Source organism: Neodiprion pinetum, chromosome 2 (assembly GCF_021155775.2).
Source record: "Neodiprion pinetum isolate iyNeoPine1 chromosome 2, iyNeoPine1.2, whole genome shotgun sequence".
In the NCBI taxonomy this organism is placed as follows: Eukaryota; Metazoa; Arthropoda; class Insecta; order Hymenoptera; family Diprionidae; genus Neodiprion; species Neodiprion pinetum.
The window spans coordinates 28,409,867-28,554,045 of record NC_060233.1 but is presented as its reverse complement, the minus strand read 5'-3'; the positions used below and the strand labels follow the sequence as shown (position 1 = coordinate 28,554,045).

Sequence of the window (144,179 nt, the reverse complement as noted above, 5' to 3'; positions counted from 1 at the left end):
TATCATAGCTAATCTAGCAATATAGGTAGATAGGATGGTTGGAGGTGTTCGGAAATGGTAGGACATTTCAAAAGTTAAAGTCGACGACGATCCGGTGCATCAATTTTATCGTTACAGATTTTCTTTTCCCATGAGGCATAGAGTATTCAACAACGATAATGCAGTCCTTAAAATTCATCATTCATCTCTGTCTGGAAAGCTAATTCGCAAGGTGTGGTATTCTAGATATGTCAAAACTAAGCTAGCGGCACGTGTTTGCATTATTAGAAAAATACCCGTACTCTACATACACTGTTTCTAATCTTTTGCTACATTTGGTTTAATCCCCATGCTTCCACAGCACGAATAGTCGGAAATGTTTTTGATTATCCATAATAAAACAAGAGAAGTAACAAAGCTTAAATTTATTGTTAAAGCTCCAATGAATACATCAAACTGCGGTCGAATTCATTTATTATTTGCACATGACCTCTGTACATTTGATAAATTATTCCTAAATACATTGAAACATATGTATTTATAATGAAATATCATGCAATGGGCTGTGTAAACTACAAACTATAATTTCTATCAAATAGCTGCTTTTATGTCAACTGGGCTTTGAGACTCAGTTAAGTTGGATCTCGATTTTTGCCATTGTATGTAGGACATTGGGTTACAAGAACAAATGCGAATTACGAAGAACTCCGTATTAGAGATAAGGATATTTTAGTTCAAGTATACCTATACACAGAAATCCGTATGTGAATATACTAAGACCTCTGTGTTTATTGTAAAAGTCTAGTTTTAAATATGTGTATATATTTATATACACATGCATAAGTATACGTATACATATATACACACATACATGTACATAAATAATTGCCAAGAAATTATAAACACTCACAACTTGTCGCAAATGGAGTAAAACGTAAGGTTAATAATATACAAATTACACAAGCGCACCATAAAACATGGCAAGGGTAATCCTAGTGCAGTGATTGTACAAACTGAAGAAATATACATTTACATATACATGATATAAATTAATAGACTAGAAAAGAGTATTTAGAGAGCTTATCTAATTCCGATCTTGTCACAATAGATCATTAACATAATCAATATACGGTTAAAGCTGTATTAGCTACATTCACTATTAGAGATAATATTTTTTATCCATTTTTATAGTTACATATTTAATTTCTTGTACAACAATTTTTCAAATTTCACCGCAAAATGCCCAACGAGTTCTCGTAGTGCAAATACGAGTCCAATTACCTTACAGATGGCATTACATTGATTTTTGCCTTCTCGCGTCGAGTTATAAATACAGATAAATCTCAATGAGAGCTCATTTCTATAAGATTTATTGTAGTGCTGTATTCGTAGCTGTACCTGTTATTCTATATTATATACTGTCCTAAATTTTAAACACACAGCACAACAATGGCTGAAAGCACAATGGCAAGAAGAGAGGAGCAATTTGCATCCTAATAAATCTTTTCTTCTTCGTACGTAGCGGAGCGATGTCACGTCGGAGGATATGTACTAGTGGATCACTAGGTGGGGCACAGAACTGAAACATAATTGTGTTGAAAATCTTCAACATCTCTTACAGAAAGTAGGTACGTTGCCAGACCTTATATACCAACAATGAATATTCGTAGAGGCTATATTCATAAATACTTACAAAAGTAAGCTAATATTTTACCCGCAATTGCTTATTACTGATAACTTGATATGATAATATCCCCTCCCCGCCCCTCCCCGCATACATCTACTTCTACTCCTACTCTACTCCAACTCCTACTACTACGACTACTCCTATTCCTACTCCGACTTCTACCACTTCTACTTCAACTCCCACTACTCCTACTCCTGATCCTACTCCTACTCTAATGAATATAATAAAAATGTTATACTCACAGTGTACAAGTCCTCGTCATCCTCGTCCTCCTCCTCGCCCACCTCGATCACCCGCAACCACCGCGAACTACCTCGGGTTATACCTTGAATAGTAATGAATATTTTTAGTATAAGAACACATCAAAAACACTGTTCAAGGATTAATATAATTAATTAATTAATTAATAATATGATCAATTTTATTAGCGCATTTGAAGCTACTGAACATGGGCTTGCGCGAGAAATGAATTGAAATAATTTGTTGTAAACGTGACAAGTTTGAAAAATTTTAAGTAAAATATAATGACAATTGTCATTAAATATCATAAAAATTTTAAACTCACCGAGCACAAATCCTCGTCCTCCTCGTCCACGAACGACCACCTCCAGCCACTGCCAACCACCTCCAGTGACCACCGCTAAACACCTCGGGTTATACCTGGAATAGTAATAAATATTATCAATATAAGAACACATCAAAAATATTGTGTAAGGATCAATATGAATCATTAATTAATTGATAATAAAATAAATTTTATTAGCGCAATTATAGCTACTGAATTTGTGCTTGCGCAAAAAATGAATTGAAATAATTTATTGTAAACATGACCAGTTCAAACACTTTCAGATGAAATAGAATCACAATCGCCATTAAATATTATAAAAATATTATACTCACTGTGCAGAAATCCTATTCCTCCACGTATGCCTTGTGTTCCTTGTTTTCCTCCTCCTTGTCCTCCTTCTCCATGTCCTCTCCTTGAAGTCGAGTTTTGCCGGCTGGTCGACCTGGAGCGCAGAAACCACGGAGCGCTTGTCCTGGAAGTCGAGCTTCACCGCGTAGCGGACCCGAAGCGCGGGATCCGGGAGGTAGAGAACCCGGTAATCGAAATCTGCGGAGCGCGATTTCCATACATCCTCTCTACTGCGCGGTTGTTTCCGGACTGAAGAATTCGACTAGCTGATTTTCGTCTATATGGATCGATGACGTCAAAGGAAAAAAAAATTTGGGTGACGTCACTCTCTGAATATCCGAACATCGAAACTTTGGTTCCGAACTTCGATACTATGTATGATGTATGATGTATGATGACGTATGATGATATGAAATGATGCGTAATGATTTTAGATTTTACATTTCAGACAAGAAACACGCGCTTTATCTTTTCTGCCGATTCCAGACTCAAGTGGCTAGGCCCTTTGATGGTCAGCCGTTGTATAAAGATATATGCTTCAGTTAACGGGTCAGCTAATAACGCTGCCGTTCTGCGACAGTTGGATGATAAAAATTTTTGCTCGTATCTTTCAGATGTGTTTTAAAATCCGCTCGAAGTTTGAAGAAGTTTCGTTCTTTCTCTTGCTATCAAAAAAAAAAAAAATCGCTGACAGTCACCTTTTCAGGTCTTTAAATCAGGACACTGCGTTAAATACTGTCTCATATACAGAGCATCCATTTCATCTCGATCAAAATTAGCGCATCCGTGATGTATTACAGTCACTATGAATTTTTTTCTATACGAACACTTTTCGAAAAACAATTCTGCTTCTGTACCCAACGTAGATACTTCACTTGCGACTAGCTAAAACAACGTTTCGATTCTATGCCCACGAAAATTCAAGATCAAGAGAGCAAATCAAAAGTTGTTGGAATCATGAATATTAATGTTGTGGAATTCGTCGAGCGCGTATCGAACAGAATCCCATTTCAAAATAAATAATTCTCATATTTTCATATTATAGCCGTATTATTGTAGATAATCTAGTTTGGCTTTTGGAAAATTATGAAATTTATACTATGCATCACGTATTAATCGTAAATGGATCATATATATCAATATCGTACATGAACCGCATAGGTATATATATATATACTTTTTGGTCTCTGCATCGTTATTACATCTGATCTATGGATACATTCTTTTCCCGGGTACCTATACTTTAATTAAATCACTGTTTTGTTACGAATTTTGGAAAAATTTATCCTCGTTAATAATTTCTTGTATCACCGACAAGTTGGTAAGTACCATAGACTCATAAAGATAGACTGAGCGCTCCCATAAGATAAGTAATGTACTGAATAAGTATATGTACTGAAGCTTACCTATAAAGGACAGAGATATGTCGGGAGACTGCTCTCTCTTTTCAATCGGTTTCATACCGGGAGACAAGGGCGCAGTGGAAGTTTATAGAAATAGATATAGGCCCATAATTTCTCCTCATTCTCCTCTGCCGCCTCGATCGCAGCCACAAATATCGTCAGAGAGAGAAAGGAGTACTCCCGGCATATTTCTGTCCTCTAAATGTTTTGCTTCAAGCGGCTCATAAGAGCGCTCAGTCTATCTTTTATAAGTCTATGGTAAGTACACACAGGCTAGTCGTAAGTACTGGCTTGGGCAGCCCCCTGACACGAGCTGCTAAAAGTGGTTCGCATAATGTCCCTCGATTCTGCCGCCAATCTCCACCACTAGTGGCGCTAATAGTTGTCTGACGAGAAGGAGTTGTCTGAAGACTGTGCTACTCGAAAGGTGAATGCAGCCAGCATCATGTCCAAATCGGTAACTCTCTGGTGTTCTGCAATAAGTTCTGAACTCTACTGTAGGAACACCTCAGGGGGCGCAAGCGCACGACGATTTTCGGTTGTAACACCAAAGCCATTAGGGCAACTGTCTTTATATTCATCAATCAACGGGATAGCCCACGTGCCTGCAAGACCACTTTGCGCTCCGTCCGTAAGTCCGAGGGCGAAAACCAACCATGGGTGCGTTCCGAAATTAGCTGGCAGCGCTCGAAACTCCCTAGGACAGAGGCAGAGGTACCCGTGAACTCGGTAATGCAAAAGAGATAAAAGATCGTTGACAACACTGGAGCTAATATCGAAATGCACCCCAAGTGGAGATCTCAGCGCCCAGGGCTGAGCTCAGAAACCTTACCCGAGTGAACACGGATATCATACTGTCTCTGTCTAACACATGAGATTAAACAAAGACACAACGATACTCGAGTCACTCGAGTAAGGTTTCTGAACTCAGCCCAGTACATACCTGAACGCTTGTTAGCCAGCATTTTCAGTTTTCGTTCTGAAAATCGAATTTAGATCAACATTTGGAGATAAAAGGAGTTAATACGAAACCCTTTTCAGCAAAAGAAAACAAAAATAACGACTTTCACTACCAGCAGTGAAAAACGGAACAACGTCGCAATGATGAAAAGTGGATTTGATATTTCTAGGGAATTTGTAGGAACTTCTAGGAAATCTGTAGGGATTTGTATAGATCGTATGGATCTTGTGAAAGCGTCACTGGCCACTCCCGGCAGCCTGCCAACTAGTACAGTGAACCATTAACGTGAACACGTTCTAGTTAACTGTTTCTCTGTTCACTTTGCCACATTGAAATCTGTTCGTTGGCTCTTTGAGCAGAAGTATTAATAACACGGCGTTGACCGTCGGGGGTGATCAGATAGGCTGGATATAATTTAATGAAAAAATAATTTAAAAAAACAGGAAAAGTCCGTGTAAACCAATAAGAATAGTAAAATAACGTTAACTCGGTAAAACAATAACACGCCAGCACGGGGTCGAAGGAGAGATCGTTTCCCTGCCGTCGCGAGGAGAAAAGAAAAGAGTTTAAAAAAACGCGATATCAGCTAAATAAAATAAGAACACATATCAACTCACGTCAAAAGTCTGTTTAATAAACAAATACATATATTTTCCCCCCTCCCCTCTACTGCGCTCTCTTCAGGTAAGCCAACAAGAATCTACACACATCTCTTCGAAATCGTTATTATCCGGGGGAAAGAGGCTATCCGCCTACATATGTAACCTAAGACAGACAACGTGTGCAAAGACAGAGGCTCGTTTAGAGATGTTCCTGGAACGTGACTCTAACCTTCTTATCTAGACGGTGGTCGGGGAGACGAAGGACATCCTTCGCTAGTCTTCCTGTATACCTACATACCTCAGTTTTCGGACCGTGGGTAATACAATTTCTCATTGATGCACATTGGTAACGATACCTGATACTTAGGGTACGCCAGATGTTAGAACTGTGCTCGTTCCTTGTACGCATTCAGTCTGTATTACAGATGACGCTAGCTTCACCACACCCGATTCTTCGTCTTCGCTCAATATGTTTTGTCGATTGACTTATTTTTCTTTATTACATTGCAGAATGGCTCGTGGACAGCAGAAATTACAATCTCAAGCCAAGGCTGCCGACAAGGCCGCTAAAGCGAAGAAACAGCAGGGTCACAGCGCCAACGATCAAAAAAAGGCTGCACAGAAGGCTCTTGTTCATGTTTGTGCCGTGTGCAAGGTGAGATATCAAGCGAAGATAAATTTGCTCCCTCTTTGCTGATGGTAAAATGTATTTTGTTTCAATCATTCGTCCCATTATAAGCATTGATTCTTGTACTGCAACATAGTATTCTCCAATCCTGAAAGACTTGCAATTTAAAAATATGGATACTATTGAGGTTCGTGACATTAATGCAAGAATGTGATTCTAGAAAAAATTGTTATTTTACAATTTTGGTACTGTCCTAGATTCAGTCAGGCGTATTGAGCCAAATATACTTTAATTTTAACAACTTAATTCACTTTCAAAGTTATATTAAAGGTGCAAAGTAATAATTTTTTGTTAATGTTTCGTTAAGTTAACGATACCTACTTCATTCTCGTGAATTTAGAGAACAGATATGGTCACAAATAAAATAACTTATGAAAATAAGCAGTTAATTACCAATCACCTTGTGAATTGTCAGGTATATTAATAAATCAACCTGTAATGGCAAAAACATCATTAAAAATTAGCATAGAATTGTAAAAATGTCTCATCAATGATCAAAGTCATAAAGGATGGAGAACTGAAATCTCGATAAATGGAAACGATTGCTCTGTATTCCGTTTAGCAAGTTACATAGCTCAGATATTATGTTGCATGAGGCAATTTACTCGACAAATTCAAAGTATTTATATTGGAAACTCTAGCACTCGGATACACTATCTGGTGGCGATATTCAACATCTGAGCCAGTAGGTCAAATCGCATCAGCTCACTTGGACTATGTACTTGTTAATGTGCAAATTTACAAATTTGTTGTAATGAAAGTTTCATATTATATTTTAAAATTACAAAAACAAAATGTATTTTTATAAAAATACACTTTTCTACATTTGTTTATGTACAGCGTGACCTACTCACTTTAGTACATATTTTCACTGCTAGGTGCAATTTCTCAAGCCACGCCTCTGCCAGAGATCCCAATAAAAAAAAATCACCAACGACTGAACTTGATTTAATAACGATTTTCCTTATTGCCCTTTTTTGTTGGATACTGTTTCAGGCACAAATGCCGGATCCAAAAACGTACAAGCAACACTTTGAGAACAAGCATCCGAAAAATGATATGCCCGAAGACTTGAAAGATATATGAGAGTAAAGCTTCACTAATATTGAACACGAGTGAGAAGAGAAAGTGGAGCAGAAGACAGGGGTGGTGGTGGTGGAAAAAAACACAGTCGAGAACAAGCCAGTTCATATGACTCTAGCTCACAACGTGATAAATACATTATATACTAATTTGTTTGAGACTCGTCAGACAAAAAAAAAAAAAAACGACATAGGTAGACTACCTAGTATTTGGACAAGGAAATAAATAATAAAATTGAAAATAAAACTGCGTATCAATCACAATCGACAATTATCATATTTATATAGCTAAATACTTCACACTATCGTTCGTTACGATTTAGACTATCTCTATCACTTTCTCTGTCCCTTTCTAAACTTGTAAATCATCATTATAGTCACCTTGTGCACAAAAATATCCCGTATGTAACATTGTCATTGCATCACATTTTAATTACGAGTTACAATTTCGAGCATTATTGTATGTTATATAAATAGAAATTCATATAAACATGGAGGGTGAATAATTGTTTTGACAAGAGAATGATAACCACAAGAGATGTTGAAAATTAGGAAAAAATAACTGGCGGTAATTTATAGGTAGATAGACAGATAGATAGATAAATAGATAGTAAATGTATAATTAATAACACGTGTGGCGTGCAGCTAGCATTTTTTAAATTGAAGATTTTAAAATTCAATTCAGATCCACAGAATTTTCAAAGATACTTTATACAGCAGGCATCGCTTTCCAAAAATGCATCTAGGGAAATATCACAATCTGTTTTTATCACTCCAACAGAAAATGTAGATCATCCAAGTGATCTCCCAATAAGCGAAACTAAAAGCATAATTAAAATTGCTATAACTGGATTAGCAAATTCCAACTACATGAAAATTTACAGTATTAACGATGATGTAATTTTCACGGACAATATACTTTTGTTCCACATATTTCTTTTTGCTAGAAATCAGTATCGCTCGAAGCCCTCGAAGCTCTTGTTTGACGAAAGTAAAATTATAATGCATAATCACATCCCTGGATAATTATTAGATGAAAATAAATATATTACCTAAGTATAGGTAGACGTATGAATGACTATTTATTTATTTATTTGTTCATTTTTGATTATAATGTTTACATTCTTTGTTTTTCTACAGTTTTTTCTGCTTCCTATAAATGCGTTCGATTCGTTTTATATTAATCAGTTCCAGTCCCTCCAATAGATTAATTATTATCGGTGTTTGAACGAAGATGCGCGTAACGAGTAGGGAGTAATCGATTTTCATAGTTAGACGAATAAACGTGAGAAAAAACCATATTGAAAAAAAATATTGAATGATTATCATCGACATCAAACCGAAATTAATAACATAATAATGTTAGCGGAGAAACCGTTACAATAATATTTTGTAAAAAAAAATTTCGTAGACATTGAAGTTTAACGAAATTATAATCTTAGCACTCACGTTATTCTACTAACTATCCAACGTAAAACTTTAGGTGAGGATAAAGCACTTATTACATCATAAGTGGAAACGGTTACTATATGCATAGCTGCTTAATTAAACTATAATTATCATCGATTGGTGAATTTTACTCCTGATTACACGAGGACACACTTCCCGAAATTAGTTATTATTACTGAGCGAATTAAATGAATGTAAACGAAGCGAGTACTAGTTTCTTATGTGCCAAATCACGGATTGAAACAGTATTAAAGATGCCGATTATGTACAATTGTAATTAGTACTCAAGTACGATGAAAGTTTAAACATGCGGACTACGTAGTCAGGAGCAAAGTTCGCTCCACTTTGATAAGCTACGGTAGCTATAATAATAGGTATATATGTACATTAGACATTGGCTTTCGTTATAATAATAACAATTGTTACGGCTATCATGTTTTGTAATTATTAAAACGATTAAAACTCTTTTTCAAGAAATACGTATATCTTTATTGTCTTAATATACATTAATTATGAATCACGGTACAGGGTTAAGATCGTAACACGACACAATTTTCGTTTGCTTTTTCATTCTTTTTTTTTTTTAATAAATTTATGTTTCATTCTGTTTTTGAAGATAATTTTCTTCGGTAATTTTTTGATTCCTCAACCATTTTTGTTCTTGCGCATTTTACCTATGCTGTTTTTGTTTTCTTGGTACTTTCATGAAAATAAGATCTTAAGGTAAATAGTTTCAACGATGCAGAAGAGGTTGAAATACAAAATGAATATCTAAGTTATTTTTCTGATGAATTTAAAAATTGACTCAATCAAATTCTGATTCAATTCACAGTGATACCAACACACACACTCGATACTCCTAATGGAAACAAATATGGACAAAACAATCCACTTCAAGACATATTCACAATATTTACAATAGACGCATGTTCACACATGCCGAAAGGTTTCCTTGAGTCATGAATCATTTATTGTTTGTACAATAAAGATAAATATCGTAGCAGCCTTTCTCCTCCGCCCCAATGCCATTGTATACTTGTTTACATTCTGCATGGATAAAACGTAATTTACAGAAGAATTACTGCGGCTACGGAAATGACGCACTTGGTAAACAAGAATTAAGTAAAAGTAAATAAGGAGGCGTGCGAGCAGGGCTTCTTTAAATCCAGTAAACAATTCATAAATGTGGAATGAGAAACTTAATTTCGTGGATTATTCACAGTTTCGATTTTTACCAACTATGGTAAACTTTCGTGTGTAAAAATTCTTGCTTGACACGTTTGAAAAAAATGGAGCATCTTAAAATAATCAGATCGTATTTTTTCTCTTCCGTGACGACGGATGATTACAAAAGTTATATGCAATCAAATTTCACTGGTTTCCTTTTTTTTATATTCTATGTCAAAAAGGAGATGGACGTATTTTGACACCTGCTGCCCACTTCGTGGGAAATTTATGTAATAAAAGTCACAACATAATTTTTTTCGACCTGTTGAATATACTTTAACTTCGTCTTAGTTAGAAAAGAAAAAAATTGATCAAAATATTCTTTTCCAAATTACTGAAATAAGAAATGAAAACAATCTACGAAAATTCTCAGTTTGGTTGATTGCTTTGCCGATTTTTCGCCAACTGCTCTGACAGGAAAAGAATCTATTTTTCGCAATTTGTGGTTCAAACATTCTTAAAGTCATTTTAGCTCATCGATAATAGGCAATTAATCATCGTCATAAACAAATAACCAAATATTGTTGAAAATATTTCTAATTTAAGTTATAAAAAATTACACTTTATTCAGAATTTTATAGGAAGAGAAAAAAAGAAACTCCATTCAAATTTCACGTGGTTCACGCGATATCGGAGACTTTCTAATTTAAGCGATACAAAAATCCCAACGAAACTGTGTTAGTGCTTTTCACTGTTTTTTGAAATTTCACTGTTAAAAAATTTTCTGCATATCGTTTGAAAAGTAAAGGGAAATTCGCGTACACAAATTAAAAAAATCAACATCTGTTTGCATAGAACTTGGATGCGTGCACCGCGTATGTTAAGTTGCAGCACGTAAGGCGTTTGGCCAACGGCCGACCAATGACGGATACTTACTACTGATAGTTGAATTTTCTCCACTTTCGGATCGCAGAACCCAGAGCTTCGACGAAATTTTTTCTATCCACTCACGTCACGAAGGTCAAGATTTTATTTCATTTTGTTTAAAGTTCTGGCAACAACCACAAGTACAGAAAAGTCCGAAACATTCAAAATAAAGTAAAGACACGAATCGAAAAATAGAAAAGTATCACGTCACGGATATATACGTGAAATGGCGCCAAGGCTGTGAAAGCCACATGCTATAATGTCCTGAAAGCGTTCGCGGAGAGTAATAATTCAATACACACACAGAAACGCATCGCCGGAAGGTATGTAGGTTTTTGAAGGTTAGTAGGAAGCGTGCATTGTGTTCGACACGGCGACAAGGAAGTCTTACGATTAGAAGGTGTTCGTTTCTCGTCGAATCTAACGTAGGCAGCGCAATACGCGCCCATAGATCAAATCGAGGGAAGGACTTTGACTCGGGTTATTATAATCAACCACCAAGCCAATGCAGATTTTTACCTCGTGCCGGTTAATCTTTTGACGGATTATACAGATTTACCCTTGGACATTCGCGCTGCCTTATAACGTTTGCTGTTCCATAACCTTGGCAGGTAACGTATGCAGGCACATGTTTGACCGAGGTATAAATTTCGCTGAAATATCAGATAGATGAAATAAATACATATACACATCGACGAAAAAGCAAACTGTTCATGTTACAACTTTGAATATTCAAAAGTTGCGTGAATGTTTCGACTGCGATATTCTATTTTGAATTACGTTATCCTTTTAAAATGTGTACCAACCATCAGTCATCAGTGATAAATATAAGAGAAAGAATTTTTTTTCCGTTCTAGTGACAATTATTAGTAAATCTCTCTAAAGATTAACATGACAAAAGAGAGAATAAATCAGGGTAAAATTTTTTGTGAAACTTGCCGCTCAAAATATTTTTGTAACTTCGGTTGCCTATTTGCTGGCGTTGAACAGCGAGTTTCATATAAAACTTTACCCTTATTTAGATTATTAATTTTCACAAGATTACCAACGGAACCACTAAATATTGAAAAAAACTCTCTTGTTCGTGACGTACGAACTTTAGAATCTAACTATAGGTATATATCATTTCGTTGAGATACCCACATCGGAAAAAAACGATGAAATTAATATTCTTCATATATGTATTATACATATTAAATACCAAATTTGTCTCGCCTTGAATGTCCTTGGCAAACATATATAACCAGGACTATATAAAATATGAAAAATAGTTAAACAAGCGTAAGAAGCTCGTTTGAATTCTTGGAACCGGTTTTTTGTTTCTAGATTAAAATGCAGGAAACTAGTTTAATAGCTGCGGTCGATTCACCAATCAATTGATTGTGAAAGAGATTTTCGGTGTGATAACACGATTGCCCGGGACATTTGATAACTTGTTGCCGTAAATCGTTTACCATAAAATGAAAATAAAATGTAAAATAAGATTTAATATGCAATTTTATTAATGACGATTCAGCATGATCAGGGTTACAAAGCATATCTAAGTTTTACGCAAGTGCAGGATGAAACATTCATTACACGGGATAAGTCGTTTCTAAAAATAATGATTGAGAAATTGATGATATGTAATCGAATAGGTAATTATCAATTGCAAATTTAACAATATTACTCAATTATCGTTAAAACAACTTAAGACGGAGATTAGAAATATTCACTTTATAGTGAATTGCCATTCAATTTTAGATTTGTCTCGGTTTTTGGTTAAAGCTGAAATGACTCACTGCTGGTGTAACAGGCAGTTAGATCAGGCCAAAAATAGGACATGCCCATTTTTTTGTAGAATCCGAGTGCAGGTACCTTAAAAATTTTGAATCTCAACCGTTAGCTTTTCGGAGGTAATTAAGTCCCTCTCGTGAAAAATGTTTTACTGCAGTTTCTAGAAGCCATGAAACATAGAGATACATGTACGTCAAAATCAGCAATAGTATTTTTTTCTTTTTTGTCCAAAATCAATGCTATCTATTTTACGATCTCTACTTTCAGGCCAAAGTGATGAAAAGTAAAATTGAATGAAAACAAGTTTAATAATAACGACAGGAGCAAAAAATACGGCTAACTAAGCAGCTTAACGGTAATTATAAATGAAATCGAAATTTATTTCTAAATTTAGCCAAGACCAGTTGAAGACTCGAGAAATTCAATAATTAATCGATACTGATGTAGTGCTAAAATTTTTGTCGACAGACAATCGTTCACAAATAAAATTTCAAGTTTTCTGAATTAATGTAGAAACCTGTTCACAAAGGGTATAAAAATAACGGACGATCGTCCGTGTATAAAAATATATAAATAGAAACAAATTTAATCGCGCTCTGAAGTCATATATTTGCATTTCATTTCCTGGTTTTCTTTCTCACGACTTTAGGCAACTTTCGGTGACGTGTTTAGGAGGAAGAAACTAATTTTTAAACAATTTGAGTGCAGATTTATAAAATAAAACCTGAAATTCACACGCAAAAAAAAGAATTAAAAAAAAAAAAAACGAGTATTGATTAAAGTAGTCAGACATCATTGAATCAGCGAATATCCTCTACGCGTTCCTTTTATGCAATATGCGGTGTACGTGGCTCGTGACACGAAGTGCCGTGATATTCCTTGCAATCGTGTTCTTAAATCTCTATAACCGCTTAGATAATTACTGTTGATTTAGCAGCGACGTTTCGTATAACACACCACGTCATTATTACGAAGACACATGATGGCAGTGCGCCGATTGTTTAGTTATAAAGAAACGTACAAGCCGATGATTCGCGAAATCCTGAACCAAGAAAAATATTTTCCAGACCTGGAATCCGTGGTTCAATGAAACGGATCGTCTGATTTGTTTGCCTTAAACAAACTTTACTTAACTTGAAGAAATTTTCCAATTTTTTCATATTGAGACTGTTTGCTTAATATTATTTTCGTCTACATAATATAAGTGCCAAAAAATGGGCTTCAGATATGATTTTATAAATTGAATAAAGCTTTTCTCAATTCGATGAAATTATTTACGGACGAACAACTTGATTCTTTGAATAAAAAATTTTGCATCCTAAGAAACATGTTTCCGTATAAATTCCTCAATGAAAATAGCTCGGAAGACTCTTATCGAGATATCAATAAGGTCATCACGTGATTTGGGAAACTTTATAGTGTGTAATGTTTGCACTTGCGAGAGATGCAGAAATTGATTTGCTTTACGTCCCGTGATTGTAATATAACGATAATTCATCGACGCGGTAAAGTGAAAAAACTAAAGTAAAAAATGACGGACATACGCATGCTGCCCATAGATTTCCCTCGCACGTATAGAGATTTCAACGATATTGGCTGGCAAGTTTAATTCGGTATTTGTTGCAGTAATAACCGAATTGAGGCAGAGACAATTGATAGGTCGCCGGGATTGGACAGCGTTAAAACGGTGCCTGCCGAGCCTCCGCAATATACAACTCGTAGAATAATGGCCTTTGACGTCTGAATCTGTCAGCGAATAAAATTGCCCGCTTCAATATCGCTGTGCCAATCAGTTTTTATTGGCAGTGTACACGTGCTTTGTACATAATACACACGTAGAACGCAAGACCGTCGATTGTTCAAGGACTAACTTATAATCACTTTTTATTACTACACATATATATGTGCGCGAAATATGTACAATTTTTGTTTTTCACACCAGCAGAATAACGTTTTTCTACTTTCTTTGGTATTTAGTTGGATTTATTTTCTTTGGCCGTTCATATTTTCATTAGTTTAATTTTTTTTTTTTTTTTTCATCATCCCATTGACGCCGAATCAAATTGTTTATTCAATTCTGAAGTGAAGAGATATAAGCGTTGTTTATTTTGACGTACGTTCCGTCGCCTTTTTATCCATCGATTTATTCTTTTGGTTTTTGCTATTTCGGTTCTACTTCCTTGTTCGTTAGATAAGTATTACGCAATCATTCATCACGCGATAAACGTTATACGAATAAATCAATCTTAATCAGGTTCTGCGATGCGTTTATATAGCACGTCACTTCTTGTTTGAGTCTTACGTAAATTCAGTGAGAAAAAATTTATGTTTGAAGACGCCGGCATACGCTGTTTGTTTATTTATCAATTGTTCATCGTTTTTTTTTTCGATCTTATTTCCGAAAGTATTTATTCATTCTTACTCATTTAGGATCGAAACACTAAAGACTTATAAATTACGAAGTTTTAAATTTCATAAGAAGCTGACAAAAACAACGTTTGATTATTTCGTTTAATATTTACAGAGAATTCTTTAGAAATGTTCATTTGCCATTTCATTTTGTATGTACCTGTGATATCTTATTCTTCTGGTGTGATTAGTGGTAACCAATATTTTCATGCAAGAAATTTGCACGTTGATAAACAATAAGATGGAAAGTTTCAAGTATTGACCAAAGATAACTGAAATTCAACCTTCAAAATGGGACTCTATCGAAAGTTCATTCTTTCCTTAAACCGTTTTAGTTTATTCATCGTCAGCGATAATTATATTCCAAACTAAAAACATGCTTGTATTTGTCAAAAAAATTACACAGCTGCCGACAGATTCAAATCGACCTAATCCGATTGGTCCAATACGAATTAAATATCACGGTCGCAGAAAATAAATTAAAAAAGAGATTTTTTTCAGATGATTATTCCAAGACCCGTGAAAACGATCGACATTCAGAAGTTCTTCGTCTAAAGTTGAAATATCATAAAAAAAAATAAACTCAGTAGGTGTGAAAATGTTTGTTTTTCGGAACAACGAAAGCTTGCCAAGTATTGAAATCAACCAAATTCGTCACTTCGGACGTTTGGAACTAATTGGTAACGTTGCTAAAAAAAAAAAAAGAACAATTTAAATACCCAAAAATCAGGTCTAATCTGTATTTTTCCAATTCGTCAAGAGTAAGTCGAGTATAGACGGTCACGTCACTGATTAAGCGTATATAATTCATACACATACGCCTGCGCACGCAAAAGTGTGCACCCTGTATACGTATATATATATACATATATACATACATGTATAAAATTTATACAGCATAAAATCGTTCGGAACGAAAGGACTTTTAAATCGTTCGACACCGGGGGCAACGCGCAATAAGCTAAAACGACGGAGGCGCGCGCGCAAGTTTCGCAATAATTTGTCAAATTTGCGCCATCGACTCGGCGCCGCGTCACGCCTATATGTATATATATTAGTGTGGTCGTTAAAAATTAGAATCTTTGCGGCGCCCGAAAAAATCCTTCCTTCTGATGAGAAACTACGGGGAAAATTTTGCTTTTGCGATTTAAACAAAAATAACACGTGCCGACGGCCAATTGAAGTTAATTTTTCGATAAAATTATGGTTTTTTTTTTTAATTTGTCTCAGTAGTTAAGTTTGGGTAAAAATCATCAAAAACGGCTTGTAGAAAATTAAATTCTCTACAAAATTTTTTTTTTATCACCATATTTAGAGCTAAAAATTCTGTTTTAGCTGTTTAGCTCTAATTTTTTTTTTATCACCATATTTAGAGCTAAAAATTCTGTTTTAGCTGTTTAGCTCTAAATATTATGGTAATAAAAAAAAAATTTTGTAGAGAATTTAATTTTCTACAAGCCGTTTTTGATGATTTTTACCCAAACTTAACTACTGAGACAAATTAAAAAAAAAAACCATAATTTTATCGAAAAATTAACTTCAATTGGCCGTCGGCACGTGTTATTTTTGTTTAAATCGCAAAAGCAAAATTTTCCCCGTAGTTTCTCATCAGAAGGAAGGATTTTTTCGGGCGCCGCAAAGATTTTAATTTTTAACGACCACACTAATATATATATATATATATATATATATATACATATTAGCAAACACATACGTAGCACGTCACGTTGTAAGAATACGGGAAGTTTGCCGAGGCGGTATTTCATCATACGAATAACTGAAAGTTGCGGGAGGCGGCGGCGGAGGAGGGAAGAAAAAAAAAACGCTTGCGAAGAAATTCTTATCCCCCGTCAATCAGGCCCGGTTTACCGGCTGTTACTAGGCGAGGTGGTTGCTCCAAAGGTGTGCGCTCGCCGTTCGGCTCAGCCATTGGCCACCGAAGCGGCGAGCCTCCGGTGACCGGAATGACCTTGGCATTCCAACTCTTCGATCTTCGAAGGCGCCACCGCGCGGCGCAGCGCTCGTTTTTTGCAGCATTCAGCATCGCTTCGCGGCCAGCCGGCCGCCCTCAAGGCGTTCTCCCGCCTTTTATTCTCGCCTCTGATTGCGAGCAACCGGCATCACGCAAATGCTTGGGAGACGAAACACGCTTCAGGATCTAGTCGAAGACCGAAACCTTCCCCGCCGCTCAGGGATTCGGATCCACTCGCCGATCTTTCCAAAAACCGCGTTTCGACTCCTCGGAAGTCGATGGAGTCCCTTTTAGTCGAGGGATCCGTACCTTCGCTGAAGATCATTCGAAATCCTGTCGTTGATTGGTTTTGAGATATTTTAACCTCTTCCAAATATGGAACGATGACCGGGAAGAGGTTAAGCACTATTTTTAAGTATTTATTTAACTGCGAGACGAGATGTTTGAGGTTATGTTTTGCAGATCTTGCGATTATTAATTCATACGATAATTTATCGGTTACATAGGTGACCAGAAAGCATCTCCAAATATCTGAACGATTCTAACACGAACGTTTTCAAATCCAATCAATGTTTCGGAAAATATGGGATCGAATCTTGTGAATACTCTGAAACTGGTCACGTGACCAGTGCTCAAATCACATAAATTTCATATATTTAGAGAGTTCGTTTGCGAGTAAGTTGTATTCAAAACTCAATGCGCTACAAATCGGAGAAATTCTTCCAGCTGTTAGAATATAACAGTATTTTGAAAGTGTTATAGGTGCCAAGCAAGTCTTTTGAAATTTGACTACGACTTTACCATACTTATTAATACTTGCTATTTGCTGTGATTTTTTCGAGAAGTTTATCACCATTTTCGAATAACTAATTTTTTTCAATTAGCCTATTAGTTGATTTAATTAATTCGACGGAAAAATGTTGACTTGATTGTTGAAGAGGTCTTCTGGCATGCTCTACAGATTGAATTTTTCTTTTGAACCAAACGGATTACGTCGAGAGTATAATTTTACGGGTAGTTCTCGTAAACATAGAGATAAACTTGATTGTCCTTACATCGTATCGTTCATAAGAAGAGAATTACGTAACTGTGGAATATTTGGTCAACTCAAGAATATAGCGCTCAATTTGACCATATTATGTAAGCCATTTCATTTTTTTCAGTCCTAAAGTGCGGGTACTAGCTAGCAGCAGAGTATCACGCTTATTTCCAAAGATCACGGTAATCAAACCTAACGAAGCTGCACGATACATAATTCTGTTTGTTGTAAATGAATTGGTGCGAGGAGAAAAATTAATCTTGTACCTCAGTTTATCAAAAATCAGAAAAACTGCAACGAAGGTAATTTCAATCGGTGCAGAAATTCGAGAATAATATAACCCAGATCCAAAGTTGCTCTGACTCTGTATTTAGTAGAGACTTTTGGCTCATGTTAGGTTTAAGGGTATATTGAAAAAATTTGGTGTCAGTTATCGAAATATTGCTGAAAAATTCTCTCAAACTTTGATAAAAATCGTTTTTTTATCGTTCATTAAGTAATTTACATTTCTTTCCAAGTTTCAGAGGTTGGAAGATCATTACGATTATAATATCTCGTAATGGTTTTTTTTTTTTACTACCTGGAACTTCATTGGAAATCATAAAATTCGTCCAATTATTCTGACTCATATATATATACGCAAAGTTTAATATTGGTCAAGGATTATTTAAACATACGATTCAATTGAATTTGAACATATAATGGTTTGTTATTTTACTTGTAGGTACAAATATTATGTGTACAAATAAACGCTGCGGGAATACAAAGAAGTTAAAGTGTTCACATGCACGTCCCGTTATCTAACTTACAACTCACGTATAATTCTTCATTATATGTTTCCGTAATGCGCATTGCACGGTTCATTCTTCTTCTTGTTTCATCTTTTTTCCAATACTCAGTGTTTATTAATATTATTTCACCAGTTTTAGCCGATATCATCTAAAATTCTCTCGACTATAGCAGTGAGGATAAAAACGGTTGGGCAAAATTACCAAAAAATAACTTTGTAGCGTGTAACCCTCTATCGATTGGTTTTAGTCATTGTGAAATTCACAATTTGTGCTGTCAATTTATAATTTTGGAAAATAAAAGGGTTAATAATAAACGTGTCAATAACTGGTTCACTTATCTTATGAGAATTTCTTTTCACCTCGAAGACGAAATATATCATAGGTTGAGAGTCAGGGATACAAATGAATTTCTCGAGTCGGATTCTCAGCCCCCGAAGTCCTTTCGAAGATGAACTCACAGCTGTAAATTATTCTTGCCGTTGTTGTGTTGGGCGTGAAATAGCGCTCGGCAGCTGGTAAGCACTGGAAATGATCTTAGAGCTAGAATAAAATCGCAAGTGTATTAACGGCGGCCATATTGACGTTGCATCAACGTTTAAGTTAGCTACTTAAACCCTAATTCAGAGACATGTGTTTTTATGGCTGCGGTAGCTGCACGGGTCAAGACTTATTTCAGCTCCAGGGCGGGCTAATGAATTGGCATGTAGCAAATTACATTTTGTGCACCACTGCATTTGCGCAGGATGCGAAAAACACGCTATTCTCATTCTGGCGAATTTATCTGTAGTCAGCAATTCACTCGTATAACGTGGTTATTCCGATCATACGATTATGTTCGGCTCTTAAGAAAATAAAATACGCTAAAATATCCGTATAAGAGCTCAAGTCGTGGTAAATTCTACGCCAATGGTACGTAGGCTGTGTGGTGAACTTGGTGGCCGGATATAATTGGGGTTTTTTCTTTTTATCCTCGACTCCACGTGCCAAAAAGAAACTCTCTCAGCTCACGTACGCAAGTAAATGTATTCGACGTACAGGCATCGATGTACGTTGTAAGTATGTCATGTTCATGTATACATAAAACACGTATGTAACAGCGATAAAAGACCCACAACTGGGTTGGCTTATCTGGAAGTCAGGCTTTTCCACTTAAATTATACGTTATTAGAAACTTATCTAACCGCAGGTGGTTTACGCAACGTCGAATGGCCTTTCCTGATTCGTTGATTCCGAGGTCGAGCCTCCAAGAATGACTTGCACGATACTTCATTGTAACCTGTGTTGTATATAAATATGCAATGCCTACGTACGGCGTATCGGCCACGGTGATTGGAATTCGCTTCGAGCAATGTTAGATCACAAGACCCGACAAAAAGAAATGATCGATTCGTTTTACAGTGAATCGATTCCTCCACCCGGTGCAAACGACCGCCTATTCCAATTTCACGGCATCGAATATCTTTTGCGCAATAACTTCACGGAATCATATTGATTTCACGTCAAAATAAAGCTAAAACATGCTGGAACATTTCATAATATTGTAATCAATTTGCAACCATTTCTTTGTTCTTGAAATCAGTATGAGGAAAAAACGAGAATCGTACTGAGAAAATTTTCAATTGTACAAAATCAGTAGACAGTATTTAAAAAGTATATGAAATCATTTGAAACCGCGTACCGTATGCTCCAAATATGCGTATGCGAATGAAGTCTTGCAGGAAGTTTGGAATCGAACGGTTTAATTTAGTCTATTGCTCAGTTTCTCCTGGTTTTTCCAGAACGAGCTTCAAGAACAAGTTGCGTTCGAAAATGCACCAAGCACATCGTACCTGCACTCCGGCAAGGGTATGTCATGAGCAACGGGTAGGATTTCGCTTGATCGTACGCAGAAGCATGAAGAGTCAAGTTTCATCCGTTCAGATAGCTGGTTAAACGAACCGCGGCTCATTGCCCCGGTAAAAGAGAAGCTCTAGAATCTTCTGAGCGACGATTATTACACCCTGCACTGTATATAGGCGGTACATATATTATGGTGATTATTGACAATATAGAAATGCACTCTGGTTGCCCTCGTATTGTTTAGTGATTACAACCGTCTGTTTCTTCGCCTTGTAATTGACGGCAGAATTGTATTACCTAGGGAGAGAGTATCAATGCGAAACGGGGTTAGACTGCTGTCGGATTAACAAGACGATAGAACGTTCCAGAGATTCTCCAGCTGGACACGGTAAACAGTTAAAGACTATAGTGAGCGCGAGCGCTTGAAAAGTGGAACGTGCGAGAAGGATGAAAGCTTCTGGAAGGTTCGCTGCGTATATTCTTTGCGCGAAGATAAACGAATGGAAATGACAAAGCGAGTGCTGATATTTGCCGATGGGTGTATCGCATTGTATGTCCATATAGAAAGATGTCTTAGTTCTTTCGAATTACAAAAAAAGAAACCATTTTACATACGACTGTCTGGACAAATATTTGGTAATCAGTCCAAGACTCTTTTTCAGAGACACAATTTTATATCTCTTATGGTGCCAGATTTCTTCAAAACCACAAAAATGCAGCGTCACACTTTTTCCTGTAATAAATAAACGAGTAACTAATGAAGATTCTAATGTTCATATAGGGAATGTTTCGGTACTCACTCGCAGCGGGTCTTGGAAAATCACCCGACCCAAAACGCGACGCCTTGGATATGCATATGTATGTGCATGAATGTACATATCGTGTACCATAAAATATTCCATTCGTTGCAGGCTCTTCACTGTCGGTAAAGCGACAAAAAGAGGCTAGTGAGAGCGATGCCTCACCGGTGAATTGCTACTGCGCGCAATTTTGTTTTAGGTACCACAAGATTTTTACCCAAGTAAAATGAAAGTACGTTTCGCTGGCGTATCTGAAATTACTCGGAAGGGAAAGGTATGTATTCGGTCGAATCTGCGGCACAGATATAATTCTGTCGGTGAAAAAACTTTGCACGTGCCAATGAAAATGCTAGTTAAATATCAAGATGGCCGCCATTGACACGCTTGTGATTTGCTTTCGGCTCTGGGGTGATTTACAGTGCCCAGAATTGACCGGTCGCTATTTTGCCCGAAACAAAACGACGGCAAGAATAGTCGAGTAGCAATTCCGACATCGAGAGGAGCCAGATAACTGTGAATATAGCTTGAAAAGTTATCTCGCCGTATGGCGCGTCAGCAAGAAGTGCAGTACGTCTGCAGGTTCACTCCCGAGATACAATTTTATATTTAGATACATACCCGGTGTCCGGTTATTCCGGAATGCATCATCTCGTCGCGATGAAAAAAAAAGTGATCAAATGCGAACGATGTTGCTAAGTTCAGGTATAATTTCATGAGCAATCGGACAGGCGATTATCATCGCAATCACGAAGTCGCGCCGAAGTTGCAGCGTAGTAAGTTCTGGAGGAAAACACCCGTTCGATTCGCTGGTGCCTCGAATTCCGAGTAACCGTAGTCAGACAGAAATACCGCCATGCGGGAACGGCGACAATGACGCGAAGAAGACGAGCCAAAAAAAAAAAAAGAAGAAAAGGAGGGAAAAAAGGAGGGAAAAATAAATAAGCAAGAAAAAGGAAGGCACGAGAATAACCATCCCGAGGTTAATTCCAGACGGCACAGCTGTCCGGGGGAGCGGTCGCCTTTCTAACCTCTGATTGGTCCGCTTCGGACGAGCCTCCGTGACGCGAGACTCCCCACCATGACCACGTTTAAGTATAACCTTCGTGACTGCAATCATGTAGCCCGTTACCTAGAATGCCGAGGAAGCGGGTTTGCGTGTGTTGTACTTTGACAACGCGAATGTTGGCGCAACGAAACGCAACGCAACGTAACGTAACGCAGCTGCGTTGCAGGAGGCGTCGCAACGCCTCGACGAGTCTGTGACGACGCCGGGGTTCGATGTTACATCAGGCTCGACTCATCGGCCGCAATTGGGGCCGATTAACCTTTATATGAGAATAAAAAGAGCGTATAAACACGCGTACACACGTGTTGTATTTTTCATTCAATAGGTATATCACTTCACGGATGTCGCGTCGTTATTTTCTACGTCAGAATATTGTTGATGCAGATAAATTGCCAGGGATGTAACGCGATGATCGTCATATTTTGACTGATGAGTTCGCGACACTGCAATCGTCTTCTGTACCTACGCAGTTATCGCAAATAATTATGCCTTCGGTACATCCGACAATTATTCACGTACGATTCAACTTCGAAATATCTTAAAGAATTAATCAGGCATTACAGGTTCATACGTTTGCAGCGATTCTTTATGGTTTAGCACCATGAGATAGTGTGGGATACGTTTGAAAATTATATAATTATATTAATTCTTTTCTGTATAATATTTAATTACGTAGTGTATAAGTGCTGCCTTTCGGAAGAGTTTTCCTCTTTGTGAATATTTATGCGATAACTATCTGTTTTTTTCAGTTCATTCAACGGAGAACCTTTTTTTGGCTACATCGATACCGTGATCAAGTATTTATGGTAATTTTCAGAGTTATTAAGTAACAAACTAAATCGAATAAAACAGCAGACGTCGTACGAGAATAGTTTGATTTACTCCATGAAAAGTACTTCACAATAGTTACGGTTGCTAATGAGTCTGGCAATGTGAAGATTTAATATTATGCTTGAATGTACGATAAGAACAAATGATATGTTGCACACATAGAAAAAAGTAGAGGTTGTTTCAGTCTGCAAATTTAATTCATCGATATAAACGAAAACAAGAAGTGCCGTCGAAATGTTTAAACCCTAAATTAAAAAAAAAGAGAAAAAATATTGAACATATTAGCACATTTTGTGCAATTCTTTTGCCACAGCAAGACATGCGCTGTTCTTGGGTTATATTTGCAATTTTCATGCAACGGTAAATTGAACATTATTCTTTGTTTCTGATTGGGTTATAACAGTTTGAATTACTTCCAGCGATATTAGGAAATATATCAAGTATTTTACCGTTTGGAATAACCTAGATCAAAATACGTTGGAAATGAAGTAAAATGACTAATGGGATATTTCATTCTTTAGAAATTGATTCTACGCTTTTTTCTCTTTAAATTTTTCACGTATAAGCCTTAACTTCAGGTAGAAATGATTATTAATAAAAAAACGTTGAACGTAATTAAAAAAACTGTACATCTAACTAATTGTAAGTTTTGTCAACATCGAGAGTTCACACTTGCAATTACAGTATTCTTATTTGTACAATCGTTTAACGAAGGAGATTTTTTTCTGAAAAACAAATACGGAAGATTAAAAATGAATGATAACAAACAGAGAAAGAGAACCTATAGATAATGATAATCCTAAATGGAAAGAAAAATATTGTAGATTTTTTGCACTCTTTTGGAAGTCAATCTACAGCAATTGTGGCGAGATTTACAATTCCGATAATAAGAGTTACAAAACCAATAATAAGAGTTACAATATTCTTAAGTAGATCTACCATAATTGAGGTAGATTTGACTCCAAAAAAGTGTTGTCGATATATATTCAGAAGAATAAATGTAAAATCTACATTACATTTTTCCCATGTAGTGTATTTACCATAATAGTACATTGTGTAACAAGGGAATAAAGTCAGCGATTCAAATTTGCGGAAAGTATGAGGTCAACAAATCTGGGAGTAAAGTGCTGCTGTTTTCCCGCAGCTACGGGGAATAAAAAAAATAAAAGTAAAACAAGTGAACATTCCGGTTGAGTCGGGAATAAAATCTCTTATTCGTAGGCTGTATAACTCATTTTATTATAATCAATGATTTGTTACGAATTAAAACGATTTTTATTCCCATATATACCTCCGTCCTAGATGAAAATCATCTCGTATAACAATCAAGAAATTATCTTAACGCATTATAACATAAACTTGGTAATTTATACATCCGTCGTAGAGCCATCCCAGAGTTCGAGTCGAAGAAGTTGAAGCAAAATGAAAAAAAAAAAAAGAAACTAATTAGGAATGTAAAAAAGAAGGACAAAAATACAACGAAAATGGTTGTACGAAAAATAAAAACCGAAACGAATACACGGAAGAACGAAGCTTGACGTTATTGCGCGCGCATAATTGTTTAGGCAAATAAACGACACTTGTTGGTTCGGCTATTTTCCCATACGCTGAATTGACCACTCCTGTTGACACAGGGGACAACGGTTATTCTGCTTGACCCAGAGTGACATGCAGCAGTAATGAAAAGAGTGATTGCACTCCCCCCAGACGACGACGCAGTCCTGTTTTCCATAGAAATCTTTCTTGCTCTCAGCCTGGCATCGCAGACAAGCATCTGAAACAAATCGAGAGTAAAATCCGATTAACAAACGAGACACTTGCATTAAAGAAAAAGGTATCACAAAGACTTTCGCGCAATGGCTGCTAATGACATATAACCACAGCGTGCCATCACAAAATACGATTACAAAAAAGAAAAAAAAACCGCTACTGAGATTTGACGAGCTAATTTTCTTACATTAAAAACTATCACAGACTCTTTTCACGTTCGTTGAGTATCCGGCCAATTATTTTTCCTAACCGAGTGCGGAAAATTCGATTTTCCGTACCCAAATGAGCGCGCAAAATACCTCATCCCCGCACTAGGGCGGAACTATATAATATATAATGTATTATTTTGCGCACTCAGTTGGGACAAATAATATGTATTTTATTTTATCGCGTATTTTGCCAACTAGTTGCGTAATCTACTATTTCGCGAGTCTCTTTCGCAGGGAACCAATAGATGCGTGTAAGAAATTTCGAAGTGTTCGATGAAGATGCGAGATCTAATCGTAGGGTTAAAATAATAATTAGGAGGGATCGTGAGGTGACAAACGCGTTGATCTTACCCGACGCAAATTGCCTCGCTGGACTGCGCCGGAAAGTTCCAGTCGAGAATTCCAAGACGCGTTTCTTCTTCTCCCTTATCCCGACAATAATTTAACCGTCGATCGAGCTCGGCTGACGATCCGAGTTAGCGCGTGCCAAGTGGGAGTATAAATTCATTTGCGGTTATGATTGATAAAACTTCCACTGTATCGGCTGATTGTCAGACGTAGAAGAGCTGGTTCCATGGGTTTTCCCCCACTCTCTCTCTCTCTCTGTCTCTTCTCTCTCGTACGCAATTTTTTCCAATTTATTTAACAACCGCGACGTCGACGACGCCGACCTCGACAGCCTGACCCGTCCCAGGGGGCCGCAGCTTCCCCAATGGGCGGGGGTCAATCCTGAAGTCACTTTTCGAACCGCACCGGTCGGTCCGCTTCTTCGCATGGTATCAATTAAAACGATCGCCGCAAATTAAGCGCCCATATAATTGTCGCTCCACGTGTACAATAAATCCTAACGTGGGTTTAATCGCACTCGCGATATTTCAACGGGGTAATATTCCTATATCGTGTGGGTACTTACATATAAATCATACTTGTCGTATCTGTACGCAGATCTATCTATTTATCTATTTATCTATGTAAAAGCGCTTTTCACTGGACATTTCTTCGGGGAAAATAAGAAAGTGGTAAAAAAAAAAAACGTCCGGAAATCTTAATTGGAAGAATCACGTATCCTTTAAGTTGGGTAAAGAGTGCGAGCGGAAAGAAATGCCAACTTGAAAGAAAATATGAAAATTCATTGATTATAAATTCAGCGTTTTTAGCAGAAGAATTAATTTGCTCAATCAAAAATCAAAAATCAAAAATCAACACTTCTGTGCTTATTTCATTACGAAAAAATAGCACATTGCGGATTAATAAAATACAGGGTATACTCGCAGGCTACAAAAATTTTCCTAACAATGCAGAAAAATGAAACAAAGCACTGATGCTGTTATAAACCGGAACCTAAATATCGACTCTTTATTTTAAATCGCTTCAAATTGGTTAAAAATCTCATAGATTCGGTCGATTTCATTCCACTGCGGTTTATTTTGTCGAGAAGACGATTCTATGCGATCCAAGCGCGACCTTTTTTTTTTTTATCACATTAGTACCGGTAGATATTAAGTTTTTCAATATTGCACTGATATTGATTTAAAAAAATAGCAATATTACATTCGTTACTTGCCGGGAAAATAACTGTTTCAGTGCACTTGTGAGAAATAGTTTTCCGACAAAATAAGCCATCGTGGAGTGAAGTCAAATGAATTATCTAAAAGATTTTCAACTATTTTCAAACGATTTCGAATGAAAAATCAACATATTCAAGTTTTCTTTCAAAACTCGAGTATTTGTTTGACTTTAAGTTATCGGAAAATCATTGCAGCTTGCGATTATATAAATTTAACGACTTCCTTAACCGAACATCCTGACTTGTCCAATAATTCGAAAATCCGTTGAATATTATTCATGTAGTTTCCGAAATTCACAGTTCAAGTTCTGAGACTAATTTTGTGTAATTAGGATACAATCCAAAGGTACAGAGTCAAGATATGTTATAAATTATACAAACTATTATGCCTATCACCATCTAGGGAAATTCGAATATGATTCGATAAAGAAAAAGCTATGTAAGGTACTTACGATAAACAAACTCTGGAAAATTCGAAATTTCAAGTTTCATTTGTGCGTTTACATATACGAAATAATAATTATTCTATGACGCATAACCATCGATTACTGCAGTGGCGAAGCGTAAAGTCAAAGAGAAATCTAGCGCCTACTCACACAATGAAATTTACTGCAGGGAAACCATTTTTTGGCGATGTGCTGCACGACCTCGATAATTTTTGTCGTTTTGCTACGTGCCGATGTACGGAAAAAAATTGTTGTTGAATAGGTATACCTAACAGTAAAAGATTTTACGTTCTTGCGCAGTTGCGTTATGCTTATACCGTTATAATAATTTAACCTCGTTAGGCCCTTATCTGTAACTGAAACCTAAAACTTTCAGTTTATCATAAAAACAACTAGGTAGAATGTTTATGATACTTTTTTGTTTTCAATATTCAAGAACTCGGAAGTCGATACTTTTAATTTTCGATTCCATTTTTCAATTTAATAATATAAAAGTTCGATACCGTAAATTGCGTTTTTCAGTTCTTATTCTACAACCGATAATTAGCATGAAAAAAAAAAACCGGTATAACAATTATTTCGCGATACTTTTCATCACCACGAAAAGGAAAGAGTGGCTGCCAAGTTCTATCAGTTTCCGGATCTTTCACTCGGCTGTTCTCAAGATCATCGCGGGAATTTCTCGGACAGACCAACAGACATTTTGTAAAAACATGTTTTCCTATTCTACAGGTTCAAAAACGTAAAGATTCGTTGAAATTCAAAAAAGCGATTTTCGACCGAATTAAACCAATCTTTTTTTTTTTTTCTTATATCACCAAAGGTGTTGAAAAGTAAAGAGAAAAATGTATGACATGGGATATAGAGACGATGGTAATTAAAAAATACGAAAATGGCGTTTTTTTCGATTCTCTTCACGAGTCCAGAATTAATTTCGATATTAATTAGGTATGTCATATTTGAGCGAATTTACCGGGGCCAAAAACAATTGTTTAACCAAGCAAGCACTGAGAAAAATTGTCTGCTCGCGTGTAATGTAAAAGACCTTTGCAATCTTTCTTTCATACTTATCAACAATTTCTTTCAGCTTGTAAAATCCCACCGCAAATATGTACAGTAAGATTCTCGTTAACCGAATACTCATATTTATTCTACGATTAACCGAAATCTCAAAAGTATATTCATACCGTGAGTTTAAACAGACTCACATAAATTCTATGAATAATTAATTACACGAATTCACGAGTTGCGATTACAACGATTTTTACTTGCTCACCAATCACCGGAAATCGGTAATTCGGTGCACATAATCTGTAAAAAAAAATAAAAAATAAGCCACATTTTCCAGGGCATCGGTACGTGATATGTCGATAATTGCCTATCTACTTGAATTATTAGAGGTGCTAATTAAATCGATGTTAAAGATTCTATGATGTTACTTATAACGATGGCAAGCGAATTAATCGTTAGACGTAAATCGCACGACCGAAATTCTTATCTCTGCGTAGACAAGACACATGCGTAATGTATGTAAAACAGTGTATACATACATCGAGAGCAGTATGTTTAGAGTTGTGTTAAAAACAGTGAGGCAGATCAGTAACCGACTTTTGATCCGCGATAACGTCTTAATTCGCCAATTTTTTTTTTTTCTTTTCTTTATCACCCATCGTCAACGCACGTTGACAAGTCTGCGTTGTTAATCTTTGATTGCTTATTTAACACCCGAATAATAATCGCGGACCACCAAATTTCGCGCCTTTTCTACATAATTCGAGGTCAAGCATCATTGTCGAAAAAACTAAGAATCGACGTAATTCATACTTCTTATACATGAAACTTCTACCACGGTCATTAGGCGAGGGTCAGGCGACCCCTTCTGTCGTAAGAATTATGATTTTTTACCGCATTTATGTGAAAAAAAGCGAGATGTTAACTCAGTTGATTCTATTTGTAGCTCATTATTTGTTCTCCGGTTATTTTTTTATTATCAATGTCTCTGCTTCGGCAAATAGTTTCAACAACAAACCAATTCATTTTATTGATCACGACACGTTTATAAAGTAGGTATTCTTCAATGATTGATTATAATTCTCACCTGGTAAGCACTCGAGATTAACGATTCAAAATAATATATCATTGTGTTAATTCAATCAAGGCAAGATTGAAATTTGCCATCCCACCGGATATATTATATAATAAATCGTATTTCTAATACAGAAAATATGTCGTAAAGAATAAATGTGTATTCATTTTTATGATGTTTCAACTTTAGTAACTTTGACAAAGATTTGTAACCAATTCATTTGATTTTTCACATAATGTATATCAATATTTTCCACTCAAAACAGTCGAATCTAATTTCAATGTTAGTCTATTCGTTCAAATTTAACTTCCAAAAGCGACAATATTATTAGTAAAAAAACAGTCATTAATTTTGAAATGCTCTGTATTATTGGAGATTAAATAATAATCTCTGACCATCGAAAGTATCACCAACGATAAAACAAATCGATCCGATTATTCTTTTATATTCAATTGTTGTTTTACATTTCACGATTAGTATATTATACATTACTGAATGTTTTTCTTTCCAGAATGGAAGAAACAGAAAGCAAAATTTTACTTACGTACAGAAAAAATTGTTCAACCGTCAAGAGATGAGCGATTAAAATAATAATAATAATAATAATAATAATAATAATAATAATAATTTCACGCACTTTAAAATCATTTCACCTTTTGATAACATATCAGTCGGACACCAGAGAACATTTCTATTGATGTTACTATTACTAATTCAAAATTCCAGTCAAGAGAGAAGTTTGAAATAAGGCTGCGGAAATTGTTATAAGATAGAAAAGAAACAAGTTATAATCACGACCAAAAAAAATAAAAAAAAAAAGAATGATAAGCTAATAAACAAAAGTAGGAAATGCAATAAGATTCGGATCGGAGAGCATGCCCAAATTTAATCATTTCCGTTATGTCACATATGTTTATTTACATATAAGATGGCTTAATTTCTTCCACGGGTCATCATCAGCGTGTAGTTGATCGCGTTATCAACGACCTGCGGTGGTCTAAAAAAGAAAGACGAAGAAATGGAAAGAAAAAACGCCGCAGTATAAAATTCATCGTGATAAGAATTCATCGGACAGTTTGGGGTGTGAAAAGTACAAGTAAAAGTACAAAGTAAAAGAGAAAACGAAGGATTTGGCGTCGATTATTCTTCCCTTTGATTTATAACTTTTCTGCATTTTCTGTCAACAAGATGCACTCGCGTTTCACGTGTCGATCACACGTCACAAGAGCCCGCGTCTATTTTCATCAGCCTCTATCCTCTCTTTCTCACCGTAAGAGAAACGAATGAGAAATAAGAAACGAGCGTTAGATAGCGTATCGACACGTGAACTCTGCGTGTCTATGAAATACGTATGTACGTAAATAATATCTACGTAAATACACGTGGTTTAGTATCTTCTGAGGGGCGAGCTGATACGACGAGATCCGACTGCATGCCGGAGACTTTGAGGGGCGATCTATCGCTCAGCTTCGTCATTGACTCGAATTTAATCTCGAAAGAGGCGTTGAAATATGAGGGAAGAAACGCCTGGAAACGAGAGAAAGCGAGCAGAAAATGGACCAGTGCAACAGTCGAGGGGTTAAATTAATATCTCTTGCTTTTTCATTCTGCTGCAAAAAACGTAAAACGTACATATAACCACTATATAAAATCACGTCATTCTATTAATTCTCAACTTGAGATTTATTTTTTGCTAAAAAACGCTGCTTTTAAATTGGAATTACATATATTACATATTATAACTTCTAACAATTGCAAAATAAATTTGCCAAGGTTGAAAATTATTTCAATGACATGATTTTATAGTGGTTGAAATGCTTTACAAAAGAAACCCAGAGTATTTTGTGATAAGTCTTAAGTCTAGTATTTTCGCTATTAATCTCGAAAAAATTGATTTTTTACGTGATTTCAACTTCGAACTTGAATAACTTTTCAAAGAGTTGAGTTATCAAAAAATTATAAAAAGACCATTTTTGTAGAACGTTGAAATCCCTACAAAAATATGCGTCTAACATTTTTTCACATTGCCTCGTTACTGAAAAACAAAATTCAGAATGAAAGTCAAACTATTTTCGCATGTTAATTAAATGGAAAATGAAAATTTCCTCTCTGGTATTCGTAAAAATTGTAACGTCGTATTCTAAATGTAAATTTAATACTGTACGATGTGAAGCTGTAATTCCAAAGTCTTTGCCGATTCCTATTTTTCATTGGAAAATTGTACCAAGTCAGTACCTTTATGCTAACCCCAAAAAATTTTTTGTAATAGTTGTAATAAACAAGTGTCCTGAGGATGATTAACATCCAGGCTCGAAAAGTCGACTAAATATTCGATGTTTCAAAATTGAGAAGACGTTCAGATCCAAGTTTCGTTCTACATAAGAGATATAATATCATGTGCAATGATAATCGTAACGCGAAAAGATTGTTGTATAGATTAATTTAACGGTCATAATGCAGAACTGACAAGAGAGCACTGATCTATAACAATAACGATTTATGTTACCCTGAAGAATATGAAATAAAAGATTTATCACGCAGTGGTGATAAAACGATAAATTGCGTTAATTAATCCGTAATAAAGAAAACTTCATTACTCGTTTATTGTTCATGGCAATAAACGAATACTTTTACTGTAGCTTCAGCAAGTCTGGACTCTCATAGGTAAGTGGGTTCGAAATCGTTTACAATTAGATTTAGTTTATCGTATCGCGCACGAGTTGATTCAGTCAATGCGTACAATAATTCCGTAAGCAAAACGGTAGAGGAAAAAAAAAAAAAAAAACACGTAAAGATAAAAATTTATCATTCGCACGAGTTCTTCAACTTCTGCAAGACTGCATCGTAACGTCAAGAAAGTTGAGCCAGAGTTTGAAAAATCCAAGAGTCAATGACCTGTTTCAAATCTGTAATTCACAAGTTCTCTTTTCCTTGCAAAAGAGGGAGGAACCAAAAAAAATGAAAAAAAAACTCGCGAACTTTGTCCCCGTGATTTTGTTTTCCAATAATTATATTTCTCATCAGCGACGCTTTAGTCGAACAGCGCATGTAAGTATGAGTTACAAAACTCAAGACAAAATGCATAACTATATAATGACAAGGGTGCATCGAAATTCGAGACATGCGTCAGCCTCGTTCCGGTTAAATTTATTATATGCGCATAAAGTGTACGCTGGCAAATTTACTTTTATCCTCGACCACACGCAACTCCTAAATACCACGTAATACGCGGTGAAAAATTTTCCGTTCATTGACGAGGACGCCAGATATTCGTGCGTTTTATTATTTTCGTCGTTATTCATGTTGCTTGTTGTTTTTTTTTTTTTTTTTGTTTTTTTTTAGTTCCATTTCTCTCTCTCTCTTTCTCTCTCTCTCTCTCTCTCTCTCTCTCTCTCTCTCTCTCTCTCTCTCTCTCTCTCTCTCTCTCTCTCTCTCTCTCTCTCTCTCGCCAAGCGCATGCAATACGTTTGACGCTTCGTCTCATCGTTTTTCAATTTTAAATTCCGCATCTTTACGTCGTAGGTTGTTTTTCTGAAGTTTTCTTTTTTTTTTTTTTTGTTTTTTGTTGAAACTGCGCGTCTAGAGCTTCTCCTCCACGCGAATCACACAACGATGATACGTATAAGACATTGCGAATGCATTTTATTGGGTTATTATTGAGGAACCGCGGCGCAATCGCGTGTAAGCGTAATTGTACGATAAGTAAATGATCAAGACGGTAATTTGTAATAAGTTTGATGATATGGTGAATAAGAGAAGAAGCAACAAATTTTTTAAACTACAACGAACTTAATTTTTGCATCAGTATGAAATCAAGCTTCGATTTTTTTTTCCATGGAAATAGAGGCGGCGTTTGAAGTTGCGAATTTGACATGTTCCGAAAGCGCCTATTTCCGAATTATTTGGCGGCGAAACTTGATGTAAAGAAGTCAAACTTTTACCAAACAACAAAGTTTCGAATGGTCGGAAAGCCGATGTTGAAATTTTTCTTATTGTACTAAATTTTTTTCAATCAATAACCCAAGTTTGGACCAAGTCGAGGATTGCCGATAATCGCCTAAGGATCGGTTAATAAATTTCACGGTTGATATTTCAATCCCTTTGTCGAAATATGATCGTAACGGCGTAATTTAGAAATTGCAGAATTTTTCAGGAAACGAGTATTAATTTATTAGTCACGCAAAATATGACCAGGTTTCGTACGCATTTTGGAATATGTAATTCCCTGACTTTTCCAGGTGTTCCAGCCTTAAAATAGGATTTTTCAAGTCACCTTTCAAATATATTTGAAACGTATATGAAACATTTTTTTTTTACACATCAATACTAATACCTTCAACATTACCTAGCAAATAATTTACCGTTTAATTATTAATTTACAAACAACAGAAAGAAAGGTTTGTTATTAAGTAATATACATAGAATCTACGAAGTGGTGCGATGAAAAAAAATACGAGTATTAAGTACAATTTTTTTTTCTCAAGATGGATATTACGAGTTTGTTTCTTTGGTAGACTGAAAATTCCCTGATTTTTCCCTGCTGTAAGAACTTCCTTGAGTTTTCCCAGTTTTCCAGGTTTTCCCTGGGCGTAGCTGAACCTGACGAATAAACAAGACACCTGGAGTTTCGTCGGTGATTTGCGAATTTGAGGATACATCCAAAATTGATATCGCGCATTGAACCACGGAAGTAGTGAAAGGAAGAGTATACTTCCACAGACACAGAGAACAATTTTTATCATGCAACAATCATCAATTCGATCGTCACAATTGTAATTAACCTCTTGCCTCACAGATGAGGAAAAAATGAGTAAAACGTCGGGAAGTGAATAAACCGCAGTACAGAGAGATGAAAGCATGAGCGATCGAGACTTGAGTTGTTTCCGCGTGCCGGTTCTTAAGACCCTTGAATGTTGCGAAAGGAAGGCCGACACGGATTATTAGGTGGCAGTCGTGATAGCATGCACGGGATTCACGCGGCGTCGTATTTCGCGATGGAAACGTGACTGCAACCACGTTCAATCACCTCTCCCGTTGGGTAAGAGGAAAAAAAAAAGAGAGAGAGAGAGAGAGAGAAACGGAGAAAGAGAGAGAAAGAGAGAGTGAGTGGTTTTGCGTGAAGGCACGGTCACAAGAATTCGCAACGACGGCAAACGAATGTCTTTTTTTTTTGGTACGCATGCATCACGCGCTTCTCTCTTGCACAATATTAATTCTCGAAAGTGTGATGCCGGTAACCGAAATACGACGACGTAGATATCTCAAGGCGTTTCCGAAGTTCCGAACGTCGACCGATTCCCCAAATCGATCGAAACGATCGCCCTGTTTTACCGACGCATCGGTATCGGCCGGTAATAAGATTCCCGAAATTATCGACCGGCCTTGATCGATCCTTAAACGATCGATCGTTCATCCGTACCGTAATTGCTCACGATTCGACGGCGTGTCAACAGATATCGTTTTCCGGCGAACGTTTTCCGTCATCCTGTAACAGGTTTTTACCGCAAGATTTTCGGCCGTCGAAAATGCGGATGCAGGAGACGCGGCCTTGCCGTCGCGTGGAGTGTGATCAGGAAAGGCGCTGCCGCTTGATCGCAAAGTTGATTATTCATCCAGCATGCGGGGAATTCTTATAAAAAAAAAAAAAAAAAAAAAACAGATGTCAACCTCGCGAGACGCGAATTTGCGGACGCTAATGTTCGCTAGAGATACACTTTGTCTTGAATGAAAACGACAGATTGTCAACAGCTTTATCGGTGAAATTTTCTTCGATGACACAATAAACTTTCATTTAAATTCTAACGTTTCTTATTCGAGTTTTTAATTATTATAAACAGTGTTGAATTTCGAAACCTAAATACTAATTAAAGAATAACACGAAGTTATGCGTGAAAAACTTTTATTGTTAAAAAAAAAATAATTCAACAAAGGATGAAAATTCTTAAAAAAAAAAAAGAAATGAATCGTCGAGAAAAAAATCATCATCAAGTTTCCTCGTCGCCTTCACAACAATGAACATCGCGTTTTTATCACCACGTCATATCATTTCACAAGTATATGTACAACAATGTACACATGGTGTGGTGTATACATAATCTAAACGTTTGAACATTCGGAGTCGGTTATCCGTTTATTATTGACCTTCGTCGAGGATGGATGGATGATGATCGTGAAATCGCACTGATAACCACGTGTTAATTAATCTTATGTTTATTAAGAGTTTTAGTTAGCCGCGTGATACGGAATGGGTACATCAGTAGGTACATATTGTACAAAAGTAACACCGGTGGTTAATCGATTATACATACGCGTACGAAACTATAGCTGAATGAAAGTAAGAAGCGGAAAAGAAACGAGTAATCTCGGATTTCTCAATTTCTGTGATAATCGTTTTCTTTTCGTCTAAATTCGACAGTTTTATATCATACAGCCATTTTTATTTTATCGGAGATTTTATTTTCCTCCCCGGACTCAAAAGATTCACTTATTTGTAGAAAAAAAAAAAACCAGCACCGAGTGTAACGAGATGTTCAATATCGTTTGAGAAACGAAGAAGAGGCAAACAATGAGAAGGAAGAAAAATTTATAATCAGCACCATTTTGATTTCTTTCTTCTGGGGAGTAAAAAAAAATCATAAATTCTCAACGTAAATCTATCGCGAACATTGAATCTATGGAATAGCCCAGATCCACCGTCTGAATAAATTATATACGTATATATGTATAATTACGACAGAAGAAGTAGGAAAAAAAAAAAAATGTCAACAACGCTGTCTGCTTGTAACATTTCACGTCAGAGTAAAACATAAATAAATGATACAGATAAGTAAAAGTGTAGAGGCAGGTAATTGTACAGAGAAACGATAATAACAACGTCGAATAACTAATCAATACTCGACAGCACATGTTCTAGCAGTATTTTATACCGTGCCGTAGAAACGGGAATCGTCATATAACGCAGATACCTAATCGTGTGAAAATAGTTGAAGCGTGGGTGGCAAAAGAAATGAAAAAAAAAAAAAAAAATGGCATCTCCAGACGGGAAGAAAAACAAACCCATTGTCGGTTATGGCGAAACGCATTCGCGAAGCGTTTCGGTTTCCTCGATCCGACTGCCTGTTGCAGTCTCGAATTCAAGGTCGAAACTTGCATCTGTCTTGCAAGAATGATTATCATGCAAAAAAAAAAAAGGGTAAAAAAACAATCCCCCTAAAATGGGATTTGAAAAAGAGAATACCGAGAGAAGAATCTATGCGATGCTGTTTCGGTTTATCTCGTTCGTTCCTCGTATGACGTCATTGAAATAGACTTAGTTGCGATTGATCATTTTTGAACCAGTCATGGTGACCATTGCTTGGTCCAGTTGTGGCGCGAAATGGTACAGAGTTTCTTTGATCCATGTGAAAACCAAATTGTACCAAGTATGGAAAACATTTCCGTCGAAAACTTGTTCAAAGTCGGATTTTAGTGACGAATCAAGTGACTGGAGAGGTTGAGTCAAATAATTATAAGTACACAAGTTTATAAAGTTGCAATTTACGCCTGTTCAAAAACTGAAACAAACGACCAGTCTTATCCAAAATGTCACAAAGATGTTAGGAATTTCGTCAGATTGATACGTCCAACGGGGTTTCAGAAGGTTTCGCCAATTTAGTCCAGCGTCTAGTATAACACGGTATATATAGTATATACATGTATATATTATTAATATATATAAATAATGCTGACCCAGACTCGAGCTTGATTAAATTCTTGGAGGATCTTGGACGAAGGCTTTGACACATGGAAGAAAAATATGTCAGAGATGTTTTAACGTAGATCGATGATCTGCAGTCGTCTGCAATCTGCGCTGCAGGCTTAATCGCTCTATTTTCGAACATCACACACATGTTGGGAGGAAATATACTTGATCAGCGATATACGGTCTCGATAACTGATCGTACAGAGTCAGGAAACAATACACTCAAATCCACAGCTGCATGGTCTGAAGACATGCGATTGCTTGGTGTCGTCAGCTTTTACCGAACGAAGGTGCTTAACGCATTTGGTTATAGAGTTAGAGAGATTTCGGATGATTCAGAGAGATTTCACATTGTGCAATAAAATTTCAAACCGTTGGATCAAAAGACAGTCAAACCTTTGACTGACTGTTTTAGACCATGTTTCAAGGCCCCTCGGCCTCTTTAAAAAAAAAAAAACGAACCAGTAGTGATAACCGAATCGTTGCCTTGGCATTGAAGGTAATCTGTAATTGAAAAATGCGGGAATGACTTGGGCCATCAATTATTTTCGTCAGATAATTCGATTCGTCAGTAATTTATTTTTGAACCTCTTATCTTACGATGGCATTGAGATATTGGCAATAGTATTATGCGGTCAATAACACTACGATTACTCTTCCTCACCCTGCAAAATTTTCTACATCCAAATCCCGACTGCCGATTCGTCATTTCACCGAGTATAATCGCATAAGCGTAAAACTACGAATCGACGGAGTCTCAATAACGTTGCTAAATCACTCCGATGAACAGTACCTTCAGCCGCTAATCGCCAGAGTTCCGAATCGTTCGATCATACGAATCCAGCTGTGATGAGTGATGCGTACAAAGTGAAGAGGTACTTTCATAGAATTAGCGGCTCATTGCCATCGAACAGATAAAAAAGAAACACGAGCACCGAACCACGTCGTAGATTTTCAAGTGTATAGACCAAGGCAGAATTTGACCGATTATATCGCCACAAATGGAAGTCAGATTTATGAAGCTCAAGCTAACAGCCAGAGTTGCCAGCCAAACGTGTTAAACTTTTTAGAAACAGAAAAATCCAGTTGAGTTTCATCCTAATAATTCCATAAAAGCATTTGGGGGCTGAAGTTAGTAAAGTTAACGTAACGAAACATAAGTAAAACAAAATATCAGACGATCCTGAAGATGCGAGTTAAGGATTTCTCCTGAACGTGCATTGTTACAGTAACGTTGCTAACTTCATTTTCGTAAAGCATTGGGAGTTGATTTTCGCACTTCGCTACCTTATTCGAAACAGCGTTAAAAACGTTTGGCTGCTGGCCTCAGTCTCGTGTCCAATTTACTTTCAGGAAGTCTCACCGACTGTTCGTTTGATTTGAAATTACTTGAAAGGTGATCAAACTTACAGTGGACGAACCGTAATCTGTAACATGACGTAGAGTTTCATTGCTCGGTGTATCTCCGTGTTTTAATTAGTTTGAACCACGTAACGGCGGAATGACATCAAACCGTGTGTAAAACAAGATTGCACTTGTACACGAGAAAAACACGCATCACCCGCGTGATAAAGGGTCCAATAATCCGTATTTTTCGGCAAGCTTATCTCGTCAACAAAATGCGAGCTACCGCGATGAGTTCTTGAGAATCTACGGAGAAGATGACGCGATTGTTGCGATCCGCGTATGAAAATCCTCGAGATATTCCTAACATTAGCCAGGGCTTATGAATCGGCGACGATGAAACGCGAAGATTCCATCGTACACACTACAGATAAACCATCTTTACGACACCCTCGAAACATTGACTAAACGTCATCGGTCATCGCGGCCATCTAACGTGTATACTTCCAATAACACATTTGCTTCGAGCTAGTGATGGCAAAATTTTTGTTCAATTTTAGTTCAAGCTTTTATATAATATAACATGTATAACAATGCTCGGTTTTCGCTGAACGCTGACACACCTGATTATACATTTCTCTTTTAAATTATTATACCTGTTTTAAAGTAGTTCGACGATGTTACGCAATGGCGCGTGCGCGTTGGATTTGTGAAATACTCTTGAGGTGTATCGCATTAGACTTTTTGTACATACATGTGAACTAATAAAGAGCTTAAATTTACGATAGCAACGATAAAGCGATCATGCGCTCCGCACGGGATTGTTTCGCCCGTAATTATTTTACACATCGCTGTGTCTTTGTGTACGTTGTGAACCTGTTACGATTTACATCGTGAAACTATGAATACAGAATGTTGATAATGTACACGGATATATTTTATCGCCTTCGCGCGTTGATTAAGGATAATAACGGATAATTCACGCACGTGAAGTGTTTATTCTTGCTCCAATTTGGGAACAATATTTACATCAATCACAACAGATTACGAGCCGAATGAAAATTCACAATTTCATCGCATGCCGAGGATAGAGTCTGTTTAATACAACGAATATAACACTGACTTTACTGATTTTATTGACAACAGTCGCAGTTAGAATTCGACGTTGTTGTATAATACATATATCTTAAAATATCAAAGTCCACTTGTCTGAAATGCAAAAAAGGGCTCAAAAACCCGATTCTACATACCAATGCTTTCGTTGTATTTTTTTTTTTTTTTATATGTGTCCTTATCAATTCCCGAGTTTTTAAACGAATCGGTGATTTGAATTGATTTAAATTTTTGAATGACAAAAAAAAAAGGGTTAAAATTTGTTTCTCCACCTCCACAGGACGATTCTTCGATTGCAAATGAAGGTGAGGTAAGGAAGAGGATGTAGAAAAGAACGCACGTTGAGTAACATCTGTCGAGAAGAAACGACACGAGTTGTTGTTTCGTCAATTAAATATCCGGCGTAAAGAGAGATCGATGATAGATTGTCGGATGGATATGTGTTACACATTGTCGTATGTAACACAGATTGGTCACATGCTGTACCAAAGTAATGATTCGGTATCGCCGAAACTGTACGAGAATTGCGTTATCCGGGATGGCACAGAATGACGCATGCCGGACATTCGTCACATTTTCTCAACTTGTATTCGAACGACTGTGATTGATAATTGTCGGTGATATTCAATTAGTGGTTAAATTTGTTCACAATTTTCGTGAATTTGTTTTCTGCAACTATTATAAACGTACCTAAGTTAGTTGATTCTGTAATACCAAATGAGACGGAATTGAAAAAAAAATCAAACAGACGAAAATTAGATGCATAAAAAATATTTAATTTAACTTGGAACGGTTAATTGTTATCTGTCGGCAAAACAAGTTTGTCGCAATTTGTGCGTAATGACCGTTTTCTATTAGTACAATAACTTACGTGTCACAGATACATTGCAGGTATTAGATTTACATAATTTTAGTGTCAAGGCACGTAAATGTGTACATACAAAGTGTTAAATATAATTTACTATTTTCTGCTTGACGAGCAGACACAGTCTGTACGGTATATACGTATAAGACACACATGTGTATTGTCCGTAATTGAGGGCATAAATTGATCAGTTCAATGTTAGATCACGAATTATGACGGTTGAATAAATTACTATGCTATGTGTGCCCAAACGTCTGGGCCAATACGAAATTTCGGTTGATATTAGGCTAGAAACTCTTCAAACTCACGCAACAAGTCTGCATATGTGCGAAACTTGTTCAAACGACGGTTAACGCTCGGCTGAATTTACAACTAGCTCTTTATACGTATATTACATACTGTAATAATATTTCCAAAATTCTATTCACGACAGATCACGCGATTCGAAGACGCGATTGTTCAACAAATTACCATTATGCAGCTAGCAAGTGCAACCAGCCTCGATCAGTGTGTTTAGTTTTTTGTTAGGGCGAATTTTTTTTTTTTCAAGTTTTCTTTTTGTTGGTAAGATGATAACAATAACCACAATAATAATAATTCAAGAATTCGTCACATTTTCGACGATTCGAATATTCAAATTTGGCATATTGAAGAAAATCTAAATTCCCGCATATTATAGGCTGATATGTTAATGCACGGACTCGAGGCAAATGACAACAAGCACAATTATAATTTCGTAAATGAAACATCCGGCATGTATAAAGACGCGTAAAAGTAATTGAAAAAACAAAAGAAACGAATCAAAGAATCTCTAATCGCCAGTACAAAGGTCGAAAAAAATATATAATCAGGAGCAGTTAATGAATATTTCACATTTCTCAATATTTTTCAACGAAAAAAACTAATAATTAACGTCTACTTCGTGTTTAAATTTGCAAAATTTACTCAGCTACTCCGTCGAGAGAAAGAACACAGAAAAAAAAAATTAGAAAAAAACGGATACGTCGGTCGGATTTAAAACTGCGTCGTAGTCCGAAGTGCAGTAAAGTTCATTAATAGGTTTCCAGGGGCTTGCTATTTTTTATTTATTTCTTTTAAAATGAAAACTGAATCAAGTTTTCTTTATACGGACACTTTATGCGTCTGCGATCAATGTATCGATTGTTTTAGTAATTGGCAGATAAAATTTGATTGGAAAAGAAACACGTTCCAGTATTGATTTCAAAAAAATAGCGAGCCACTGGGAACCTTTACTGTAGATCCCGATTGATCCTTAATAATGGTAGAAATTAAGACTTCTTTCTTTCTCGAGAACGCGTAGGTCGTGACAAAAAGTTCAGACCGTCCAACCTATAGGTGTGTATAATTATAATATGCTCAGAGTCGGAGGATATCAGATTTCGAAAATAGTCTAACAACAGACATCCGCGTTACATATTTCATACATACAGCAGGATATCCTTCTGACCGCGGTGCAGAATAACGTAAAATCTTTCCACTCTCTACGTCGAGGATTAATTGCACGCGCATCATGGATGTGCTCGAGCACGGGCGTGTGTTTGCGTACGCGAAAACTCGCGCGAATTCATGCGAAGTATCGTATTGCGTGACATATAACTAACTGTATAATGGGACTTGAGGATAAACGAGAGCCGTTGCTTCTCATCGTCTCGACTAGTCGCGTCGCGTCGCAAGGTAGGAAAAATGCCCTTCGATCCTCGTCAAGGTTACGCGAAAACCAAAATTGCACCGTAACTAACAAGACTTTGTTATCGTCTTAGGTTTAAATCGATTATGTACCTTTTTTCATTCGACTAAAGGGAGTCGATGATCGCTGTCCTTTTCTTCTGACGTAATGACCTACATCACTGACCTCTTAGGTAATTTGACAGACATCAAAATGACCCTGCAGATTGGCTGTTTTAAACGTGAGATTGAATTTCGGGCTAAAATTGCAATCAAAATGCATATCGCGTTATGTCGTCATTTTGTGGGTTTTTACGTTTTCGGGGAAACTCAATATTCGAGGTTTATGTTATCTTTTTTTTTAAATCTAATCTTTCAATTCTTTTTTCTTTTGACAAAGCTACGCCGCGTTTTTTACAATTGTACTAAGAAACGGAAGAAAAATTCATTCGTTTGTCTTGAGCGCGGATCAATAATTAGAATGACCATGCTACAGAAGTCGGGTCACAATTTCGAATTTCCAAAGAGGCTGGAGACCGATTCATGAAATCTTTAGAAGGACAATAATTCTATTCTTTCTCATTGCGATCACTGTTGCTATATTTTCTTGCAGCTGTTGGGAAAATTTAATGCTCGTGCAACAATAAATTGACGCCAAAACCTCATCTAACTAAAAAAAGTAGAGTAAACCTCACAAACTGATTTTGCGTTGGAATAACCAAAAAAATATCGAAAACAGCGCAAAATGGTTAGGCGTACCTCGTTTTTCGTAATTCCAACGATATTCAGTTTTTTTTAACGATACCTGTTTTACTGATTTTTTCTAGCTAATCTAACAAATGAAATTATTCTCAGTGATGGATTTCGTCTACGCGCCGTTTGAAAATCGAGAGGTTCGAAGTGCATGTCGGCGTGTACCCAGAACTCCCCGGCGTGTTTCGAATCGGTGAGAAATTTGCACGGCGCACGTCGTCCAACCGTCCCCACCACCGGAGAAAGGGGGCGGCGCTTTATCCGCGAGCGGCAGCCGACGTGTATATAAAAGACATGCCCGCGATCTGATTAGCAAACTACCAAACACAAAGCATACAATTTTTCTGATCCACGTTTGAAAGGAACCGGGTGAAAATATCCTGTAATTACAGTTTAACCAACTAACAAAACGTTCGCCAAAAACACCGTGTATTTGTATAAGGATCGTCGATCGGTACAAGATTTAAATGTATACGTGCACACGATCGATCGGTTCCGAGTTTGTTATTGATTGTTGATAATCGCCGATACGTCAACCTTTGAACCCCGTCAATTCGACCATCGTCGAAGGGGGGAAGATAGACAGAGAGAGAGAGAGAGAGAGAGAGAGAGAAAGAGGAGTCGGCGACTTGTTTGATTGAAGAAAACGAAGAAATAAATAGTTTAAAAAAAAGTGATTCACCGATCGTCGATAGAAGAGAAAGGAAAGAGTAAAAAACGATACGTAATATATCGCTTGAAGTGCGGGAATTTCATCTTTTCTACAAACGCGCCGCGTCCTGGCGACAGTTTCGTTTTTTTTTTTTTTTTTTTTTTTCTCTTCTTTCAATTCGTTACACGCTTTGCAACAACAAACAAGGATATACGTGAATAGAAAAAATCAACAATCATACACGCGCACTTCGTTTCAACTGTCACAACATAAACCACGTGTTTTTCAAACTCGTTCAAGAAGCCTGAACGCCGAAAGGAAAACGTCTCCAACTAACGGCGAACCAATCGTTGAGAAGAAAAGTATCACCTGAAAGCTGGTGGAGCGGATTCTAATCGACTAAAGCGGCTTCGACAAGGGTGGAAAAGATGTCGTCCTCCCAAAGGAGACAGATGCTTCAACCATGGCCGGTCTGCCTGATGTTCTCAAGCTCGAAGGTACGTTACAGCTCCTATTTTACACTTAAGTCGTAGGATCGTTATAACGTAAGGGCTTGAAAAACTAGCTCAACGATTTTACCTCGGAGGCAGAGTTGCGTTCAATCAAGCGATAAAAAAAAAGAAGATGCGAAAGACCGAGAATATAGGTGTTCTATATTCGGTTTGAAAAAAAAAAAAAAAAAAAAAAAAAAAAAAAAAAAAAAAAAAAAAAAAAAAGACCGAGCGACGGATCGATCCTGATGAATCATCATCGTCGTTGAGGTTGCGTAATTGGGTAAAACGCGTCGAAATTCGCGAAATTTCAAACCGTGAACGTTCTCCGGCGCGCAGAATTTCATATCGCGGTGCTACTTTAATGTTGGATTGCAACGTGAGCGAAACGAGCGGTCGCGTTCCGTTGACTGGAAAGTTCCACTGGCAACCGTCTCCGGCAAACCAACGGCTGAAACGACGAGGTCCAAGCACAAGTACGGATGCAGCAGACGCGAAATTATACGCCAAAAGTCACCCCGATGATAAATTTTTTACCGGTTGAACGATCTTCGATGGAATCGATTTCCGAGATTTTTTTTATTACATCCGTTGTCAATTTCTTCGATCACGCGATGAAATCCTTCTCTTTTCCTTCGACTTTTCCAACTGGAAACAAAAGCATGACGACAGCATCCGAAAGCTCGAATGGCGCGGCGATTGAAACATCCGAAAATCGTGTTTCTGTAACACACTTCGCGATTAATTAACCGGTGAAAATAAAAATAAAAATCGAATCTCTGACTCGTTTCGTGTTCCAGACCCTACTGTCACTCCAAAGAATAATTAATAACTTTGTTCTCGATGTGACGACGTAACCTAACCTAACCTAACCTAACCTTATAAACCGGCGTGATAAAAAAAATGGCGGGAATTATGACGTTATGATGGAATTATGAAAGCATACGTTAATTCCGATTCCTTCTTTTTCTCCTGGCGGTGTTCGTGCGTACTTTTTGTTTTTCGTCTTTCTCGAGTTATTCAATATCTAGGATCGGACACGTCATTTATCCGGCTAAACGTAAATGTATCGAGTGTTTTCGGTCCCACCGTTTCAAGTTTCACTCTTACTTCTGAGAAATGTAATCGACAGAATTCAAGCCAGACTTAAATTCGTTGCTCGGCAACGTTGTTTTGAAACAGACTGTACACGCGTCTCAGTATTCTTAAAATGCTTCGACTAATGGCAAACGTACACTGACAATGAGAGAGGGTTTTTGTAATTCGAACAATATTCAAACAGTTTTTTTAACGATACCTGTTTTACTCAACTTTTCTAGTTACCGTAAGAAATGAAATTTTTCTCAGTATAATGACGAAACAGCGGTCCAGGGATGCGACTGCCGGAAATTGATTGAACTGAATTCGACCAAAACAAAAAGTACTAGTACGAAAGTCAAAATTTTAATTATAAAAAGGTTGAACCGAGTTATAGCAACGATTTCCCAATTACTAAATATCCGACAAAACCCTTACACGACATATTCCAACCTTCTTCGTTAATTCTGGATCATCAACCGGGTTTCGCAATTTCGACTACATTCGCGTCGATTTGTTCATTACAGACAATTCTCTTGTTTAATTCTAAGCAGAAATTTCCTATCGGACTGTACGTCTGAGGATACATCCTTAACCGTATCGGATTGCGTGCATAGGTAGATGTATACCTATACACAGCATCTCCTGTAACTCTGACGAGACTGTAATTTTCTCTATTACTCGAGACTCGCAACTTTTCTCCACCGGCGTCGGCATATATCGCCAAAGTCCATCAGCGATGCAAACCCACACACGCAGTAAATATATACACGTACACACATACATATATATACGCAAACACCTTTCTAACGATTCGATGCGTGCATAAAAACTTGCCTGTCAACCTTATCTCCCGCTACATACATATATGTATATATATACACACATACAAATATATTCATGTGCGCATACACTGTTTCACGCATAATATGTTATTACAAATAAACTCGGTTTCGCATATTGATTTCCGTTGACATCACGCGAGATCCTGGCAAGGACGCGCAATGAAACGGGACGTAAAAAAGAGAAGGAGCAAAAAATCTTTGTAGCGGAATTCGCCGTATGATAAACAAAATATGCTAATTTCCGGAGGATTGAAGATGAGAGAAAAGACGTGATAAAATTTTATCGACTTTACTTTTACCGAAGAACATAAATATGAGTATGCTATTTAAATTGTCCAACTAAACAACAAAGATTTCTGTCTAGTTTTTTACTTTCAATTTTAATTTATTCCTTTTTTCTGTCTCTCTCTCTCTCTCTCTGTTCTTTTGGACAGACCTGCAACAAATCGTCAGACTCCGTTATCCTAAATATTTGTTCATTGTGTCATTTTATGTTTTGAATTTACGTAAGTACATTATCGTAAACAATCATCGATCATCGGGTTTTGGATGGTGACGGAACTCTGCAAATAAAAACTAAATCTCTTACTTGAATCGTAGTAATTTGCCTGGTCGGCCTACGCAGTTGAAATATCCCACATACATATGCAAATATATATACACGATATGTTCGTCTGGGTTTAAGGCAGGTTATGGATCGCTGCTATCCGCCATGCGCGAAGGCGTCGGTCTCTCTTTCAGAGACAGCAGATATTGCAGCTTCGATTCTACAGGTGATCTCGACGTCTCGGGGACGAGGATACATACATATATATATATATAAAGTAATCGTTACGCTCAAGTGCAGCAGCAGCATTGCGTCGCAATTTGTCGATAAAACCATGATCCCGTATCGTAGGTATTCCATGGATTCCAGGGGTTGTTTCAAGGTCGTCGCAATATCGCCGGTTGTTAGGCTGACCCCGTATAGGGGGGGTGGGGGATAACAATAAACCGATAAACCTTCTCTCCGTTGCTGCAGGTTAAATGTGAGCCGTATTGAGAGGATATCCTTCATGGAAATCGCGTTAGGCACGGTCCATAGTTTCTTATATTTTTATTTTTCTGTCATTTTCTCAATCCTCTCATCTTTTCTTGACTATATCCGTTCTCTTAACGTAACCGAAGGGAATACATGTACAGTTTACACGAGTAGAAAATTAAAATAAGTATCGTAGGTATATTTTGTTGAAAATTTTATACCAAAGATAAGGAATGGAATTTGTCTCAAAGCAAGAATCTTCGACCTTCGATGTCGCTGTTGCGCCGTTAATGCAATACGTGATAATTCGGAATTGCAGTAACGTTTTACGTCGTAACGAACAACTCGAACGCGTTGAGCAACGTGAATATATATTTACACTTTTATATAATGATAAAAATCATAATTACGGTGATAAGATTTACGGTGCACCGGTACGATTCCCGCAAAGTTGTTATCGGAAAATTACTTGGTCACGTGTAACGGAAGAGCGAGCGAGAGAGAGAGAGAGAGAGAAAGAGAGATAAAGAAAATAATGAACCAACGATCGAAACAAACAAGACTATGCGTACAACGTAAAAGGTGATCGATCTTGATCGTTTTACGCATGTCATGTGCGTATTTTTAGCACCGTAGAGAATTAGTTATACCTGGATGATAAAACGGGCGCCGAGAAATTGTTTCAAAACCGCATTACATATTCGGTAAACTAGCAGAATCGGAAAAGCAGTGCAGCCAATTTGAGACTCGAGCGGTAAAACGGGAATTAAAATAATTCTGATAATTTATAATAAAGCAAAGTTTAACGAAATTTGTTACCGAATTGCTGATTTTCGGTCAAGGATAATGAATTTTTTTTTTTGTCAAGTTATTCATAATTGCATCAATTTACAAAAAATATGTTAGAATAAGTTGAAAGAGAGAGAGAGAGAGAGAGAGAGAGAGGAAACAAATAATTTAAGCGATATTCACAACGAGATGAATTTCAAGATGTGATTACTATCCAGCCTTGGAGTATTATTGTTATTTTTTAACGCAAGCGAAAACTATAATAGATATTGAGTGGAAAATAAAAATCAGTTTTGCACGTGCAAGCAGATCGTGTATTTATTAAGTTTTACCGATTACTTCTTTTTTTTTTTTTTTAATTATTTTTCTAATACGATCGCTCGACAAACAGATTTGTCGTTACAACAACCAGGAAACGCAGAACCGATGACTATAAATAGACGAGATAGTTACTTGCACCATATTTTCTCGTAATTTCAACAATATTTAAACCCATGCTACAGCGATACCAGTTTTACTACGATTATCCGTCTATAAAAAATGAAATTTCACCAGTACAGTGTCTACGTATTCTTGTCCCGATATTTTTTAAACAAAACATTCTAATCCATGACCCGTCGACAGTCGATTCTTTCGACAAACATTTATTTGTGTCGATTGAAGATCTGTCGGTCTGAGAAAATGTTTGTTTAATTAAAGATGTAGTCAAAATCTTGATTGATCGAGCCAAGCCAACAGATGTTGAATTGGCGCGGATAAATATTCATTTCGCCGCTCGTAACTGCACATTTAATTAATTCAATACAAGTTTTCTCTCGTCGTTTTTCCGACCAACTTTTTACTCCGCCTGTAACAATTTAGTCATTCTGGCTGAAGCTTTATTGGAAGAAAAAAGCTCTCGAACGGTTCTCGTCTGACGTCCTCTGTAGTCTTACCGGCGTTGAAACATCTCGTGCGGTTCTATTTTAACTCCAAGTCAAATTCTCAGCCTACTCGCGAATTCTGTTCATTTTTACTCGTACAACTGTCAGGTGTTTATATAGTAAACAATAATGTATAAATACAATATTTTACGATCGCGACGAAAATTTTTAGGTTTCCTGCACTTCCACCTGCCTTTTTTTTTTTTTTTTCTTCGGATCTACGACGTTATAGAATTGTACACAATTTAACAGCATATGTTCGCCAGCTTTGCGATCAGTTAATTTGCAGGGTTATTTAAATGAATTGAGTATACACATCAAGGTAAACGTTGTATTCTGCAAACGTGAAACACAGCTATAATCTGCGATTAAATTAATTTCAGATTAGCGAACCGATGCCGGATGCATTCTAATTCCGTAAGATTGTAGGTGCTTGTTGATACTTATTTTTGAGCGGTATCGATTTCAATTCAAAGAACCTGTCTTAGATCATTCAAATTCACAGTCAAATTGATTTACTTTAAAATTTAAATCTGCGAACCGTTTCGAAGATACAACAAAATTATGCTTGTTAAGTCAATTCGGAAAGACGATGTGCGCACAGCAATTTAACCCGATGTTAACACCTACGATTAGCTTGTAGCTATTTGTTTTTGCAATCAGTTGTTTTACACGGTTCATTAATCGTTAGCTGAGGTGCATATTTATCAACGGTTACAATTTTTTTTTTAATTTTTTTTTTCCGGAACATCTAGATATGATCCATAATTTACGAACGATCGATAAATTCTTAATATATATAAAGAAGTATTTTTAACATACATCCATTTCGAAATATCTGAAATCTAATAATACGATACAATACCATACAATAATTTTGCTTCGTCGGAAAAAAAAAAAAAAAAAAACTGAAAAATGATAGAACAAATTCTTAAATATTTCAAATTGAGCATAGGCTGACATAAAAATTGCTTAATTTAATCCCGATCTACAGATTTTGAAAACCGTGTGCAAATATCGAAGAACAGTGTTCGAGCACACAGAAAATAAACTTTATACATATTTCTTTTCTAAGAGATTGAAGTTCGTAACGTTAATGTAACGTTTCATTTTTAGGAAGAATCATTATTCCGTAACTCTAGGATCGTCTCATGTTGACGAATCTATTTTTAATAATCAAAGTTTATCTCAGATCTTCGAAATTAAACTTCTTCAGCTTCGTTCTAAATTTAATAAAAATAAAATCAATAAAAAATAATAAATACGATACGAAAACCGCAGTGATCCGGTTTTTCACTCTCATACCTCGTCCTCTTTTTTTTTTTTTCTTTTACCTCTATTTTATTTCGTTACGCACAGTCACCTGACATTGCGGATTGACGAAATTAATCGATTATCGACGCTTTCGATGCACCTTCTGTAATACGATATGAAAATAAAGTAACTACGAATGTGTAAATAATATATATATATATGCGAATTACAAAGATTGTTGTTTTCGTGCCGAATGTATAAATAATACCGATCGTTCGAAAAAAAAAAAAAAAAAGAATAAAAGTGGCGCGAAGCGATGAAAATCGATAAAATAAAGCATTATAACGTAACTAATTATAGGAACTTGAACCGAAATATTCATATATTTTTTATAGTAGTACGTATGTTATTTTTTTTTTTTTTCATATATCCTCTTTCAATTTCTTTTTTTACATTTCAATCCTACGAACAGGTAAACTACGTTTACCTCGGTAGATTTTACTAGTATTAATGATACAAACTTGTGAAAACTTTTGAAATTGAATAAATAAAAATAATGTATGTCAGAATAATATTGTACGGAACATACGGATCGTTGTGCGAATAATATCGGTTTCAATGCAAAGTACCGGACAAAGTTCACGTTTCGCGATCATCTGAAAAAGAATTGAATTATAATATCGTGCAAGTGAGACACGGGTGGTGATAAAAATTATGTATATTAGAAGAATATTATAATAAAGTGCAATTCTTTTAGTTATCTACATAAATCCTTTTCTCTCTCTCTCTTTCCTATTCTCCGACTCTTCTAGATTTTTCGCCATTTTTCGCATATATGTATAGTCGACCTTGATTTCGAGGGCAAGGTCGGCATCGAGATCACAAGACTGTCACGCTGAAAATCGCGTAGAAATTGAACACGCATCCAGGGACGTATCTAGAATCTTATGAAATTTAAATTGATCTCATAAAATTCTTCAACAATTCTATTATTATATTCTCAATTCTATTTCAAACGAACGAATGAACTTGTAAACTTTTTCTCTCCGTCTCTCGCTCTCTCTCTCTCTTTTCAAGTTCAACTCTCACAGGGTTGAAATTATAAACGCACGACCGAATTATATATATACATCATTCACCGTAAAGTTATACAGAATGACAATGCATTTGAAACGTCAAACTTACATGCATATATGTATATGGAACAACTGTAGAATAATGAGAATGGTGATGATAAGAATAATGATCGGGCGCGAGAAGCAACTATTCTTGACAATGTTGATATATTGTGAACAAACATTATACGCTTATAATAATCTAATATCTGCAATAAAATCAGCTATTGTTGACTTATATAATTGGTCAAATTATGCGCCATAGTTGAATACAATAAATTATTGTGCGATAAGGAATAATGAATCGAATAGTAAAAAGATAAAATTCATAACGGAAGTACCCGAAATAGACGGTTTCTCATTACAATTTGCATTTATAGGCGGAATCAGACTTGAGAAATGTTGTTTATCACTATATATGTATCATATAGATATATAGGTCAAAAGATTCTTTTCCTTCTATTTGATTTAATATACGCAAGAATTATTTTCGATAGCAAAGAAGTTGAAAAAAAAAAAAACATCCGACCTTATGCACTTAAAAATTTCATGTTTAAAAAGTTTTGGAAAAAACAAGAAACACGTGCCGTTGTCATTATCTAGTTTTTATCATTTGCTTAGTCAATTACAAAGTAACTGAAAACTGAAGTTACATGCCGTCAAGATGACGAAATTTTGAATAGAGAATGAAAACGAAAGAAAATTACTAAAACGAAAGTAAGAATCGTTTGCTCGATAGACTTGGTAAAAATTTCAAAAACTTGTGATTTTATTTCTATGTAAAATGTGCGAGTGTCGCGTCAAAACGCGTATTCCGCGACAATACGCAAACGCCTGAAGTACCGCAACCGATGCGGCAGGAATTCGTGGCGGGAAAAGGCGATTAGGGGATTAAATTTTGCATGTCTTATTTTAGCCGATTAGTCGATCTCTTCTCGATTAATTATTACTGCGAGAAAAATCTACACGCGTGAATATGAGTGATCGAAAAACGAATTAAATGCCTAATTTTTATTTCTTTTTTTTCTTTTCCGTCCACCTTATAATAATTGTAGACAAAATATTCTCTCATTCCACCCTTATTCTCATAAGAGTACACGCGAATAATATTTAACTGAGCGTTAAACATATGATGACGTAATTTGTAAACAACATCGAACGTAGAAGCGCCGAGTCGCGATGTCTGGACTGTCCTCTTTTATCGTACATCGTTTCTCAAACAATACCTACTAATGAATTATATAAATAATAACAAAAAAAATTGATACATATTAACCGTCCAAGTGAAAAATCATTGCTGCCGACTTTTTTTCAGCTTTACAAATATTATTATTTTTATTTTTATTTTTACTTATTTATTTATTTATTTTTGTTCACAAGAGAAGAAAATTGGGACAGTAAAAATTCATCCGATGAATAAGTATTTTAAACGCACACGTATGTATACACACACACATATATATATATATATATATGTATACGTAGATGAATTCTGCGTTGGCGTATAAATTTGGTACACAATCAATGTCGTAGATAAAGAATCCGAAGGCAACGATGAACCAAATTCGAATCGAGAACGATATTTTTTCCCCGTTTTGCCCGTTACATAGAATTAACAATTTATTTGTACACACGCACACACACACACACACACACACACGTGGATTTTCACGGTGATGTGTGAGTTGTTTACGCGAGACGATACGAAGAACGCTTTGTAAAAGAATCCGAAGATTTATAACGTGCACAAATGTCCGAAGACGCACAGACGCACAGACACGCAGAGACATAGAAACACGGAGCGGCATCTCGACTTATCATCATTAGCATTATTGTGAAGAAAACGCGTAAGATCTCAAAGTTCGTCACTTAAGAGCAAAGGGTTATCTTCAGGGAGTAGCGCAAAGACGTATGTAGAGTTAAAGAAATCATTAAAAGTAAAATCGTTCCCAAGCCACAGACCGCGGACAGTGAGCGCTCATCGTCCTCGTGACGGGAGACAATTCGATTCCGATTGGTTAATTTTCACAAGTTTTATCCAATAAACTCGACCCACAATTTCACGATAAAACCGAGGGTGTTAATATAAATACAAGAATCGCGTATTCTCATTCATTTCCATTAACGAATCGCTTCCGTGCCTTGGTTTGTAATACCTTGTACGATACTGCCTCCGAACTTCAAATCGAAGGTGAAATAAAATTCTAATATATTACTAAAGGGAGGAAAATAAGGTGTGTTTGTGCGTGCGCGCGTGTGCGTCTGTGTTTGTACAGGGTGGCCAAAAATTGTTGCGAAGAAAAATTTCAAGACTTGTCCAGAATTTCCATAACCCGAAACAAAGTCTTCCCCGACAATTTCCCAGTTCCAGCAAGTTACTGAAACTTGAATCGTACGGCGTATCAACTATATACTCGGTTCAAATTGAATTCGAATAGAAGAAAAATATAACGTGCAAAAAAGTTAATTTAAGTCAATTCGTTTTCTTGACAAAACAAAAAAAAAAAAAATAATTCCCACGATAGAAAAGTGATATTTTCAGTTTTTTCCATGACCAAATTAACAATACCCTGACAATTCCTGGTTTTTCAGGTGTGTGGTCACCCAGTCGTATAAAATTTTTGCACAATTTAGTAATAAAAAAAAAAAAGAAGATATTATATATATATACATGTAAATACATCGAACTGCATATTTCGGAGACTTAATCGTGTTCGTTCTGATATATCGTTGCAGGACCGAAGTATCTTGCCGAAGCAGTACACGAAGGTACCGACGATCGCCAGATCGGCGACAAACGATTCCAACATCGTTTACGACTGCGCTTCGAATTCAACCCTCGCAACGAACGCGAGTCCGTTCAACAGTCAGCTAACATTGTCGGTCGACAAGAAGGGGAAAAAGCCGGGGGGTGGTAATTACTACGCCGATAATTTGCTCAGCAATCATAACGGATTGAAAAAGTCCGAGACATACGATCTTCCGACGAAGGGCTGCGGCAAGGACGAAGAGGGCGAGTACAAGCTTCAGCTCGATCCGCTGCTGCAGTACCATCAACACCAGATACAAAGCGACACCGAAAAGATGTTTCACTCCCAGGAGTTTCAGGTCAAAATGACCGCCGGTCCTCCCTTCAAGACCTACTTCCAGGCTGAGGTTCCAGCCAAAGGACACAGGACGCGATACCTTGCCCAGGTGAGTTCAAATTCGTTTATTACGATAGGATTTTTTCAGGACATTTTCAATACCGCGGAACGCGGAGATATTTGTGAAAAGAGGGTGAAAAATAATGTCCAGGGTGCGTTTCCATACGGTGAAAAGATCGATTTTTACACTGTCGTTATTTGTTATTATTCGTGTTTCAACCAGTCCGGATCGAAAGACTTAACGCTACGCGAATCGATAGAAAAATCGTATAGGCATGTTTTTTTTTTTTTTTTTTTTATTTACGGTAATCGTTTCTATAATCGGTAAAATATAGTTTTGGACAGAAAATGAAAATACGTTTCGAAACTGTGAACGGAAGATCTACGGGAAGAAAGAAAGAATTGTTGGGACGAGGTTGAAGTCCGAATTTGAAACGTTCCGAATTATTTGGCGGTGAAACTTGAAGTAAAGAAATCTGACTTTGAAGAAACGACAAAGTTTCGAATGATCGAAAACCCGACTGCTCAAAGTTCCAAAATCCAAGATTCTAAAAATTCAAGTTTCGATAGAGTAACATTTCGTAAACTGAAATGTATAAAAAATCAGAATGACCAGGATTCCGAACATAAAAATATTGAAAATCCAAAACAAAGAATGATCAAAGTGGTGAAATTTCACTAAAACCAGAAATTCACAAGAACTGATAATCTTCGATCATTCGGAATTTCGATGTTTCGTCGAAGTTTGATTTCCTTACTTTAAGTTTCGCCACGAAAAAAATCGGAATTTTGGCTTAAATTGTTGATTTTATCAAGTACGAAGATCAAATACGGTGAAAGAAATTTTTTGTTTAATCAAATAAACTTCTTTTCACTTGAAAACAGGAATTATCGTTCGGACCAATTCTTTGTTAGATTAAATAACACTTCTTTGAATTGATAAAAAATTTCTTTCGCCATATTCGATCGTTACGAAAAACAAGTCGCTGAATTATAGTGATAATCATTTTCTATATTAAGTATGAAATTTTCAGAATTAAATTTGATTATCATCATGCAGTTAGAACACGTGTTTTCTGACCCAAAAACTGTTTTGAATCGAAATTTTTGTCGAATAGACATACATATACTATAATTATAAGTTTTAGAGTCACTGTATTAGTTTATAAAGAACACAAAGTGTTGCACTAATTATGATCCACCCAGTAATTGAAATATAACATTAGCATCACTACGTAAATAATGAAACGTGAAATACGGACAAAAGGAAAACCTAATTTTATCGGACGGCGACGATGAACTAAAGACCGTTCAAACAAGTACCAAAGAAAATAAAAAAAAAAAAAAAAACTCAACTCAGTTCTTTTTTTCCATCTCACATATAACAAATATACGCATATTGTACATGCAAATTATTCTGCCGATAGATTTTAATGAAAATTAAAAGTTTCAGCTACAATAATATCGTGGGAACAAGAGTAGAAAAAAACGGCAAGATAGGGAAAAAAAGAAAAAAAAAAAAAAAAAAAAAGAATAGAAAAATCGAGACGCGTCGTCACGAGTCAGTCAATAATTCAGGGGCTTGGCAATTAGCATTTTTAGTACGCCGCGTCGTCATGGGCGAGGAAATTATTTTGAAAAGACCGTTATTACAAACACGCTGAGTAATTTTTTTTCTGTATGTTGTAAAAAATGTTGTTCGTTGTTTTTTTTTCCCTTCTTTTTTTTTAACGCAATTCGAACGCAAGCGAGGCTGTACAACCCATTATATCATAGGTAGGCAAATCGTCATTCGAGGTCGTGAGATATTCGTTTTCTACATCTTTCGTCTCTTCCCTCTCAAATTTTTTTTCAAACATACATTATATATTTATACCGTACTCGTAACCACGGGTCAGCTTTTTGAAGTAAAAATTTCCATTAGACTGAAGAATTTATAACACCATTTTTTCTTTTCAAAAATATTTCAACAAATCAAGATTTTTGAAAGAATTATACACAAATTTAATTATCATCCCTTTTTCATTCTTCCATACGTACTGAAAATGTGCGGATATACTTGAAAATGTTTTGTCTATGAAACGAAAAATAAAAACAATTTATTCTTTAGATCTTCACACACGCATGACTCAAAAAGTCGGGAAAACGTGTTTTTGTTTTTTTTTTTTTTTTCGTACTGACTTGCAAAATTTCGAAAAATCATCAAGATGCGAATTAGCAATTTTTCCTCAACATGCATCGGTAACGATTGTAAAATAACGTTAATAACTTCATCCTCATGTATATATATTTTTTTTTCCAGTAAGTATTTTAAATGTAAAAAATGAATTTTTTATTCGTGTATCATGTATGAGATACAGTAAATATATGCGTGAGAGTAATAAATACGTAACGTATCGTGTGCGCAAAGAAAATAATAATCGGTGAACGGGGTCTTGTCTAATTGAAAGAACAATACGTCCATGTCTCTCTCGTTCCCTTTGTTTTTGCTCTCTCTCTCTCTCTCTCTCTCTCTCTCTCTCTCTTCGCATTTTACCTCTTTCAAGCCTGCTGCACGCCTCACGCAAGCCTATGCATAATTATTATTGCCTGCGATATCGTTCTTCTAACCACATTGCGTGTACAGGCTTTGAAACCGGGAGGTTTCATTGTTGTTTAAAACTGTGAAAACAAAGACGAAGGACGGAATCGTATCTAACGAGAATAAATAATATCCAGAAAAACTAGAGCGGAAAAAAAAAAAAAATAAAAAAAATTATCGGTGCAGGACTGAGTAAATATTGATTATTGATACATAATTAGAAGACAAAAGAAAAACAAAGAAAAAAAATATAGTCAGCCCCCTGCGCCTGGATCTATTATCATTTATTTATCAAAAATTTGTTAATTTTATACGTAAACAATATTTGTTTACACCAAAGACTGGAATTCAACGATAATTGATGTCATACAATTTATTCAATTAATTTGTTATTACCGTTGGAATCGAGAATTGAGAAAAAATTTAACATCCGAAGAGCTTTAATTTATAATTCAATAGCTCTTGCACGGCTATTGCAGTGGTAAAAATGCCGGACAGACCGATTAACCGTTCATAATTTACAGTTGGCAAGTAGTAGCGGGCCGGTTTGATCAGACGCGAGTCAAACGATACGCCAGTTAAATCTTTCTCGGTAAAAAGGAAAAAAAAAAAGGGTACGAAAAACCATTTCGTTTATTTCAGTTGCATTCGAAAATTTGAATAAATTTCGGGCAAGCAACGGTCTAATATAATTATTTATCATACGTATACGAAAAAGCGTAAGATTTAACGAAAAATTAAGATGCAGTAGAGAGAGAAAAAGTTGATTAAAATGCATTTTTAATTCGTTCATACGTTCTATGCCGACACCGCCAGGTTTTGACGTGACAATTTTTTATTTTGTTGAAACTTTTCCACGTAATATAAAAAAAAAAAAAAAAAAAACTCAATAAACCGACAGTTATTCTATTGTATATTGAACTCACGCAACTTTTTTCGAGTTATTAATATTCGAACATTTTTATATCCACTTTTATGTAATTTTTGAATTTTTTTTTTTATCCTTACTTTTTGTTACAATCATTTTGGGATCGTTGGTTTTTTAGTTTTTCCTCTCATCACTTGGAGAAAACTTTGTACTCACTGAAATCTGGGTCAATCGTTTGAAAAGTTTTAAAAACTATTAAACAAAAATATATATATATATATAAATAACTCAAAAGCAGTTGCACGATACAATGAAGAACAAAAAAAAAAAATGGAACTTTCAGAGGGTTTAAAGGTTTAAAAAAAAAACCAGATTAAAAATGGTGTAAATATTCTGGCACGAATAATTGAAGACCCGGAGGACATGGAACTCGTGCCATCTAAAATCGGCCTCGATGCATGCTTGAATAAGGCTCGTGCACGATCAAGGACTTCGTGAAACTCGCCATGGCTAAAGCCAAACTTGACCTGTTGCATTGTGAAACTGACTCATCGCGAATTTAGGGCAGCCATTGACTAACAGCTTAAGTTAGAAGGGGGCTCACCTTACTTCCCGTAAGGTCAGCGAGATATTTGGCATTACGCGATAATCGGCATAACGATGAGGAACGAGATGCCGAGATTAACGGAGGCAAAAGTACGAGAATCCAGGCTGAAAAGCAGCAAAATAATACGAGGCTGAAGTTAGTAACGTTAGCGAACATCGGAACGTTAAAAAAAAAAAAAAAAAAAATTACTATTTTGCACCTTTAGAATAGAACTCAAGAAGTTGAATTGACAAAATGTTTGTCAATTTGTTTGTACTTTATCAACAGTTTCGTAAATTTCAGGTAATCCTCCAAAGATGAAAATTAATAATTTTTTCTAAACATGCATCGTTGCAATAACGTTACAAACTTTGGCCTGATAAAATTTTTACGCCGGAATCGACGTTGAGAGAAGACTTGGGACAGACCAAGTCGTTGAATCATGAAAGAAAAACTTGCACTTACCAATTTCGGATGGAGAAATTTTCAAGCGAACATCTGAGAGTGCAAAAACTTGTACATTTCCGTAATTCCCATAAACGAATAATTATGCAACGCAATTGCTGCATAACGCATTGCGTGAAAATATTCCTCGAACGGTGTAAAATCGTATCAATTTAATTAAATCTTTGGTAATTGTTTGGAAGAAATAAAAAGAAGATTAAAAATTCGGCGAATGAAAATGGGGAAAAATGATCCAGAGTTAGCGAATTGCCGGTCACTGAGAAAAATTTTCACTGACTTGTACGGTTACAATCACAAATAAACAATTCTCCCGTTGTTGGGATTCGATTACAATAGAAAATGAAATCGCGAAACAGAGACGGCGCCTCCGAATTGTACATATCGCATAATTTGGCAAGTCGCGAATCTCGGACGAAGTTTGTTTGTTCAGTCGTGAACAGCATCTGCATGAATTGATCGTATAAGCTATATTGATTCTCTATCCGCGTCATCGTAGATTTCTATGTGCGCCTGTAAATATAAGTGAGACGAAGCAGCAGCTCACGTGTCACGTACGTCATACGAACGATGGAATATTTGTAAGTAAACATAGCGGAACGTGTTCGCTGTTAAAAATTATTGTCAATTTACTACGCATTTACTGTGTAAAAGAATTGTCAACCGACGAAATCAGGTTGCAAATCTACGTATTCGGTGTAGCGACGTAAATTATGATGGATTTGCCTTAAATTTATAAGAAAAACACAAAAAAGTAATTTCAATTTACTAAATTATCTATAGATAAATTTATTGTACTCGTAAAGCGAATGTAATAAATAAACTAAGAGTGATCGATTCATCGATTAATCGAGTCCAAAAAAATAATCGAACACGAATCGATTGAATTGGCGAAAATTAATCGATTGATCGATTATTTCTTATCTTTTTGAAACAGTGAACTTGAAACCAAAATTTTGTAAATTTCGTCATGTAGTCTTAATAGCGAAAAACTTTTTTGATAATTTATAGTTTCGTTGAAAATATTTTTCAATTTGATGTAAAAATATTCATTTGTCTTTCACTCGTTATATCAAATAATTACTTGGTAAGTAATAAAACGACAATAATTCATACTTTAATCGCTTAAATTGATATTTTATCGCGTCGTTCATGGGAGTAAAAAAGCAAAAACCGATTGTGAGGAAAAATAATCGATTTGATCAAAAGTCCATTATTTTTCGCCACTCTTAATACGAACGATGGAAATATTTTTAAGTAAATACATAGGAACGTGTGTATGATTGTAATGCGTGAGAGGCTCGACCCGTACGTTTTTGGGGGCCACGTATTACTTGAACTAAACGGTGCCAGTCGCCGAATGATCGCTTGCTTATACGACTCACGCATGCAACACGTACGGGAAAAAAAGCCTGCAAGGCAAAGCGAACCAATGCCGAAAGGTGTAATCCGACTTTTTGAGTAGTTGTCAATTTTAATACGGCCCGAGGCGGTCAGAGCGCTGGAAATAGAAGCCTACAGCTATTAGCTTAGAAGCGGAGAGGCGAGGGAAAAAAACATTTTTTTTAGTTCACCAAAGAAACGAAAAATGAGATAAACACTACCTTGTAAACCTTGCACTTACACCGTGCAAAAACAGAACAAACAACCCGTTTTCGCTCACCGTTCAAAATGTATGTGAAAGAAAAGGAAAGGAAAGGAAAGGAAATAAAAAAAAAAAAAAAAAACCACAGTTTTATTTTTTGCAAAATATTCAAACCGTATACGTAATAACGTCGCCTCTCAGTTTCGTACGTGACTTTATTTGCAATATTAACCATACGTGTTAAGTACCTCATGAGTAAAACGTAAAAAGTAATATTAGAAAAGTAAAGTAAATACGATAATTCATTTGATTTGATTTATTGCTCGATTGGCTAAACACTCGTTTTACCATACACGGTAAATAAAATAAAACCGAGAAAATTTTATAATTAGTACAACAAAAAACGAACGCAACGATTTTCAGAATACCAAAAAGAAAAAAAAAGAAAATTTCAACTACAAACCGACGATGGGGATTCTCAAATTTTCACCATATTTTTTGAAAAAAATTTTGTCGTTGTTTTTTGTTTTTGTATTCATTTTTACTCTATATTCATATTTCTCGCTATTTTCACCGGTTTTAAGAGCACGCGGATTTTTTTTTCTCGATATATCGACATGTATATATATATATATATAATGTATAACAGTTTTGCACCATAAGCGATACTGATAAAAAAAAAAAAAATAATCAATTATGCCCGAAGCACTGTTATAAGGTACATGTACATATGCAAATTATTGTATGCGATTGGTTCCTAGTTTTTTTTTCTTTTTTTTTTTTTCATGTGCTTCGGTCCCGCGGGTTTTTTCTACGTTTCTTCCCCACCCGCGCGAAAGGAAGCGATATTTCGCCCCTCCCGATTTCTTATAGGTATACCTGAGCTGCTTCGAGTACTTTTCTTTTTTTTTATTATTACCTCTCTTGTTTTTTGTTTTAATCGATGGCCGATAAATATATACGAAAGACGACAGCGTTGTTTGACTAGTTGGTCGAGCTTATTGGTTCGAGTTATCGAACTTTTGATTTATCGAATTTATAGAGTGACTTCAACTGCAGGACTTGACAATTTGCGATATAATAATTATATAAAACAATGTCTGTGTTCTCATGAATAATAAATAATAATATTTTGAGAAAATTACAAACTTGTAAAAAAAAAAAACACACACACAACAAAAATCGAATATTCCATCATGACGTTTTATCGTGAGAAGAATTGCAGTGTTGATAATAAATCCAAAGTATTGTACGCAGGGAAAAGTTACAACGGTGAAAAAAAATATATATCATACAATAATTTCATATCATTTTAAATATACTCGTATACGATATCATGTAACATGCATCGAATTTTTTATCGTGTAAATTGAAAAAAAAAAAACATACGGGTATAATTGTATTGGAAAAAACTTTGTGTTTTTGATTTTGTTTTTCGTTAAAATCCAATGTTTTTTCCCATATACGTGTATACGTGTGTATGTATATTGCAATATGCGTGGATTATACGTGTTTTTCTTCTCAAGTTTGTGCATAATAATAACAATATCACGTGAATAAAATATATAGAATTTATATCATATAAGTTGAATGAAAATTTTGCCAGAATAACTGATAATATTATTGCCGATTGACAAGACATCGAGTTTTGTATTTTCAAGTGCAGTTCTTACGTCTTACGTACTTTCACCTATACGTTCGGTGTTTGAATTTACATTAAATACGAGTTCGACGAATTTAAAATATTAGTACAAGGCTGGTGTAACGGTGTCAATTATTTGTTATAATAATTACTTGGAATGGAAATAACTGTAGAAACAATCACGACGACAGCTGGGGTTCGGGAAATTGTCAAATCGCGTAAAATTTTTTCCGTAATTAGTGTGATAAATGGATCGCGAGACGATTCAAAAAATTGTACCAATCAACGGCAATGACACTGCTGTTATTTATGAATTTTATATTTATTTTTTTTTTTTGCTATTCAAAATAAATAGTTACATTTTTGAAAATTTATCGTACCGTAAACAGCGTGTAACATTTTTCACCGAAGTTAAAAGTGCAGATGGCGTTCCAATCGCAATGTCTCAAGAAAAGAAAGGAACACGTTCTTGAAATTTATTTTATTAACATATATTATTACCATTTAAAATGCCCATTGGCAAACATATCGCAATATTTTCAGAATCATATGCGAACCTCGACATTTTTTGAACTCGGTAATGAGGCAGAAAACGATCTTTAAATTAATTCTCAAACTTCGGTACACCTCAAAGTACACACATACGTATGTTAAATTTTTTCTGGATCGCGGTCACTTTGAAGAAAATATTGGCCGTTACTTAGAAAGAAATGGAAAAAAAAAATTTAGAAAATTACATATTCCATCCCCAAGATCGTGATACGGTTGCATAATATGTTGCAGGTACATTTAACATGTACATTATACAGATATACACACATACGTGTAAACAGCTGGCAGTTTACCTTGAATCGCGATTGTTCTTGTGAAGTTCTTCTTCCTTCAACGATAATTCCTAATCACGCACGTTATATAGGTGTACTAAATTACACGCATCACATGACTAGGCGATAATAAAGGATAGAAGAAAATATATTAAGTATATGAAGATAAATGGGAAAAATAAAAAAAAAATGGCCCTAATCATGTAGGTTTTTAGTCACGTTTATTTGACTTTCTTTATTACCCCATTATATACTTCGTTTAATTATCACCATTGGTATGATAATTCACTATTTTCTCTCTCTCTCTCTCTCTCTCTCTCCCTCTTTCTTTCTCATTTTCTTTCAACGAACGCATCTTATTACTATCCAAAAACCGGTTACGACTGTAATACAGAAGCAAAGGAAGAAGTGTTGAGAAAAAAAAAAAAAAGAAAACTTGATAAAACGAGCCCCCCATTTGCGCACACATGTAGTCTCTCCCTGTGACGAGACCTGCGTATTGTGTACACATTTCGCAGGTGGGTCAATTAATATATCCTCAAATTAGCCTATTGTAAATTTATAGACATGCGTGAATATACGTTTGCGTGTGTACGATTTTGTCTGCAAATGGCAGTGAACGCATGCATAAAAGATACGCCTGCATATGCATAAGCGAGTGTGTGAAATACACTTGAATAAGGTCTGCAGTAAGCGTGAATAAAAATGTGCTGGTGTTTGAATGGAGCGAGCAGCGAGACGCGCATCTGCTAATTGTCGCAAATGGAAGAAAAATAAATAAAATAACAAAAAAAAAAACACAGAAAAAAAGTTTTCAAAACGACGAAAAATATCATCAACTTATGGCAGATATATGATCTACGTATTTTACATGGCCTGTTCCAACAATTCTCATTTAGCAGTTCGATGGAAAATATTTGAATCGCATGATTCTAAACTCAAGTATTATACTACGATACGAAATACAGGCGACGATTTCTACGATCTGCAACTTTATCGATAATCAGAAAAAAAGAGAGAGAGAGAGAAAACCATTTTCTAGATAACGCATAGTGGTAATTTAAACTTTGTTTAATTATTTTTTCGAACCAGATATGCGACTTGCAGGGAAAAGAATTCAACAATTGGATCGTTTAACGTGAATAAAAAGTTCAAGTACAACTTTACCAAAACAATATATCGAATTTTTCTTCGGTGAAGTTTTCACCCTTAAAGAATTTCCGCTCGTCAATGAAAGAAAAGAATACAGGAAAATTTTCTTCTTCCCTTTGAAAAGAAATAAATAGATTCGACAGATTATTTCGATTTTTCGCGTGCATTCTTTTTTTTTAGGGATTATCCAGTAGTAAAAATATCTATGTACCGTTGTTTTTTCTTTTGAATTTTGTAAATTCATAAAATTTGTACCCTATAGGAAACTTTTCCACCGCCAGGGATAATTTTTCACGTTTAATCGGCTGAGTAAAAGTTTCCGAGGGGAAAAAAAATGAATGAAAAAAAAAAAAAAATTAGTTGAATTTATTCAATGGTCATCCCTCTTTTGAATTCGACTCTACAGAAATTTAGCCTTACCGAAAAATGGAGAAAAAAAAAAAAATTAATTCACTCTCTGTGCCGAATCCTGCAAGCTATACGATTTCTTTGTTTGACCAAAGGTGAATTTTTTTTTTTTTTTTACCTAAAAATCCCTACCTCGCACCTCATCAACTTTCCAAAATTTATCAAACCATTGTAAACGAGATATACACTGACTTTGAAAAGGCAACTCCTTGAAGGTAATCTTAAAATTGTCCAATAATGATTTAATTTTTTTTTTCACCCGACGTATCGTTACGTCAACGTTACTCTAGCTTCAGCCTCGTCACTCTATACGTAAAATCCATTGCGTATCTGCGTACATAGATGCATATTCATAAACACATAGGTAAAACTTACACGAAAGTATACCTATTTACTAATTATATACCGTTTTGCACACTCGTTTCGTATTATTATAATGTATAACTGAGAGCTCAAGCGCAGGCGCTTTTCGCCAAACAGACACATGCAAAGGAATATTCAATGGGTATGCAACGTTGTGTAGGTAAAGGGTGGCCAAGGGGTGGGGGGGAACACTTGCGGCCCCCATCGAGAATCCTATATAAGAGTACCGAGACCGGCTCGACACCGTGTCAATGTGTTTTTTATCATTCAACGGGGCCGAAGTCCTTTTTTCTGCACGTGAATATATTTGTCGGTATTTTTCGTCCGCACGGTAGATGAAGGAGACGAAATAGAAGTGCGCCGATAATTATACGAACGAGTTTTGATTTTTGTTTTTTCCATTCGAATTCGGTGGTGGACGTCCTTAATGACAGTTGAAAATTTTCAATTTACTTTCGATATATTTTCCGACTCCGTTACTGCGATATTTTTAAATTATTTAACCATCGGTTGATACTCCTTTCATTACGGATATTCAGTTTCTTTCAACTACCCTTCGGAAAATAAACTCCTTTCCTGCGAACGGTTTAAATAAAAACGTACACGCGGCGATAAACGATCTTCGATTTTCACTATGAAGCTTCTAATACGAGCGGATACTCACATTAACATTGAAGTTCCAGGAAACGCACCCAAGGCAATATGGACAATATCACAGGTAAAATCGTAACACGAATCGAACAATTTAACAATTTAACAATTAAACTAAAACAATGTGAAAAGAAAAACAGTGACGAGATATAGAACGAGGTGGTGTTTTTTATTTTATTTCATTTTATTTTTTTCAATTTTTTCTCGATCGATATCTTATTCTCATTCGCAACAATTTACCGACTCATTGATTTGTACTCATGTTTTGCTTTTCGTTTTGCCTTTATCGCAAATTTTCAGGTCATCGCAGCTCTTTCGGTATCCCTCGGTTCGATGGTCGTTGGTTTCTCAAGTTCGTACACATCACCGGCTTTGGAATCAATGAAGAACGACACTACGCTAGGAGTGACAGAGCAAGTGGTAATAATCTTAATTATTCTTAACAAGATTGAAAAAGAAAAAGAAAATCCCGCGTACCCAAATTCATTTCTCACACGCAAATATACCGCAAGCGATGCGCGATCAAAAATAAAAATATTCCATCCTTGAATAATTTTTTTCGATCGTCTAATAAATTGGAATAATCCGTGATCGTTTGATTTGGACCGTGGTGATTGTGTCGAATCGAGACATATATTTCTGTTTATAATTCCTTAAAGATAAGAAAAAGTGTCGAAAATGAGGGATGAAATTTCACGGTCAATTTTACACACGTAACTTTACTGCAACCATGTCAGCAATACCATGTGCGAAGAACGCGTGATATATATTTCATGTTGCCTCTTGTTGTAATAATGAATTATTATTGATATTATATGACATATATATATAATCGCAACGTATCATCGAGAGATATTGTACATACCTACCAACATTGAATTGATTAGATGATATTGAAACGGCGGGGCTCGTCGGAAGTCTTAAATTAAAGAATAATAAGAGAAACGCAATCGATTGTTAAAAATTTAACCCTGATTCTTGTACGTCATCGGCGCGTGTCAAAGGGGCTCGATTTGTCACGTATCTACGTAACTTACTTGGCGCGCCGTTTCATTGGCCAATAATATAATTACTCGACAATTGATACTGTGGTATAAATGAACGATCAGCGTGAATTCTCCGTCATAATATGATATACACATATACACATATTAATCACATAGATATCTGCTCGGAAATTTCTGACACGTGGTAGATTTTTGTGGAAATAATTTTTGGTAATCGGTTTTAGGGTTCTGATGTAAAGTTGAAAATTTTTAAATTGATTTTCATTTCTTATAATTTTAACTTGTGAGAAATCGACTTGACCTTGAGTGATTAAAAAAATTTCTTTCGTTTATACCCTCGAACGGAGATGAACTTGTACATGTACGTATAAGTATATAACATTACTGGTCGGTCATTAAATCGAAATAGATTGCGGGGGAGGAATTTTTATAGTTGGGAAAAATCTTGTCGCTCGATCAGTCGCCATACGGTTATAGACGCCTCGAGTTGCTTGCGTAGTTTGTGCGACAATTATAACGAAAGAAGAAATTGATTCGTTTGATACATTCTTGAGGTTTCACCGCGGCCGAGTTTTCTACATAGATTTACACGTGCCGGAATACCTATCAATATGACGGCACCGAGAATCTCAGGCCTCGAAAAAGATCTATTCTTGAACCGCAAATACGTATGACATACGAAGTAAAATCTTTCACGCTAAATACTTCCACATAATGTAAACGAAATCGGCGTATCCAATTTTTTCGTTCAATTTTTTCCCCAAACCAAAACCTCTCGTTTGTCATTTCAGGGTTCCTGGATCGGTAGTGTTATGCCTCTGAGTGCGCTTTTCGGTGGAATGGCGGGCGGACCGATGATCGAATACTTGGGCAGAAGAAACACGATTCTTACAACCGGATTGCCGTTTATCGGATGTAAGAGAATATTAAAAATAAACATTTATTTCATACCAAAAATTGATCAAAGCCCGACGTAATATTTACACAATTAACATTCTTTCCCCCAAACAGCTTATCTGCTGATCGCCCTTGCGATAAACGTTGAGATGATACTCTGCGGTCGTGTTTTGGGAGGATTTTGCGTCGGTATAGCTTCGCTCGCGCTTCCCGTTTATCTCGGTGAAACAATCCAACCGGAAGTAAGAGGTAGCCTTGGACTGATGCCGACGGCTTTGGGAAATATCGGTAAGTGTTGATTTCCGTCTGAACGCGTCTAGTTTGCGCCCAAGTCTGATCCAACTCTAAGCCAATTCTGATCCAACTCCGACCCAACTCTGTCCCAAACCTGACCCAATTCTGATCCAACTTTGACCCAATACTGATCCAACTTTGACCCAATACTGATTCGACTCTTCTTCCGCAGGAATCCTGTTGTGCTACGTCAGCGGTATGTATTTAGACTGGTCGGACCTCGCGATACTGGGCGCGCTACTTCCGGTTCCGTTCATCGTTCTGATGTTCGTCATACCGGAAACACCACGTTGGCACATCGCTAGGGGAAACAAGGAAAACGCGCGTAAATCGCTGCAATGGCTTAGAGGAAAAAAGACGGATGTTTCCGAGGAGTTGAGCGCCATTGAGAAGGCCCACGCCGAGAGTGAGAGGAACGCCTCGAGGGGTGCATTCAGAGAGTTGTTCAAGAAGTCCTACACCAAGCCACTGCTCATTTCCCTCGGACTTATGGCCTTCCAACAGTTGTCCGGTATCAATGCCGTCATTTTCTACACCGTAACGATATTCAAGGTGAGCGATCCTAATCGTCGATCGACTGATTTAAGTTCGTCCTTGTTATTTCGAAAACTCTGATCAAATTCTCCCCCAGAGGATTGACTGATTGATCCTCGGTGCTTTCTAAAATTGACCATATCGAATTATCAATTAAACGCAAGAGTTTCATTGGTATTCTGCCATTCGGTGTCGCGAATTTTACTGCAGTATTGGAACGTTGTAACATTGCGAGAGATTGTTTGTTCCGATGAAATACGTACGCGGATATTTTTATCTCAGGATATGAAGAATTTCGACCGAAGATTACCGATTTTGATCGTGTCTAAAGGTTTGTCAAGATTTCAATCGAGTCGCGGATTTCCAAAAACTTATAACCAGCAATACTACGATTCCGCTGAGGATAATTCAAAGATTTCATTGCAGGACTTTCATCAGTCTCAACATTCAGATTTTCACCGTAGAAATTACTTTTAACGCTGAATAATTGAAAAATTCGTTAATTTTCCCTTATTTCCTAGTTACCCGTATACCCACGCAATCGAACTAGTCATCCAAAAATTTGTTCAAACTTCACAAAGTAGTATAATACATAAAACTGTACAATGTCTTCTCAGAAATTTTCTCGCATACGATGTATACGGTAAAAAAATGGTCAAAATTTCATCTTACAAAGACGCAGTACAATATACGTACAATCAAAAAAATACCAATACCAAGAATTACCAATTTCCAAAGTATCCTATAAATTTTATAAATAACCGCAACCAGATAATACAGTGTTAAATAAAATCTTGTATAACATAATTTTTCAGGATGCCGGAAGTACGATCGACGAGAACGTTTGCACGACAATCGTAGGAGTTGTGAATTTCCTGTCAACGTTCATGGCTACCGTGCTTATCGACCGACTGGGTAGAAAAATCCTGCTGTACATAAGCAGCATATCGATGATGGTGACTCTGTTCACCCTCGGGGTGTTCTTCTACGTTAAACACCTGAAAATCGACGTGACGGCTGTCGGCTGGCTACCGTTGACGAGTTTCGTGATATACGTGATCGGATTCTCCCTCGGATTCGGTCCGATCCCGTGGCTAATGATGGGTGAAATATTGCCGGCAAAAATTCGCGGATCGGCCGCAAGTGTCGTTACGGCGTTCAACTGGACCTGCACATTTATAGTGACGAAAACGTTCAACGACATAATAGCCCTGATCGGTGCGTACGGCACCTTCTGGTTATTCGGATTGATAACGCTTATGGGTCTTATATTCGTATTCGTATTCGTTCCGGAAACGCGTGGAAGATCGTTGGAGGAAATTGAAATGAGGCTTACCGGACCGGTGAGAAGAATGAGCGCGGTTGCGAACATAAAACCGTTGCCGACCGCTTGCTAACGAAATTCATTCGCGATCGGCTGATTTAACCCGCAACCCATTTTACTTCAAATACATTTTATCTTTTATAGAAATTCATTTTCTCATCAATGCACGGATATATTCGACAACATATATTTTAATAAGTCCAAAGAATTTACATAGTTTATTATTCCATACAACGGCACTTCAATTTATTCATTTAAACATCGTTGCACGGACGTTATAGATACCCGTATATTACGCAATATCATTTATACGCGAAGAATGGAAGAAAACGAAGATGAAAGATCAAACGCCGAGATAGATAAAGGGAGAGACGCGTTATTTTGCGATGCCTTTTTCCGAGGTAAACGAAAAGACAAGAATTAACGAAAGAAAAAACAAAACAAATGGTTCCTCAAATTTACGAAGCGTGCTATATATAATATTTTTACCCGTGTATAATATTTAGTTTATACGCGGTATATTGTATAGGTATATAATAATAATAATAATAATAATAATAATAATAATAATAATAATAATAATAATAATAATAATAATAATAATAATAATAATAATAATAATATAGTGTGCATGTGTACGTACATTGTAGTTATGTGCGTATAAGAATTAGTGTACAAATATACTATATGTATATATGTACAATAGTTGCAACAGTGTGAATATACTTTGTGGGTGTACTTTTTTTTTTCTTATTTAGTTCTATATTATACGCTCGGTGTTGCTGATATAAATTCATATTGAACGTAAAAAATTGAAGAAGAAACAAAATGGAAATAACGGAAAGTGCACAAAGAATGTTGTGGAAAAATTATAACGTATTTCTTTTGGTTGAAATTATTTTCATCTTCGAATCAATATCACGGTGTTATAAAGATATAAAGAACTAATGAAAGTACAAACGCCGATAAAAATGCGTATGTATGTGTATGTATATGCGACACACGTTCGCAGGACATAAAAGAAAGGGAAAAGACCGGGACATGAGAAAAGTAAAGTAATGAAGTTAGGAAAAAAAAAAAGAAAAAAAAAAAGAAAAGGAAACTTGACACAGAATCATTTTACAGCAATATTTTAAACGAAATATAACGCGTTATGCGTATGTACACACACTTATATTCAATATGTAATGTGTATTCGTGAATATAGGTATATAGCGTCGGTGTTGACTAGATTCATAATTTTTCTCATGTATAATTATCGTCGTCGTTTTATGATGATCTCAAAAAAATTTCTAAAAAAAAAAACAGACATTCCTATATACTACATTCCTATATACTTGCACAGTCTCTACCTCAGAATGCAAAGGATTAAAAAAAAGCTATATATGTATATAAATATGTATGTAAATAATCGTCGATTATGATGATGATGATGATAATGATAAAAACAAAATAACAATATTCCATGGAAATACGACGTAACGGTGCCTAAATCCTAATGATACGTAGTTAGTTGTAAAGATAAATAAATATATATATATATATATATATATATATATATATATATATATATATTATATTATATATATTATAGGTCCAGAAATAAGATATTCGTGTTTAATTTATGAAAACAGAAATTTATATTTCTATAATGTAATGTATTCTTCTGTAGATGATATTTTTTAATTGACTTTGTGTTTTCAAAATTCAATCTATTATTATTATTGTTATTATTTAGTAAACTTCGATAAGACGCTAGGGAAAATTTCAAAGCGAAGAATTGATTAAAAGGAGAATTATTATGTTTAGATTTTGTATATAATATTATGGAAAAAGGAAAATAAGACATTTTTTTGTCCGTATTATCGTTCTCAATGTTTATCTAAACAATATAAACAATATACGATGAAATTTTCTTCAGTATAGAAAAGTGACTAATATTGTATGTTACCCGTAGGTTAATATTATAATTTATAATATCACATGTATGTATGTATTATTATACATGCACACGTGCTAATTATCTATATTTTATTGATATATGACGAGATATGGCGTACCATATCAATAGCGGGTAGGAGGATATGTTAGATGAATAAAAGCATGTTTTTCAATTTTTTTTTTTAAATAAAAGTGAAAATGAAAATCATACAGTTTAGAGAATAATAAATGGACTTTGGTTGAATATTGAACGAAAAAATGTCGCACAACTTAGTCAGCTCAATTTTGTTAGGACTCTGCTACCGCAAATTATGCCTACGCGTAAGATTATTCTCGACGATCATGTATGTGACAAAAAAACACACTCATAGTAAAAAGAAATATATTATATTCATTTTCGACGAGCTGAGAAAAAAAACAAGAAAAAGAAACCAAACTAACAAACGTTATTGTGTACATATTTATGTACCTACTCAAAACAAATTTATAGACAACATTTTTGCCCATTCGTTCACGAATAAATAATTTTTAAAAAAGAAAACTCAAATGCTTTACGTGTTTTGTATTTAGCCATATTCATGTCATATATATAATACATCTATATTTTAGTATATTATTATATCCATTATACTGAATCGAATGTCGAATTAGTATTATTACTATACCGACGCTATTGTTATTACTGATATTTCATTCCTGTAATATTATTGTACTCGTTACTTTACTTCGTTTATGTTTATCATGAATAGATACCCAGATAATTCAATCACAAATTTAATCTGAAATAGATGTATAAATACGAAGTAGAAGTGTCGAAGGTTTTCCGATGGATGTATGTGAAAAGCCGAAGTATACAAAGAATGGCGGGCAAACTACGCGCGGATATATAAATAAATACATCATGTATTTATACAAGTTTTTATATTTTTAATAATCACGATCTACTCGCAGATCATAATATAATATTAAACAGCAAACATATTTATGTAGATATTAAGGAATAATATTTTATATACAATAAAATACAACGAGAACAAAAAAGAAAAGAATGTAACATATTCAACCGATCTAACCTTATTTTTTATTAAATTATAATTATAGTTTCCAAATTCAGTTATATACCGACCTCATCTTTATATGAATGATATTTGTGAACCACAACGTTAATAATATTACGGTGATTGAGATATCTTCATCTTTTTTTCAATAAAGAAGACTCTTATTTTATTTATGCTTTATCCGGTGCAACAAGATTTAGGCGTGTGAATAAGTTGTAGAGTTGAAAGAATAAAATTTGGGGGGGTGAACTATTTTATCCGTTACGCATTCTTACTTTTAACTGAATCCTTTTGATGTATCAAATTTACAAACGGCAGTCAATAAGACACATGAAACTTGATAACTTTGATATACTTGTAACCGTTGGAACTTTTGATATCAGTATTAACTATAATTTTCAATTTCTTGGGCGATTTTCGTAAACCAAAAGTTCATTCAAATATGTACCACATACGTACTATTTTCATTCATTCCATACGGCGAGAATTTCAAGGCACTCGCAAATAACTCAACAGCTTAAATCATCGAAAAAAAACTATAGAATGCAGACTTGGCAGATTTGCTCATTTTTAAATTCAAACGTTCAGCCTTTCGGTATTTGAACTCGTACTCAGTGAATATTTTCCAGTAGATACGAAAATAGGAAGAGAAGATATTGCTCCTATCTTTCTCGTACACGTTTTCAAAAAATCGCGATAAGTATTATTGGTGGTCAGGTAATTTTATACGCTTGAAATCAGACGATTCATACTACCTGCAACACCCGTGTACGTTATGTAGCATACGTACAGGCGTTTTTGACAAGCACTGTGTCCCCGTGACATATTCGACAAACTGTACTGATTAGAAACATTTTATGTAAATAACAACTTTGAATAGCAAGTAGACAATTTCGACAACGTACTGCCGCATGCTTTCTCTTCCGAAAATTGTAAAAATTCAGTATACGCTACTCATCAAGTTTCTCACGTTTACGTGCCAAAAGGTCGAGATTGAAGGTTCTGACGTTACAAAACGTTTGGTGGCTTATAATTAATAGATAATCGAATACTGGGACGCTGAATGATCAGAGCGCGTGTGTGAACCGAATAAAATTCACTCCGCCGAAGGAGAACTAGCTGCTAAACTCTTAAGGAAAGGTTAGTTAGGTTATGTTAGGTTATGTCACTCACCCATCACCTGGACCCGGCATATAGCGCAAGTGTCACACTCGACGTCCCAGCTCCACATAGCGACTGCATTCCACTTTTTGAGGGTGAAAAAATTTTCCGTTTTCACATTGTCACCATCTCCACGTTCCACATTATCTTGCACTGATTCCGCCATCGCGCTAGGGTTCCGTTTGAATCGTCTGATCAATAACGTCAACAACAAAACACTTTCCAAACACAACTTCAAAATCTACAAGGTGACTGTACAGCTGCTCTTTTCACTAAACTCAGTCAACACTCTCTACGTCATATCTTCGATCAACGGTTAAGCAAGGGTCATTGGACGGTGGTCATTGGTCCGCACATGCGAAAGTTACAGGTCTGCCGGAAGCCACCATATTTATCGCGATTTTGAAACTTTCTAATGCTTTCGTGAACGTTTTTCGTAATTGTTTACCAAATCTGGGGCAAATTCGACTACCCCGCACTTGACGCTTTCTTTTAATGTGTCCCTTTGCTACAGCATCGCCATCTCATATGTGTGTATGTACTCTACTTTACCGGACACTATCTATAGACAGAGATGGTTTTCCTTAAGGCAACCCTCCATAGATTGAATTATTCATGGTTCACTTTTGCAATTATGGAGCGTATAGAAGGAGGGATATCTTTAGGGTTATAAGTGAGCCGATTTTGGTTGTAAATAATGGTAGCGCTGTTAAACGTAAGTTGCCCCAACTGACTATAATTTAAGATATAATAAGTGTGACTGTAACTACACATTCAATTTCATCACTCAACACTTAGTATCAATCAGCGCTGCGTCGATTATTTTATGGTACCCTTATTTGCATCAACTTTGACCACATTTTGAACGCGGCGCCATTAGATCCCTCCTTCTATACGCTCCCATTTTGCAATATTTTTTGCACAATAGGCATGCGCGTTGTCAGAAAATTCGATCAACGGCATGAGCGGTTGGATTGGAAGTGGTGTAGTGTAATTTTACACCACTAATCACTATGCATCGTTCTCCTTATCAATCGAAGTTCACGGCGGCTTGAATTAAAAGATAAACGCATAATTTTATCATTAAAACTCCGGTCGCCGCTAAGATTAACTCACTGCCAATCGTTACATGGTGGTGCGAGATTTTTAAACGTAAACAAAATCTCATTTTATCATTACGGTATTTTTTTATATCCTTGTTTTCTTCTTTTACGTATCTACTTTTGCCCAAAATGGTAAATAAAAAATGTCACATCAGCATAAGTATTGCTAACACTGAAATAAAAATTGTTCCTTTATCACGCAAAAACAACAGTCTATCCATTTACCAGTTACACATACATTGTTGCAAGTTTTACGAGGTTGTCTGCTTTTTCACAACTTTTGTTCACATTGTTTGCCTGAATTTTTTAATATATAAAAAACTTTAAGGAATACTGGTAAATTCCTCGTTTGTACCTCGCAGGCAAAATCGAAGTACAGAAAGCGACCCACGATGTTGCTACGCATTTATTCTCTGGGCGTATTGGCCCTGGACCTTTGCTCTCTCTGCATCGGAATATGGTTTGCAGTGATTGTTGCCCTGTTCAGAACACTCAGGCCTCCTCCCTTGAAAAGTCTACAAGGAGAAGTTGCTATGGTAAGAAACTATTCGCAAAAAGGAAAAAAGGAAAAAAATCAAAAATAAACAACTAGATAACGACTAAATATTAACCATCGCATTCGCAATCACGTATTCATTTTGGGATTTGTTTCCTAATAATCAATTTTGATCATTAGACATTTGTTTGATAATTTCAAAGATTTATTCTATTTTGTTATTTTTAATCAGACAAAGAGAATTGTCTTTGTTATTCATTATTTCGTGATTTTTAAATAGTTACCAGATTATTAATTGCTCCGCGAAATTTTCCTCTACTGCACCATCAACATTTTCACCAGTCACATAAAATTTATACAAACTCAAACTTCATCAATTTCACTTTTATTCAGGTAATAGGTGCTGGCCGCGGGGTTGGAAGAGAGATAGCTCTTCAACTTTGTCAGCTTGGAGTAACAGTGGCTTGCATTGATATAAATATGGAGACTTGTGAGGCAACTACAAAACGCGCTCGTCAAACGGGTATAGCAAGTTCTTACGTATGCGATGTGACTGACAGGGAACAAGTGTGTAATACTGAAAACATAATAATACAGGGTTCGTACGCTTTTTGGAACCCGAAATTCTCTGACTTTTCGAGGTGTTCCAGCCTCAAAATAGGATTTTTTTCATTAACCTTCCAAGAAATAGCCGCCGATTAATGACAATTTTTTTGCATATTAATACTAATACCTTCAATATTACCTAGTAATTAATTTACTGTCCGACTACTGATTTACAAACAACAGCCAGCGATTTTCAGTAAGAAAAAAACAAAAGGAGGTTTGATATCAGGTAATGTACGTATAAGAACGAGTTTATTTCTTCAAGAAACTTAAAATTCGAGTCTTATTTTCGAAATTCCTCGACTTTTCCCTGCTGTAAGAAACTCCCAGAGTTTTGCCAGTTTTCCAGGTTTTCCCTGTGCGTACGAACTCTGAATGTCATCAATTCCAGAAGTTCAAATGAATTTCAAAAAGATCAAATTTTTTCACCATCATTTCAGGTAGATCATATTGTTGAAAAAGTTAGATCCGAACTAGGTGAAGTTACGATGCTTCTACATTGCTGTGGCGTTCCCAGTCCACGTGCTTTGATTCATGATCCTCCAGAAATTCGCGAAACCATGGATGTCTCGGTACTCAGTCATTTCTGGGTAAGATTTTATTATTTGAAATAAGAGTTGACAAAAAGCCTTACTTTTATTATAGGATTATGAGAACCAATAAATTACTGTACAGGAAAAATAATCTTTCAACTTTCAATCAATGCTTCTCATTAAAAAAAAAACAGCTTCAATTTTTGCAAGATTCAAATATAATTTAAATGCTGAGTTAAAATTGCAGCTCTTTCAAATTCCATTATACTAATTTTAAGTTTTTGCTTAAATGACAAATATTTTTTCCAGCTTCTAGATTCAGTGCTGCCCTGCATGCAACGTATGGGCCGTGGCCACGTTGTGGTTTTATCTTCAGTAGCGGGCCTGTCTGGTGGCGCGAGTCGAGGTGGTAGAGTGCCACTTTCCACGGCCCAATTTGCTGTTCAAGGTTTAGCAGAGTCCCTACACACTGAGCTTAGGCATTCGAATAGTAATATAATGGTCACGCTAATTCACGTATATCCGTTTATCGTCGGTGCCGAAGTTGCTAAGGATATTCGATTCAGGTACGAAACTGAGATGGCAATAATGTTCAAAAATCAGATGTAAGTGACGTTGTTTTTACTTTCCTATTGTGGTTTTAACTGGAAATGAGATTTTATTATTAAAACGTTAGAATTCCGAGTTATTTTGGAACGATGCCAGCCGCGGAAGCTGCCAAACAGATATTGGATGGAGTTCGACGAAATTATGCAGAGTTCAGCGTACCGGGGTATCTTCTCTACCTTGGTCACATTCTCAGGTACGGTAAATTCAATAAGAGCTCTACGTTGTTGAGTTCTTATTGCCTACTTTTCGGAGTAGGCTGCCTACTTTATTAGGTACAGATATACATTGTCTATTATTAGACGATTAAAAACTTGATAACGATTCTTTTTCAATATTTATGTATAGAATACTTCCGAAGAAGGCATCGTTCATGCTGAGAGATCTATTGGACACTGGTGTTGATTTTGCATGATTGAATAACATTCGATTTGTTGAAAAAAAAAAAAATTTATATTACATACATACGTATCTGTGAAATAGTTTCATTTTTATACGCAAATGGGGCTTGAATAATTTTGTAAATATCAACAATATTGCGATTGTTTGTTAGATCCCCGCTTCAATTTTAATCCATGTCTAATTAAGCCCCGTTCTAAATAGCTATAGGACTATACAGACCACATTATGATTTGTATTTATACATTTACTATATTGTACATAATTCAGCGTAATTAGGTTTTAGTCTACTAAAAGACTGACAAGCCATATCCAGTATACTGTAAGAAACTGCAAACTTTGGATATAAATACGCAAATCAAAATTATTTATGAAGCAAAGAATTCATATGCAGATTTATTAACAAAGCAGAGAGGAAAAATGTTAACCAGGTAAAAATTCGGGCAACGAATTTTTCCGGATCTTGTTTTTGTTCCTACTAGTTTTTGTTCTTTCCGTCTGTAATTTGGAATTTTTACTATTCAGAACACTAAAAGTGCGTAAATATAAACTATACTCTTTAAACTTGACTTGCGAATAATTCCAATATCTCCAATATATGTATATACACAGTTTCCAGTGACTTCGCAAACTCTTAATTATAAACATTATTTTCATACATGGAAAATATCTATTTTTTTTTGTGCTTTTATAGATTTATCATCATCTTACTAAATGATAATAGTACTAATAATCTAGTACTTGCCTCGAATAATAAACAATCCAGAATAAACAGCCATGTTTGAATTTCTTGAATGATTGCCACTGTAACTTGAATTTCAAGCTTACCTATATTCACTTTGCAGTCTCATAGTTGATGAAATGTAAACTGATATTTCAAAAACTGTTCTGATTCAGAATGTAGATACTGATAAGATATATTCCTACGGTGAATCCGGTTTCGAGTAAGGAAATCAATCTTATAACAAATCGTTTAGTAACTGATATTTTAGTTTAATTTTAAACAATTCATTGATCATACCTATCTACCTATGTAGAGTATTTTTCCTCCCGCAGTCGGAAATTATTAAAATTGTCGATTGTTTTAGTTTTTTTTTCATACTGAATTTCAGTCAAAACGTACCGTTGGGAAATTTTACTAGTCAAGTCCAGGTGGCGCTGGTTCCGAAGGGTCAGTGTCCATGGGCTCTGATTTGAGTTCTAAGGGGTACTCACCAGGAGGGGCCTAATAAAAATGAAAAACATAATTGTGTGTTCGAATTACATATCACAAGGTTGATTTACACCCCCCAACTGTGCAAAACTCATAAATTTGACAAAAACATATTATCAAAGAAATTTACTTAGAGGAAAAAAGTAAGTTTCTTATTTTCATTATTCCTTAGTATCCGAAATATGAGCTTCCAGGTATAGAGAAAAGTTTGTATTAAATTTTCAAAAATATTATTTAGCAGACAATGAGTTATAATATTTATTGATACTTACAATGTCAAATTCATCCGCAACAACAGGCAACATTTTTCCCTGGATCACATCCATTACAGACTGTGGAATGTGAGCTTTCTAGAAGTGCGAAAAAGACGAAAAAACATAAGTACTCATTTCACTCGAAAGAAGAGAAAAAATAGAAGAAAAAAATTTTACCTGATTCTCGGCAAACGATTCAACATGTGCAAGTAGAGGTGCCTTCAATCCCGGAGACATTTTCAATGCCTCTGCCAATTGGGCAGGCGGTAATTGTAAGATAACTGAAAAACTCTGGGGCTGAGTTCGCTCGCAGCATTTCACGAATCCTTCCCAAACTTTGTGCTGTTTCCAGACCTATTTGACGTCAAGTGAGATTTATAAAAAAAAAAAAAAAAAAAAAAACGGATGAAAAATGAGCGAGATTTTAATTTTAAGAGAGATTGAATAAACAAACTAATTGTCGAAGTTCCATTGTACCTGTTTCAGAATTAATCGTTGTAAAATGTTCATTACAAATCCGCTCAGTCTAGGGTACAAAGCTAGACTTTGAATAACTGTTCGCATCAGAAGCGTCGGCAGGGGCGTCATTTCCATAAGATGCTGCATCACTACTGCCACCGTTTCTTGTGTATAGACTTGTTTCTCAGCAAAGCATAAAGAAGTTGCTGTAATATCCGAATTTTATGCGCACATTTTACTTTGTCACAAGAAGTAACAATTTATTAACAAAAGACCATAATTTCCTGTTTCTTTCTCTCTGTGGATATTAGAGTGGTTCTTATTTTGGAATTTTTCGAAATTCGACTAGCACACCCCCCAAATTAGTTCCAAATAAATAAATAGAAATCTCTCGAAAAGTACAGGTATATCTCAACCCTAAACCCCCTCGCAATCTCTGTGAAGTTTGCCATCTAAAATACACGCGTTTTTACTCAACGTTCACTATACATAAAATTGACTGTGCGACCAACTATTTGTAAAAAATCTATGGGTGTAAGATAGATATCAATTAGCATTGATGCAACTACTTGATAAAAATATCAGCATCATTAATGAAGCATTGTATATCAATTCACCAATTGACCAATTGACAAAAAAATCAAATTCTAATTAAGATCAGCTGACATACAATACTTTAGAGACGATACTGAACGTTTTTATTGAATATTAAAATCAATGCTCAATGATTTCCCACACTACAATTTTTTTGCAAACAATTGATCCTGCGCCGAAACTGTTGTGAAAACATGGTATTTTAAATATCAAACTTAACATCCTTCTGAATGTGAGTTTAGGATTGAAATAGATTTTCGTGCATAGAATGACATTTTTATTTATTTATTTGGAACCAATCTGGGGGATGGCCAGGTCAAAATGCGAAAAAATCCAAAATAAAAACCACTCTAATGGATGGAGTAAATAGTCTCGACACATCTCAATTCCAAGTTTGGAAATGGGATTCACGCATTTGTTGTTTCGAATATCGAAATCAATGAATTCATACCCTTTATGACTGTTTTTAATTCTGCTTTGCTCGTATCTATAGTATGTAAAGCGATGAGAAGTTCTGCTGGCGTTATTGGCGACATGTGTGGTATACCACTGTCATTATTATGGGTTCCAAGGAGTCTATTGAATACCTGCAATGGTATTTATTCGGTTCAATAACAGCTGATAAAGATACCTCAAATTTACACGACCAATATTTACAAGTGACTAAAATACTAGATCACTAAAAATAATTTTCTTGAAAATAATTATCCCTAAAATTATTCACCTCTTTCACGACGATCGGGTTCAACTTGATAAGTTTGGGAAGAGCGGCGATAACTTCTTTTTTAGTCAAGCCGTTAAGAACAGGTATCAAAAATCTAACATCAGACACTCTTGTTTGATAAAGTTCACGTACTTTGGCCACCAGTTCTGCACTAGGCGCGGCTGTAATGACGTAGATAAATGAATAAATAAGCTGTATATCTCTGGAGCAGCAGTACTCACATTTTTCCGTAAGGATATGAATAACTCGCGTAACCAGGGTTTCCGCCCCTTTTGGACAGTTTTCGACAAGGGACAATAGCTGTGGACTACTCATTCCCAAGAGTCTCACCGGTCCTTCAACCAAGCGTAAGATGATACGTTTGACATCAGCTCCCATTGAGGTATAAACCCTGGCGAGTCTTTGGGCAAAAGTTAGAGAATAGTTAGTTTAGGCAAGCAGGACATTTTTATCGAGATCCAAGTGATGAAGACACGTAATACGTACTCGTAAATAAGATCTTGGTGTTCCGACAGTAATGCTAGGTACAATCCTAGACAAGCTCGGGTTGTTGATTCACTCCACTGATCGTCGATCTGCGGCCTTCCTCTATCCTGTCCGAATACAATTTCAGGTGGGTTTGGTAATCGTAGAAAACCTAAATACAGCACTGCATATTCTTCTATCAACTTGGCCAGCTCTGGCCGGCTATATAATTGAACAACAAACTCTATCGCTGCTTCACGAATCTGGAAATATCATGGCACCAGGTAATGGAGATTTTCCAAACAAGCCTGTTGTTAATTATTGCATCAACATTATTTTGACCAATTCTTCCTTCACAAATTGCTAAGAAATAATTGACTCACAGTATTATTTTCATGTCCTGTATGACACAGTAATACATTCAAAAATACTAGCTGCTTTGTCGGTCTCCGAATAACCATTTCCTTGAGTAATTCCAAAGGTGCGAGTCCTCTCGTTTCATCGGACGAGACCAGTTTTAAAGCTTCCACGGCATCTTCTGTGATTAGAGGGGCTTCCAGATACAACCTAAGGCAAATACAATGAAGAACATTGGTCATAATACTCAATGAAAAAAGTTAATTGCATTGTTCTGCATTAATTACCGCGACAACAACACATCTCGATCTTTCCCTGGTACCAAGTCGATTGCAGAAACTAAAGTGCAGAGTAAAAAGTTGTAGGCTTGATGAGGAGCTTCCTGCGGTTTACTCGTCAGTGTTGTACGCCTTTGGAATCCCTGAAGCAAAGCGTACTCCTCATAGAGCCAGCCGAGGGCCAAATCAAGCCGACACCTCATGTCCTCAGTTATATAGCGGAGCACAGCTTCCCTTATGTATGGGTTGAACGTAGCAGCTAGGGTCGTCAATATCTTGGACCTAACACGCGAAAATACATGAACAATAACTTTAATTGGTTCGCTAATTTTTTCAATACGCATTTTCAAACACTTTTCCCAAAAACCGACCACAATTTCTTATAATTCATTACTCACCTGACTGGTGCCACTCCACCGAGTACAGCGATCCTCTCAGCTCCGAGAATTCTGCCTACAGCCATAAGGAGCATTTTCTCTTTAGTCTCTCTTTGAAGAGGTTTTGTAATTTCGGATAGCTTCAGCGTTTTCAAACGATTTTTCGCCATTTTAAGCGACTTTTCGTGTGCCTCCAATGAAGCCTTAGCTTCTTTCTCTTTCTCCCTGTCCTTTTCTCGTTTTCTTTCACGTTTTGCCTCGGCTACAGTGATTGTTGGATTTTTTATTAGGTCTTCCATTACCGCATCTTCCTCTTTCGTTTCTCTCTTAACCCTTTTGGCCTTAGCTTGCTTTATCTGTACGGCTAGTAGCCTGGCGATAGTTTGACGTTGCACGTTGATATCAGTTGTAGACGTCGGCTGATATTCTCGTTGGAACACTGACGTCATTACATCTGGCACCCAAGCCTGCAAATTGCATAGAATTATTATTTTGCATAAAATAGATTAGTTGTACGAGTTCATACAATGAATCCTATCGAAATTTCTTTAAAATAATTTTCATTTGCAATTTCATCTTTAGACCGCACGAAATTTATTTAACTTATTCTAACATACCATACTATCCATAACTAGTTCTGTGGCAATTTCCACACTTAGACGGTCACTGATAAAATTTTCGGAAAGCTCAATCAATTCAGGAGGCTTCACGGATTCAATTTCCATCGGTTGCTGCTCAGGCTCTTCAACTGCAATTGCAGCCTCCAATTTCGCACGTTTGGCTGCAGATGCTGCCGCTGTTTCCTGCAGATTTGAAAAATATCATTTGATTCTTTGTAAACAGAATATTTTTAAGCAAGATGAGGCTCAGTTCCAATTGCAATTACCTGTTGCCGTTTTTTCATCTTACGAATATCCTCGACTTTTGGATAGGCCTTCATGATTTCTTGCTCTCTTGCCCCGAGCTGGTTCAATTGTCTTGCCATCGTTCCTGCGAACTCTATGCTTGCAGGGTGTTTTAGCAATCCCAATAGCGTGAGCTTAAGTTGCTTCTGGACACTCGTTACTTGTGAATCGGACAGCGTTGGTGGTAGATCATGTTGTAGGAGTTGTAAGGCTGGGTACCAAAAATTATTCATCTATTAAGTATTGTTCTTAACCATTTTTGAGCATCAGACTTGTTTCAAAGTTTCAATATAGAAATGCCTAAGGTGTGAATAACTTTGCTAAAAATTCTCGAATTTTCAAGCTCTGCTATCACTACAATACTGCAGCCAAACTGAGAGCAGGAAACTACATACTGAAAAAATACCTACCCTGAATTACTTGACGCATAAACTGAGGCCTAGTTTTAGCAATCAATGCCAAGGACCCCATACAAGTCATCAAATTGACGCTACTAACGTGTGGAGAACCATGAAATTTAATCAACAAATCCATAACATGGTTTGCCTCCTCCTCAAGTTTTCTTCTCCGAGCTATTTTTAGTGTTAATGGAATATCTTCTAAGGAGAAGTCATCCGGCTTTTTTGGAGCGTCAGGATCTGGATATGTTTGCAGCAAAACGACTCCTTCCAGGAACTTTACTGCCTGCGTCCTGATTCTGTAACCAAAATAGTCAGGGTAAAATGATGAAAGAAAAAACAGAATACCTGAAAGACATGTGCAGCCTCATGTTTTACAATTTTTATCAGCATATATTCTTTGGCAGCATCTAATGAACATAAGATATGGAAAATAAAATAAGAAAAATTTTTGTTTCTGTTTACCCATCATTGTCACTGTCGATCATATTTATTATCGCAACCTTCAGATTGCTCAGCTGTGTCCAAGCGAGTTCCATGTCTGTTGTAATAATCGCAACACTTGATATCCATTTCAATGTTGCCCTAAGAATTCTTCCCGCTGCTCTAAGCGCCCGTTTGATCACAGCTGATGCATCATCTCCAACTAATCTTGCAAGTGTTTGGACTAATCGAGGAATCAGGTCAGGTTGTTTACACCTACGATGGTCAAAGCACGGTTAAAAAATATTTTTGTAAATTTAATTCTTATATGTTTCAGCCAGTTTAAGGTAACAGCAGCAGAAATTGAAGCTTTAATTGTAAATTCTAGGCTTCCTCATGTAAAGATAACAATCAATGCATAATTAATAAGCAAAGGATAATTGTAATGAACAATCTATTATAAAGTCTGGTATTAGTACTCATTCTTTTCATTGAGACAATCACTGAGTATTCCAATAATGTTTAAAAACTCGAATAGACTAAAATCCTGACTTATGAATGATAATAAAAGGTGAGTTGCAAGTACCCAGCTTCTTCCAAAAATCCTGCGATAAGTTTTCTAACTTCGCTACTCCTATCTAAAGAGAATTGCAACGTTTCGTCCAAGTATAGATCCAGCAACTTTGGTTCCTTGTGTATCAAAAACTCATTAACTTTGGCCAAATTGGTTAATTTTACGGATTCGCTTGTGCTCATAGAAGCATCATTAAGCCATTCTACGACCTGCAAGATTGTAGTAATTACAAATTAGTACATGTATTCCATTTTTTTTTTTTTTCGACTTTCTTTTACATGCTTTTTTCGCATGGTCATTACAGGAACCTTTTGAATAAATTTTAGAATCATTCATGTATAGACTATTTAAGCTGCGCTCAGTATTTATATCCGATTCCGCGATTACCTCGAAACGCGTTGCAAGAGTAGCGTCGCGTTTAGAGGTAATGGAAGAATCAGATGTAAGTAACTAAATGCATTATTAGTGGAACTGATAAATAAGCGAGTGATAATACTTCGAAGTACTAAAATATTTGTGTTCTTTTCTAGGTTCTTTTTTTTTGTTTGTTTACTTGTATCGTGTCAAAATTTAGGTTATGTCACTGACCAAGTCGCTCGAGCCCTTTTTTTCAGACTCTTGTCTTCTGTGTAAGCGTGGGTCCATTGTATTTGCGAATTGACAAGTTTATGGGACGCGATGACTTGCTGATTGAATGCGAAAAATTGGCGACGATAATAAAATGTAATATATGTGGGTGTATCCTACATATGTTTGATTATGTTTCGTTTATATACAATTCGCTGAGTCTCCGATACGTCAAAAACTTGTAATAGTTGGGTACATGATTTTTGAATTCTAGAATAAATATGATTTTGTACGTTAATGAGTAAGAATAAATATTCCCATTTGATTCGGTAATTTTGTCTGCAAAGTGATCTTAATGCAAATATAATGTAACGCGATTTTTTAATATGCTATTTAGCAATTTATGGTGCTATTGAGTTCCGTCTAACAGTCCGTCTACGCCATATTGGCCAATTACAATATTGGCAATCTTTTCACGCCATGAACAATGAAACGTGATTGAAGATATACAAGTCCTACCTTGGAATCGCAACTCAATCCGGCAAGCGGTCGGTACATAAGGACGACAGGAACTGATGTTACCATCGTGCACCGCGTGTGCCCAGATAATGCAGAGTCGAATATTATTATGCCTTTGAAACGACGAACGGGAACAGACTGTAATTTTCATAAAACCTCATATGGACGTCGTTTACTTTTCAACTACGCAAATTCATTTGGGCCAAATTCAGCAATGTCAATCTAACTCCATCGGTTCGATAAAAATAATGTTATCTAAATAGACGCACAATAAACATGCACCCGGTTTACTGTTAACAGAGTTAGAAACCTTTTCTTGATGCAAAGGATGGGAGACATAGTCGAAGACCCGAAGAAGTGAATCAACGGATCAAGATATACAGTTGTTCCTACATCTACCTTATGTAATTTGTGTACATATGTTTAATACTAGACTTGTAGCGTTAACTGAGGATAATAATATCTATCTTCAGGCACCGCTCATATCTTCATTCCGAAAGAATGATGCAGCTGACATGTAAAAATAATTCCTTAACTGACGTTACATTTCGTGGTTTTTAAAAAATACAGTTTATTTGCAGTGGAAATCCTAGACCTTTCTATGCAGAAGTACTACTTGAAAATATTTTTCAGAATTTAAGTAAGACTAGATTGTTACTAATGTATGAGTCCATGCTTTAACAACCCCGATGAAAGTCAGAAAATCATTATCACAAAAGTATTAAATAAAATATATAAAGATGATCAAGGTTCCTTTCTTCAACTTCTACTCATATTAGCTGGTTGGATTGTCATTCCGTCCGCTGACCCACAAACTAGATTGTTCAGAAATTTATTATCAAGTGGCCCAGATTATAATTACGCATATCTGTCCACTTTATTATATATTTATGGCAGTGCCCGTGTTGATTATTAGGATTTTCGAGTTTGAGAATATTTATTTCCGAAAAAGTCAATACTATTTCATCCGGAATTTCGACACTTTTCCGTAGTGTCGACTGCGAAAGGTCAAGCAAGGGAGAAAGATGTTGAAATTTCCAAACTCTTAATTGTCAAAGGTATGTGCACCTTGTTGACTTGTATTAAGAAATTAAATTCATCAAAAAGAAAAATGTATTCACATGGAATTTACTCTGAGTAAACTAGAGAAATCCTAAAGTATTACGATTCCACATGAGTTACACACTATCGAAGCATGAGTTTTATTGACAATGAGTTAAATTTACGTTAGAATAAAATTGTCATTTGAAAAGCTACAATTTATTAGTATTTGACCTCTGAAAATAAGTTCACTTATGCTCGTTTCCTAACCACCGCAAGCGGTAAAGCACCCGGAGCGTTTTTTTTACGTAGTTTCCTCAGTAGGCCTACTCCACGGAGAATAGTAGCACAACAACCAAAATACTAGAGCTGTATAACTCTACAGTGAAATACAAACCAAACATGAGCTATGAGCGAGTTGAGAAAAAAAACTGTCACTAAAATGATCGCAATAAAAGACTGTAAAACCATTAAATAAAATACGGCTGAATAAATTTTACTATACGTTGTGATCATTATGATTCTGAACTACATCGTTGAAAATCTATGTATCGGTGAAACCAAGATGACTGACTCTGAACCAGACCTAAGCCAGACGTAAGCCTAAAAAGTGAAATGTTAAAACTCAGTTACCTGGAACAGATGCAAATATAATTACTAACATATATCGATATGGTCAAAATTATACTTAGCTTAGATAAGTAAAAAATATAATTAACGATAAAATATACAATTTAATTAGTTGAAACAGACTGCAGATTTGATTAGCTGAAACAGGCAAGAGGTTAGATTAGCTGAAACAGACAAAAAGTTTGATTAGCTGAAAGAGACAGAAGGTTGATCAGCTGAAACAGACAAAAGGTTTGATTAGCTGGAACACACAAAAAGTTTGGTTAGCTGATACAGACAGAGGTTTTAATAACAGAAACAGACAAAGGTGTAGTTAGCATGATCACATAAGTGCATACATTGTCAGAAAATGGGTCGAGTCCAACATGATATTCATTTTAATATTCGTTGCTTCGATTATTAATTGTATTTATAATAAAAAACATTCTAAATTTTTTGAATCTACATCTATTTCTGCTTTGAGTTATTAAAGTGAATATCATTTTCGACCAAAGATTCTGTACTTCTCAGTGCATTTGTTGAAAAATTGGCGGATTCCAAATGCCGTGTTTTCTCTTATAACTGAAGGGTATCAAGTCCACGCGCAAAAGGCGCCATAGAACGTGAAAACTTTGATATTCGTTAGAAAATTGAACGAAGAGCTGAAAAGTCAGCACATCGAAAGTGCGTAACTCTTTTGTATATTGTTTGCAGAATCGACGCACAAAAAAACGTGTCTGATTCCCGTTATTAATTTACGCGCTCAAAGCTGCGTCCTCGTGATTAACCTACGCGCAAAAAGGCGCGACAGATTAAACTGTCAAAAAGTTTGTTTATCTGGGACTTGTCCCGAAAATTCTGTAGAAACCCAATCCACATCTGCATCTTTCTGAATTAGATACATTGCTATGCGGATTGTTCTTCTCAGATTGCAAATCGAATTGAAATGAGGAGGGAGGTTGGAGAGCATGCATTATTGTGTGGCGTGACGGTCGGCGGTCCTCTTCGACGGGAAGTCTTCGAGCTCAGCATCTCTCCCCATCTAGCGTACCACGGAACGCGATAGATGGTCCAGAGATGCGTTTTGCCCATTCAGACGATCACAGAGATCAATTCAATGGAATGATGATCGCTAATGACTGAATAATTAAATTGAATAACGATTGAAAAATGGTTGCAGAGTGACAAGAAACGGGAAATTCAATCTCTTTGATACTCAAATGCTTACAAATGGTCGAGAGGCTTGAATACGGAATCGTTTGGGAAATAAATTTCTGTGATCGTTTGACGCTGTGGATTACAAAAGTTAGTAACATCACGGCACATCGCGACCTTCCTACCCTCGCCTGTTTCCCAACGGAAATGAGAGACTCACACACACATGCATAAACCCCGCGACGGATCCCAAAACGTCCACCTACCTACCCGGTTACCTATATTCGATCTAAACGATTCTCCATTTTTTCCAACACACATCATTCTTCATCATTTGCGCCGTGGTCACTGACTTACATTTTCGTTGGTTACCTGTTGGGAGCAAAATGTTTTTGTATCGTAGTCTGCCTACTCAGAATACAGTATTGCGGTTGTATCTCGCCAACCCTGATATTGTATGTATTATTTTAGTAAATGTTGGCAGACTATCGGTACATTAACCTTTTGTAAAATCGATTAAAAACATCCTGTATCCTAATTAGCATTTTTCAAAGCGAGCTAAGCCTGTAGTTAATCAATACTTGTTGGCTGTCAAATGACTCAAAATGATATATAATATAAGATGCAATTTGATTACGTTACGTTATGCCAAACTTTGGAATTTTATCGATTTAACAATAATGTGAATAATTGAATACGTTCAAACCTCAGGTGAACCCACCACTTAAACGACATCATCGGTAAATTTAAACGCAGATTATTACATCATTTGCAAAACACAATTCAATCTCGCGAATGCCGAGTATGCGATGGTTACCTGTCGCGATGCTCATTCCACTCTTAGCAACGTGCAAAATTTCTAACTTCACGTAAGCTACGGTAAATTGGGTAGCGAAAAAAAATCATTCGACCGAAAGTCAAGCACGTTGCGATCGTGAATGAGCCTATCCATGCAGCTAAGAAATCGAAGATTTGTGTAACAATTGTTACCGCCACGCCACGTGACAAAGGAATACCAGGGAAATAGCCATAACCTAACACATGCAAACTCACCAACGTTGCCGAGAAATAGAAAAGTTACTCGGAAGTCGCTGCTTAAATCTGTGAAAAACAAAACAAAAGATTTGAATTAATTTAGCAGATTGGATTTTCGATTTTTAATTGAATTATTACCGCTGTCTCGTTTCATATTTATGCATTGCATGTTATGCAAGAACAAAAGTTCGCTTTTAATTTTACCACCTTGAATTATCAATCAATAATTAAAATAAGTTTTCTTACCTCGACTCTGGGCTGCTCCACACTTTTACATGTAGTAGTTCTTGTAGCATCTCAGGTTAATTGGTGAAGCGACGCACTTTTTACATAATTCAGAACTTCACTAATCTCTTATAATCCAAACATCCACACCGCAATGACACTCGATTCTACACTCACTTTTTGTGCTGTAGCTGTCTGAACCGACTGAATAAACTTGCTAACAATTCAACTACGCATTTGCCGAAAGTCACCTAAAGAAAATAATAAAGTTGACACTCGACGCACAGACTAAAATACACATCACTGAAATTGGAGGGTATACAAGACAATGAAGACTCGGGACACGAAATTCACCTTCAACGATCGCGGGATGTTTTTGTTTCAGTAACTCGGTTTTTCATTAGGCTACACGCTGATCGTCGTGTGTTATTTACAGATAAATATGGTGGAAAATTCACTGATCGAACAACGTGACACACAACCTGAACAACGCGGTTTGAATGTTGAAATAATACTGAAGTCGCGTGATTTCGCTCTGATTGCTCGGAAACGAGTGACGCCGCACGGCGCTCAGAAGATATTTAAATCGGTTCTCTGAAGGACGGGAGATAATAATTCTCCCGCTCTCTCTGTCGCTCTTCTCCGCTCGTGATCCCCACTCCATGGTTAGAGCGACAGAGAAGACGGGAGAATTATTATCTTCTGTCCTTTAGAGAACCAATTCAAATCCGTTCATGGAATGCTTACGCCGTTGCTTATGCTCATTTTATAAATATTTTCAAAATATTGCTAACCAATCTTCGGCGACATCTGAAATGCTGTGTCTGTTTTCTAAAAAGAATTCGACGCAATCATTTTACCAATCGAACCACTATACTGCAATTATCTGTGCGCTTCACACATTATTAATTAATAAACAATAGGGATGCAAAATTCCGTTACCATCGGATTGAAAGGAAGGGGAATCAGTGAAATTACAAAAAGAACAGATGCCCGTTCAGTAGCAAGAATTTAAAAAATAGGATTTGTTTTTGTACCCGTGCATGTAATAAATCTTACAGTAAATTTGATTATAATTATAAATAAACTTTAATTGTATGTACACACATGATCTGTATTTGTAATTAAATTAATTGAATAGTCAATATCAATAATATTTGCAGATTGATAAAACCTCTGTGAATTTCGCAAACAAAATTTAGACGACATTATTCATATCATTGACATTTTTAAAAGTAACTAGATATAAGACCCGAAGGCCAGGAACTACAGATCGCGAGTCCTGGAAGTCGAGATTCACCAGGTAGACGACCCAGAGCGCAGGATCCAAGAGGTAGAGGATCTGGTGCTCGAAATCTACGGAGCGCTCTACTGGGCGTTTATATTCGGACTGAGGAATTCGACCAACTGATTTTCATCGCCGCCGGTTATCGATGACGTCGCTAGAGAAAAAAAATTTCGTCGACGTCAAAGCTCAATTTCTGGACATTCAGACATCCGAAATTTCCGCCTTCGAACTTTACTCTATAGGTTTAACATTGAAGATGCGTCTTTACCAGCAATTTAGAAAATACAATATTGCACTCTTGAGCGATGATGTTATTGGAGAAATCAATACCAACAAGTATCCACTGCAGAAAGTATTTAGAAAATAAAACGAAACAATAAATATTTTGCTTAATAACAAACCATGATAAAAGAAATTACCTTGGTATTTGGGATGACAAATGGGGGTTGTAAACAAGGATATCAAGAACGAAAAATATATATTTTATAAACGATATTAAAAAGGAATTACCGAAATATTATAAGAAAAATATTTATATAGGAATCATTATTAAGAGAATATTATAAATGATACATTAAAATAGTATGATGATGTACATTCTACAAAAAAAAAACGAATTAATTAAAATATTGTTTAGTAGCAAACCAAATAAAATAAATCAACTTGATATTTTCAGTGAAACATGGTGTGAGAAATCAGAATACGAAGACTAAAAAATACATATTGCACGAACAGTATTATAATAGAACGAAATATCAGAAAGGAAATGTTGTAAAGGGAATATTATACAGAATACATAATAATAATATTGTAAAGAACTCAATAAAATATAAATACATTTCTACCGAGACTGTTTCGTGAAATGACTTGCTTAAATGCGCTTCCTTTTGATCAGCTGTCAGCATGCCAGTAGACTAATGCAGATTATACAAATGTCTTCTGAGTCAATTATTTTAAGAAAATGTCTTAGTGTTGTGTAAAATCGCAAAGATGACATAGAATATACCATTTAAAACTATCCGTCCCTATTCCTCATGACACAAAAAAAAAAGCTCGGCATGATCGTAGTTTACTTTGTACATAAGTACATAATGTAATGGAGCAGCTTCACATTTAACATACTTCTCATATAGTAGAATGATTGCTACAACTGCAGAGCAGAACCCTACAAACCGGGTTTTATGTAAAGATTTAACAACTGGAGTATTCTTCTTATCTCTCAGCCTAATTTTTGACAAGATCTTTGGCAGTCCTTCTAATTCCGATTTCATCGTACATCAATGCTCAAATCAAACGTTTATGTTTTGATTTGCCTGTCTTTTTTTTTGGTTTTACAGGTTTAAATCACTCCACCGAAAAGCCAGGTTCTGCATTGACACTACCGTACCGGAATTGCAGTACAGATGTTATTATATTATATAATTATACGTTTTTGGGGATTAAAGATGGACAGTTAAAGTGAAGTTCTGGAGCTCAAGTGGGTACTTTTCTTGACATGATGTCGTTTTTGTTTATTCTCAATCATACGAACGAACAATTGAGCTGGTTTCGATTCCCTGCCTTGCAGACTGTACAAACCTGTTTCGGAGACCATTTTCTTTTCCTGCAACGCTAAAATCACAGACTTCATTGATTTGATGACTACTTTTGACCTTTTCACCTGCTGTGCCAAACACTTTTTTTCAGACTGGAACTTTGATATACGTAAACGAGCAGCATTTAGTTTTTTCTTCAATGTCTCAGGCGTGTCAACGTAATGATGATCATGCTGAACCAACCGTCTCCCACGTTCTCGAGTCGTTGGTGTAACCTGTATCGCAGATGTAGCACGCGGTGTTACCACTTCAATCGACGAAGATGGCAGTATTTTATCCTCACCATGCGAATGTTCTGTATTATTCACATCTATAAAAAGTATTCCAGTACCTATTTAAAATATATACAGATTATAACGTTACATGGATAACTTTTACTGATTCTGGAACATAGTACAATCTACTACGCTAAAATTTCCATGACAAAAGTCAAAATACTGCGTAGCTTCTCAATTCTACTCTAGGATTCAACACATCGTTTCTTGTTTATATATCCTACCATTGCGTTGCTCACAATCATGAGAACCAGGGAATGTGAACGAAGGAGTCTGTGATGTCTCGGAACATATCATTGGCATCAATTTCCTGGTGTCAGATTTTAAATCCAAGTTTTTGTTTCTGCAGTTGGTTATTTCTCGGGGGAAAATAACTGCTTCCTTATGATGGTCTAAAATCATTTTTAGTGAAGGAAACTGCATTAACCAGCAAATAGATGCAGTCGACGAGCTATGAATAAGGGAATTTTTTAGCTGCAGATACTTCTCAGCTGTCCATAGTGATAAAAACTTTTTGTAAATGTAAGTACTTTTTCCATTATCAATGTGTCCAAAAATTGTTGGTACAACTCCTTTTCTCAATCGAACCCGATATTCTCCATAATCAAAACAATCGATGGTAAAGTGATCCGAGCACAAGGTATCATACTTCTTTGGTACCCAATCTTCCCGACCCATATTTTTCACCCATTCCTTGTAATTTTGCTTAGGAAACCTGCGGACGAACATAGAAATAACTGTCATATCACGCTCATGGTCAGCCAAAAAATGAATGACTCTTTGTTGGACGATATATTGTTATTCTTTCTCTGTATTTAATTTTGAACTTTTTCTATTTTTATATTGTTTTCATTTATTTTACAGTTTTACTTTGAGGATTGTACCTATCAGCGCCAAGTTTCTTTCTTGTTTTTAACTTTTGTTGCCCATTAATAGATTAAAAGAAAACAATTTTCATCAAGTTGTGCTAGTTTAAACGAAGCGCTGGAAAATGGTTGCATGAACCATTTTTTTCTCTTTTTCATTGTATACCTACTTGAAGAAATGCACCGACGAATGTATTTTCTCTATTTTCTTACAAAAACAACAAAACCCCATTTCTGTGTATACGTGCTGTAAGTTCTGTCACTTTAACACGATGGCATACACAGTGAGCCACGTGATTAGTTAATTTCGATTGAATCGGTAAAAATTAATCGATTAGTCGATTATATCGTATTATTTTGGAACGCTGCATTTAAAATAAAAATTTTGTAAATTTCGGTATTTAGCTGAATGGTGGAAAAGTTTTTTCATAATTTATAGTTTCATCCAAAATGTTTTTCAATATGGGGCAAAAATATTCACTCATCTTTCACTTATTATACCCCCACCACCGGGGTTTCTAGACCTGTATGTAAGACCGTGGATTAGAGCTTCCTCAGTTGCACGGCTTCAATGCGCAGGTGGCAGCAGGTGGTTGACTCGGTACAATAGAAAGTGAACAGATGTCACTTGTGATGTTAGAACAACAAGTGTTGGTTGAAAAATGGCAGCGCCGTAGCATCATCAGGAACCATCCGTAGTGATGATTTTGTGACAAAAGTAATAATATCACAGTATTTTTAGAGCGCGATCCGGTCTGATTGATTAAAATTAATTGGTCCCAATGACATGGGAATTTGTAGCAGAAGGCACTTTCTACTGACAATATGCATCCTTCAGCTTGTGAGTATAATAACTTCCTATAAACTGCATTTGTCGCGAACTTAATTAACATATCGGCAGCTAGTTTACCTAAGTAAATTCAATTCCCTGAAACGGCATTGAGTCATGGGTATGATCTAATAGAAACTCGTCACAGTTTACTTTTCAAAATCCGGTAAAAATATACTCAATACTGTTCATTCTTTTTTGTTTCCGAAGACAAACGCCACGGTCTTGAGAAACAAAGAAGGGTAACAACTGAAAAATCAAAACTAAACTAGCTCCAGGTATTATCGGCAAACAATCTATAAGTATTTCATTCATCATGTAGATAAATCGCAAACTTCAACGTGTGTTAAATTCACATAGCTTCGATTCGCTTTATCAGATCGCACCAGATGCAATCGCGCGTTTTTTTTTTTATTTTTCTATTTTTCCGGATCATATCTGTTCCGCTCGCACTTATCTTTTAAAAAAAAAACGCTTTTTCATTGTTGCACGCCGTATGTAAAATGCCGCGAACTGATTTTGCATTGCGTGACAAACGCGGCTGAAACGATGGGGAGAATCGGGGTATTTTAAAAAAAAACTTTTTATCTTCATTATCGTAGAATAGATCCAACCCTTCCTTACGCAATAATTGAAAATATATAATAAAAGATAATTTTGCGCGCATTCATAGCCGTATGTATTTATGTTGCATAGCTGTGTAAATAACTTATTTAAACTGTCACGATAGCATTAATCCAGCTGCACAAGTATTCAGAGCACCGACCAATTAGTTCTGACTGAAATTGAGCCACAAAAAAATTAAACACAAATCAAGGGACTTGTATACATATATATGGGGATTGATAGAGCGCCGTTTATTTAAAGCTTTTCGTCTGTTCTCTCAGCTATGACATCACATTGCCGTCTTACTCATGAGTACAACATGTAATAAGTTGATGAATAAAATAAACGAGCACCAAACAACCAATTTTGGGCAGCGATATAATGTGTGTCTGATCTTACAGAATTGTCAAATTTGTACTCCTACTTTTTACCCCATGAATTTTGCAGATACATTATTTTTTTTTTTTCTATTCATTTATTTATTTTGTTTATTTTTTTTTCTTTTTCACTCGCATCAACAGATCACAACAATAGAGCGTCAGGTGTTCGACTCCCTTGGTTTCATGTGGGCGCCGATACTGGTCAATTTCTTCAACATTATATTCGTTATTCTCGGATTTTTTGGAGCGTTTCAGTATCGGCCTAAATACATTATAGTGGTGAGTATTCACATGATTTACGGTATTAATGACTGGGTGATGAAATAGAGAAACGAAAAAAACACACTCGGCTCATTTCTTCTATACCTCACTTCTTTCCTGTTTATTTATCTTAGCTTAATAGCGTGGATGCCTTATATGCATGTAATAGATGAACAATAATCATTGAATATTGTAACACTGTGATTGTAGTTTTCAAAATTTTTGCAAACTCAGCATGATGGTTTTTTCTCATTATTCACTTTCTATAAATCTTTGTTTTTACCTTTTAAACTTGAATTTACACCTTGTAAAAGACCCTGCAAATGATTAAAATTTCATTTGTGTACAGTGTTATATATAAAAATTTCAAAAATTGTGAAATTTCTTTTCTCCAAAAATGTTGATTACGTTACTGCAATTTTCAAATCCAAATTTCCATCAAAGCAGCTATTCAACAATCCAACTTTTATATTTTTTATAATCGATACTTGGTCTTTTCTGACTTTGTGTGGACACACTTTTATGCATTACATCATTATATGCAACACACATTACTATATGATAACCCTGAGAAAGATAAGTGTATTTCATTTTTTTTTGTGATGAAAGAGCGGCTTAAATGTGATCGAATTATGTTGGGAATAAAAATCTTTCCCATTCTCTAGTGTTATTCCAGGTGGGGGTAAAAATATAGAAAAATCACAAAATTGAAGAGCCACAATATCGAATTATTAGTGAAGCAAAAATTTAATTTATAGAATTTAAAAATGTTGAAAGTTAAAGTATGGAGAAGTAAGAGTTTAGAAAAGTCAGACCATAGAATGGCAAACTGTAGAATCGTCAGAATTCCTCTCGATAATATAGAATCGTTTACTGATTTGTGAGACTTTCTACATTTTCAGTTTTCAGTAATTGAACTTGTCACATTTTCAATTCTATGAAGAGGATTTTCGCGTTTATGAGAATTCGATATTCTGGTCGTTTCATCAATTGGAAATTCTAGTTTTTTACCCCAACCCGTTATTTCAATATACTGATCTTTCATATTTACATTAATCTCATTATCTTTCTTTTTACTTCCAGTATTGTGTATGGAACATACTCTGGCTTGGGTGGAACATATTTTTGATATGTTTTTATCTCAGTGTTGGAATTTTGGACAAGGTAAGTAGATAGGCAAGTTTGTCATTACTAGAACGTGGCAAATGAATTGACCATATTTAGAGCAACTGAACAACCAGTCAGCGTAATTTAATATAATTGCTGATTTCTCATCAAGTTTATTAAAAGAAATGATACGACTTATTGAAATTAATTGTTCAAAGAAGTTTGATTGTATATTCGATAATTCTTTGATATATTAAAGTACTTTTATATTGAAATTCGTCGAATTTTCTTCCATTTTGTCAGAATATTTTTGGTTCACATTCTTTTCTTACAAGAAAATGAATATCCGGTATAAAGAAGTCATTTATATTGATTCGAATAATGCTCATGATAATAAGTGTTCACTTTTTTAGGACAGCGATGTCCTGAATCTGGGCACTGGTAGCTTTTCCTGGTGGCAAGCTAATGGACCGGGATGCAAGGCTACATACAATGTAACGGAACAAGAAGAATCATCCAGACCACCAAAACCCGCCAATGTTACTGACTGTATCTTGGATTATCAAGTAATCGAAGTTTTTCATGCTGGAACGCAATGTCTTTTGGCGGTAATTATCTGACATTGTGTAGTTGACAAAGAACATTGTGAAAGAAAAACAGTATCGATCTTATGCATCATTTTTCTATTTTCAAAATGAATTTTATACTTTGCAGCTGATGGCGATAGTCGGTGGAATTTGCTTGAGTCGGGTTTTTCTTGAGGAAGATGATAGCTGTGAGTATTTAACAGTAAAAATATTTCCCTACTTTGTTTTAATACGTAATGTGAAATTACAATTATTTATAACTCGTTTTCTTCTTCTGTATTATTAAAATCAACAAACAGATTAGATACAAAACAAATTATTTAACAAGAAAAACCGACGATACGTTTTACTGTTCTTTTCATAAATAAAATTATTAGTGCGTGATGAGCACATTCCTAGAATTTAGTATCGATCATCATAAATTGCAATGTTTCAAAGGAGAAGGCCTGAGGTTTATTGCCTCAGTAATATGAATCAAATTTTATCTCGTAGGATGTGGTTTGGTGTTGGATTTTCTTTTTCTTGACCACTAAAACTATAACTTTCTGCGTAATCACAGCCGTCATATCATTTCCTGATATACTAACAATTCAGTAAGAAATACAAGATCTCTAAATAAGGAGCTAAGAAAAAAATATCTCGATCTTAGGTGAAGTTTTTATCGTTTTATTTGATTAATTTATTCTGCCTTTTTGTTCTCATTTTTCTGCTGCAAATCATTTGTCAATTCAAAATAATTGATAAATGAATCTATAATCGCAATCAACATTTTTATACATCTATTATTTTTCTTCAACGTAGCCAAAATCGAGATATTTGAATTTGAACAAATAGCTGGAGAATATACGAAATATAGTTAAAAAATATAAATACCCGTAGCGTATTTTAGGGTATAATCACTGTTGTGCTTTAATTTGTGATTGCAACTGAAAGGGTTATCGGTTACAGTTGATTTCATTGGTGGATTTGACCCACCACTTTGGTAAGTGCATCCTATCCAATTAATCGGACATCATTTGCACGATATTAGTTGTTATTTGTTGTTACATTAGCATGCAAAAGTACATACCTACGTTTAGTAATTTGTAATTAGCGGTATATACCATGTATCAGTATTTAGAATTCTGAAATATATTTCCTATTGCGATTGACGGTATTAAAATACATATATTTTCGTTACTTTCGAAATTTTGAATCGCTTTTTTTTTCTTTTTCTTTTTCTTATATGTGCTTTCAGCAACAAATATCGACGAATTTACATCCCTTTACTTCTGCATTATTGAAGAGTACTGACACAGCTCGAACAATTGACATATTGAAGTTAGAAATTCAGCGATATTCTGATTATTTGGGCACCTCGGAAATTTAATTTCCTACATTTCACAGAGCAATCAAATTTACTATTTCAATAGCTCTTATTGCAGTACAAAATTGGATTTGACACATTTTTGCAAAGTTTTACATCTATTTGTTCGATTAAAACAGTTTAGATCTATGTTTGCTAAAATATTAAGTTTAACAATGAAAATCAGATAAACCGTCGATAGAAAACGTCGCAATAATCAAGACATTTCAATAAAAAAAAAAAAACGAACTGTCATCAAATTTAATACTGTTAGTTAATTGCTTGAAACCAGCTTTCGACGATAGTAAATTCCCGCGGGTGAAATTAATTAATCATAAGTCATTTGAGATCGTGCAGCTTGCTTGTGACTTGAAAATGTTTGAGTATTGGAAGTAATAATCACTGATGAGCTGTACCAGTGCTCTTTGGTAATTTATATCCAACAAAAAGAAAAGTGTATTATATGTATATAATTGTATTTTCTGTTACGCGCGTGTCGAATTTACGGAGCTGAAAAGATCGTCAAATTGACGAAATGAAATCATATATATGTTTACATAAATAATATCTAATCGTACGTGGTATGGGTAAAATTTCAGTTGACTTTGTCGGAGGCGGTGACTTTGGGTTGGCTGGCCACACGCCGTTACATCCCATGTACGTCAGCTATTCGGCTCTTCCGCCGCCACCCTATAATAATTCTAACACGAAAAGTTTGAACACTAATAAAAGCGGCTGGTCAGGTACCGCGGGAAGTTCGCAGCGATCTTTAAACCGCTCAGACAATCATCGTCACGCTAAGAACAGCGATATGATGGTGTTTAACACGTCGACTGCGCGAAGTAGAAACGCATCATCTAGAAATAACACTGCCAGAAGTAACAAGAGTAATTTATCAGTCGTAAGAAACGTTGTCGACAGAGATAACTCAGCCAGGCATAACGTAGAGTATCCCATTGATTATTCAAATCCCCTAGATTATTTGCAGAGGTCTGTTTCACCCTGTGACGAGTATGATTCTTTAGACGGCGCTGCCAAGGGTAGATATCAAAAAAGCAAACATTATTATCCGCATTCATCAAAATACAGCCCGGTCGTATCAGCTAAAATGAGGCCTGCTCGCACCGCAGCTAATAAACAGCACAGAAATTCTTACAAGCCTCGGATTTTTACCGACCACGTTCGCGAGCAGCCTCTAAGATCGTTTTATTCTGACCCTAGGCTAGCCGTTAACGTAAACGACACGACTGACACTCAGAACAGAGCAAAGGGTTCCAAGAGAGAGAGTAGACCGTTATCGTTGTATGGGAATAATTTTTAGTTCAACTAGTTCATAGATTATTGAATCAGTCAATTCCTAGTTTACGCACCGAACAAAATAGCACCAAATGCTTTTCAACAGTATGTTTTTAACAAATAATAATTAGAAATGAGCTACACTGACTTTTGTTTTCTTTTCTTTCTCTTCTCTCTTTCAACAATCGCGTTTCGGACGCAGGCACAATTGTTCAATTCCTATACTTGCCAAATAATTCAGATAAGCAGAACGTTAATTTAGCTAGATTTTTAGTTCCTTCTACTTGGTTTGTCGCATCAGTATCGCTGATAATTTGAAATAAATGCGATTGGATTTCTTGATATTTTTTATTTCACATGCATAAACAAGTATAAATATTTGCATGTGACGGAGCATAGTATTAACAATGTTGAGGATTTGAACTCAACTATAAGTTCTTAAATTCATTTTGATTCCTACAGTTGTAGAGAATTTCTTCATTTCCTTGATTGGAAAAGAAATTAATTTCCCTACTTCATTCGGTCGTAGATTTTCATTAGAGCATTGTTTTTTCCTATTTTTCTTACCCGTCGCAGTTTCTACTTCCGTTTTCAGTTGTAATATGTATTATTGACAGTCTGAAAGCTTATGGTGCGTATAGGTACTGTTTTTAATTTATTTCAACGACAATTTTTTAAACCGTAGTGCATGACTTTTATTTGGAGCTTATATAACTTTGTTTATTAAATTATTCATATGCAGCACTGATGCGTTGCGCATTTTATTTAACTCGGCATTAGAGTGATTTGTTTCATTCTTGTTTTTATCGTGGTGTAAAAAAAATCGCATTCAGAAATTTCGTTGTATAATTCATTGGGAGTTAATGTAGGAAGTAAGACAGATATCGTGCTACATTAAAAGACTTTGGAAAGAAGTTTGAAATAGAGGATAGTTTCAAAGACTTGAACGAAGTATCTATACGCGTAGGTATGTAACATACATATACGGAGATTATGATATATTTATTAAAAATAAATTTTTACTTGATCACTTTTAGCTTTAACATTCCAATACTGTGAGTACAGATTTTAAACAGTATGTAGTTGCAACTTCACGTAGCAAATATATGTGATATAAATAGTAAGACATAATTGACGTTAATAATAATTATTTTCTTTGTTATAGATTTATTTCGATCACAACGTATATTTTTACTCCATTCTATTTCACTGTAACTTTTTTCTCACCGTGGAAGCTTTAACTGTTGGGAATTTTACCTTCCATTTTTAAAACCTATACATACACCGTGCGTTAACGTTTTTGCAATATAATACACAATTCAGACAACGTGGCTAGTCAATTTGCGCTTAAAAATAAACGTAAAGACGAATAAATAAATAAATAAATAAATAGTTGAAAAAAGAAACCTGAGATTGATGAATCGGTAAAAACTTTCCGTTCATTCACAAATATCACCGAAGTACGTTGACATTTCAAACGTAAAGTGCAGTCGTCCCGAGCTTTTAGCTGATTATTTAATATTTGAGCTGAACGTTTCCTTAAGTTATGTCTTTTTATTTTATCATTATCGCCAATCATCATATTCACACTTGGGCACATGTAATTCATACCTAAATTAGTTTTCATCCTAGTATTACTTGGTTCAATTTGTTTTCTTCTTTAATGGTAATTAAAAATTAGTTTGGCTGGGTGTAATTTATAAGGCATGCAGTAGGCATGTGTTTTTAATAGTATGTTTGAAATTTTTATATATCGATGTAACAGTAATAAACATCGTCCTGTGTACTATACACGTATACGCACACGCGCATATATACATATGTGTGTATGTATATTTTATTATAGTAGAGTAATTATTTTGAACAATAATGACAAGAATAAATGTGCTATGCAAACAACATACTATACCGCTTGCTTTTTTATTTATTAACTCGTTCCCTCATTACGTATATTATACTGGATATTACCCCCACTCCCTATCTAACACGGTTTTTCTGCTTCGGTTTTTTGGTGGACACATATTTAAAACACATTCCTCTGTCTCTTTCTGCGTTTTATTTTATTTTTTTCCTCTATTTGTTTAATATTTTCTTCTCATACGCTCACCGTTTTTAATTTTCTGTGAAGAAATGTGTTCGGCAACTTAACAATAAGGGAGTTCATAAACTTGGAATAAATGCACTGTTAAAAAAACTGACATAATTGTTAAACCGAATATTTTTACTTCTAGTTCAAGAATGGGGATTGGTATAAATTTTCAACTATTATTAGCTTTCAATCAATTTTATCATCTCAGTGTTGAGATAATGTAACATTTTGCTCGGAGTATAGATTTTTGTGTTGAAAAAGTTCTAGAGATCCAGGGCTTCTAAAACAAATGTTTTATTTCAAATAAAATACTTAATGAAGTTATTTTCATTTGATGAAATTATCAATGTCAAACCGCAGAAATTGAATTCAATGGCGATTTGTAATAGAAACACAACATACCTCTTTAATTTTTGCTTAAAAAAATTCCCAAGTAATTCCTCTATTGAGAAGAATAAGAATTCTTAGTAACCTTTAAAAAACCTAATTGTCATCAACATATGAAAAAACAATTCCCGTCACATTTTTTATTGCATAAAATGTGATAACCCTGAATGTTGGAAACGTCAGAGAGTATTCTATGGACGTTGAAAATCCTTTGAGATGTGTGGTATAATTTTTATTTCCATTGCAGCAGTACAAACTAAAGATAAGAAGAGTAAAAAGAAAAAGCAGCCAAGGCCGTTGTACAGCATCGAGTATTCTCAACCGGAGCCATCGACAAACGACGAGAACATATCTCCAAAGCCGATGACACCCAGGAGAGTAAAACGTCGCTCTGTGATATCGAGGGACGGAACGCGGAGGTCGAGTCGAAGGAGTTCTGTGCGTCAATCGCGGCGCAAGAATCCGGTCAACAGAATAATAGATCAGCAAGAAAATCTCTACGCCAATACGCAGCCGAGTAATTTGACAAACCAAAACGTGAACTCACTGTCTCACGAAACACTGAACTATGACAGGATCTCCAACACTTGGGACAGGGACAGGACCAGGAATCCAAAATGGCAACCAGAGGCTGTCAACATGGCCATATCGGTGCCCACTTTATGGAACCAGGACTCGAACTGTTCGAATGCTAATCCGACCAATGAAACCGCCAACCAGAATTGGGACGTTAATGCAACTTCGACGAGGAACCTGACTGACAATTGGCGTTCGACCGAGGCCAGCATGCAGTGGCAGGGCCAGAGTAATCCAACTTTTCAACAAACGAGTACGCAGAGTTTGAACGGGGAGGATTTGGACGATGTTTACAGCAACAGGCCCGCCAGTGCCAGGTCTAGCTACAGCAATTATCACGGGGTCAGAGCTACGCCTCAAGTTCCCAGTCGAACCGACATTGTCAGGCAAAGCCAACGTCAGTTTGTTCTCAGCGGTCCGCCTGCTTATCAGGATACCGTGATTTGAGATTTAACGAAATAGTGTTGCGCTGTTTTAGTTTTGTGTCCCGACAATTGCACCGTGCCTCAATATGGATTCTTCTTTCGCTTCATTGATGGGAGAAATTAGAGCGGTACGTTTAGCCAGCTGCACAAACGACTGATTTTGAAAAATTTGAGACATGGAAGCGTGGGTTCCGAATGATATAGAATTCACTTTTAGTGGAATGTTTTTTTTTACGAATTTCTCTGCCCAACTATGGAAAATATCTTGATAGAAACGCTTTATACATTGGGACTTTGCAAAGAAAATTTCTCTTGTTAGCTCCGTATTTTTTAACTTTGTCATTTCTCCGTGTTTCTTCATGTCATTCAGCTTTTGCTTAAACGATTGTGAAATTCTTTTTCTGTATTGTTTTGTAGATTTTTAATTCATCGTGCCCACTGGGAATTCGAAAAATGGTCAGGCAAGTCAGGGAAAAGTCAGGGAATCTTGTGGAGGTATCAATAAAAAAAGATAAAGCTGTCCTCACAAAAACGAAAAATCAAATAACAGTTTTTGTCCGTGTGCTTGGTTCCATGACTATTAAACAGATCATAAACGTATTTTTTAGTACCGATTGACTGGAAACTTTATAATTTGTTAGATGTCGAATTGCCATTATTAATTCGGAGGGAAAAATTATAATTCGGTCAGGAAAAGTCGGGGAATTTGTGTGTAAGTTATTCGAAGAGCGTGACCCACCAGCTGTTGTTTGCAACAAAAATTATCGTTTCGTTCGGTTTATTACAAATCCAAAAGTTCAGATAAACGCAATGCTTTATGATCGTTGGAAAAAATTTATACGAAGTATGAATTACGCAAAGAAATATTAGACATTCGGATATTCTCCAAACAAAAATGGATTAACATTAGCAAATTGCAACAACATTTTCTAGAATTCGCAAAAAATTACACTTTTTCAACAAAAAGTAGGTACAGGAAAATTAATTCCAGCGAAATCCAGAACCTGATAGAAGAAAGAAATTGTTACGAGTCGATTAAGGATTTTAGAAAAATGTAGAATGATTTGGAGCATTTTGGAGAGAACATTAATTAAACAAATTCGAAGGAACTAGAGATTTTTACGGATGCACGGCCCTTTTCGAGTTTTATTCTCCTCTCATAACTGTTGAAACTTTCCGATTTGAGAATTTTCTGAGACTTATTATTTGGCAACTTTTAATGCATAACTTTTGAAATAAAAATTATTCTCACCGAGACAAGAGAAATATAAGACTTGAAGAAATTTCTCCAATAATTTTTTCCTTTTTGTTGACATTGTATCACTTGCTCAAATGATTCAGCATCTATTGGTATCTTAACTGCTGTACCGATCTTCCTATTAAATTTAGACAATTATTTATCCGACATTCAAATCATTTTCATCATCTTTTCACCATTCTACCTGAACAATAAGTATCGAGTAAATCTCGAATAAGACATATGAAGTTCATATATTTTTCTTACTAATTATAGCGATATACTTTTGATATTATAATTGTCCAACCAAATTTAATGAAATTTGAATTACCACTTTTACATGCACGTCGCACGTTGATATTATTATAAGTTCACAACACGCACCTTTTACAATGAATTACACATATTTCACGTGATCATCACACTTTTTTTCTGATTTACTGTCGTACGTCCATAATTATCGTTAATAATCATTATTATTGTAACAATGATCATTCATGTTGAATTAAATGCAATGAATCTCAAATCAAAAATAAGGAAACTCGTTCGATATGATAGTAGTAGCGACGTTTTTAAATGTAACTACAATTAGACGAAACGAAGGATGAAACTGGCATATAGGTTTATATGTTTTTATACAAGTTTTCATCGTGATATTATTATAAATATACACTATATTTGCAATTGAAAAATTAAAATAGAGTACGAAAGAAAAAAAAAAAGAAAAAATTTTTAGAGTAAAAAAAATTTGCTATTTATTGTACATTAATTATAATTGCAATATAAACAATTTATAATGAATATACATACATATAAGATAATTAACGCTTGAATAAACAAAATTTACGCCGTCTTCCAATTTTTGAGATACACTTTTTTCCAATAAAATTTTATACAGACACGTCTATTTCGCGTGCAATAAATCTAAAACGATAGTAATAATCTTGATTTTAAAAATATTTAAAAAAAACGAAACACCGATGTGTCGATAACCTTTTTATACACTTTTACATTATATTAAATTTAATGCGGAAAAGTAACTGTAGCAAGAAAATATTCATGTCGTATTAAAATTGTATAGGTATATGATTAACCAGGATCACTGCAGAGATGGGTAAAATGCAAACCAAAGTATTATAAATAAATAACGGCAAACTATATATGATTAAGCCTCTTAGTATACATGTACAAGTTAGGATTAAAATTTATCAAATTTTCTCCACTTTGTATATTTATGATTTAACGTAAATATTGTTAGACTGCATTATAATTCTGCATCTGATTCGTGGGTCACAGATTAACGAGTATTATTATTTTAAACACATATACATGCTGTATTTCGTGTATGTATAAACTGTTGAGTGATAAGTATACAATGTATGATGAAATTCGTGAACGAGCAATAATTAGCAATTTTACAAGACTAAGCGTTGAAATTATGTATAAATATATACACATAATAATGACAACCCTGTGACAGTCGAAAATATTTAAAGCAAATAAAAAAATCAAATGCACCAGCAATGATGTATCAATGCGTTTAATTGTTGCTTTATTCCATCGGTATACCTTTCACGATCGATCTTTTATTACACGTTATTGGTGTTATTAGTTCTACTTGCGTAAATACTATCCATTACCGATAAACGGAGTATTATAGATCGCACTAAATATAAGACTGGCTTTTGAACACTATTCTCAGCAAACTACTAATCGAGGTGCCGCCATTGGGGCCATTGTTCGATTCGACGTCCACCTCGCAACTTTAACTTACGCGATCTATTGACAGCTTGTTAGATATAAAATAATACAAACTCTCCCAGATTTGACTATTCTGAACAATCAGAAGAATGACGATATTTTTTATTTTGACGCGTTAATTTCAGTTAAAGTTCGAGCTCCGATGCGCCTCAATATGATGAATTGATGAGTGAAGTAAGTAGTTGATTTTTCAGAAAATCCAAATTATCCTCTGTTGATCTCATAGTATTTTTCACTATATTTTTCTCGAAACTCGTTCTGAAGCGACGTACATCGTATCGTATATTATTTTGTGCGTGTAATTTACAATTCCGTTTGTTACAGTAAATAGTCAAAAGAAAAAGACGTTAACTTTGTTCAAACCTCGGTATGGAATTACAATTGAGCGGTGTTACTTCTGTAATGAGAAAAATGTTGTTGTGTCAATCAATATTCCAAGTAATAACGTAACTCGCAACCCTTGAATAATCTATAATTACAAACCCTTACAAAATTGAAAACATTTCCGGGGCAATTATAATACCTAAACGAATCGCGATGACTGTAACAATGTCATAATGAATAAAAGCACTACCCCAATATGTAATCGAATGTATGTATCGGAATCCGAATCGCGCATGCCTAGTTTTTCGGTAGTCATGCTCAGTTTTAGCCGGTGTCGTCGTCCCGGCGCTCCTATGTAATGTTTTAGTCGTCGGGACGCCGAGCGTCGTTTGCTGGATACGTCTGTAACAACCGCGGTGTGCGTGAATGTTAATTTCCACCGAACGCATATCCGTATCGATCTAATTCATAAAAGGAAATATTTTAATATAGGCTCATTACACGTGTGTAAAGAAAGAAGAAAAAAAAAAACAAAAAAAAAAAAACAGAAAAATGTACAGGGATATGGTGAAAGTTTATCGGGTTACGGTCAAGTTGACCGAAAATATTTCCTCGAGAAATTTGCACACGCATAAGGTGAACATTATTTTCTTATTAACAATATACGTCGTTTAATTATTTTCTCACGGTCTCATATTTTAGTTCCTTATCTTTATTTTCTTTGCTTGTAGAGGTTACAGAATATATTTACTGCGTACCACCGAGATAAATAATTTTACCGTGAATTAGGTAATTAAGTTTTTTTAGTTAGGTAAATTTTAGTAATAAATTAGTTTTTGTATGTACTACGTACTATATGTATAGATGAGTATGAGACCATAAAAGGCCCCCGTATACATGAGTGGAGTTGAAAAACTGGCTTACTACTAAAATTTGCTTAAATAAAAGAAATTAAACCAATGTAAAATTGTTTAATCTGTTATGCTTTGACAAGTAAAAACAAAAAACATGTCATTTCAACCGATTAAAAGAATTTCGTTTAAATCACTCACATCATTCTCTATAATATTTTATAATCCATTCTGTTAGTTTTTTCTAAACAGTATGCAATTTTCATATTTGATATCCAATCTCTAGCATTGCACGAAACAACTGCCTCATCATTTTCGTTTTCCTTTTCTTTTTTTAACATGCTTAAATCATTCGATTCAATTTAGTTTCGTATTTTTCGGAGCAGCTGTGATCATCGAAACGCGGTTTAAATTTGCGCGGAAAATCGTCTGCTTCCTTCACTTAGAAAATGAGAATTTTTCGAACCAACCGCGAATCGCATGGACCGACAGATTCCGATCATCGCAAAAGCTCGCCGTTCCAATTTACGTAATAATTTTCTCCTCTTGAGTAACAGCCGGTTGGCTTACAATGTGTATTATTAAAATCGTCGAGGCTCCTGTCACTCGTTCGACTGTCAGGGTGCTTATGCCTGTTTAGTGAGGCTTGCCGAGGAGCACGTGGTCAATGGCAATGACCGAATTTTAGTTACTAAAATAATCTCTAGTTGTTCCACTAACGATCAGCCGCGTCTGAAGCTGCGACTCGCTGCCTGTGTCGCGATGATTCACCAAGGTCTCAGAATCACCTTTCGAATCGTTCACCTTTCGCAAATTCCTTACTTCCTTATATTTCTGTACGCGTTAAAAAAAATGATGACACGAATCGGCAAGTTTCCTCCGATCGACAGATTTCAAATTTCCATTTCCATCTCGTTAGAACAGTTTTCTATATTCCAATATTTCTCTGGCACCAAAAAGGAAAACTAGATTGATACGATTTTTGCAACGTCAAGTATAATTTTATCAACAAACTTTACGCCTTTGGCTGCTTAATTACGCCATTTATCTGTCTAGAGATTGCAGGGCGTCGTTACAATTAGGTGTCACAGATATTTGCGGATGACAAGATCTTTATCTTTGACAGTGAAGACCTGACGCAGAGTAGGCGATGAGTTACGATCCGTTCTGTTTATCGGAACTGGTGCGAGTGTATTTTATGCTGTATACGTGTATCGGCCTAATATTTGCGATTTCTATTCGATTCGTTTTCCCGAATATCGGAAAGAAAAAAATTATTCGTTCAATTAAATTAGAATTTATAGTGGATTAAAAGTCAATGTTTCAGATCAAAGCGAGTAGAGAAAATTTGTTGAATCTTGTTGCAAATTTTCATTTGTTAAACTGGAATTAAGCTTCGTTGCAATAATTTTAGAAAATTCGCAAAAATAACGATGTCAAAACTTTTCTGACATTCGGAACATGGTTTTCAATTTATTCAGTAGAGAAATGTTTCTTCCAATGCTAAATCGATTTATCACCAAGTTCTCGTACCATTCTCACCGGAATTCACATCGAAAGCTTGATCGGCTTGTCATATAGCTTTGCAATGGGCGAAATTCATCTTCTAAAGCGAAGAGCTTACGTTAGGCGTTATTTCGACGATCAATACTACCGGCGACTTTATAGCCAAGGAACCTCTGAAACCCTTCGAGTTTTAACGTACCGGCTGTTCAAAGTACGAAGCGCAATGTTTTGTTAGCGATTATACATCAAGATTTATTATAAATAATCATTGAACCAAGTATTCATTGATTCTACATTGAATGAAAGTGAATTAATAATTTTGGCAGGCATTGCAAGCTTAAAGCTGTGCTTCAATATTTGCATATTTGTTTTTTCGTCGGTCGATCAAACAGTCAGCTTCTTTGAATTTATCATATTATTTATACAATTACCGATTAATCGATTTTCTTATGTCTTCAACGCGTGACAATAACTCAAGAGCTGAAAATTTCTTGTTAATTTTTGTCTCCTTTTTCAGCATCTGGCTGCGATAGCGGGAAGCAAAATGAAAATGAGAAAGACAAGTTACATAGACGCAGCTTTTGGAAGTACCAGCGATATGCAGCGGTCAAATATACGGTATAATAATTTTTTCAGACCTACGTTGCAAACAAATTGTTAAACTGGGGATCCGTAATACACGGCAGTCCTAATTTGTACAAAGTTTCGTGGAAAATATATCCGAAGAACTTGAGCACACACTATTAATTAACATGGTTATAAATAGTTTTAAAGACTGGTTCAATTTGTTTGGAAAAATATCCGACGACAGAATACTTTGGTTATCGCATTTTTGCTAACAGTATATTATAATTTGTTTCTTGTTTGTTTTTCGTTTTTTCTTTTTTTTTTTTGCCCAAAATTGTAGAAACTACCAAAATTTGTTATTTGAAGAGAAAACATTGAACAATGTTGTGAAATTTTTTGCTTATACTTTTGAATCCATTTCTTTACATTCGCAAAAACATTATGGAAAATTATAATATATACTCAGCCGATTTTTGTGCAGTAAATGTTGCTGTGCCGAATACTAACGTTGGTCTTGCTATTCACGTATGAGTTATCTAACCAAAGTGGAAAATAGAGATGTTTCAGTTAGGATAAAATAAATTTTGGAGCCATGCGTCGCAGCGTTTGATAGTTAAAAGAATAATTAACACGTTCGGCGTTGTCACTCTGAACCATAATTTTCTTATCGTTGATCGTCGCGAACGTAATGGTAATAAAGTAGGTGCAACTTTGGGCGTTTTTCATTTGCACATCGCCGTATCAGAGCATAAAAATTATTAATTAATTGATACCGAAATTTACTTTTCTGTTAGCGTGTTACGTTTTATCTTATCGTATAATTAATCAATCATGTGCTTATAGTTGGGGATTTTTAACTTTGTGAAATCTTTTGTGTATTCACGATAGATTATACTGGTGAAAATCACTGTATAATGTATGTAATATACTGTATTATACATATATAAATATATATATATACGTATAAGATTTTCGAAATAAACGGGTAATAGCAAAGAATTGAGAATATGGCAAAAGTGTCCGTTGTTGCTTATTTCTTTTTTTATTTGCAGTTCAAATTTTCGGACTAAAATATAATCGTCACTCTTTTAACCATTATAATCACTCGCTATTTATACCGCTGTAGGATCGATTCACAATTGTATCGAATATTCAAAACCACATGAGCGATTCCACAGCCAATCCTTACAGACACTTCTATCCTGTGAATAGTAAAATGATTAACACGTCGATCATCCGTACCAGCTGTTGTTAGCTTGAAACGCTAACCAATATGGCAAAATTGTACAGAGTGTTTCGCAACACGTAAACTCACAGCTTGTTATAAAATATACAGTGCACGCTCATGAAAGACGCATTAAATTGTGCGTTATTTTTAGATTTTTTTACCTATTGAACTGATCGCTGAAAATGTTTGGTCAATTTTTCAAAGTATAACAATGCATTCTATAAAAAAAAAGCGAAAAATTTCGCCTTTCCAAAATCCCTACGCTTTTATAACGCAAGAGAAGAAAATTTCTATGTTTTGAATTAAATTCTTCACATTAGCTTTACCTTGGTTTGAATTTTAATCTGAACTTCCGTTAAGCAAAAATTGAATTACGGAACAAACTTAATTTTCTCACATCGACGATGTTATTACAGATATTTCCTATATTATTATCGCGAAACATTGTCAAGTATAATAAAAAAATAAAAATAGTGGATATTGTATAACTTTAAGCGAACAATTTGAAAATACCAATTTTCTCAAGTTTTCAATCTAGCAGAAAAATCGAAGTGCAAATTGAAGTATTTAATTTCTCGGAGCAGAAAATATTTTACAATACGAAACACGTTATAAATAATGATGACGCTACAGAATTACGAAGTATTATGTATGTAAAGTCGCATCGAAACTTATTTACCCTTCGATTTCGTTGTGGATTTCCATTCGTTTAAATATGCTGCTGCATTGCCTCCTGCACATATAAAGTGGAAGAAACTGTAAGGATACATAACGATCAATTTAACAAACCAATAAATCTCTGATTGTTTGTACGAATGGAATAGGACGGCACGTTTATTGCACGTGATTTAAAATCGATATGTTGAACAATTGATACAACTATTTGACGTATTACGATTCCTAAGGACTTATATATATATATATATATTACGCGTTACGTAAAATATAGTTAGACGATATAGTTAGCCGGTAGCAGTCGCTGCTTATTATTCGAGTCTCGCTGCAGACGAAAATTTTCTCCGACTTATTCAAAGAAAGTAATGAAAACAAATGAAATAATAATAAGAAAAAATAAAGGGTTAAAAATTTGTTCTTATTTCTTTCGATTTTAATCACACAACGCGCACCGCATTATAATTAAACAGTTTTTATTGGTATGGACGATTTTGAGGTGTATCATTACTTCGTGGAAGACATTTCGACAACTGCCAATCGCCTAAATGGGTAAGAATATTTTACGTTAGAAAAACAGGGCAAATTTATATACAAATTTGGTGAGATTAATAATTTTCCAATTCACACGTACGATTTACTTTTTGAAAATATTTTCATAAAAAAGAAAAGAACAAAAAATTGAAACCTGCTTTTAGCTCCTGTTTATTTTCTCCGTCGTCACTGGCGGTAAATCACAAACAACGACACGCTAATTTTTGGCCACCGCGAGTCGGTACCGTCAGGTGGTTTTAGTCGTGATTTGCAATTGCTAGTGTATATACTCAAGTGATTCGAGCCAATTTATGAACGACGAAGGGGGGCTCTTGGATAAGTTATATAAGACGCGGAAGATGATGCGAAAACGTTCATTTCACTCTTCGGGCAATTTTATATCGTCGTTAGAAAAATGAGTGCACAGTGAATTGTATCGTCGCGCGTTGAACGTGCAGCTCGAGATTTTCGTTCGGAAGTTAGATTTCGCTAGATTAAAGTGAAATAATACTTTCAGTAATACGCAATTATAACAGTGTTGAAAAAAACTAAGCATTTAATTATTTTAAAATATTGAGGGGGTTGTTATTCAATAGTATTTTAGATTGATAAATGTCCGACGGTATGAAAGACGTGAAAGTTTCTAACGGTGCTCGATCGGACAGATTCGTGAAGCTTCTGGCGAGGTTTCTTAGGTAAATAAAAATTCTATCCCAGTATTAATGTAACTAATTGTGTGTTTGTTTTTCACTTTTTTTACAGCGAGTACAGCTTTATTCATGACAGCCATTACATGTAGTGAGTACTATTCTCCGTGACAAATTCATATTGCATGGAGTATCACTGTGCTTGCAGCAATTGGTTGAAAAAATGTTTAATTGTCGCATTTTTTTTTTTTTTTTTTTACCTTTTGTTACCTTACTTCTGTATATCAGCAATTTATGTTTTAAGCTACACGGTAAATAATTAGTAGTTGGTTTATCGTTTCTTCTGACTGTTTTCTTTCCGACCAAATCACTGTTCTTCGTTATTCGCAGTAACTGTACTATAGTTATCAGGCATCTGTGAATCGTTACAAGTTATCGATTATTTTTAATTCATCGTTATGTTTACTTGAAAGTTTCACACATATATTCGCGCATTTGACAATTTTTCTAACATGAACTTTGCGTTTTCTTATAATTTTAGAAAAGCAGAGTTGTTTACGATTAAATTTTGGCATTAGTTTACTTGTAAATTACTTTTACGAAAATTTGTTCAACGATTTTCTGCGTGTTTTAATTTTTTTTTATCTTCTCCAAAATCCTTCGAATCAAATATTGCGCGATGTCGCGATCTTTCGTCGAAATTTTGCTATTCTTTTTCGAAATTGTTTTCTTTATTAAAAAACTCGACCTACACGTTTTATGACAAATTTTGAAATTGTACGGAAACATGTGAAAAAAACCAAAATGCCGTTGAAGATCACGGAAGGAAAGCCGCGTGTTTCTTTTTCGGAAAAGTTGATAATTCTTCAATGAAATTCGGTAAATTTTGAGAGATAACATTTTTTTTTTTTAATATCTCTGCAGTGCCTCTTCGCGGGGGATCTCTAATCACATATTGTTACACCTGCTTGTGCAAATATATTTTGCGATGTTACGTTCAGATAAATTTCACCGGTGTTGTCAAGCGTGATAGTGATTTAGTTGTTTTCACTGTCACGGAACCTCAAAGCAGCGAAAAAACATATTCACTATCTGCACGGACGATAATTCAATCTTTCTCATTACTTTGTCTTGATTTTGCACACCACACACTGCAGCAACAATTCATCCGAGTGTTGAAAGTAAAATTTTTTCGAGATAAGTAAAATAGATGTTAATAAGGTAACAAGTTTCAAGTCATATGAAACGACTTCATTGAAATATATTTTTTTCCGTTTTTTACCAAACATTTCTCTGTTCGTAATAAGAAAAATTCACTTTCCCACATGGTGAGAAATTTTTAGTTGCGGTTACCGCTCAGTCCTTAAATATTTTCATTTTTTACCACAATCGAAAAATATAGTTCTAGGTAGAAAATGAAAATTAGTTTTCTAGCTGTTACCGGAAAGTCTAGTATCCGTTATTATTCTTTCTCATTACGATCACTGTTACTATATTTTCTTGACTTTTTTTTAACGATACCTGTTTTACTGAATTTGCAGAAACAAATCCTTTTTTTCCAATGTATCTTGTTACGTAGTAGCTTATTTCCTTATAGAGAATTTTGGTTTATCTTTCCCGCAAGTGTATGTTTATTTCACTTCCTGTTAATATTTGTTATAAATTTTCGGCAACCCGCCCAATTCTTTAGTAGATGTTTTTCGAAACATTGCTGCTTGTGAGGAAGAAACAACAAAAAGGGGATCAGTAACTCTGTCGATTTTTCTTCAATTCAAACAGAGCTTCTATCATATTACGCAAAAATTATCAGGATTCTTGATTAGTTAAAAAAACAGGTTCAGCATGGTAACTATTACAGAATCTTTTTTAACCAGCTAAAATTTTTACAGTTATCGAACGAAATAATTGCAGGATAAAGTAAATTGAAATTTGTTCGAACAGTTAAATTTTTCGTAAAAATTCGTCGTTCACCGTGAAAATTCACAATCAAATCCTCGTTTTTATGGCTTACACTTTTTGGATGGTGACGAACGTAGATAATCCTAAAAATTTCAATCCAAAGTCTATGCCAAATTATCGTTTATACAATACTTCTCAAAAATGTTAAATTTACATCCAACAAAACCTAGTTCACCAATTAAAAACACGTTGAATTTTCCAATCAGCATGCAAAGTTTCAAAATCTGAATCTTGGAAGTTATCCTTGTACCTTCCACTCGTTGCGGTTAAGTGTAATTATCATAAAAATCTCTACTCGAACGATGGTTGAAATGAATTTGAATTATAAACTTTCAGCGCCCGAGATCAGGACCAAGTTCGAAATGCCGAGGACGTTTTGTTCGACATGTTCAAAAATGAAGAGACGGGGCTTTTACCGGTTGGGAAATTCCTGGCTGTGAGCATACGTATATGTATAAATGAAAATATTAATATAAATATAAATGTAAATGTAAATATAAATAACGTTTGATCTCGAAGCATAAACACTCACAGCGTTCTCCAGGATACGTCGTGTATTGTAATACACAACGTCTGGAGAAAGCTGTGGGTGCTTATCGGATTCGATGGTTAGCGTGTAATGAATGGATCAAACGTCTGTTTAACACTAGCGAGAAACCCAATGAACGATCGCACTACCTAGAGGAGATTCGATCGACTAAACTGATACCTGTAACGTTTTATCAGCGATCGAAAACTAAATAGAAGAGACCAATAAGAAAAATGCACAAGATAGATTAAGATCGTGTCAGGAAAAACAGATTAAATTGTTCATTTATTTAGGTGGTTTCTAACGAGTCATGCTATAAAGTTTGTCATATAACGTAAATTGCCATAAATTACAAACTTGGCTTCATAGTTCTAAATATCAGATATAAACAGGCAGCGCAGAGTGTAAAAATAAAAAGAATTAAAGTCCGAAAAATATTGTGAACAGAGAATGATATAAAAAATAAAACAACGACATTTACAATATATATTAGAGAGTAAAGCGTTTTAATGACGTCGTGTTACCGAAGGGAGATCGATAATTAACATTGTTACGTGATATTTAAATTGTTGTTGTTACACTTTCCGAATTTCTAGTCTCGCACAGATTTAAATCAGACCGTCTCCTTCAACTGTTGTGGGTCTACTGCTTCACTGATCCGCTGAGACCTTGTTCTCTCACTATTTGTTTTGAATAGGAAACATCGTTACAGACCGCTAGATTCGTTTCATCTTTCGCACCAATTCTCATCCGATTGCGGATTTCACTCTTTTCTGTGCACATTTTGCTCAAAGTTTCACTTGACATGGATTTGAAAAATTTGTAAAAAAAGTTTCACTCGTTAGATTTTTTTAAGGGTTGAGTTATGTCAACACTTCCAATACGTAACTGAAAAAAAAATATATATCGAAGCCTCTCCTTTCATTTAAGTATGTTTCTTGGTCGAAAAATTGCAGTTAAAGTAGTCGAAAAAAGATGCGTGCAATTTTCGTTCTGATTTCTAATTTTATTAGCCATTCAAAATTAACTTTCTGTCTGGAAAAAACACTTTCTAATGTTTCTAAAACAGTCTGAAAGATAATGAAAAAAAAAAAAATGCACCAACTAAGCACCCATTAACACTAAGTTGTAAACTTAAGAAACATTACGCGTTCACTGTAACGGAGTTGCGATTCCGATGAATTTTAAGATCTTTCTCTTTTAAATCTAGTTTCAACCACTTGTTCGTAAAATTTTCAGTCAATACGTACTCAATTTAATCTCACTTTGTTTCATGTCTTGAATCCGAATTATTGACCCGCGATATTTTCACACGAAATAGAGCTTCTTTGAAGGTCTTTTGCAATCAGGCAGAGTTGAGTTTATTTTTACCCTTGTCTTTGATTCAGGCACTCAGAAGCACGGGATTGAGAAAAAATGATCCGAGACTTCAGGAACTCTCAGATAATCTCAGAAAGGAACAGCTCAAGTCCGGAGGACACGAAGGACTTTCTCACGAAACTCAGAAACTCGACAGAGAACAATTTAGAAGGTGGGTGTGCCGAAATTATGTTCCAAGTCCATTTTACTGCTTTTTAAAATAAGATAGCATAAAAAAAAAACAAAAAAATTTGATACTCCTTGCAGGATAATAAATCCGAATATCGTCCTGATATCGCGTGCTTTCCGGCATCAGTTCATAATACCGGATTGGTCCGGCTTCACGAAGCACATCGAGGACTTTTACTGGAAATGCAAAACCAACACCGAGGGCAAAGTGGCGTCGTACATCCCTCAGCTGGCGAGGATGAATCCCGAGTATTGGGGCGTCTCAGTCTGCACGATAGATGGACAGCGATTCAGCATCGGTGACACCTCCCTTCCTTTCACCCTGCAAAGTTGCAGCAAACCTCTGACCTACGCGATCGCTCTCGAAAGACTCGGACAAGAAACGGTCCATCAATATGTGGGCCAGGAACCCTCGGGAAGGAACTTCAACGAACTGGTTCTTGATTACAACAGTGAGTTCGTTGCGTCCTTGCACTGAGAGATATTTTTAGTTCTCAACTATTTTCATTTATTACCACGATCGAAAAATTGTGAACATAAATTGTGTTTGACTTTGGCAATTAGAGGGAAATAAAATACAAATCACATCTGTGTGTATATAGATTACGAATCTATGTACTATATGAATACAAATATGATTTGCAATTCTTTTTTTCCTAATTACAAATTACGAATATGATTTGTATTTTATGTCGTTTTAATTGTAAAATACAAATATCCTTTATAATTCACTTTTCTTCTCATCACAAAATAGAAATGTTGTTTTTCGTTCAGTTTCTTACGATTACTAAATATATATGTAATTTGGAGTTTCTTTTTTTTTTCAATCAAAAAACACAAAGGTAATTAATTACAAAATGTAATCAGGTGATGTCCAATATTGGTTGTAGGATGCTCCGAATGAGATTGTACAAAGAATAATTGCACGTAAAACTTTGCACAACCAAACAATTTCATAAAGCGAGTTTTTCATTAAGTTTGGAATATTTGTTAGTTCAAAAAAATGGAGAGATTGTAAAACTGGAAAGATTGCTAAATTTCGGTAGAGACTCAGAAGAAGGAAAATAAAAGAAAATGTACAGGTATTGGCGAGAAGAACTTTGCACATTTTGTCTGAAAATTTTATCAAAGTATATTGAGAGAAAAATAAAATTGCACAGACGAACGTAAAGAAAACTGTCTTTAAATTCCAGAAAAACCGCACAATCCAATGATAAACGCGGGGGCGATTCTTGTTTGTTCGCTGCTGAAGACGTTGATCAAACCGGAAATGACACTGGCGGAGAAATTTGACTTCACGATGAATTATTTCAAGAGATTAGCCGGTGGTGAGAGCCTCAGTTTTAACAATGCTGTATTTTTGTCGGAACGCGAAGCCGCGGACAGAAATTACGCCCTCGGATTTTACATGAGAGAGCACAAATGCTACCCGGACAAAACGAATCTACGTGAAATCATGGACTTCTATTTCCAGGTGAGGATAACAAGGGGAAAAATAGAATGAAGTAAAGTTGTGATTTAAAAAAAAGAAATTAGTCTCAAGACGTTCGATGAGTTCGAAGTTTCTCATCTTCAACGTTAAAAAAGTATTTCGCACACATGCTTCTTGAGTATTTTTCAAGCAGTCGTTGTTCGTCAAAATCCGAAACAATGTATATGATAATATTTTGAATGATAGAAAGAAAACTTTTCGATTGATCGAAATCGTCTGTTGATAATTGTCACGGGAATTCAATCTGTGAAATAAAAATTTCACGTACGAGAAAACAATTATCAAGATCATTTCTAGTCCTTTGAAAGCCAAGGAACTTGGCTTTGGCCAAAACTCTGACTTCAAACGGTCTGATTCTTGGATTTTGCTGCCCGAGAATCTGGTTGAAAATTTGCATCATGAATTTAAAATTATTTGCAACACAGTGCTGCGCTATGGAGGCGAACTGCGAGTCCATGTCGGTTATGGCGGCGACTCTTGCAAACGGTGGCATCTGTCCGATCACCGAGGAGAAGGTTTTGAAGCCCGACAGTGTCCGGGACGTCCTCAGCCTGATGCATAGTTGCGGGATGTACGATTACAGCGGACAGTTTGCCTTCAAGGTGAGCTTTTTCTATAACGCTTTCTTCGAGAATTATGAGATTAAACTCGCAAACGGGATCCTTATCATAAATGCATTGCAAAATGCAAACTTGCGTGAAAAGAAGTAACAGAGCTTTTAGGTAATAGCTGATATAACAGACTGAAAAAGTGGGTGAATTTTAAGAATTCATATCTCGATAAATAATTATTTAACTAGATTGGGATTTGATTTGTTTTAAAGCGTGTAGATCGAACTTTGTTCAAACGTTTTTCCCATTGCTATTATTATTTGTCAGGAAAATAGCGACTGTTTGGAGTTGAATTCGATTTTCAGTGTAAAGCTTCCGAAAATTTAACATAATTACTGTTTAAGAATACTGCTTCCAAATTTCAAGTAATTCCGTACAGCCGTTTCTGAGATATCGCGAGCACTGTAAAACATGTCTCTCAATGAAACGGTCGACATTATTATCAGTAAAAATGCTTTCAATTCATTGATTGTAATAAAATACAATATGCGAACGAAGCTCGATCTCCAGAGTTTCGATAGAAACAAACTCCAGTCAATTTGACTAATTGGTTGTCGATATGTATAAATTTACAAAATCCACCCACTTATTCAGCCGTTTTCACTTACTTATTGCAATTATTTGCAGGTTGGAATACCGGCGAAATCCGGAGTCTCTGGAAGTCTTCTGGTTGTCATACCAAACGTAATGGGTATCTGCACGTGGTCCCCACCTTTGGATCCTTTGGGAAATTCTTGCCGAGGTGTTCAGTTCTGTGAGGAACTTGTTACCGAGTTCAATTTCCACAGGTTCGTTCTTTGTTTATAGATTTTTCATAATTTAAAAAAAAATATTCTTATTGTATAATTACACCGAGATTTGTTTTATTATCGATGATTATTCCAACACTGAGTGCAAAACGAGTTGTTTTGATCATTTATATAGACCCAAGATCACACTGTAAACAATTGCTACAGGTTACAGTAGAAAATTCTTTTTGTCTTAAACTCGGAGGATTTACAAACTCGGCTAGAAGATTAAAGAATTTTAAAATTGAGTCAACATATTTGTTAGATTTTATTGTAAATTGGCCTGATTTTAAATCTGAACACTGTATTAGAGAGAATTGAAAATTTTCAGTTTGAAGAACTTTTGCTAGGAGAAAAAATGTTTGTTACAAATCTATGAAAAACGTTTTTTGATCTGTCTTTGGTACATTTTATTGTTTACATTTAAACTGTAAATTTCAAATTATTCCAAAACGTTTTTTTTTCTTTACTTTCAAAATAAAAACCTGAAGATTCGAGGCCATAATCACGTGAGGAAAATTATTGAGAAAGCTAAGCTTCTATTTTAGCTGTAGACCAAAAAATTTTCGAGTTTGCATCACGAATGAAAACTTGCTATACGCTGTATTGAAAAAAATGTAACGGCATCAGAATTTTTGTCGAATAGCTGCCATAATTTCGCAAGCACTGTAAAATATAACTGCTGAGTAGAAAAAGGAAAGCTGCGTTTTTTAGCCGGGGTGAATTTGTAATTTAAATCTCGTGATCAGATTGATAATTATATTGTTACACGTATAAGTTGGTTGGAGTTTACATTCCACTTTCTAATCGAACTCTTATTACTTCCTCTTTATTTTTATTTTTTTAACTCTCTTCTTCTGTCTTGTCATATAATTTTACCCGCTCCTATACTAACGGTTATTATCAATTTACAATCGGTTGAAAAATACACGAACAAATGCTAAAACTCCGCCCCTGATGCTTGATGATTACAATGACACACATAATTAAAACGTCGAATAATAACCGCATGCGAAAAATAACGCCGGTTTGAACAAAAAAAAAATCACAACTTCACCCCACGTGCATGACAATCACTATTTGTGAATTGGCAAATTTCAACACGTACACGCAATTACTCACATATTATTTATCCATTCATCGCACGGACATTGTGAAATACTTTACACAAATGATTATCCGCGCGTGCGTAACATATGTGTATAAAAATATCCTCCCAACCGAAACCCGATTAGCACCTGTAGCACCTACTATGATCATAGGTACGACAATCTAAAACATGCAACGAACAAAAAGGACCCGAGAAGACACAAGTACGAGACGAAGGGATTGTCCATCGTCAATTTACTATTCAGCGCTGCCAGCGGCGACGTAACGGCTATGCGAAGGTGATAAATAAATAAAATATTGAATACACAAAAATAGTGGTTGGAAAAGAGAAGCAAGTCGAACAAACACCGTCTCAAATAGTCTTTTGTTTCTGTAATTGGGATCCAGTGTCAGCTTGACTTGTGCAATATGGCGGCCAACTGGCCGATCAGCTGATCGTTTGGCACGAATTGTGCGAATACCAAGGCACAGAAAATTCCGTGCAAGCTTTCAAGCTTTCGTTCTGTTGTCACGAGTAAACATAAAGTAAAATATGTGGGGAAAAACTAGTTTTAAAATTAAATACGACGCAGTTAGACCGTCATATTTTCTACCTCTGCAAGATGGCGTCTTCGAGTACTTTTGATCCCAATGATTTTCGTAATATATCCGCTAATATCCATAAAATAAGATAAATAATACCTTCTCTGATGTCCTTACTTGTTTAGAGTGTAATTTTTTTGCGAAACCCGTTGCTTTTCTTCTGTTCTCAGGCATCGTTTGAGCGGCATGGATATGACACTGTCGGATTACGATGGCCGGACTGCTTTGCATCTAGCAGCCAGCGAAGGGCATTTGGACTGCGTAGAATTTCTCATCGAACAATGCGGCGTTCCTCATGATCCCAAAGACAGGCAAGTCTGCAACAATTACAACGACCGTTCCATCAATCCATGGGAAAATTAAATATTAGATACTGTAGTCGCTGAGTTTTTGGTATTATACGAAGTTTTTGACCTTAGGAAGCTTTTGAAAAGCATTTCTTTGACAATGTGAATTTTTTGGGACTCGTAAGATTCTCTTATTGGTTAGCGCGACGCGGGTGTTCATTTTTGTGTGTATACGTAGGAAAATTATTGGAGAAATTCAGTTACAAAAAATATTCCAAAGATATGAAACAATATTAAAAAAATTACCAGGCGATATAATCTCAAACCATATTTTTTCATTGCACATTTGCCGTTTCGTTTAACAGAAGTTATACTTTCCTATTCTTTTATAATTGCTTACTTGCAATTTCTCTAAAAACGGTAAAAAAAAAAAACTAAACAATCTCATCTTGTAAAATCTGTACAAATGGTGGAATTTCTTGTTCTCCTTTTTATTCTCCTTCTGATCGAACATTCCTTTCAGATGGGGAAATTTGCCTATAAACGAGGCACAGACGTTTGGCCATCAACAGGTAGTCGAATATCTCAGAAACTACGCGGCAGCGCATATGAAAGACACGCCGAACGATGCGACAGGAGCTTCGAGTGACACGGAAAGCGACGCGACTTCCACGAAGGAACCGGATACAAGTCCATTGCCGTGAATGTAGTTTTAGGAAATTAGATTAAAGATATTCAACATTTATCCGCCGGCGAAAAATTTTTATCGACATTATTGAATGTATTATTCTGATTGCACAGTCCTGACGCAACTTTTTTAAGTAAAAAAATAACTTTGGATAATGCTCAGCCGATGGAACTGATATCTTGAAAAAATGATCGTTGGAATATTTTGTCAAGACTGCATCCAAAATAGAAGAGGAAAAAAAAAAAATATGATTTTGTAACGAATGACATAACCGTTAATTACGTCAATAGAATTTTTTTTCAGTGTACCCGTTTCGTTTAATGTGAATCAGGTGTGATATAAACGTAGGCAGCAACATCGTACCTATTATATTTAAAAATTTATACGTATCAATGCAGTGTACATGCGAAAAAACTGTGATTCTTAATTTATTCTTTAATCATGCCGCAAAAATATTTTTGTCTTCGGCTTTCAGCGAATATAAAGAGAATGAAGCTTAGATAACAATTGTGAGAAAACGGCATGAAAATATGAATAAAAAAAAAAAGACAAAGGAAACGGTAACTGATGGAAGATTATCGTTAGATAGTTTTTTGTAATAAATTTTTGGCAAAATTTGCGAACAAAGAAAGTTGTGGCTCCTAGCCGAATGATTCGTTTTCCTGATTCAAATACTTCCGAAACACACCGAAATTTTTCTACTTGTTCCAAAAGATTTTAATTTGAAGAAGGAGAAAAAGTTTCCGCGCGATGTGTTTAAAGATGTTTGCGATCCTTAGAATTATTCGGTCGAGAGTTCGAAAAAAGAAAACAATTTAAATTTGCATATATTTCAACAACTTTCAAAGTAAAATTGACGAAATATGTGCGATTACTGAAAATTGTATAAGATCCGAGAATTCGTCACTGAATGAATGCGACGGGATTATAATTATATTGACAACGTATGTTTGAAGTAATGTTGATGTGTATCTTAGACAATGAATTGATTACGAGGAAAAACTTCAGATATAGGTATAATACATAATAGACTGGAAGTGAAAAAAAAATTTCTTTTACGTAAAAATAATTTTGGATTTTTGTCTTTTTCTGTATAATTACGATAAATGTTATATTGCCGTACCAATGTTAATTGTACACAATATTTCTGCCTTCAGGTACAATAATTATGAGTTCAAGAATACTCGTATATTGTTGTTATAGTTGTTACGTGAAAACTTATACGGTCAATTCCATGAAATGCGCTCCTTGTAATTCAGCAGCCTTTCAATGTCTGTGGGTAATAAAACATTAAACTTTACATCTACACGTATATTGTTAAATAGAAACATTAGTCGTAGCGTATAAAATCATGACTCCCATATTATATTCTAAATATGATGTGTAAATATATTATACACATACGTATAATATGTGAAGATCTCGAAGAGTGAAGGGAAATGAAAAGAAAAAAAAAAAAAGAAGAAGAAAGCAAACGCAGCAATGAATTAATTATACAGTATAATATATTAGCAAAATAAATAACGAATTGAATGACTATATTATAGGAACAAATTGTAAGCCTAATAGGAGAATATAAAAAATTTCAACTTCATAAGAAAATTATAATATTAGGAGCTGGAAATTCCGGGGTCAAAACAATAAATTACACACGTTTACTATAAACTCATAAGTCAGCCACCTTTTTTGTACTATGCTGTTGGTGAATTCAGTAGATGGAGAAGAGCGGAAGAAGGTTTTTTTTTTTTTTTTTTTCGAATCGCAGTTCGGAATCTGCAATTTTATCATCGTGTCTCGATAATTAGCAACTGTCGTTCCGATTCCGGCATGAATTCTGTTATAATGCAATAGAATATTTATCACTGGTAACGAAGGTCACAAATTTACGATCAATAGTGAATCTCTTCGGACGATATCCAGCTATTAAGCTTTGCCCCGGTTTTTTCAGTGAATGAAAATTTATTTATACAAAAAATAATCACGGCTGTATAAGGACGTGTAATATGTACAATCCACAGTTTTGGATACGAAAGTTTGATGTCGAACTTGATAATTATCTCCGAACGCACGTTTAATGTTAAAAAGACAATAATGTTGACGTTATTGCATATATTAATTACGTAACATGTATAATCTCTATACATCTACGTTACTGTAAAGTCTTTGTAATAAGGAATTCATAGTTTTTCGTATTATTGAATCATGTTTTTCTCTTACTAATTTGCAAAGGTGCAACAGGTGTTCAGTTGTAAATTGAAAGGTAAGAGAAATTTCGTACGGTTTTCAAATTTTACTTCTTTCAATCGAAAAGCGCAAAAAGGCGTAAATTTTTCTGATAATGTGAGGTAAAATGTTGAATCAAAAAATTATTATTTCAGAAAAATTTCATGCGTTATGAAAACTAAACACTCGGATGTTTTCGTTTTTTATTTCATCTTCTTACTATTAATAAATATCATTCATTCGAATAATAAAAAATTACCGAACGTCGAGTTTTTTTTTTTTTTACAGGATTAACAATAATTAACGCTTGGCAAGAAGAATCTGCAACATACTATTAACTTTGAAAGGATTTTAATATCTCACTTAATGTCTAGACAGCTCCAATATCGCGTGTAATTCTTTGCTGCAACATTATAGTATTTCTTTAAATCGCAACGAGCTTTTCTACGACTGACAATAATTTACCATGATAATTGTACAAACGCCTGTTCGATTTTATTAATTGATACACATTGCTTCACATACAGGCGTTAACAGTGAAAGTGGAAAGAAAATCGGTGAAAGTAAAATATTGGCATAATTTCGATTTACCGTGATTATTGAGCGGCGAGAATTAGTTGAGTGTCAGTATTAAAGCCTGTACAATAATAATATGGTTTAAAGAGTTATTAGTCCAATAAAATAATAACTGAAACGGTGGAAAATATATTTTCATCAATAATTGATTTAGATTACAGGTTTACGGATTTTTTCCCTGACCGATCAAGTTTACTTCGAATTGTATTATATATTATGTAAAGGTAGGCACACCGTAGGTTTTAAGTCTCCTTAATTAGAGATAAATATGCCAGTGCTTGATCAATTAGTATTCATAATATTAAGTACGATGTATTTTTGTTCCTATATTCAATAAAACAGTAATTTATGGAATTTAAAATGAGCTTCGTTAATTCTATATTAATTGTTACAAGTCTCAAGCGGTTTTTAATGCTGTAATTTATGCTAAAAATTTGTAATTATATACTCTCCGCGACGTACAAACCGGAAGAAATATACTATGAATCACGCAACGTCTTGCAGGCTTTATTAAACAAGAGATAGATTGGAAATAAACAAACGAATAAACTGTCAATCCCCGAAAATTCTATGAAAATCACAAAAATTTTAAAAGGAATTTGCTTGAGATTCCAAAATTTTTTTTTCCTTGTCTACGATTTTTGCTTTTGATTCCAGAATAATGTTCAGAATTCTGTGTTCAAATATTGACATCATTGTCTCACTGATTAAGGTCAGTCACACTGTAGATTTGTCTCACTGATTAAAATTAATATCGATGCATTCTAAAATTTACCAATTTTTCGCATTGCTATACAGTTGAACAAATTCCTATACAATCGTTAGAAAAAAAAAAAAAAAATGTCTCTTATCTTTTTTTACTCAATACAAACGAATCGGTCTTTTGTTTCAGCAATTATACGTCCCATTAACTGTAGCAGGCTTCCCAGAAAAGTATTTTTTTCAGAGGTAAAATCAACACGGTTCGACCTGAAAAATATTTTTTTTATCACCTAAATTTCTTTAAACCAAGCAAAATTTTACTTTGGCATTTTTTTGAAATCAAACAAAAATCTGATTACTTCAACTACACATATTGCTTTCATATTGAACGAATCAAGGGATTTGAAGAAAACATCTTCTTACAATAAGTAAATTTTTTACTTCAAGTGAACACGTTCGTGCAATTTACGGAATATAATGCACATTAATGGAATTTTCGATGAAAAAAAAATTTTTTCTTCAAGTTATAAAGTCGTCGTTTTCTCACAGAATCAATGAAACGACGAGTCTTATAACGTGTCCTTGGTACAACCGGATTTACTCGGCGTTCCTTTCAATACCAACATGTATTTACACTTGCGTGCATGATGCACCGTATGCAAAAAGTGCAAGGATGAGACTGTTTTGACGACGTTGATTATCGCCGTATCGCGTTTGTCCGTATTATCATTGTTTCAATCATTGTCATAATTCTACAGAGAAAAATTATCAGTCATTTCCACCTTGGCACTCGCGGAGACGCTTTGAGTGAAACACAATCGATGACGTTTCCATGTCTATGGTTTTTCCCCACCTTCCGGCAAATGCATTCACCGAGAATTTTCTAGTTACGGTATTTCACACCTATCGAGAAAAATTACGCACTAATTATTAACCAGAGATGCGTCATTGAGTGGATAGAAAATTTTTCGGACTTTGGTTATCCGTTTTCATTCCCATTGGCGTTTTTTTTTTTCCCACCTTCACTTTACTATTATTATTGTTAATCAATTAAACCAGATGAAGCCTTGAACTTTTTAAGCTGACACTGTATAATACAGTCAATTTTTTACATTCTTAACAAATATGTTTGATATTTTTGTTTGCGGTCTGTTCGTCGGTTTTGCACAATTCGTTGAGTTGCGTTCGAAATTGCGGAATATCGTTTATTCTTGTGTAGTTATTCGAACGTAACATTTCTTGTATTCAATTTTCATACACCTACCAGTTTTTATTTCCCCTCGAATGTTTATTACACTCGTACTCTTAATCACACAACATCATGCGAACAACTATATTTATCTTTACTTTAAGTATTCGAAACGTTGCCTATTATATTGTGCACAATAATGTCCAGCAGACATGCGTGTAATTATACAAATACGGCATAATTTACAACAAAAATCTCAAAATCTTCAGCCTAGGCAAAATTTAACCTCGGTCTATGACAACCATTTTTTACTATACTTCCTCCAGTAATTAAACCTCGAAATAAAAAAAAATAACTCGGCTGGTTCTATTTGACAGTACTGTCATAAACTGAAGTTCCGAAAAAATGGAATAATATTGACGGTTCGTTGTTGTGTAAAATTGGTATTCCCCTTATACGTATAATAAAAGAGAAGAGGCACGTTTAAATAAATTCTCGCGGTTATCTTGTTGTTTACACACGCACTTAGAACGCTTCTCCCTACTAGAATATAAACGTCAAATTTTCAAACGAGATTCACAGAATACAAAAAAAAAAATCTAATATGGGCAGTTGTACAGGATGACCAGAAAAGAATTTTGAGTACTTGATAGACTCGAGTTAGAAATGTTTTAACAATCCGGAAGGATTTTTGGTTCGCAAAAACTAACGATTGGATCTTGTTCCGAAAGAAAGAGAAAACTTTTTTTCTTTATCCGATACAGGCTAGCGTATAATCGTTTCTTTTGTAAAATTTGAAATAATAATTGATCGACGATGAGGAGAAAAATTCATTCGAAACCGAGTTCAACGGTCGAGCGAAATAGACGAACAGTGTAAAACGAATCCATGAAAATCCTCTTCGGCCAACTCTCAATGTCAGCATTTAAGGAAACAGGTTGGCTAATCAGGCGTGTAATTGACATTCGCTATTTTCCTTCAACCGGTTTATCATCGACACGCAGAAGCGTAGTGAGGCAATTTTGTCGAGCAAATATTGTACGTAAGTACACAAATAATTAACGCGTTGAAATAGACACACAGAATCATTGCGATACTAGCAAAGTCGCGTCATCTTCTTTTTCTCGACCTCTAATAGACGAATTGTGAAATAGAGTGATTAGCTGGACTTTGAATGTTCGATGTGCTAAGATCGAAGAGAGATTTGAGGAGGAGCTGTGTCATTATTAATGTTAAAAAATGCTTTTCGCACGAGAAACAATCGCGTTGTGACGATGATTGTATGTTTTAATAACTTGCCAAAGTTTCTCAGAACTTCGCGAGGCAATTCCCAAGCTGGAAGTACGATTACGAATTAAAGAGTTTAAAAATATTAAGCTAAAAATAATCGATAATTTGACAAACACTCAATGTACGAATATTTCGTAACAAAGTTAATGGGATGTATTGATTTTTGACCAACTGATTTCCGTAAGTACCACTTGAAACAAATGTTAAGAGATGTTTAAAAAATTACCGGCAATGTTATTGGCGCTCATGGTAGTCAAGACGAATCAAACAAGATCCCTTCTATCCAATAGAAATTACTTAGCAAATTCAAACAACGGAAGCTAAAATAGCAACAATTTAAGAAAAGTCTCATGGTTGGAACGTTCAAATGAATTTTTTATTGTAATGTTTTTGGGCTAAGTTTGATAGTTGATCGTAACCGTTTAAAAACATTTAAAACGACTTACATCACAGTGTAGTTATAACGCGAAAACGTAAATGCTGACAAACACGAAACATCCGTTGTATCGTACTTAACAAATCTATTTTCATTCACTCTGACGAATAAATGTTGGCAAAATTCTTCTCAGTCGGTTCTGGAGATCTCTATTTTCACCAAAACGAGCCCAAAACATAATAATCGTTTCAAAAATACCAAAGTCCCGTAATTTCAAACGTTTAATCAATGTATAAAACCCCCTTTCGAATTGTTCACGACGTTTCAACATCTCAACCGTGTCCTTGAATTTCCGATGTTGTTTCATTCGCGTTCACCATCACGGTGCAAATAACAGTGCGATTGGATGTTTCTGTTTTTGTTTCCTAACTTCATAATCAGCCGGCGGGAAGCCCCGGAATCCAGCATCAATGAAAATTTCCCAGCATCGAACTCTCGAAGCGTGTCAGGATGCTTTTGCAAATGCACGGTGAATGCCGGAAGCTGTGATTTGAGCGGGGATCTTCGGGGTCCGACAATTGCTAAGGTGTAGTTTACACTTTAAGTCAAAGAGGTGAGTCACGCTCCTCGTATATTCATCTGGGCAAATACGCGGATTAAACGTACAGACCTGCGTGACGTCAGATTGTCGAACAGGCAACGCCTTGATGGACTTGACACGAATTGCGAATATCGCCTGCAGTCTTGTAAACGCGACGAACGTTTCCGTCGATATAAATCGCAAAAACGAATGTTCGTATCACGGAGACTCGAATCTTTGTGAGGGTATGCGACAAACAAAATGAATTCTCAGAATCGGTCAATTATTGTTCACGATATACGAATCGTCATAAAATTTCGGAACGATTTTTGAAGGTTTCTGGGGAAACCAAACGACTTCAAGTTCGCTTCTTACATGCGGTTTGCGGTTGTCTTCTTCCAGGATTTTTGTACGGATTTAGCACTTGGTTAGCTCGTATATTACATGCCGTATCTAGAGGTGTGTTGACATCTTCACTATACCGCTAACGATCGCTCAAGGTTAACGACCGGCAAAATCGAACGTACATTAGTTTTTGCTTCTTGAATTTGAGGATAACTGGTGATGAATTTTCGCACAGATTTTGCCGATTAATATTTTTCGTTCACATTTTTTACAGACTGTTCAAAGTTTTTAAAAAAAACTCGTATTCCTTGGCGAATTACATTTTTCTGACGCGGTGTATAAACGCATCTGTCAATTCCGTCACGGTAAAAAATTTAAGATCCGATAAAAAATTTGAATAAACAGAAGTTTTTTTACTTTGCTTTATCGGCATATATGGATTATATAAGGAGAGAGGAAACCATTTGTAGTCATTAGGAGGTTCGCCGAATTTCGATGAAACTTTCACAACGAAAAATGCGGTATAAACAACGTGCGAAACGGAGTACAAATCAGTTCTTCGCAAACAGTATCTATATAATATGGAAATTTGTTACGATCTCGATTAGCAAATTCCTGAAATAAATTTCAAGAGAGAAATTTCATCATTGTATTTTTTTACACACCAGGCATATTTAATTGATCGCGAATGATAGCGACAAGAATAAAGTGGATAGCAATCGTATCGAGAATATGAAATTATCGATCAAGCCGTAATTCGGTTGAAAAGTTTTAATTATTTCTAACGAAACAATGACACATTTGTAATAGTGTGATCATAGGTTTTTCCCGTAAAGTCTGTACCGACTCTCATTACTGAATACCTTTTGCAAACGATACCTGGGCGTGATTTGAATTTATCTCGATGATCTCAAGCCACGAACACAATAGGATCTGAACCTCCATAATTATTATTATTATTATTATTATTATGATCATTGTTCACGAGGAAACGATATTTAATAATTTACACAGTAACTGCATGCGTGTGTTTATAGTATATATTAACCGTATAACGTGATGATAAATAATAAAAGCGAAGGTCGACATCTCGGAATAAGAAACTAAATATTGCCAACAGGATACACATAAATTAAAACATCTAATAATCTAGGTTACGTTCAAAACTTCGCAACGTCGCCCTGATTTCTGTTCCGATTAGGAATACACTGAGATAAGTTTTCAGTTCCGGTTACCGTTCAGTTCTAAACTGTTTTCATTTTTTACCACAATCGAAAAATATAGTTCTAGGTAGAAAATGAAAATTAGTTTTCTAGCTGTTATCGGAAGGTCTAGTATCCGTTACTGTTCTTTCTCATTACGATCGCTGTTACTAGATTTTCTTGTAACCGTTGCGAAAATTTAATGCTTGTGCAAGAATAAATTGACGTTAAAGACTTGTTTAACTAAAAAAGTAGAGTAAACCTCACAAACTGATTTTGCGTTGCAATTAACAAAAAAAGATCGACGATAGCGCAAAATGGTTACGCGTACCTGGTTTTTGTAATTCCAACAATATTCAAACAGTTTTTTTTAACGATACCTGTTTTACTGGATTTTTCTAGTTACTGTAACAAATGAAATTTCTCTCAGCGTAGATAAAACATGGTTATACGATTAATGAATCGGCGAATAGCAGATGATAATTTGTGCCATCCTTGCAGGCTCGTCCGGAACATGTCGCCATTCACCTGGGATATATAAAATGGCGAAAAATTAATGAGAGTTCTAAAAATCGGTAATAAATGTCAGGGCTCGCTTTGACAATCGGATGAAAAGTGTTTCTTCGAAGTTTGCGGAGGCCGTGACCGTGGGGCAAGTTGGCGTCACGTTTGACGGTGATTAATTGCCCAACAACGCGTTCGTATGAGGCTATTAAAAGGGTTTCGAAACCCTCGGGGGTCTAGAGGGTCGGTTTGACTTCCAGTTCGACGGTCGTGCCGCGATTTCGACAACCGAGTGGGTGAATCGGTAGATCCCGGATCTCTTTTCGAAAAGCGCCGAAGCGTTTGCGGTTCTTCGGACAGTTATTTCACCGCCCTTGGGGTATCCGAGTTTGTCCGCGCGTATAAAAGATGTTGCTTCTTATCCGAGAGACTCAGTTCATCTTTCGACTCGAAACGAGGTGCGCGTATGAGATAATCTGCGGTGAAATTGCACAGTGAATGGTAAATGTAAAAAGTAGGATCACGAGATAACGGATAACCGACAGTCATGGAACTGCCCAAGTGCTCTGTGATAATTCTCCTCCTACTTTTGACGAGTGACGTCTTCGCCAGACCAGGTATGTCTCGATTTTGCATTTCTATTCTCCAATTGCGACAGTTGGAGCGAGAAGTTAAAAAGCCCGAATCCTGGGTCGACTCGGAACATCAGCAAATTTTCTTATCACGTGGTTTGGAAAAGTTAGCAGGAAGTGAATAGTGGAATTGGGATGGCTCAGTCTTGTCCAATATTTAATATCTTAGGAAAAACGAATGTTTCTGATGTTTTGCATATTATCAACTTGAAATTTAGACACAAATAGTCATTGGACTCTTTGAGTATCATTTTCTCCAATACAATTCACGATTGATATTCAACTATTACTGTGGGAGAGTCAAAGAAAGCATACTATCTTCGCTCGTCGAAAACTGTCAAATTCCAATTATTATATCTTTTGCGATTCACAGTTGACTGTGATTAACGGTAAACACAGAGCCTCGTTTAGTAACGTAGCGATGATTTTTGAGAGTAAGAAATCAGTCTATTTAGCGTAAGAATGAAAACAATTTTGGCAATTTTTCAGTGAACTGCATACTCGGTTTCGTTTCGACTTATAAAATCAATTGCAAAGTGTCCCAAGTCTGACTCGTCCGATTGATTCGATTCATAGATATACAAAAAATCGAGTTTTCCGCCAAAGGATTTCGATTCAATGGAATCAATACATAGGTTGTTGTAAAAAATTGTCAAATCAGTTGACTGATTGCACCGTGACGAAGTGTAAATTCGTTTTTTTTCTCCCTCACCACAACCAGTAGATTGACATCTATTCCCTGAAATCATTACTCCACTCCGGTTGGCTTTCTTGATGAAACTGATATTCAGACCTAAAAATTGGCAGGTCTTCTCGGTGACTTGACTGGTATCAACACGGGGCGTCTTTTGAATCCTCTGGGTCTGTTCCATAAGCCAGAAGAAGGGAACAGTGCAAATTCCCGCAGCGATGCCCTCAACACAAATTTCAACCTTGGACCCATCGGGTTTTCGACGAGTCTATCGCACGCTGAAGCCTCTGCGAGTTCCAACGGCGGCGCGGGATCCGCGTCTGCGAATGCGGAAGCAAAAGCAAACAATTTCGGAGGATACGGCGGAGCAAATGCGAACGCTAAAGCGTCAGCATCCGCGAATGCCGGAGTCGGAGGCGAAGGTATGTCGAATGAAAAAAAACAATAAAAGAAAAACAAAAAAACAAACAAACAGAAAAATAAAACTGTTAAATCCACGTATCTGAGAAATAGCGGTGAGGACTGATCGTTCGCGTCAAGTGGTAGCTAGATATTTAACTCACGTAGTAACAGAAATTACCTGACGTAAGAAATCGTGCCGAGATGACATGAGGTGCAACACGTTAAACTTGTTGTCTTCATCGTTTTCTCATCGACTACAGTTCGTCATCGTGGCCGTATTGGGCAAGAGGAGATAAAAAAAAGAATCGAAGAAAAAAACTTGCCATTGAACACAAAAATATAGGAACATCTTTGCGCCGATTATTCGTAAATTGTTATTGCGACTCGATGTCGACGGTGTAAAAACAAAATTATCGCCAGATCGGTGTGTCTCTGAGAAATAAATAATACACGGTATGACGCACGTAATGATCAGAACCATGCGTGTCGACGATGCTGATGACGGTCAGGTCCTTGCATCGATATGAGGTGTGCCAATAACATGTCAGCTAGTTTAGTACCGAAATATTTTAGCCATTTCTTAAAAGTCCGGTAATTATCAGTCGATGAACCTTGCGGAGGGTATGACGAACAAGTTTTCAATCATCGTAATTACACTGTGTGCAATTAATTCTGGGCTTGTCAGTATAGCCGGTTTTACGATCTGGGATATAATTTTCGTTCATTTGATCAAAGACAGTCGAGGAAGTAATCGCGTCTGGAGTCAGGAGTTACGTCGCCAACAAAAAAGTCCCGTGAATTCACTTGCAATTATTTGAGGTCACGTAAAGTTACTCGAAGTCACTTGAAATCATAGACTCACTTGGAGTTACTTAGGCTTTTGAAGTCTACAAGTCCTGAACTCAAGTGTACACCCACTAGGTCTTATTGTCAGTGATTACTTCCTCGAAAACAGTCCGTCATCCCAACTCTAACTACTAGTCATCTTCTCGTTTGGATTACAGGATCTGCTAGCGCCAGTGCTAACGCCAAGTCACAGGCTTCCTCGTCGGGGTACGGATCAGGAAATGGATATGGCGGCTCCGAGAGCAACGCAAACGCGAATGCAGACGCTAATGCAAACGCTAATGCAAACGCTAATGCAAACGCAGAAGCAAATGGTGGTCACTTCGGTGGCAACCAGCAATTCGGAGGATATGGAAACTACAATTATCCTCCGCAACAGCAGTCGCAACAACCGCAACAACCATTTGGTGGCTATGGAAACTCCCAGGCAAATGCGAACGCCAAGGCGGAGGCGAACGCGAATGCCGGAAGTGGCGCGTACGGCAATGGTCAAGGCTTGGCGAACGGTGGCAACTACCAGCCTCAACAGCCCGCAGGATATGGTGGAAATTCGAATTCGAACGCAGGCGCTAACGCTTTCGGATCAGCGAACGGAGGGGTTCAGCATCCGCTCGCTCCAGGTACGGGACCAGTCGTAGGCGGCCTTTATGATCAGGGTCAAGTGTCGTATGGTCAGGGCCAGGGAACCTACGAACAAAGTCAATTCGATCAAGCTCATGGTCATGGTCAGGGTCAGGGAACCTACGGACAAAGTCAATTTGATCAAGGTCACGGTCATGGCCATGGTCATGGTCAGGATCAAGTGTCGTATGGTCAGGGCCAGGGAACCTACGAACAAAGTCAATACGGTCAAGGTCACAGTCATGGCCAGGGTGGAAAGGCCCAAGTGGTAGTGGTCCCAGTTGTTCTGGTTCAAAGCAAGCATCCTCACCCTCACCCCCATCCTCACCCTCATTATCACGGCAAACATCCGAACCCCGACGTTATTATCGTCCAAGAAGTCGGCCCGAGCCAACCGCACGGTGAGTCCATTATTTTGAATATTTATGCCGAAAAAACTTCGTGACTCGTGCACCCAAAACCAATCCTAGACTTTTTGGTCACTATAGTGTCTGTACCACTTCGGCATTAAGATATGAAAGAATAGGTCGACCCAAATGGCGTATCAATACATATTTCCATTCTTTCAGGTGGCGTTCATGGTGGTTCATACAATAATGAAGCAGGTTTCGAGTCCCAGGGACAAAGAGGTGACCAGTTCAAGGTTAATCCTTTTTTGAACGGCGCTGCCGCAGCCATGGCAAACGCAAACGCGAACTTGAACGCAGGAGTACAAAGTCAGCAAGTATTTAACGGAGATTCATTCGGCGATAAGACAGGCCAAGGTTCTGTCGAAGGTCACGGCAATATCGCTGTGCCACAACAACCCAGCCAAAACTTCTTACCCGGTGGAGGATCGTCCGCTAGTAGCGAAGCGAACGTGCATCAGGCTGGGAATATTGAAGGAAGTGGGAACCCATTCCTGGGACCATCGAATAGTGGCGGTTACAACGGAGGCTCTACTGGAGGTCCGAAACCCTTCTTGCAACCAGGAGTAAACTACGATCAAAGCCAAGGACAAAGACATGGACCAGCTCAAGGCTCCGCTGGAAGTGGAAACCCCTTCTTTAACCAGGGTACCTCAACTGCGAATGCCAATGCCAATGCCAATGCCAATGCTGATGCTAACGCCGAAGCTCAACAAGTTCCTGGAATATCTTCCACAGTCCTTGGAGGTTCCGGAGGATCTTACGAACAACAGAGTGGCGGAAGTTACGGTGGTGCAGCTGGTGGTGGTGCTCATCAAGTCTCTGGCATTGGCTCCACAGTTCTTGGAGGATCCGGAGGATCATACGAACAACAGAGTGGCGGAAGTTACGGTGGCGCAGTTGGTGGAGGTGCTCAACAAGTTCCTGGCATTGGTTCCACAGTCCTTGGAGGATCAGGAGGATCTTACGAACAACAGAGTGGCGGAAGTTACGGTGGCGCAGTTGGTGGAGGTGCTCAACAAGTTCCTGGCATTGGTTCCACAGTCCTTGGAGGATCAGGAGGATCTTACGAACAACAGAGTGGCGGAAGTTACGGTGGCGCAGTTGGTGGAGGTGCTCAACAAGTTCCTGGCATTGGCTCCACGGTCCTTGGAGGATCCGAGGGATCCCATGGTCAACAAATCGGAGGAAACCACGGGGGCAGCAGTGTGAGTGGTGGTCAAGCCAATTCGTTAGCGAACGCAGAGGCGAACGCAAATGCAGCCAGCAGTTCCGGTGGCTTCGGAACCGGGGGATCTGGATCGTCAGCGACCTCTTCAGCAGTGTCTTCGGCGAACGGTGGAGGTACTGCGAACGCAATTTCAGAGGCGAAGTCTTCCTCGTCCGGCTCCAGCGCTTCGGCTACGAGTTCAAGCAAGGCGTCATCTTTGGTAAACGGTGGAGCCGGGTCTTCGGGGAGTTCCGAAGCGATTTCGAACGCTATTTCATCGGTGTTTGGCTCCACGTCGCAGGCCTCCAGTTCAAGCAAGGCGTCCTCGCAGTCAGATGTCTTCGGTGGAAACGCTAGCGCCACGGCGTCGGCAACAGCTTCGGCAAACGCATCGACAGGCGGAACTGGAGCGAGCGCCAAGGCCAGTGCCGATGCTCAAGCTTCCAGCGGGACTCCGGGAATCGAGTCGAAAAGCTCAGCTTTGGCCTCAGCCTCGGCCAATACCCGCGACATGCTCATTTTCAGCGACTAATTATATGTGATATATTTGTTATGTGGTTGAATCGTGTGTAATTGATTATAAGCCAGCTAATTAGCCGGTTCCCTAATCGTTGCTTGTATTGCCGACGTGGACATCAACAACTATACACGGGTACAGAAATTGTACAAGGCTATAAAAAATTGCGTCGATTTGCAAAATGTGACCCGGAATTCGTGTTGCCCGATTTCATGATATATTGCGCTGTTGAGAGCGTGAGAAAACAGTGAATGAAACGATTTATCAAACCTGAAGCTTATTATGTGCTATTATCGATAGTGTATTAAGTAACCGATTGCATACAACCAGTTCTCGGCCACGTATTTGCTAATTTACGCTGCATGACCGACTGCTTATTTATTCGACGCTCTATGGTTGCCATTCTATTTTTTAATTTATATAAAAAATAAAAATGCATTTCATTGATCCATTTTTTCTTATTGAATTGAAAATATTTTTGTTAACGAACTAGTGATACGTTTTTATACAAGCTATTACTTTTCATTATTATACTGATTCGTGACATTTTTTTCTTCGCGCATCCCGACTCAGCTGATTCAAGTTATTAAACAATTCCAAGTGAATAAATAAATATGAAAAATACGGAATATGTATATAAGCGATAAGATCATTTTTGCACGCTGCTTGTATCAGGGTTTATAGAAGATCATTCAGAATCGATTGAACTGAAAAGATAACTTGACTGAAAGATCGAAAGATTGCAAGTCTGTACGTTAATAAAAATTTGTGCGCTAATAAATAGAGAAAAATTGAAATTTAAATTCAATGCCAAGATAGCTATTACCATAAGTTTAAAAGAAACTCTGTCTAATAAAACTCTCCAATGTTAGAACGAGGAGGCTGAATAACAGCAAATGGAAGATGACAGGCTATTCAATCGTTTTCATAGGCATCATTGGTTTTCCCCCTAACAACCTTAAAATTCCGTTGCTAATAAGCCGGCAAACATTTGTCGCGAATAAAGATGAGTAAATTGAATATAAATTGAAAATATAGCTGTATGAGTATTCGGACGATGCCGTGTGTTGACTTTCAGATTGTTCGCGTTACGTACACGCGTATTATCAAGATGAATACTCGCTAGACGCGAATCGATCGTCGAGTAATTTTTCTAATTCACGGCTCATTATAAAACTAATCATAGAGATTATTATCGCGGTATGTATCCGTTGTTATTTTTCTCCCTGTATAACAGAATATTCCTGCGGTCGTTTCGATTTAGACACAGGCACAGATGGCGAAATTATTGCATAACACGACGTAATATATAATATGTGAGATCGTTAAGAATATGCGTGACGTTGTTTTTTGTTTGGATATAATTTACGTTCACAGGATATTAATTAGGGATTTACTTATAGTCCATTTAAATTAAAACCTGATGTACCTTTTTATTAACGGTTTTCTTGGCCTGTTCGCTAATTGTCTACATGATTTATTTAGAAATGATGATTCTGCTTTATAATTGCTGAAAATTTAAATTAACGATCTTCATTTACAGCCGCGGGATGGTCGTAATTAATACGCGGTATTAAATCATCTTTGCAAGGTCAGGTGTATCTCATCGCCTATCTATATGATCATTAGATTTATACTATTTCTCACCGATTGTTGTTGAATTACTACCGACGTTTTGCATTATCATAACAATGCCTGAATGTCATATCTTTGGTTGAAACGTTGCGATATTAATTGCGTCTACACGACCTGTTGTTATTTTGTTGTTACTTTTTATTCCCCGCGGCTGCAGAATATGCCTGTACGTATGAATAATTAAAACTGGAATGCTAGTCATGATTATAAATAAACAAGCAAAAAAGGATCGCGCTGTTAACGAAGTGTAATAAATAATTCAAGAAACCGGGAAGATACATCGTCCTTGGCTATTAGCTTGTTTCATCACTTTGCACCATCCTTCACATTCGAATTTCACCGTCATACAAAAGCAAATCACTTCCTCAGAAATGTCAATTCCTCATCCAGGTCCTCACCGCGTTCAAAGCGTTCGGAATGATTTAATTTTTGTCCATTTTTTCGCTCTGAATACCAAATCATGCCCGTCTAAACATCACGGAAGACTAGAAGCAAAAATTATTTTTGTTTCTTTTGTCGATTCTCTACATTGGATCTTTTAAAACCAAATCGATTACTTTTATAACTAAGCTCACGAGCTTACATTGATCCAGTTTAGCTTTTGTAAACGAAGCTAACGAACGAACCGACAAATCTCATCGTTCGTTCGCAACGTATTCTTTTATGGACTGACGCGTCAGGCTTTATTTGGCTCCGGGGCCAGGCTGTAATCTGAACTTTGGAACTGCATGAATTGAACACAGCATGCGAGCATATTATACAGAAATTAACGGATTCAATGCCAGATGTGGGCACGGGCAACTATTCACATGGTCAATTTAGTCTGGGATTTCCAAGTGAAAGCATACGACGGTGTTTGACTTGCGTCTTCTCAAGGCTCAACAACAATCCACGTTAGATATTAGAATTTAGTCACTAGATTATACGGCATTAGAATGCGACTGGCTGCAAGCGTCGACGCATCGATGAATTGTATTATTCTCCCGACGCAGCATTTTTCTCCACGATCGCTCGATCGCATCATTTCTGTCTTGCTGTATAAACGTATTCGGAGTTTTTTGTGAAACTGCCCGTTAAACGCCGGCAGATAGGCAACCGAGGCTACATTTTACATACATAGGAATGACGGTCCATACACGTAAAACTCGTCGTAAATGGCCCCAATGTTCTACACTCAGCAGTCCTTAAATATTATCATTTTTTACCAAAATCGAAAAATATAGTTATAGATAGAAAATGAAAATTAGTTTCGTAGTTGTTACCGGAAAGTCTAGTATAAGTTACTGTTCTTTCTTATTGTGATCACTGTTACTAGATTTTCTTGTAACTGTTGCGAAAATTTAATGCTTGTGCAACGATAAATTGACGTTAAAGCCTTATTTAACTGAAAAAAGTTGAGTAAATCGAACAAACTGATTTTGCGTTGAAATTACAAAAACAGGATCGACAATAGCGCAAAATGGTTACGCGTACCTCGTTTTTAGTAATTCCAACAATATTCGAAAAGTTTTTTTTAACGATACCTGTTTTACTGAATTTTTCTAGTTACTATAACAAATGAAATTTTTCTCAGTGTAAGATCTTTTGCGAGCGTAAAATCAAATTATCTGTTTGTGCCAAAAATGTCAAATGATTTTCGCGACAGTAAATACAACAGTTGAACGGTTTGTCTATCAGAATAAGAATTGAAAAAATTGTTTCAAATAATATTCATTCGATACATGCACGGAGGAAGGCATTCGACAGGTTGCGAAAAAAGTGAGGTTATGTAAGTCGGCTTTACGTATGGTATCGATTGTAAATATATCCAAGTCAATATTTGTGCAACAATAAAAACATATTTACGTTTTACACAATTTAGCCATGAGTAAATCGTCTATTAAGAAGAGAAATTTATAATTTGATAAATAATTCAATAACATAAATTTAAGAATTAAATTTTCCCGCCTACGTGGAACCAGCAACAGTGTTGCCCTGAAATACGTCATGATCCCAGTGAAGATCCCTATATAAAATGCAGCTTTCATTGCCTATCTGCAGGCGTTAAACGGCAAGTTTCACCAAAAACTCCCAAAATGACAAACGGGAATCACCTGAGGGAAACGGCTTGGAATAATTCGAGAAAAAACTAAATTGTTTGCGTCGCAATTTAGCAGCACGCTCTTTGTGCGTCCAACTTCTTGAGAGAGCCATCGAAGGTCAGAATCGAGAAAAACAAGAACACGAGTTCATCGTTCGTAAGATTGGGCAAAAGTGCCTTCGGCCAGAGCGCCCGAAGCTCGCTCTGATTAGCCCATAAAACTCAGGCGGATTAAGATGAAAATATTATAAGAAACAAATTAAGTCTCGAAATTTTTTCTCGGAAATGGTATATAGGGTGTATTCCATTTGTTTGTCCACTTACATGCGGAAATTCTCAGATATCATATTTTAGCACTACTTTAAAGTAGTCTCGGTCAATTTTTTTTCAAGTTTTGAAACCAATCCTTCGAGGAGACGAATTTTTGTGCAAGACATGTAACTCGGATCGGCCAAGTCTGGTGAAATATTCGTTGATTCAAAAAAAATCTGGTCTCACGACATTTTTTTAACTTTACTGTGCGAATTTTTCTGTAGTTTCATTTTTTGCACAGTTTGTAGATTACTTGAAAGTAAGACTGGTATAAAAGATGTCCGATTGAGCGGAAAGTATACAGTTCAATTTTCCTCCGTAGAACAAAACGACATTTGCGGTAAGAATTAAAATACAAGACTTATTGCATAACAAAATTCATTAAACTGCAATTCTTTCCCGTGTTAAAATATATTTTGCACACTTCAACGATCCAGGTCGTGCGAATGATGAAAAAAAAAAAAAATAAAAACAATAATGATAATTATCCCCTAACAGGAGTGATTAAAAATTTAAAAAATAAATCACATAGACTTCTTTCAATTTGTACCGTATGATGACCGATTTTGAGCGGTATCTGAGAAGGTCCGAAAAAGGGCAGCTGAACTGACGGAGAACGCCCCATATATGAGTCCCTCGAATGCATTTGCGTTACAGCTAGATTCGATTTCAATTCACTCGAGGCGATATGAAATGCGTTTTTGTAAATCAATTATCGATGAAAATTCAGAGCTCCCACTCTTCTGGCGAGATTTCTTTATATTTTGGAGTTGCCCGCGAGTACACATGCAGTTTGACTGTTGAATTTCGTCAAGATGAACGCAGCTAAATTTTTATTCATCTTTTTCGCCGCGACTGCAACTGCAGCTCCACAACTGGGTAAATAGATTGATATAAATTGAAAAATCTGCAAAAAAAAAAAAAAACAACTTTGGTGATTTTGAAAAAATTTGTTAAATAAGTATATACCTTGTGTATCGATTGGCTAGAATATTAAATCACGGGACCGATTTTGGGACCGTCTGAAAATTGGACTTAAGTCCGTTGTCGTGAGAAATGACAGTTTCATTGAACAAAAAATTCTGTGTTTTATAACCAGGTGTGGGGACTGGGACTTCATCTCACTCTACCATCACTGAAACTCACAGGTAAAAAACAGATTAATCGGAAGAAATGTCGGGAATCTATTTGGTGTGTGGGATCTTTTCAAAAACGTGCAGCTACTAACGATAAAAAACTTCGATCGCTGTTTCAAAAGGAAGCCGAGCGCGTTGAATTGGAGAATCGTGAATCTCATCTACAAATGTTCAATCGATAGCAACTTTGAAGAGAGATCGCGTTATTGTAAGATTGTTAATAACCAAATGCCTGTTGAAATTTATTCAATTTAAATTTGATAGTTATAGTTCATTTTATTTATAATAATGAATTCTCTTATACTTATCCAATGAGCAAGATTTTTTCCTGTATAACTTTTTCCGCTTCAATCAGGAAAAATACCTAATAGTTCAAATGTTTATAAGTTATCTAATACCGATTTCGGAGGACTCGCAGAGAATTCATTTGCGAATAAAACGAGCTGGTTTCATTGGATGCGTTGTTCAGTTATTGGCATTTGTTAATTTGTTACTATGACAGCGAATTTTCAGATTAAAAAAAATTCCACATCTTTTACTTCACTGCCTTTGGATTATAAATTCGTTGTCCCATTGGATTATCGTTTTTCATTGTATACTATTTGAATTATCTGACGTGAATCTGTAAAAACCGTAATTTTATATTCATTAGATTTTCATGCCACTGTAATTTGTACAGTCTGAAATTAAAAAATTTCAATAATCAAGTCGAAACCTTGAGGAATAAAAGGCTGCGGTAATATCGATTTAACGAGTCAGTAACCGGGCCGCATCTAGCAAAATCCAAACTAAATGCGAAATCTTCGTAATGGTAAAAAGAGATAGAACACGAATCCGTTTCCGCAGTACAGCTGTTACATAAAACCGGTCAAAATCAAATTACCACCCAATTCCAAATCCGTCAGATACTTTAAAATTCATTCGCGTAATGTCGTTGGCGAAATTTTCGATAAGACGGACCTTGATCAGTTATTTATTCATTCCACCCGAATAACTGGTTTACTATTAGGTCAGTGATTAATCGACAATAACCAGTCATCGCGATTATAATTGGATACGCGATCACCCTGAAATATTAAAAAATAATCCAATTTTTTCCCCTTAGCAGTGGAACATCGATCGGCAATCCTGGCATCTCTTCTTCAGCCACATCGATAAACGAACAGACGTCGGTCGTACAAAACTCAGGCGTCGGAGGTGTCGGTCATTCATTCACGGCTGCTGCTTCGGTTCCACTTTCAATTGGTGCTGCTGCTGCAGCTCCATTTGCGGCTGCTGCTGCAGCTCCATTTGCGGCTGCTGCTGCGGTTCCACTTGCGGCTGCTGGCGCTGCGGCTACACTTGCAAGTGCTGCTGCAGCTCCGTTTTCGGCCGTAGGAATTCCCTTGTTCGGATCTTCCAATGGAGTTCGGTCCGATACGTTCCAAGTATTCACTGGCTAATTGGGAAAAATCGGTAGAAATCCCGAGTATCGGTACGGCTACCTGGGCAACATGGCGTCGCACCGCGTTATCAGCTGATCGTCTTAGGCAACCGAATTCACTTTTATTAAATACGATCCGCTCGAAGTTACATTTCCTGTCGTCAGATGACCTTCCGTGATACTTTCGATCCCAATGGATTGATAACGATATTCAATTTCGTTTTATAACTTCTGATCTCTTTTTACATATCCTTGTGATGTTTCGTTGTTCTTCTTTTTACACATCGTCAAAGATGTAGGGAAAATTTACATTGGTGAAATCTGACGGACTGTGAATCAAAATCAAAACTAATATTGCTGCGTTAGATATTTTTAAGAAATTCAGTTTTACAATGGAGAGTATCAAGACTGTTTGTATAATAATCGTCTGTGTGATTAAAGAATAAAGATATTCATATCCTGATTAATGAATTTTCTGTGACAAGCTTTCTGGTGGAACACATGAATGAAGTACAAAGCTACATTTTCTTTTTTTTTAATTCTGTTATCGTACGAAAAAAACTTTTTTATTTCGCGCTATACTGTGATTTAAAAAAAAAAAAAAAAAAAACAAACGCTGTCGGACACTAAAATCCGTACTTCGAATTCCAAATTATTCTTTTGTACCAGAGTTGAAATTTTTGCCCTAATGCAAGCCTACAAAGTTCAATGTTCGGTAGAGGGTGAATGGAACTTGTAAAAGAGGTATTAGGACCTATGGAGAACTATTTTGTATTGAGAAGAAATCCTACTAGAGCCCTAAGCTTGGCAGATATTTCCACTTCTTCTACGGTCAAAGTTCAAAGTAGAACACATTCAAGACCTCCGCAGATCCTTTGTATGAAGTAGGATTATTCCAGTAACCTTTAAAGAAATAC

The 144,179-nt window shown here is 35.9% G+C and overlaps 9 protein-coding genes and 1 long non-coding RNA gene across 31 annotated transcripts; 7 read left to right on the top strand and 3 right to left on the bottom strand.

Annotated features, from left to right (window-relative positions):
* Positions 1-1,180: 1,180 nt before the first annotated feature.
* Positions 1,181-2,296, bottom strand: LOC138190416 (uncharacterized). The gene is made up of 3 exons (XR_011176327.1): positions 2,232-2,296; positions 1,909-1,991; positions 1,181-1,558 (listed from the first exon to the last, which is right to left on the bottom strand). It is a non-coding gene; the product is annotated as an uncharacterized lncRNA (long non-coding RNA).
* A 2,908-nt stretch (positions 2,297-5,204) lies between these two features.
* LOC124211717 (zinc finger protein 706) lies at positions 5,205-9,244 on the top strand. 3 transcript variants are annotated; one of them, XM_046611067.2, is made up of 3 exons: positions 5,205-5,861; positions 6,059-6,203; positions 7,233-9,244. In XM_046611067.2, exons 2-3 carry the CDS (start codon positions 6,060-6,062, stop codon positions 7,320-7,322), a joined length of 234 nt encoding a protein of 77 aa, XP_046467023.1. In that variant the 5' UTR covers positions 5,205-5,861; position 6,059; the 3' UTR covers positions 7,323-9,244. The 3 variants fall into 3 exon arrangements, with proteins under 3 accessions (XP_046467023.1, XP_046467021.1, XP_046467022.1); XM_046611065.2 differs by having other exon boundaries at positions 5,205-5,865; XM_046611066.2 differs by having other exon boundaries at positions 5,206-5,630.
* A 13,955-nt stretch (positions 9,245-23,199) lies between these two features.
* On the bottom strand, positions 23,200-73,928 carry LOC124213179 (Regulator of cullins 2). The gene is made up of 2 exons (XM_046614184.2): positions 73,628-73,928; positions 23,200-25,158 (listed from the first exon to the last, which is right to left on the bottom strand). The coding sequence occupies exons 1-2, from the start codon at positions 73,779-73,781 to the stop codon at positions 24,977-24,979; spliced, it is 336 nt and encodes a 111-aa protein (XP_046470140.1). The 5' UTR covers positions 73,782-73,928; the 3' UTR covers positions 23,200-24,976.
* Positions 43,779-69,868, top strand: LOC124213177 (facilitated trehalose transporter Tret1). Of its 3 annotated transcripts, none has more exons than XM_046614178.2 (7): positions 43,779-44,113; positions 53,868-54,326; positions 65,700-65,819; positions 67,198-67,321; positions 67,418-67,591; positions 67,770-68,149; positions 68,947-69,868. In XM_046614178.2, the coding sequence occupies exons 1-7, from the start codon at positions 44,045-44,047 to the stop codon at positions 69,526-69,528; spliced, it is 1,908 nt and encodes a 635-aa protein (XP_046470134.1). In that variant the 5' UTR covers positions 43,779-44,044; the 3' UTR covers positions 69,529-69,868. The 3 variants fall into 3 exon arrangements, with proteins under 3 accessions (XP_046470134.1, XP_046470135.1, XP_046470137.1); XM_046614179.2 differs by lacking the exons at positions 43,779-44,113; positions 53,868-54,326 and adding exons at positions 61,344-61,631; positions 65,426-65,466; XM_046614181.2 differs by lacking the exons at positions 43,779-44,113; positions 53,868-54,326 and adding an exon at positions 64,529-65,466.
* A 27-nt stretch (positions 73,929-73,955) lies between the features above and the next one.
* LOC124213178 (epidermal retinol dehydrogenase 2) lies at positions 73,956-78,227 on the top strand. Of its 3 annotated transcripts, none has more exons than XM_069133923.1 (7): positions 73,956-73,985; positions 75,081-75,254; positions 75,608-75,781; positions 76,261-76,410; positions 76,663-76,919; positions 77,030-77,155; positions 77,308-78,227. In XM_069133923.1, exons 1-7 carry the CDS (start codon positions 73,971-73,973, stop codon positions 77,372-77,374), a joined length of 963 nt encoding a protein of 320 aa, XP_068990024.1. In that variant the 5' UTR covers positions 73,956-73,970; the 3' UTR covers positions 77,375-78,227. The 3 variants fall into 3 exon arrangements, with proteins under 3 accessions (XP_068990024.1, XP_046470138.1, XP_046470139.1); XM_046614182.1 differs by lacking the exon at positions 73,956-73,985 and adding an exon at positions 74,239-74,330; XM_046614183.2 differs by lacking the exon at positions 73,956-73,985 and adding an exon at positions 74,553-74,850.
* On the bottom strand, positions 75,108-85,398 carry Sym (symplekin scaffold protein). Of its 3 annotated transcripts, XR_011176514.1 has the most exons (19): positions 84,968-85,398; positions 84,392-84,588; positions 83,848-84,081; positions 83,395-83,681; positions 82,966-83,195; positions 82,697-82,882; positions 82,101-82,546; positions 81,712-81,984; positions 81,451-81,634; positions 81,089-81,330; positions 80,824-81,002; positions 80,603-80,763; positions 80,330-80,465; positions 79,303-79,490; positions 79,003-79,179; positions 78,844-78,921; positions 78,482-78,583; positions 76,250-76,406; positions 75,135-75,233 (listed from the first exon to the last, which is right to left on the bottom strand). XR_011176514.1 is itself a non-coding variant. In XM_046614176.2 (18 exons), the coding sequence occupies exons 1-17, from the start codon at positions 85,022-85,024 to the stop codon at positions 78,497-78,499; spliced, it is 3,342 nt and encodes a 1,113-aa protein (XP_046470132.1). In that variant the 5' UTR covers positions 85,025-85,398; the 3' UTR covers positions 75,108-75,233; positions 78,482-78,496. The 3 variants fall into 3 exon arrangements, 2 of the variants coding, with proteins under 2 accessions (XP_046470132.1, XP_046470131.1); XM_046614176.2 differs by lacking the exon at positions 76,250-76,406 and having other exon boundaries at positions 75,108-75,233; XM_046614175.2 differs by lacking the exons at positions 75,135-75,233; positions 76,250-76,406 and having other exon boundaries at positions 78,331-78,583.
* Positions 85,399-94,134: 8,736 nt separating this feature from the next.
* NKAIN (sodium/potassium-transporting ATPase subunit beta-1-interacting protein) lies at positions 94,135-104,260 on the top strand. Of its 5 annotated transcripts, none has more exons than XM_046613907.2 (7): positions 94,144-94,395; positions 95,511-95,648; positions 96,714-96,794; positions 97,151-97,345; positions 97,452-97,512; positions 98,273-98,306; positions 102,689-102,842. In XM_046613907.2, exons 1-7 carry the CDS (start codon positions 94,342-94,344, stop codon positions 102,699-102,701), a joined length of 576 nt encoding a protein of 191 aa, XP_046469863.1. In that variant the 5' UTR covers positions 94,144-94,341; the 3' UTR covers positions 102,702-102,842. The 5 variants fall into 5 exon arrangements, with proteins under 5 accessions (XP_046469860.1, XP_046469861.1, XP_046469863.1 ...); XM_046613906.2 differs by lacking the exon at positions 98,273-98,306 and adding an exon at positions 99,269-99,326 and having other exon boundaries at positions 94,145-94,395; XM_046613909.2 differs by lacking the exon at positions 102,689-102,842 and adding an exon at positions 99,269-99,403 and having other exon boundaries at positions 94,145-94,395.
* A 2,869-nt stretch (positions 104,261-107,129) lies between these two features.
* On the top strand, positions 107,130-123,838 carry GLS (glutaminase). Of its 9 annotated transcripts, none has more exons than XM_046613893.2 (12): positions 107,131-107,400; positions 109,639-109,739; positions 112,885-112,920; positions 115,065-115,164; positions 116,646-116,788; positions 116,884-117,257; positions 117,999-118,279; positions 118,723-118,899; positions 119,536-119,696; positions 120,941-121,084; positions 121,559-121,699; positions 122,199-123,838. In XM_046613893.2, exons 1-12 carry the CDS (start codon positions 107,317-107,319, stop codon positions 122,377-122,379), a joined length of 1,923 nt encoding a protein of 640 aa, XP_046469849.1. In that variant the 5' UTR covers positions 107,131-107,316; the 3' UTR covers positions 122,380-123,838. The 9 variants fall into 9 exon arrangements, with proteins under 9 accessions (XP_068989634.1, XP_046469849.1, XP_046469851.1 ...); XM_046613894.2 differs by having other exon boundaries at positions 107,132-107,400; positions 120,959-121,084; XM_069133533.1 differs by lacking the exon at positions 120,941-121,084 and having other exon boundaries at positions 107,130-107,400.
* Positions 123,839-131,772: 7,934 nt separating this feature from the next.
* On the top strand, positions 131,773-137,123 carry LOC124213062 (uncharacterized transmembrane protein DDB_G0289901). Its single transcript, XM_046613892.2, has 4 exons — positions 131,773-131,967; positions 132,790-133,095; positions 134,080-134,943; positions 135,112-137,123. Exons 1-4 carry the CDS (start codon positions 131,898-131,900, stop codon positions 136,689-136,691), a joined length of 2,820 nt encoding a protein of 939 aa, XP_046469848.1. The 5' UTR covers positions 131,773-131,897; the 3' UTR covers positions 136,692-137,123.
* A 144-nt stretch (positions 137,124-137,267) lies between these two features.
* On the top strand, positions 137,268-143,725 carry LOC124213077 (angiomotin-like). Of its 2 annotated transcripts, none has more exons than XM_046613927.2 (3): positions 137,268-141,582; positions 141,803-141,851; positions 142,948-143,725. In XM_046613927.2, exons 1-3 carry the CDS (start codon positions 141,519-141,521, stop codon positions 143,279-143,281), a joined length of 447 nt encoding a protein of 148 aa, XP_046469883.1. In that variant the 5' UTR covers positions 137,268-141,518; the 3' UTR covers positions 143,282-143,725. The 2 variants fall into 2 exon arrangements, with proteins under 2 accessions (XP_046469883.1, XP_046469882.1); XM_046613926.2 differs by having other exon boundaries at positions 142,945-143,725.
* The last annotated feature ends 454 nt before the right edge of the window (positions 143,726-144,179 follow it).

What these genes read in the sequence shown, in the direction of transcription:
- Sym (XM_046614176.2), bottom strand. Translation starts at nt 85,024, where the DNA reads ATGGACCCACGCTTACACAGAAGACAAGAGTCTGAAAAAAAGGGCTCG. An exon ending in TCATATCCTTACGGAAAAAT is followed by an intron (nt 80,764 to 80,823) that starts GTGAGTACTGCT and finishes ACGTCATTACAG; the next exon opens with CCGCGCCTAGTGCAGAACTG. An exon ending in ATTAAAAACAGTCATAAAGG is followed by an intron (nt 79,491 to 80,329) that starts GTATGAATTCAT and finishes CGGATATTACAG; the next exon opens with CAACTTCTTTATGCTTTGCT.
- LOC124213179 (XM_046614184.2), bottom strand. Translation starts at nt 73,781, where the DNA reads ATGGCGGAATCAGTGCAAGATAATGTGGAACGTGGAGATGGTGACAAT. An exon ending in ATGCCGGGTCCAGGTGATGG is followed by an intron (nt 25,159 to 73,627) that starts GTGAGTGACATA and finishes GATTTGTTTCAG; the next exon opens with ATGCTTGTCTGCGATGCCAG.
- GLS (XM_046613893.2), top strand. Translation starts at nt 107,317, where the DNA reads ATGTACAGGGATATGGTGAAAGTTTATCGGGTTACGGTCAAGTTGACC. An exon ending in ACTGGTTCTTGATTACAACA is followed by an intron (nt 117,258 to 117,998) that starts GTGAGTTCGTTG and finishes TTTAAATTCCAG; the next exon opens with AAAAACCGCACAATCCAATG. An exon ending in GCGGACAGTTTGCCTTCAAG is followed by an intron (nt 118,900 to 119,535) that starts GTGAGCTTTTTC and finishes AATTATTTGCAG; the next exon opens with GTTGGAATACCGGCGAAATC.
- NKAIN (XM_046613904.2), top strand. Translation starts at nt 94,342, where the DNA reads ATGGGAATTTGTAGCAGAAGGCACTTTCTACTGACAATATGCATCCTT. An exon ending in CAATATGCATCCTTCAGCTT is followed by an intron (nt 94,396 to 95,510) that starts GTGAGTATAATA and finishes TCGCATCAACAG; the next exon opens with ATCACAACAATAGAGCGTCA. An exon ending in GGCCTAAATACATTATAGTG is followed by an intron (nt 95,649 to 96,713) that starts GTGAGTATTCAC and finishes TTTTACTTCCAG; the next exon opens with TATTGTGTATGGAACATACT.
- LOC124213062 (XM_046613892.2), top strand. Translation starts at nt 131,898, where the DNA reads ATGGAACTGCCCAAGTGCTCTGTGATAATTCTCCTCCTACTTTTGACG. An exon ending in TGACGTCTTCGCCAGACCAG is followed by an intron (nt 131,968 to 132,789) that starts GTATGTCTCGAT and finishes AAAAATTGGCAG; the next exon opens with GTCTTCTCGGTGACTTGACT. An exon ending in CGGCCCGAGCCAACCGCACG is followed by an intron (nt 134,944 to 135,111) that starts GTGAGTCCATTA and finishes CCATTCTTTCAG; the next exon opens with GTGGCGTTCATGGTGGTTCA.
- LOC124213177 (XM_046614178.2), top strand. Translation starts at nt 44,045, where the DNA reads ATGTCGTCCTCCCAAAGGAGACAGATGCTTCAACCATGGCCGGTCTGC. An exon ending in TAGGAGTGACAGAGCAAGTG is followed by an intron (nt 65,820 to 67,197) that starts GTAATAATCTTA and finishes TTGTCATTTCAG; the next exon opens with GGTTCCTGGATCGGTAGTGT. An exon ending in GACGGCTTTGGGAAATATCG is followed by an intron (nt 67,592 to 67,769) that starts GTAAGTGTTGAT and finishes CTTCTTCCGCAG; the next exon opens with GAATCCTGTTGTGCTACGTC.
- LOC124211717 (XM_046611067.2), top strand. Translation starts at nt 6,060, where the DNA reads ATGGCTCGTGGACAGCAGAAATTACAATCTCAAGCCAAGGCTGCCGAC. An exon ending in ATGTTTGTGCCGTGTGCAAG is followed by an intron (nt 6,204 to 7,232) that starts GTGAGATATCAA and finishes ATACTGTTTCAG; the next exon opens with GCACAAATGCCGGATCCAAA.
- LOC124213077 (XM_046613926.2), top strand. Translation starts at nt 141,519, where the DNA reads ATGAACGCAGCTAAATTTTTATTCATCTTTTTCGCCGCGACTGCAACT. An exon ending in AACTGCAGCTCCACAACTGG is followed by an intron (nt 141,583 to 141,802) that starts GTAAATAGATTG and finishes TTTTATAACCAG; the next exon opens with GTGTGGGGACTGGGACTTCA. An exon ending in ACCATCACTGAAACTCACAG is followed by an intron (nt 141,852 to 142,944) that starts GTAAAAAACAGA and finishes TTTTCCCCTTAG; the next exon opens with CAGTGGAACATCGATCGGCA.
- LOC124213178 (XM_046614182.1), top strand. An exon ending in ATGTGACTGACAGGGAACAA is followed by an intron (nt 75,782 to 76,260) that starts GTGTGTAATACT and finishes CCATCATTTCAG; the next exon opens with GTAGATCATATTGTTGAAAA. An exon ending in CGGTACTCAGTCATTTCTGG is followed by an intron (nt 76,411 to 76,662) that starts GTAAGATTTTAT and finishes TATTTTTTCCAG; the next exon opens with CTTCTAGATTCAGTGCTGCC.